The sequence below is a fragment of the Mugil cephalus genome, chromosome 19 (assembly GCF_022458985.1).
Source record: "Mugil cephalus isolate CIBA_MC_2020 chromosome 19, CIBA_Mcephalus_1.1, whole genome shotgun sequence".
NCBI lineage: Eukaryota > Metazoa > Chordata > Actinopteri > Mugiliformes > Mugilidae > Mugil > Mugil cephalus.
Window position 1 is genome coordinate 3,154,860 of NC_061788.1, and position 144,179 is coordinate 3,299,038.

General features: G+C 42.2%; 5 protein-coding genes across 13 annotated transcripts; 3 read left to right on the forward strand and 2 right to left on the reverse strand.

Moving 5' to 3' along the window:
* Positions 1 to 271: 271 nt before the first annotated feature.
* On the forward strand, positions 272 to 13,192 carry lhx5 (LIM homeobox 5). The gene is made up of 5 exons (XM_047569086.1): positions 272 to 1,467; positions 3,436 to 3,659; positions 4,541 to 4,818; positions 7,120 to 7,285; positions 12,354 to 13,192. The coding sequence occupies exons 1-5, from the start codon at positions 1,295 to 1,297 to the stop codon at positions 12,701 to 12,703; spliced, it is 1,191 nt and encodes a 396-aa protein (XP_047425042.1). The 5' UTR covers positions 272 to 1,294; the 3' UTR covers positions 12,704 to 13,192.
* Positions 13,193 to 33,345: 20,153 nt separating this feature from the next.
* On the reverse strand, positions 33,346 to 36,605 carry LOC124997024 (beta-1,3-galactosyl-O-glycosyl-glycoprotein beta-1,6-N-acetylglucosaminyltransferase 4-like). Its single transcript, XM_047570514.1, has 3 exons — positions 35,433 to 36,605; positions 35,245 to 35,293; positions 33,346 to 35,065 (listed from the first exon to the last, which is right to left on the reverse strand). The coding sequence occupies exon 3, from the start codon at positions 35,062 to 35,064 to the stop codon at positions 33,763 to 33,765; it is 1,302 nt and encodes a 433-aa protein (XP_047426470.1). The 5' UTR covers position 35,065; positions 35,245 to 35,293; positions 35,433 to 36,605; the 3' UTR covers positions 33,346 to 33,762.
* A 2,302-nt stretch (positions 36,606 to 38,907) lies between these two features.
* Positions 38,908 to 50,389, forward strand: LOC124997022 (3-hydroxy-3-methylglutaryl-coenzyme A reductase-like). 2 transcript variants are annotated; one of them, XM_047570503.1, is made up of 20 exons: positions 38,908 to 39,052; positions 39,409 to 39,613; positions 39,756 to 39,867; positions 39,979 to 40,066; positions 40,903 to 40,987; positions 41,084 to 41,189; positions 41,305 to 41,411; positions 41,515 to 41,634; positions 41,742 to 41,875; positions 43,488 to 43,774; positions 43,866 to 44,011; positions 44,095 to 44,289; positions 44,377 to 44,535; positions 44,657 to 44,814; positions 44,923 to 45,028; positions 47,079 to 47,249; positions 47,357 to 47,497; positions 48,393 to 48,551; positions 48,647 to 48,795; positions 49,713 to 50,389. In XM_047570503.1, the coding sequence occupies exons 2-20, from the start codon at positions 39,452 to 39,454 to the stop codon at positions 49,744 to 49,746; spliced, it is 2,619 nt and encodes an 872-aa protein (XP_047426459.1). In that variant the 5' UTR covers positions 38,908 to 39,052; positions 39,409 to 39,451; the 3' UTR covers positions 49,747 to 50,389. The 2 variants fall into 2 exon arrangements, with proteins under 2 accessions (XP_047426459.1, XP_047426460.1); XM_047570504.1 differs by having other exon boundaries at positions 38,989 to 39,177.
* An 89-nt stretch (positions 50,390 to 50,478) lies between these two features.
* LOC124997023 (ceramide transfer protein-like) lies at positions 50,479 to 70,148 on the reverse strand. Of its 7 annotated transcripts, none has more exons than XM_047570506.1 (19): positions 69,396 to 70,148; positions 67,574 to 67,708; positions 61,939 to 62,055; positions 61,737 to 61,802; positions 59,208 to 59,315; positions 58,908 to 59,043; positions 57,408 to 57,497; positions 57,105 to 57,262; positions 56,933 to 57,025; positions 56,752 to 56,838; positions 56,093 to 56,185; positions 55,873 to 55,944; positions 53,851 to 53,946; positions 53,537 to 53,669; positions 53,370 to 53,440; positions 52,581 to 52,709; positions 52,341 to 52,470; positions 51,965 to 52,103; positions 50,479 to 51,852 (listed from the first exon to the last, which is right to left on the reverse strand). In XM_047570506.1, exons 1-18 carry the CDS (start codon positions 69,504 to 69,506, stop codon positions 51,976 to 51,978), a joined length of 1,953 nt encoding a protein of 650 aa, XP_047426462.1. In that variant the 5' UTR covers positions 69,507 to 70,148; the 3' UTR covers positions 50,479 to 51,852; positions 51,965 to 51,975. The 7 variants fall into 7 exon arrangements, with proteins under 7 accessions (XP_047426462.1, XP_047426461.1, XP_047426465.1 ...); XM_047570505.1 differs by having other exon boundaries at positions 58,908 to 59,046; positions 69,396 to 70,147; XM_047570509.1 differs by lacking the exon at positions 61,737 to 61,802 and having other exon boundaries at positions 69,396 to 70,147.
* Positions 70,149 to 98,080: 27,932 nt separating this feature from the next.
* Positions 98,081 to 143,642, forward strand: LOC124997125 (synaptic vesicle glycoprotein 2C-like). Of its 2 annotated transcripts, none has more exons than XM_047570718.1 (13): positions 98,081 to 98,235; positions 108,271 to 109,178; positions 120,500 to 120,680; positions 124,038 to 124,189; positions 130,951 to 131,084; positions 132,450 to 132,539; positions 132,625 to 132,735; positions 132,845 to 132,933; positions 133,599 to 133,763; positions 136,552 to 136,685; positions 138,054 to 138,257; positions 138,341 to 138,500; positions 139,652 to 143,642. In XM_047570718.1, the coding sequence occupies exons 2-13, from the start codon at positions 108,557 to 108,559 to the stop codon at positions 139,833 to 139,835; spliced, it is 2,226 nt and encodes a 741-aa protein (XP_047426674.1). In that variant the 5' UTR covers positions 98,081 to 98,235; positions 108,271 to 108,556; the 3' UTR covers positions 139,836 to 143,642. The 2 variants fall into 2 exon arrangements, with proteins under 2 accessions (XP_047426674.1, XP_047426675.1); XM_047570719.1 differs by having other exon boundaries at positions 98,091 to 98,190.
* Positions 143,643 to 144,179: the final 537 nt, after the last annotated feature.

Genomic DNA, 144,179 nt, shown 5'->3' on the forward strand with positions numbered 1-144,179 from the left:
AGATGTATTTATATTAGATACATAGATAGATAGATAGATAGATAGATAGATGTGTAGAACTAACAGTCCTTGTGTTGTGGCCTTTAAACGCCTGTAATCGCGTAAAATGAGTCAAATTTCACACCTGACGTCCTTCTCATGCGGCCACATTAACTCCCGCGGAGGAGCCTCGTCCACTGACACGGTGCGTGTTTGCTTATCTGCAACTAACAAAACGAGGCTGTTGGTAAATATTGAAATTCCCTTCGATTGGCGGCCCCTCTCTTAAGGCACCGGGCGCCCGGGCCCTCCCCATTGACGAGCTGCAGCTAATCCATCGCATTTCCCTGTAAATAGCTTTGTGCATGAGAAAAGGCCCGCGGCCCCTCCTCTGCGCCCTGCGCCCTGCGCGGACACGCCGGGACGCAGGAGCGGTTTTGTCACAAGGCCATTATAAGGTTGTGTAGCATTAGCCCTTGTTCGGCTACTCCCACTCCCAATACACCCATTCATATTCATGCCCGTCCTGCGAGCAGAGGATTTATTTATTTTAAGGTTCGATACAAGGAAAAAATGGATGTGAGCTGCACCGTCTAACCTGTTTCCCGTATAATAGTCGGAGATGTCTCCGTGACCCGCCGTGGAACCTTCCACTGGCCCCTGGCAGCGCCACTACAAACACCCCGCATCCACGGCCCAGGTATCTCCGCGCGGCGTGTGCTTCAGGTCCGCTCGGAGGCTACAGCTACGAGCGCGTAACCATAACAACTGCGCTGTGATTGGCTCCGCTGGCACGGGAATTAACAAGGGCGTCATCCAATCTGAGCGCAGGATGCGCGTGGAGCTGGCAAAACCTCGTGATAACCCAGGCACTGTGATGCGAAAGTGGCGACGTGAGGTGAGCCCGAAGGAAATTACTGGACCCAAAACAAAGCATGAGCAAGAGGGGGTGAATGATTAGAAATAAAGCCGCTAGAATAATGATCTTTTAACTGCGCGGCCGTGAGAGAAGATGCCCGGTTTGTCCATTACGCAGAACATCAGCTGGCGCAGCTGAAATTTTCTCCTCCTCTCCTCTGGATTTGTGGATTGTGACAAGTAGCAGGAGCGCAGCCCGACCGGGACCAGGACTATAGCGATCCCCCCGCGGACTGTCACTCCGCCGCCTTTCAGCGAGAGGGGACCTCCAGTTTCCGTCTGACAGCTCACCCTCCCCGGAGCCAAGACGTTGTTCCGCGTAGACCCGGGTTGCCCAGGTCCGAGCAGCGCAGTCCGTGCGGGAAGGTCGGCACTCGGCGTCCTGCAGGCCGGCGACATGATGGTCCACTGTGCCGGGTGCGAACGGCCCATCCTGGACCGGTTCCTCCTCAACGTGCTGGACCGAGCCTGGCACGCCAAGTGCGTCCAGTGCTGCGAATGCAACTGCAACCTGACCGAGAAGTGTTTCTCCAGGGACGGGAAGCTCTATTGCAAAATGGACTTTTTCAGGTAACAGACAGACAGAATCCTGGAGCCGGAATCCTCCCAAACTCTGCTCTGATTCCACGGGGGGAAAGGCTCCTTAACGGCACAGCTAAGACGAAGAATAATCTCTGGATTAAATATTCATTTATATATATATATATAAAAAAACAACAGCTGTAAATAAAGGCGGATATTTAGAAAAATATAGCCACTAATATTTTTACCTTATAAACTCCCAAACTTCGTCACAGGTTAAAACAGATCAGGCCACTTGTAAGAGTTGAAATAATAATAATAATAAAAAATAATAATCTTTTAACTCGGAATAAATATAAAATACACCCGACACACGGTCCAGCTCAAACCCTGAGAGTTTAATTGTCTCCGTGGAGGATTAATGTGAAATAAGACGAACCTTTATGAACCGTGTGGCCTTTCGACAAACAGAGCAGGGCCTCCACGATAAAAGAAAGGACAGCTTAAATTTCATTTTTGTCCCACGTCCACGTGAATCCTGCGTTTAGCATTTCAAAAAAAAAAAAAAAAAATCTATTTCCAGCTCCAGACAACACTTTCCCAAACAGCCATTAGGCTATTAACCGGTTCACAATTCCCCCAAAAGTGTTCCAGGTAATTGAGTGATAAGTGAAGCCCCTTGTTTGTCCTGTCTCACTCTCTTAGCATCATTTTCATTTGTGTGTGCGTCAGTTATTTTCCCCCAAATTGTCTAATGACATGTAAGACACATCAGCCTTTGTCGGGACGGGCTGTTATTGGCCTCGCGCGGCCTTGACCATCATATTACCGCAGGTCCCATCATCAAGCGCTGGATTTAAATGGGCAGCCATTAGCCAGGCGAAACAGTAATCACCCTAATGTGTCCATTTGTTGTGTAAGTAGAGTTGTGCCCTTTCACTGGGGGGGTAGAGGGGGGGGGGGAGTATGGAGGGGAGGGGGGGCTTGGCCATGCATGAGAAAGGGGGACAGTGGAGCGATACCATTGCAAATGGGGAGACAAGCCTACATTAGTGTTAAAACAATGCTCCACAAAAAAGGAGTGCTTGCTCTCAGCCAAAGGCTTAAACACCCCCCCCTCCCTCCCTCCCTCCCCCCTGTCTCCCTCCCTCCCCAGCACTATATATGCTCCAGGTACATGAGGCCCAGTGTGAGCCTCGAACATCTGCTCAGACCTGAATGGGAGCGCAGGTGAGAAACAAAACCAAAAACCAAAGAAAAGAGAAAAAAAAAAAAGAATCATCTCCACCTCTCCCTCCGCGTCCTCGCTGATCCAGCGCCGTCACACCAGGAGGAGAAAAAAAAAAAAAAAAAAGAGGGGGGGAGAGAATTCTCCTGCTGAATTTATTTGGGCTGCTATTTGTGTATCAAATTGATGAGTCTTCCCACCCAGTATTTAAGCGGGTGAATATGGATTAAGAGAAGATTTTCACGCTAAGATGCTCCCACTCTGCTTAATCCCGTAATATATCCGTGGCTACAATGTGTTGATTGTCACTAATACGGTTTTTGCGTGGGGTTATTGTCAGAGCACCTCCATCAAAAAAGAAAAAAAATAATAATAATTCTATCTCCACCTATAGAAATGTTCTTTAATGACTCCAGCGCCTTTAGTGGTTTATGGAGAAATATCTGGACACGTTTAGTTCGTTCTTTAGTTTATTTGTGGCTGTTTGTTTACTAGATATTTAATACTATAATATTTCTACGCGTTCAAAAGGACCACATTTAATCTAAATTATTATTATTATTATTTGGTATTTTCAACCCACGCGTAATTGCGCAAAATTGAACCGAACAGAACTGATATTTATTAAAAACAATATTTATTATTATTGTCAGTGATGTGCGCATTTAAAATAAGGCTCGATTTAAAACTGTGTGGATAATAATCAAAGCAGAATATAATATTTATTTATTTATTTATTCCTTTTTTAAAAATGCTAAATCTATTTATCCATTTTGTTTTCCATCCAGGCGCTTTGGCACAAAATGCGCAGGCTGCTTGCAGGGAATCTCACCGAACGACCTGGTCCGCAAAGCCCGCAGCAAGGTCTTTCACCTGAACTGCTTCACCTGCATGGTGTGTAACAAGCAGCTGTCCACGGGAGAGGAACTGTACGTGATAGACGAAAACAAGTTTGTGTGCAAAGAAGATTATTTGAGCTCCGGGGCCATTAAGGAGGTCAACCTGAACTCAGGTAAGAGACGCGACCACAGGCATCGTTTCAAAAAGGAAAGAATGTGTATAAATATGTGTATATACGTCCTTGTGGCCACGTTGTTTAATGTTAGTTATTATAAGAAAAAGCCCCATCGCATAAATAAACCGGCCTTTCAGGGGACAAAAGGAAAAAGACACGCGTGGTTCTCCTGGAAGATCTTTTTTTTTGTTTTGTTTTGTTTTGTTTTTTTTTGTTTAGCGCTTTTCATCGGTCCGTGGAGAGCATTTCACAACAACCATGTGAGATGAATAGTTTCAATATTTACCTCCACAGAACAATAGCTTCCTGCTATTGTAGGCCAGGGTCCGCTGGGGATGAGTCTGACCGTGCGCGCTGCTCCTCTTTCTGTCTATTCATCCTTAGCGGACCCTCTCCACAGCCCGTGGACCGTGGATGTCACGCTCCATGCTTTTCTATTTTTATTTTATTTTTTTATTATTATCTCCTACATTGATATTTTTTTATTTACATCGTTATATGGAATTATATATATATATACATATATATATATATATATATATTTTTTTTTTGAAACCAGGTGGTGATTTTTCCACTTTTTCTGCGAAATATCGTTTCTATTCATGTTTTCCTCCTTTATTTTTGTGGATTATTTCTGTTAATATTTCTATAAAAATTAAAACTTACATATTTATTTTTTAAAAATTATATATTTTAAAAGGAAAAAGATAAATATTGCGTATTGGGATTTTATTTTACGCACAATAACGCGTCGCCGCTGCGCATCTCCAGGCCCAATTAAAGCAGGACCCCCCCCCACCTCCTCCCCCCCTCGCCCCCCCATCCCTCCTTGACATTTCGGATCGTGACCTTCCTCTTGTTTGTTTTCCCTCCTTCAGTGTCGTCGTGTACAGATAGGAGTTTATCGCCGGATCTGCAGGACCCAATGCAGGACGACATAAAGGAGACGGACAATTCAACGTCCTCAGATAAGGAAACGAACAATATTGAGAATGAGGAGCAGAACTCCGGGACCAAGCGGCGGGGGCCCCGCACCACCATCAAGGCCAAGCAGCTGGAAACGTTAAAGGCGGCGTTTGTCGCCACGCCGAAGCCGACCCGGCACATCCGGGAACAGCTGGCGCAGGAGACGGGACTAAACATGCGCGTCATCCAGGTGAGATCAGCTGCTGCTGTTATTATTTAAAAAAAAAAAAAAAAAAAAAAAAAAAGTCTTTACGCGGCGCTGGGGGAGGATCTGAGACAGACAAAGACGAATTAGAGATAAATGACGGCTTATAAATCAGCGAAATTACCTTTTAATTTTACCGAAATGCGCAGACGTTTAATTGAAGGCCTCATTATCTATTAGAGGAATGTCACAACGCTGCGCGGACTATTAGCAGGATATAGATCCACATTTAAATGGTCCGGCTCACAGGCTGTGAGTCAACTGTTTTTTTAAGTAATAACGACAAAATGATGATAAGTGTCTGTAACAAAGGAAGCACCAAAAAAAAAAAAAGAAAGAAATAGTGGCGTTAAAGTTACACATATTAAAATGAATTTAAGCTTTAATTTGACCAAATTTTGTGTTAAATATAAACATTTAAAAATGTGCACAACTTCTATTAAATGCAAGTCTTTCATTTCATTTATTTATTTATTTTAAAAAATAAAATAAAATTACAAATTCAAACTCTAGTAGCAGATTTTCTACTGATGCATAAACATTGTGCTTTTTTTAAAAAAAAATTTTTGATTTATTTAGTGCAGACACTGGTTTTATTTCACCAGTAACAGCCGTGAAATTAGTGATAGGTCACCCCCACCCACCCACCCACCTCACCCCATCACCCCATCACCCCCACCCACCCTCCCACCCTCACACGTCCACACAAACATGTTGTGGACTATAACGTGCTCTGTTTTGGACGTCCTCTCACCCGTCCCCCTGTCTGCCTTTTTCCATCCTTTCGACACACACACACACACACACACACACACACACACACACACACACACACACACACACACACACACACACACAGACAGACACACACACAGACTCGGTGTCTGGGTGCAGACTGTGTCAGGATGATTAGCACCGTCTCTGCCAACTGTGATGTGGCTTTTTGTGCGCTCGCTGTAATTATCGCTGATTTCACAGATTTACATACCACCCTCCCCTTTTCCCACCTCTCTGCTCTTACTCACTTGCAGCCTGTTTTCCGCCGCCTTCTCCTCCGTGGAACAAGCTGCAGGGGGAAAAAAAGGGTGTTTTATTATATGTGTGGATCAATCAATCAATCAATCAATCAGTCAGTCAGGCTGCCAATCAATAAGTCAGTCCATTACTCCGTCTGTGCACTCCATCCTCCTCCTCCTCCTCCCGTCGCCTGTGTTGCTCCGAGCCAAAATGGAGGCTCCGTTTCGTCATCTTCCTCCTCGTTCAGTGTGTGTTAAATACCACTGCTCTCAACGCGGGGAGCCCTGTGAGCCACGCTGCTTCTCCAGCATGTGTATGTAATCCCTAAGCAACGCTCTCTCAAGGGAAACGAGAGCATTTCCATAAAAATGTACCCTACAGTTAGACAATTGTTCTCAATAAGCAGGTGTTGCCTTTGCCGCTGGAGCACAGAGAGCACAGCCTAAGTGGTTTTAGGTGTTTTTTTTTTCCTCTTCTTTAAGTGTGTGTGTGTGTGTGTGTGTTTTTGTTAATCTGCGGCGCAGTGGGATCCTGCCTCTGGTGCAGCCGAGCCGGTGTGAACATACATCATTATGCAGCAGCGATGCAAAGGGCGAAACAAGACGTGTTATGTGCTTATGATGCACGAGACATTCTTCCATATGGCGTGCGCCGTTTTGGCAATTTTCAAATCCTCCTTTGTTCCCTCTTCAAAGAAAGTTTAGTTAAGCGTAGCGATGCTCTGATTCCGCGGCTTCGCGGGGTTTAGTTTAGCCTCCGCTGCGGGGCTGCGCCCGCGTTTACATTACTTCTCATTTTAATTGTTTCCCTTCTTAGACCCAACGCTTCTATTTTTGTTTTTTATCTCTCGTCCGGTTTCCGGTTTCATTACGTGCAGATTTTCGGTCGTTCCGTTCAGGCTCCAAGAATTTACACCTCGGTTAAGTTAATGAACGGGGGCCAGAGCTGATTGTGACGCCCTGGAACGCGGTTCAGAAAGGGGGACGGGATCACGAGGAGCCGGGAGCCGGCGGCGAGGGACCGGTTTTCAAAAGGGAACTTAATGACGGGGGTTCAGATCCGAAAAGGAAAAGGAATTCTGAGCTCCGTTCATTTTTTTTGTGCGTGTGTGTGCAAGGTGCAGCCAAGTGGATCTTATAGTGGCTGTGATTAGAAGCTGTGAGGGGGGAGGAGACGGGGGAGGAGGGGGGGGATGGTGTAAAGACAAAATGATGAAATCTGCTGGTAACCTTAAAAAAAAACAACCACGTTTTCACTTTTTGGTTCCAGGTTTGGTTCCAGAACAGAAGATCCAAAGAGCGGCGAATGAAGCAGCTGAGCGCTCTGGGGGCCCGGAGACACGCCTTCTTCAGGGGCCCGAGGAGGATGAGGCCTTTAGGGGGCCGGCTGGAGGACCCCGACATCCTGGGACCCGGGGCCTACGGCTACTACGGAGGTAAGAAGCCGCCCGGTGTCGCCCTCCGTCCTCCACCCACTGTTTGTCTGTGCAGAGACGAAGCGATCGGCTCCACAGAGGAACGTCAATAACGTGTAAAAAAAAAACAAAAAAAAACTAATCACACGCGCCGTCATTTGTTAAACAGCTCGCGGGATGAACGTTGGGTGGGAACTAACGTGTCCCGGCGAGCGTCTGCAAACAAACCAAAAGACGCGGCTATTTAAACGAATCGCGTGACCTTTTTTTGTTTTTTTACACATGTCGCTGAAAGTCGCAAAGAAACGCTGCAAAACAAATTTAATTAGTGTTTTTTTTTTAAAAGAGGTAACAATGAATAGCAGGTGTGTGAAGTTTGAAAAGATGAGAGGATGTTGGCAAAAGGCCGAGACGCGGGATCCACCTGAAACACAAACCGAACTTTGTGGAGGGCTGTGAATAGATTCCTGCGCCGCTCGTCGACTGGTGGAGACGAAGGTCAAAATGCAGTTTTTCTTGTGGAGTGTTTGTTGCGAAAAAGGTTCCACGTCGGAGACGGAGCCGTGAGAAACTGTGAGAAAATGAATTATTCTAAATGCGACAGGAAAGTGTGTCAGTAAAAGCTACTTTCTAAGCGAAAAACGGTAGATTTTAATTTTTTTTTTAAGACAATAGCAGGTGGGCAGGAGATAACAACAGGCCCCCCCACCCCACCTTACACCACCACCACCTCCACCCGACGCTGAACCGGAGGAATAAACCAGATGCACCTGTCATGCACATCAGCAGTTTGTTTTTGATGGACAGCCCGGGAGCCGCGGTTTCTATGCAGCTCGTTGCGCATCCACCTGAAGGGCCTTGGCATTGAGGACACAATAAAAAAAGCCGGAGCCGTCAAGGCTGCGACGCAGGGAGTGGGAGGAGAAAGCGGCGGAGGACAAAAACCTCCATCCTCCTCTCCTCTCCGGCTTTCTTCACACGTTGCCTTTCACACCCTTTTGTGCCGCGGCGGCGACGGCGGCAGCAGCAGCAGCAGCAGCAGCTCCGGACGGCGTCGCCTTTATCCGAGCCTTATGTTCCTCACGCCGCTGTTTATAGGCAGGGATGCCCGTGTGTGTGTGTGTGTGTGTGTGTGTGTGTGTGTGTGTGTGTGTGTGTGGTACGATGATGATGCGCCTGCATGTGCGATGCGTGATTATAGTCTCGACACTCCCCGCCCTCCCCGACGCATTCACGAGACGAGCTTGTTTTCAAGGTCGGCCGAGCTGGCGGGGGCCCCCGTTTGTGAGATCAAAATAATTAGCTTGTTTGTGAAAGTCATGTCACCTCTTATTGTTTCTCTGGATAATTTTAAGAAAAAAAAGAAAAAAAAAACCTACGTGGTGCAATCGCAAATACACGTAGATGTTATAATTAGGCGTCACGTTTCTCGATGTCTAACCCGTTAGGCCCCGGTTCCTCCTGTTTACTCTGGAGCAGGAGGGAGGAGAACATATGGCGGCAGTGGAGAAATGCCAGCGTAACATCTGGGCCGGCGGGATAAAGCCTGCCATCGATCTCAGTTCGAGGTGGAGCTGAAGCAGAATGGATTTAACGTTAACTGGGGGGAGTTTGGAGCGGAGGATGTGAGAGTGGTGAGGAGCACGGAGGCAGGTGGAGGTTTGTTTGGTGCGGGAGGTGATTCCAGGCGGCTCCTTTAACTATAAAACCACCTGCATTCGTATTTTTGATGATCGTTTCCCAGACTTTACCAGCGATGACACCAGGTCTGTGGAACGTTGTGGTTTGAGATGATTTTTGGGAGGAAAATGTAGAAGAAGACGTTTGTTTTATCGATGAGTAGCACTGAACTCAGAGCTCAACAAGAAAGATGGAAACTGCACCATAGAAACTGGTCCTAACATTAAATAAATCTCATTGAATCTGTTTTTTTTTTATTTATTTGAATAGGACAATGGACATTAATCAACATATCAGCAAAAAGCATCAATATAAATACATAAATTTCATCCTCTGTCCTAAGGCAGACATCTTAAAAAACATGTAAGAATTTACACATAAAAATACGCCCTGATTCACATAAAGGTTTAAAATCCACACACAAGACAGAAAAGATGAAGAAGTTACTCATAAAAGCAGGTTTGGTTTGTTTTCTTTTTAAAACGTGATGTAGTCGTCACAGTTTCCAACACTTTTTGAATTTGGAAACAATTTCGCTGGATGATTTTTTTGGGACTAACCAGCCTCGAATCCAAACTAAGTTCCTTATAAACATGTTTTTCTGGAGTCTGTCTATTTAGTATCTGTTATCTTTAGTTTTTCCTTTGCATTTTGTGCATTTAGATATTTAATCCATATATTCTTTTGTGTGAGATAAATTATTATCGTCGAAATCGACAGTAAAGGAGTTGGACATAGACTCCGTAACTTACGTACGTAGCCTTGGTCGGCCTGGTTCACTCTGTAATAACACCTCCCAAACACTAGTTGGCGCTGTATCTTTTTGTTTTGTTTTGTTTTTTGCTCGTCTGGTTAATTTTTGTTTCCACTTCCTGCCTCAACTGAAATGTTCAAGTCATACAAACATCCTTCAAACCTCCTCAGTTAACGTTTCCTCTGCGTTTTCCATCTTTACTGATCCACAACAATCAATTCTAAAACTGTGGTCACGGAGAAGCAGCTGGAAACACTAAAGCAGAAACAAGCCGCTAACAAGCAAACTTGTCGTCTGCGTCGCTCGCAGACACGTAGTTAGATTTCTGGGCGTCATATTGATGCAGAATCATAAAGTGAGCGTAACAGAAGTCACGCACGTCGCCTGACTGCGGCGGAGGTGAGTTAGTTTACGACAAAGTGTCTCTGATGGTTGGATGAAATAAGAGTTGAGTCGTTCCATGACAGGCCTGTGATTTAGTTCCCTCTGGACAAAGCTGCTTTAACACGGAATATTAACACGGAACATACGGAGCTGCTCCAAGAACCTGCAGGAGAAGTTCATTAGCCCGGTGCTAAGGAACGATCTGGACACGGAGCAGCACAGAAACGACACTTTTTTAGTTCTGGTTCGTCCGTTCGCTGATACCACAGATTAAATTCAGGTGCATGCACCTCTGCAAGTTTTACACAGGGAGCATCTTAAGGGCCGGTTTTCAGAGACAGTAGGAGCGTTGTTTGTGGAGATGCATGGTACGTTTTCATTTTGCTAATTTCTCTGACATACGGAGGAATAAATGAGATGTAGACGTGAAACGCGAGGCTAAAAGAGGTCTGATCCTGCATGTTGGGAAGGGTCAGAGCTGGTTTTACATGAAAACTAGGGGAATTCTTCAAGGAAGCTAAAAAAAAATGAGGAATATCAGTCATGAATCTGCCTCAAATATTGCTGAGGGAGGGAGTTTTAAATGTGGATATACGTTAAATATATATATATTTAGATGTAATAGATATTCAGCTGCTGTAGCTGCTACATGACTCAGGTAACAGAGAAGATGTGGAGCGTTTCTGAATGAGACTTTTTTGGTTTCTGAGTTCAGGTTTACGTCTTAAAGGCTGCAGAAGTCATTTTTTTTTTGCCTCCATGGTGCATGTGTGTGTCCTCTTGTTTTGGGCGACTCTGCACGACCGATGAAAATAACTTTCACCGCTCGCACATCAAGTTCAGAGACTTTACAGTCGGTTCCTGTGATAAAAGTTTCTGAAAACACGGCAGCACGACGGTGTCAAGGTGAAAGCACGAACTAAAGAGTTGGAGCCGGTGCAGCGGTGAGTGAAGGAGGAGGACAAAAGGGAACCGTGGAAACAAGAGCGTCTTTCTCCAGCTTCTGTTGTTGCGTTTGTTGCTGTAATTTAAATATCTTAAACGATGCCAAACTGTGTCAGACATGTTGCTGGATTTTAGAGACAAATTCACCTCGATCCAGGGTGGGGAGGTCCCAGAAATGCAGCTTCGCTTCACGATGATCCGTCCGTTTGTTTCCTCTTTAGTGTTTCCACCTGCTTCTTCTTCTCTGCCATTTTCAAATGAATTGTTTTGGTTAAATAAAGGTGTAACAGGAATAATAAGGCGGAGGAAAGGTTAACTGAGGAGGTTCGAAGCTACAAACATTCGTACGACTCGTCTTTGGCGAAAAGTTTCAGTTAATTAATTAATTGTCGAGAGTGAAACAGGAAGTAGAAATGAAAATTAACCCGACTGGTAAAAAAGTTGTATTAAAGTCAAAACAGCGTCAGACTTTATGTACGTAGGTTACGTATCCTGTGTCCTGTGGTGCTTTAAATCAATGGGTTCTGCAGACCCCTAGTGGTCAGTGGTGTCATTGCAAGGAGTCAATGAAAATAAAACTTTAAATAAATATCATATGACCTGTATAGAAATTCTTATTATTATTATGTGACTGAGACCTTTAAACTGCACTGGAGAACAGGGCTTTTATTCTCTAATTACAAGTTAATGTTAATAACCTGATCTGCATGTGTTAGTGTTTCAGTGGACGCACACCGTTCATTTCTTAGTGACGCTCTTATTGTGAAACATCTGCAGGAAGGTGCATCTTGCACGTTCAGGTTAGCACCTGAAATGAAGCTAATGCTACAAACAAACAGAAGAAGAAGATGATCAGAAATGTGCACGAGGTCCGAATGAAGTGAAGACGCTGAGATGTAGCTCGAGGTAAAGAACCAGAGCCCGGAGAGGTGGAGGCGAGGGAGGGAGGGAGGGAGGGAGGGAGCTGACACCGGGGGGGGGGGGGGAGGAAGGGAGGGAGGCTGGAAAATCTCATTTTGGATTTCCTCATCCAGATCCAGAAGTTTGAGCGGGGGAATCCATCGAGGCTCACGCTTGGCTGCGAGCTGAATGGAAGAGCGAGATGAATGCAGTGTGTAAGAGGCGAGAGAACTGAGCTGGAGAGGTGTGGAGTTGTTTATACACTCAAATGAGGCTGTTGGAGAAGCGGCTGGTTGGAAATTGGACATGATCAATTCCCCCACTTAGGTGCTGGTGGAGGTGTGTGTGTCTGCTCTCTGCTCTGGGGAGGTTTTTCTTGTGTTTGATCGAAGGTCTAACCCCGAGTCTTCTCCTGTGCCTCCGCAGAATACCAAGGAGACTATTACGGACCGGGGAGCAACTACGACTTCTTCCCCCACGGCCCCCCGTCCTCGCAGGCCCAGTCCCCGGCCGAGTCCCCCTACATCCTGGGCTCGGGCCCCGGAGCCATGGAGGGCTCGGGCCACCACCCGTCAGACGACCAAAGGTTCACGGACATGATCTCCCACGCGGAAACCCCGAGTCCGGAGCCGGGCTTGCCCAGCTCCCTGCAGCCCGTCCCGGGGGAGGCGTACGGGGGCGGACCCAGTCCCCCGTTCTCTCTGGCCAGTAACTCCAGCTACAGCGCGCCCATGTCCCACCAAGGCCAGGAGATGGGGGAGGCCACGGCCTGGTAGAGGACAACAACAACAACAAAAAAAAAAAAAACGCAGGGACCATATATCTGGGGCTGAGCTGCAGCCCGGCTCAATTCAGGAGACGATTCAACCACAAAAACAAAAGAATTTCTACACGGGACTTTTTCAAAACCTCGCTCCGATTTTGACGAGAAGCAAGAACGGGGACGGGAAAAAGTCAGAGACACACTCCAAAGCAGATCCCGGATTTAAAAAAACGACAACAAAAATAATAATAAGAACAAGCGATTCCACTTCTCCTCCTTCGCCCCCTCCCTCCCTCTCGTTGTTAACGAAGGTATCGTCTCATTCTCGTTAGAGACACGTTAGAGAGAAACGCCAAAGGGGACATGTTTGTTCATTTCTCACCACCTTCTTCTTTTTTTTTTTATTTTATTTTTTATTTTTTTAATTGTGTTGCTCCGTTCACAGCTAAGTCGACTCCTCTGGGTAAAACAGAGACAAGGGTTTTTTTTGTTTTTTGTTTTTTCATACACACTTTAATGTCAATTCAATCAAGATTTGTTTAGTCCAAAAAAACAACAAAAAAAACGATGCTCATTTAAAAAAAAAAAAAAAAAAAATCAAAGGCTGCAAATCACTGACTTCCTCCAGCGCACACACTCTGACTACAAGTCCCTTAATGCACAAACATGAAAAAAAAGAAAGTGCTCTTGATCACAGCTTAAAATAAGGATGTCTATACCATTATTCAAAACACGGACACAATTATACAGACACTTGCACCCACACACACACACACACACACACACACACCTCACACACCTCACACCCACGGAGGCGGCCCTGATAGTTCTGCTCCGCACACGGCTTCACCTGACCTTCCCTTTGTTACCGTCCCTTTTAAAAAAACATGTTTTAATGGAAATGATTTTCAAAAGAACATTGAACCCATAATGGAGAATGTCCTTCAACAGCTGAGGTCTCCTTCCTCTAAAGAGACAAAACAAAAGAGGGGGCAGACAACATCTGTGACATTACCGCTGTCTGCTCCGAGGCGCGCGTCGCCATCTAGTGGCCGCGGAGGGAGGGGGGTTCATTTCATATCAGAGCAAACATGGGGGGGGACGAGTTCCTCTAAATTCTTTCAGCCTCTTTAGAAGCAGATCAGGAGCCGAGTGTCGTCCCTATTTTAAAAAAAAATAAAAATAATTTGAACTCTTTCAGCACTGTCTCACCGCACATCCTGACGCCGGCTCCGGTGTCTGTCCACGGCGACTTAGCCCCAACCTCAAAGTATTGTTTTCACCAGGTTTCCTTTTTGGACGTCGGGACGAGACGGAGGACGGAGATATTCTTTGGATGTGAAAAGTGTGTGTTCCTGAGTGACTGGATTGAATGCGTGCATGTGTGTGTGTCTGTGTGTGTGCAATTAAGAGGGGGAGGGAGGGAGGGAGGGAGGGGATGGGGGGGGAGGCACAGAAGGGGTAAGGCTGTATTATTTCTATGTAAATAGCACTGGTAATAAAAACCTTCTCTTACCACTTGAAACTCTGTCCTTCTTGCCCCCGCGTCGCCGCACACGTCGCCCTCCACCAGCCGAAGGGAGTTACTGCGTTTAGGACGGAAAAAACACGTCGCTCCCACACGTGTGTTTTAATATTAAACAAAAAAAAATAAATAAAAAGGAAAACATAACACGCTTGTAAAATACGATGCATCCACAATAAAACTAACTGTCCGTTCCAGCCTCCTGTGACGCTCTGAGCGTTCGCTTCCTCTTTACACTGGGTCGTATTTTAGAAAAGGTTAATGAGTTTTAACAACAGCTCCGGCCTTATTAATACCCATGTACTCACTTTATATTACAAGATGTTTTATAGATTATACGTGCAGTTAAATCAGTTAAATCATATTGTCTTTGGAAGCAAATATGTTTAAGTTAAACCTAAATAATCACTCCTGAGGGACATGACTGTCTCTCGTTAGCTGCTAGCTCGTTGCTAACTGTTTGGTGCACGGTGCGCTGCAAATATTTGCACAAATGCTTCCAGAGAAGAGATGAACGATGAGCTTCTTGGTCAGAGTTTTACGATTCCTGGAGATGTTGGGTGTTTGTGACTCGTTAATATTAAAACTGTGTTCTGACCCCTTTTTAATCACATTTCTGGAAACTTCTCTCTAGTCGTTTGTCCTGTGGACTTTCTTCAATTGCGCAGGTTTTTATTATTATTATTTATTATTTGCATGTGTTTTTTTTTGTTTGTTTTGTTTTTTTAACCCTGACGTTATGCAGTTATGCAGAGCAGTAAAGTAAAGTGGACCTGAAAGGATCCGCAGGACGGTAAATACCAAACACATTAAATAAAACCATTTGATCCAGTGTTAGAATTAAAAGAAAAAAAAAATAGACTCCTGAGACCCGGCGTCCTCATATGGGGACACTTTTGTACTGATAGTGAAGGGTCAATACACTTGTTTGTTTATGCTTATTAATAACATTTCTTGTTTGATGTGACATGTTTGAGGATGTTGGAATTTCACAATTTCCAGTTCTGCTTTTTGCGTTGAAATAAACAGTTTTATGTTTTGGTGCATTTAACCTCCTGAGACCTGAGCTGTAGTTTGGCATTTTTAATTACTCCGAGGTGTTTGGGATCAGTAGCACCCAAGAACTATAAAAACTAAGCATCATCGTTGAACAGGAAGTAGTAGTTTTTGGGGAAAAATATGTGTCCTTATATGTGGACAGGGGGATTATTTCACTGTATATTATAATAAAGAAATCCCAATATCCTCAAGCGAGTATTTGCTAATTAGTGAAGTTATAGCTCGTTACTAATTTGTCACGTTCACGTGTCAAATTAAACTAGAAAAGTTAATAAACATAAATAAACAAGTTTCAGCTGTAAAATATGATGAGTTTTGTGCATCTTTGCTCTTTTGTTACGTAATCAGCTGCAGAACGAATCCACTGAAATGTCTGCTATCGTGTTTTTGCACCAACTAGAGGATAAAAGTTTAAATGAAGCAGAATAATCTGCTACAAACCTAAAAATGTAATGTCCCCATATGAGGACGCAGGGTCTCTGGTGGTTAAAATGACTTAAATTGTAATATTCACTGAAATAATCAACATAATTTTTTGTCAAAAGCTACTTTCTGTATTTTTTTAACACCTAAAGATCTTAATCTCATCTTAAAGAAATTAAGATGCATTTCAAACAAATCCTTTGGTCTCAGGAAGTTAAGTTTTGACTTTATATATAAAATAAAGTTCTTTCCCTTTAAACCTGGTGGCGTTAGACGAGGCCTTCGGGCTCCAGCGCCACAAATCCTCTACTCGCATGAAACTGACTCCAGACCAGAGCCTTTGGGCAGCCCCCCCGTGCCTCCCCGGGTCCCTTGACCACCCGCCCCCTCCCCTCACTCCCACCTCCTCATCCCCTTATCCTCCTCTTTATCCCCTCCTCTGGCTCCACGTCCCCTCCTCTCTCCGTGGGGCCAGGTGGGCAGACGGTGGCCCAGGTCTGCAGTAATTTTCCCCCTGACTGGTTTTAATGTAAAGGGTAATGTGAGAGGAGACAGGCCGCCTGTGTGTGTGTGTGTGTGTGTGTGTGTGTGTGTGTGTGTGGACCTCGGCGTCCACCAGTCCATTACCAGGAAGCTCTACATCCTCTTTATTTATTTCTTCTTTGCTCCCTCTGTTTACTCTCTAGAGTATTTTCCTCAATTCCGTTTTTTATCACTCCATCTCCTCGGCTGCGTTTCTCCACCAGCAGAGCAAGACACACATACACACATACACACAGACACACAGACACACAAACACGAACACAGGAGGGGGGTGGAGGGGTGGGGTGGGGGGGAGAGGGGGGCTGGCAATGTTCTGGAATTAGCCCACTCTGTAAAAGTCCAAAACAAATCGGCCGTGTGCCTGTATACACATGCACCTACATTTACGCACAAACATGCACACACACACACGCACGTTTAAACACACACAAGCGTGCACTGTAAGACTTGTGCATCAGTGACATATGAACACACGCACATGTACACATAAACACACGTGCACAAAAGTGTGCACAATAAGACTCATGCACTAGTAACATATAAATATATAAACACACGCTCAAAAACGTGCACTGTAAGACTTGTGCACCAGTGACATATAAACACATACACATGCACAAAAGCAATGTGTGCACCAGTAACACATAAACACACACACATGCACAAAAACGTGCACTTTAAGACTCGTGCACCAGTGAACCTCCAGTGAAACAGCCTTGGTAACCTTCACCTTCCTTTCACCTGGTAGCACCCGGTTATCTCTCTCTCTCTCTCTCTCTCTCTCACACACACACACATATAAACGTGCACACTCACAGTTGTGCATTGTGGGTAGCACGCACACACACACACACACACACACCAAGCCCATTAACATCAGTACTTTTGTAATGGATGTGTTTGTGGCGCTGCTGTGGGAGAGAGAGGAGAGACCTGAAGTAGCTGTTATAAATCACTCGCTTGTTCCCCCCCCACCTCACCCCACCTCACCCCCACCCCCACCCCCATCACGCACACACACACACACACACACATGCACACACGCACACACACACAGCCCCTCTATTGGCATCACTACATGGGGCTCCCATTCACTAACTCTGCAGTAAACCCACACTCTCCCTCCCGTCTCACATGTGCAAGGCTGCCCCCCCCCCTACCGCCTGGGGTGGGGAAATCCTATTACCCTATGAAGAGGAGGAACACATCATTAATTACACTCACATACCCCCTCTTACAACACACACACACAAACATGCCAGCCTCGGTGGTTGCATCACTGCAGCAGCTTCTCCGGACTCACACAAACAAAGTGGAATAAGCTGCATCACGCTGCACCGCTTCCTCCTGACGGGCGACATTAGAGCCGGTTTATCTGATGGCAAGCATGTACACGCAAACACACACACGGACACACACGCACGCACACGCGCGCCTCCGCTCCGGCGAGGAATGTGTCAGAATGTGCTGCCGAGTTACGATCGTCGAGAGAGATTTCAGGCGACGCGGACAGGCGAGATCAGGCGCTGTCAGAGTGTCACCCTCAGATTTATTCAGCGTCTCCGCGGCCTTTTCAAGGTTTACCAGATAGATGGGTGCCACCGAGTGATACATGCGCGCCGTAAAAAAAGAAAAAAAAAAAACAGCAAACGCTGGGGCAGGAGAGAAGCCACGCGTGGCCGCGAGGCGCAGTGTTTACGCGCCCAGGTGGGAACCTCGCAGGACACATTAAGTCACGGCTGTCGGGGCCGGAGCAGAACTGGTGTCTGTTTTAAGAGGAGGGGGGAGGGGAGGGGGTGCACGGTGTTTTAGCAGGTTCTGATAGGTTCGCATCTGAAATTTGAATATTCTTCCCACTGCAATAAACAGCCACAACATTATGACCGCTGACAGGAGACGTAAATGACATTTGAACCACCTTGTGATTATTCAGTGTTCTGCTGGGAAACTTTTGAAACATGGTGTGGATGTTACTTAGACGTGTGGCCCACAGCAAGACCAGACCAGACCAGACCAGACACCCCCACGCCAACCATCCATCCATCCATCCATCCATCCATCCAAAAAAAAAAAAAAAAAGAAAACGCTTTAAGAACAACTAAAAAACAAACAAACAACATGTTGCCCTGGCCTCCAAATTCACTAGATCCCAAACTGATCAAGTATCTGTGGGATGATCCACAGAGCCCCCCAACCTATAGGACCCCACCCACCAGACACTACAGGACCCCCTCAGAAGGCCCATGTCCATCCTCTACTGAGCTGCAGCTGTTTTGGAGGCACAGGGGAGACCTGCACAATATTAGGAAGGTGGTCATAATGTTATGGCTCGTCGTTGTGCATATTCAGAACAGATTTGCATGCATACGTACACACTGACTGGGAAATCGTCCACAAAGTAAACAGGGAGTCATGTGACCAGGTTAGATTCTTTTTAGTTCATCCTATTTATCACACGTGTGTTTAGTGGGAATGAAAAACATGAAAACATGCGGTAAATGACAACATACAGTATATGCACAAAGTCACGTTTAAGTTCAAAAGAAGTGTCAGCACAAGATGCACAAATGGAATTTGAGTCATTTTTAGAATCTTTATTTAACACGAAACTCTTCTTTCTCTTCACCTTTCTTCACTTTCATTGTGTTTCGCAGTGAAACTTGCATAAAAAAAGCCCAGAAATGTGTCAGTTTGAATCTGAAGTGAGACAAAAGCCGAGTGTCTCCGCACAACCACAGCACCACCAAGTGGATCCGGGCGGCCGCTGCGCGCTGGCCGGAGGAGGAGGAGGAGGAGGCGAGGGTTTGAACAGAGGAAGGACTCCAGGAGAGAAACACAATCTGCGTTTTAGCCTCAAAGAATCGAGAATGTGTGTGAGTGTCCTTTTGTTCCAGCTGTTCCTGCAGAGACAATAATATTAAGAATGTCTTCGCTTTGGCATCAAGGTCAGAGAAGGAAATTAATAAATAAATGAAATAAGAAAAATAAAGAGCACATAATATGATTAGCACAACCACAGAGGCAGTCGAATAAAAGGATTTGACATAAAACTAAATGAATACGTAAAAAAGCTTTTATTTCTGTCGCCAAATTGGACTTTAAACATGAATCTCAATGTGTTGATGTCTGATCTTTAACCTAAAAAACATCACAGACGGTTGTTTTTTTCTGATTCTGTTAAAAAAAAAAAAAACTTCCCGCCTCACTGCGCCGTCCTTTAAACGCATGTAGGTAAACAAGTAAAGGATGTGGGTGCGAATGGGATTTTCCAGCATCAGCTCTATTAGGTTCAGTAATATTCACCGAGAGAAAAGAGGCGTCTGTGGGCGACATGCCGCCGCATAATCACTGAGAATTAGGAGTCAGCATAAATTAAAATACTGTGTGCAAGTAAAGGCACAACGAGGCCTTTAAGCGAGAGGAACGACACTGTTTGCTTGTCGGATGAATTAGACGAGTCTCGTGTCTGCAGGTTTAATACGAAGCAGGTTAGCTTAGCATAGCATGGCATGTGGAACCCACAGACAGTGCAGAGCTCCTCAGAAGTGAAGCTAAAGCTAGTGCAGCTCCCCCTGGTGTCTGGCTGCGGTATAGGTCATAAGCTCTAAAATGCACGTCAAATATTTATTTTTTCTGACATTTTACGTGGCTAATATAATATTTATGCATGTTCAAGTAATTTTTAGTCATTCGATGCTACAGGATGTGACATATTGACGATTATGTGTTGCCAAAGTGGGCCGTCGGGCCGTGAGAGTTGTAAGAAAATAAAATTTAAAAAGTTCAGTGTGCTGGTGGATGTAGAGCAGAGTGTGGTTTTAATTAAAATAAAGTGTGAATGAGTCTGAAAGGAAGTGTGGTCAGGATCATCGATGCCGTGGCTCATCGCAAAAGTTTGGCAAATGACAGGAAGTGATGACAAGTCCATATTTATTTACAGTCTGCGGTGGAATCAAAAGAAAACAGCTCATAAACCCACTACTGACGGCTTCCAGTATTCATGCCAAGCTAAGCTACGCTAACTGAAGCTAAACCTTTAACCTAAAAGTTGAACTATTTCTTCAGCAGCGCATCAGTGAACATCAGTGCAAACTCACGTCCACTTGCTTTGTGACCCGGCACTAAAAAGAGGATGTGACAGTGTTGTGCTATGTTTTTTTAAAAATATATTTACTGTGAATAAGGAACAGGTGCAGTTCACACAACATTTAAGTAAGCACTAAGAAAGTGCACACTGCTCATTTTCATAAAGTGCAAAAAGCAACAGTGGAAGTGATGCCTGTGTGAACTAAGCACAGTTAAAGAAGAAGAGCTGAAACATTCACAAAGTGGAACTCGTTTTTAACAAATGTGGGTTGTGAACACAGCAAAAATCCAATGATATCTATAGAACACATCTTTACCGCAGACATAAACACGTCTACAGCAGCCGCACACACTTTCATGACTTTAGACAGATTTTATTCCAGACTCAGGGTCCACACAACAAATACACACGATACAACAGATTAAAAACACATAAAAGTACAGAAGGGAATTAGATTAGGTAAGAAATTAGAGGATGGGAGCTCGGTGCCAGAGAGAATACAGTGTGTGACGTTTTAGCTGCCTGTAATAAATCTCTTTTACGGTTATATACTTTAATTATTGCACCAGTTAACATGCTTTACAGTAGTAGATCACAATTGCATGAGTAGTAATCGAGAAGAATTAGAGGATAGGAGCTCTGAAAGAGAGAGAAGAGAACTCAGTGAAAATCATGTAGTATTTCTCTCTTTAAATTAAGTTTGCGGCTGTAAATTAGCAGTAAATAAATAAAATGTGGCCTGTAAATAGTCTCTTAGAGAAAGACTGAGAAAAGGAAGTGGGAAGTTTCTTAAATCCACTTCTCCTTCTTCCTTCCTTATAGACAAGTAGCCTTTCACCTGCAGTCCAGAGTCCTGTGATATCGTCGCTGCGCTTTTTAAAGGTTCATGATGTAGCGTCTACGTCCTCCCGTACGCCAGCGTTTATAACGTGTGGAAATCCACTCGGCTGCACCTTGAGACGGAGGTGAGACGGCCTTAAATGATACGACAAAAACACACGAGAAACTTTAAAAAGTATTAAACTCTGGTGGAAATATTTTTGCATTTTGTGTTGCAACATCCGAAGCCCAAACTCAGCCACTCAGCGACCTTTTATTGAGCTTTTTGGGGGGATTTTAAAAGAATTTTGAGAAAGTCCAAACACTGCTGATTAGTTTAATACCACGGATGCCAAAATATATTGCGCAGATTTTTTCTTTTCTCTCCAGAGAGGTCAAAGCTGGAATGCTTTTTAAGTGCAACGTGTTTGACCCTGGTTAGGATACAAGTATTGCCCTGGTTCGCTCGTCTTTATCTTCTCGTCTCAGGGTGGAATTCACTGTTGGACATGTTTGGCCCCCCCTCCTATAATGAACCAAATAATAAAGAACTCGCTTATTCCCATTAGTGTCACTATCAACTAGACTATCTTTCTTTTTATTTCTTTTCTTTTTTTTTTTTTAAATCAGAGTTATCGCACGCAGCGTGGTATTATCTGTGAGCAGCTTTCATTTCACAACAAATGTGAAAACTTTGACAACAAATAAAGAAACCTCCTCGGGTGCGACGGCGTTTTAACATCACTTCTTACTCTTTAACGTGTCAGTCAGTTTGCAAAGCACCGCAAAGCCTTTTTCACCCCCTGGAAATAAAACAAACAACAAAAAAAGAAACGCTGGCATGGAGACAGAAACAAACTGGTTAGATAAATGCCTGTGCACCCCGCCGAGCCGTTAATCTGTTAAGTACGTTACACTCTGATGAAATTTTGCATTTTGTCTCGAGGGTGTTTGTTCTGTTGTGTAATCGTGTGCTGCAAACTGTAGTTCCATTTGTTCATATCAAATCTTTTTATTAATGGCTGGTTTGATCCAACCAGAAAAACAGGTTGTTCTGTTCAGGCCTGTCTCCCCTCCTGTGTGGTATGGAGGACCAACTCTGCCATAATTAAAAATAAATTAAATTAATAAATGAATCACTTATTAACTAAGTATGTATGTCATAAACAAATAAAAAAACATGAAGTCATTTAATACCTAAATATATGCCAAAAATGTCATTAATTGATTGATTGGTTGCATATATCTGTAAGTACTAATTTATTAATTTTTTCTGTTCACCCCATCTCCTCCTGTGTATATAGAGGACCAACTCTGCCATAATTAAAAATAAATAAATTAATTAATCACTTACTAACTAAGTGTATATGTCATAAATAAATAAAAAACAGAGTAATTATGTATGTATATGTATTTATTTGTAGATATTAATTATTATTATTTTCCTGTTCAGACCTATCTCCTCCATGCTGTTATATGGAGGACCAACTCTGCCATAATTAAAAATATATAAAATGATTAATGTATAAAAAATAAATTCTTACAAATATATGCCATATATAAATAAATAAATAACATATTACCTAAGTATATATGCCATAAATAAATAATTTAGTCACATAATACCTAAATGTATATGCCATAAATAATAAATTAGATAAATACCTAAATATATTTGAAAATGACATCTATTTATGTATTGTATATATCCGTAGGTATTTATTTATTTTTTCTTCATGCCTATCACCCCCTATGTAATATGAAGGACCAACTCTGCCATAATTAAAAATAAATAGCTAATAAATTAAGTAATGAAAAATACCTATGGATGTATGTAATAAATAAATAAATGGCTAAAATATCATTTATTTATTTATTCATGGCATATATTTGTAGGTATTTATTTAATTTTAATTATGGCAGAGTTGGTCCTCCATAGTTCTACACCCTGTTAGAAACGTTTGATCTAGACTTTTAACTAAACTGTTTAACTGTTGCCTGTCACTGTTCATCCATGTGGAGGGAAGCGTGACAAAGCAGAGGTGACGCTTCACCTTCAGCCAATTTATGTGTTTGCACTCTGAGGTGAAGATGTTTCAGGCACAGACAAGATAAGAGACAAGGGAGGTTTTGTTTGTCACGTGCACGGTTACACACCGGAGAAGTCAACAAGCACCTCCAACGCTAATTCCTCCATTCATGCCAACCACACTGGGAGAGAAATTATATGATTCACCTGTTTAAAGTACACAAAAGGCTAAAGGTATGCATAATTAAACGGCATGTCTGCTTTGAGTGACAGGTGGATCTCACATCCACTCCAGTGCGACTCTTTGGCCGTTCTGTCCTTCTGAAGAAGTTTTTATCTCAATAAAGATTTGATCACAGAAAAAGGGAACGAGTTAAATAAAAGAGAGTTGAAGAAAATGGCAAGGGTTTAGTTGAAGCATTGACAAAAAAAATAATGAATTAATCTCAATCCATCCATCGTCTGTTTACTTGTGCAATTCAACAGCTGCACTTTGAACTCTGCAGATTAAAAAGTTCAGGTTGAAAGATGATTGCAGACTCTGTAAACAACAGAAGAGAAACCTTGTAAGCACTCAGGAGGTGCGATGGTGAAAGGTATTATTCGCTGATAAAGGAGAAATTAATCAAAGGTCAGCAGTTCAACAAGGACACAAAAAAGGAAGTTAAAACTGTACCACATGTTATTCTAGGGCATAACCGACCCAATATCTAATGTTTACCATCAACGATGCAAATGTCTGTAAACCAGACTGACAACCCTGAATGCTTTTATTTCAGCTTTTTTATTATCACTTACTCTTTTTTTTCTCCTCTTCCTCTTTCTTCTTTCACTTCCTTTTCATGTTGAAGTATGAAGAGTTGTGTCCCCTGCAGTCATTGAACCAGTTTAATGTTCGTGAAACCGCCCCCCTCCTGACCTGGGGGCAGTTAATTACTAACTTAGCTTTAATTAAGTAAAAAAAACAAAAAAAAAAAAACAAGACATGTTAAACCACTAGAAGGAAATACTTGATTGGACAAAATGAGGGGGAAAAAATAAATGGATTTAAAAGTATGACAAGTTTGCAGATGACACCACAATCTCTAGAAGAATGGAAACATTATGCAGCGTGTCTCTGATAAACAATCTCTCCTTAGATACAGAAAGGAGGAAGAGGAAGAAGGAGCAACACATTCCATTGTAAATTATCTAGACAGAAGTAGGGAGGGGTTTAAAAAAAAAAAGACTGTGTATGAATATGATCAACACGTCTCCACTAAATGTTGGCACTGTTTTGGTTTTACCAGGCTGTTGTTTTTAGCCGATGTTTGCGCAACATGGGCTTGTAGTTCCCATATAACGCTTGAAAAACTTAAATTAACAGCATTTCAACATATGTATGTAGACAAATCCTGTCTGTACGACCAATTTAATGCAGCAAAAACTAATCAGAAGTGCTAATACACTATTATAGGAGCTATTATTACAGGAGCTTCTAAGTACTGTTTACGCACGAGGCGGCCATCTTGGAAACTCAAGAGTAGAAAATGGGACTTTGGAGATGTCGTGAAATCCACTCGAACTGACTTCTGATACAAGGAATGCGCCCCTTTAAATTTGAACCACATTTCGTGAGGCTGAGACATACCCAGCTAGAGTGCGCTGTTTCTGCTGCAGAACTCTGTAGTTCCAAAAATCCCGTAATGTACGATAAGTTGACCCCTTATATGGCTACTAGCAAACACAAACAGTTCTGTTAGTTTATTTAAGTAAAATCATCATAACGTATAATATATCGGTAATGTTTTACTTAGCAGATGGTCCTGAGCAACGTCAGATCGGGTATGTACAATCATTTTCCTAAAAATACGACAATTTTTAGCTTCTGGTACGATAATTATCCTTCGTAGTGGTGAAGTGACAGTGTATATATGTTACTATAGCCACCCAACAAGATTCAATATCTTAATGCAGCAATGTCTCAAACCTGTAGTGCATCAGGCGCCAGAGAGGCTGGAGGGGTGGCGCTATGACATCATCGGGCGTCCACTCGAGTGGAAAAATAGAAACCGAACAGGCTCCGTATTTGTCTTTTTCGCCCTAGGACCTGGATTCAAAAATGTGAATAAACATGCAAAACTGCAAAACTTATGCATTATTACTACCTAAATTGACAGAAACCAAGTCCCGCCCACTAACATGGAGGGGGGTGGAGCTTATGACTTATACTACAGCCTACAGGCAGCCACCAGGGGGAGCTCTACTTGTTTTGGCTTCACTTTCTATCTTTATACAGGGGGTCCGTGGAGGTACTGCAAATCTTTGGTTGATTAGACATTTTTTATACATATATATTAATTTTTAAATAGACATTAACATGAATCCAGCATATTTTAATAAAGGGATAAATTATCTTTCAGTAAGCACATAGCGCCACACTAGACCTGTCAATCAAAGCCTCCTGTACACAGTAGCCCCTGCCCCTATCGCTGCTCAGCCAATCACAAGGCTGCATATTCCCAGACGCATGCTGGAATAGTAGCAGAAGAGAAGCCGACAGTGCGGCTCACTCCTATTCACTCCTATTCACTCCTATTCACTCCTCACTCCCATGAGGCCACTTTGGCCTCATGGGAGTGAGGAGTGTTTTATTTGCTTTGTCAATCATATACACAGCAGTCTCCCTCAATGACTGTACTTCCTGATAAGGCTGAGGAAGCCAAAACTTTTGTTATTCTACAGAAGTACAGCTGACTCATTGTTTTTTGGTCACTGCCCTTTTCAGGACAGGAAGGTTCCTCCAACTTGTGTGTGATACTGCACAAATCATGTGTGTCGGAACCATCATTTCGAACATTTAGCAGGAGCAGGGTTATCAGGAGAGCAACACTCATCCACAACACAACCTCCTCACACGAATGTTGTCGTGGGGCTTCGCTGCAGGAGCCACAAACAGATTCAACCCTCAACAGGTCGCACACGGCCTCACGTCTCTCCCACTGTCTTTATTTCCAGCCTTTTAACACGTTCGAATGGTCTGAACCGCTGTTTATTTTGAAATCTTTAACCAGGAAACCGTCCTGCTTTACCATTATTCACACGAGAAGTGTTGGTGTTATCGTTCGTGTTTGCATGTTTCCCCCCACAGAGACAACAAACCAACAGTTAAACCACAAAATGAGGCGCAGCTTTTCCTTCTGCGGTGAAGAATTAAACAGCAAAACAACATCCTGAGAGGAGGCAGAAGAAACGCAGTTCCCGCTGGAGCCACCGTGGGGCAGCGTGTCTTGGACGAGGGATGATGTGAAATGAGGTAAGTTTATTTCTGGGTACAATGGTCCCTTTAAACAACTGGAAAAACATTTCCTCATAAGGAAATCTGGTCTTCATGAAGATGCCTCTCTGCAGGAGACGGAAACGCTCTATTTTCTTGTTTCATGACCACAGGGAGAGAGGCATGTCATTGTGTGCAGATGGGAGTAAACTTGTTAACTAAAAAGCTGGACGTATTATTATATATTTATTAACTTACTAAGCTGCAGAGCGGTTCAGCCGCGCCGCTCCCCCTTTAGAGAAGTTGATTTCTACACTTTTGATGCCATCTCTGTTTGCAGCGGAGCAGGATGTCACTTGGAAGTTGTGCAAAATCAGCAGCTAGACTGCTCAGATGGCACATTATGGAAGGACATGATGCAACTGAAACTTTTCAAATAGGAACCTTCTTCGACTTCCACCGCAGTTTCTGTAAACCTTGTTGCTGTTTGTAAAGCGGAGGCCTGTAAGGAAACTGTGTCATCCAGGTCAGAGAGTTACTTCTCAGGTTGAGTCGCAGCCAAAGGGTCTGAGTGGAGGGAGAATTAAAGCACCAGTGTGTCGTCTGGAAGGATCCCAAACTCCTAACTCAGCGGCCTGTGCGTGTGCACAATGAGCATTAGCATCGCTCTTGTTCTCTCCGAAGCCGGCATCGTCGCCCGGGTGGAAACTTGACACCTCTGAGACACGTTGTTAGCGAGGGGCCACAAGCGCTATTTAAGGACGCTGGCGTGGGCCGCTCCTCTATTCTCCTCTCGCCTTGTGGTGAAAAAACCACAGCGCAATTCATTCTGCTCCTTCTCCTTCTCCGCTCTTCACCCTCCGTATCCGCGGCGGCAGACACGGGGCCTCACCTCTCACCGTCGGCCGAGAGGAGCGACGGAGAAACACGACCCCCCGGGAAGGAAACAAACGGCTGCTTTGTGGGAATCGGTGATGTTGAAATAGAGCTCAATTAAGAAGAGCGAGAAGAGGAAGCACATGCTGCAAACCGCCACTGTGCATATTAAACCACGATGGTGACAAATGCAAATGATTTTGCGGACATGTGGGGTTAGAGGCTGAAGAAAAGCACAGGAGGGAGAGTTGAACTGAGCGGTTTGTTGGTCGCATGACGTGACATGAGGACGGGAAGTTTCAGGACTTTGACTCCGCGGCCCAGCGCGACCGGGCTTCGAGAGGTTAAGGGCAACAACAAAGTAGTCACTTGAGATATGCCGCGCTAAATATAGACCTCAAGGGCTGTCTTTACAGCAGCGGCATGAGAAAGTCCATTACCCTTACGACCCTTACACTGAACCTACAGTATCTACAATATAGATACTGATCAGCCTCAACATTACGACCAGGTTAGGCCAGGTCAACTCTCTGCCATGAAGGAGGGACGTCGCTATGGAGCCAAAGGTTTTCCCAGCAGCCACACTGAACTTCTCCTGTCCGTGGTCATAATGCTGTGGCTGATCGGTGTGTAGCATCCGATGTCTGTGCAGCATGTTATTTTAAAGTCTTAAATGTCCACCTGCTCATAAAGAAACAGACAAACAAACTAAATGCGCGCAGTATTTAAATTACTGTAACTCACCGATGCACAAAATTCAAAGTCTGTGGGGGGGTTCCCAAGAATTTATTGGTATAAAAACAAAGTTAGTTAAACCCTTGAGATGTCACAAAGGTCTTCGAGACAAAAGCACAACTTCCCAGTGTTCTGTCGCACTTTCAATATTGTCAGTAGCGCAATGTACTGTGAGTTACGGTAATTCCCGAACCGCGAGGGACACGCCACCTCTATGTGGAATTTAGCCACTCACAGTATTACCCAGAGTTGGATAAGTGATTATTAGTTCATTATTAGAAATTAGAAGCAAAATATTCTTATACTGAATCAATTCATCTTGTATTAAGAAAAAAAAATGCTATTAGGTTGAGCTTTTCTTGTCTCTGAACAAAATATAAGGTGTATGTCTTTGCTACAAGGACTTTTTGCTTTCTTGGAAATTCCAATTAGTTTGCAGTGCATGAAGGGATCACTGTCAGGCGAGAAGGCACCACGCAGCACCTGAAAACTCCCAGCGTCCGTCAACACACCGGCGTGACTGGTTTGCAGGTGCTATTACAACACCTATGCTAAGCTAGTTTGCCAGGAACGTTGCTCCAAACTGCGTCTGGAAGCGGATCTCGTCTTACATCAAATTCTAAATACAGTACAAAGCAGGCTGAACACGCTGCGTGACTTTTGTGACTTGATACCAGGTTGTGTCACTTTAGGATCAACCAGGGTCACGTGATTTTTCACGATAAACTCTCCAAAGTGTCACCAGTGTGTCGGAGGCCTGTTTATTGATGGTCACTTCAGTCTTGGTTGTTATTGTTAAGTTTTTCGTTGCCTTTCATCTGCAGTGAACACAGACTATTCTTGCCTCTCTGTTTTCTTTCTCACTCTTCCAAACACAAAAATAAAAATCCCCTCGATCCTCTCACATCTCACCTACATCACGACTCTTGTCCGTGATTTATTTGTTTGCGTTCTGTCAGCAAATCAATGTCCAGCTGCTCTGCTTTAAATCCATTACAAACACGTCAGGGTTTCATTTACAGCAGCCTCCGCCCATTCTTCCCATCCCTTCCCACCCATTCCTCCCATCCCTTCCCATCCCTTCCCACCCATTCCACCCATTCCACCCATCCCTTCCTCCCACCCATTCCTGAGTCTTCCTCTGACTCCCATTTTCTCCACCAGCTAAAACCACAAGACTATTGGATCAAATCCAGTAAAGATTTGTTATTTTCCGCGTCGACAGAGGTGGAAGGAAACTTAACCCGAGTGACAGGTCCCTGATTTGTCCAGGTCAGAGGTCAGACTCGTCTCATTTCGACTGCAACACATGAATAAATACGACAAAAACTGTCCGACTGGTGTCGTTCCCACGCCTGCATTGTTGATTCGGTTCACGCGCTAATTAATAATCGATATCCTTGGTTGGGTTCGCGTTTGCTGGGGGATCGTGGGAAGTTCTGTGAGAAGTTTTGTGGTTAGTCATGACTGGATTTCAGGAAACTGAAAATGAGTCATCATCAGTGAGTGAAGCTGCTGGTCTTTTATTGCAGACCTGTGGTTCATGCACCAGTACTGTACGTTTCCTGTGTACGAGCGTCGTGTGCAGGTCGATCGACTATCTAGGCCACGTTTGGAAATGAACTCGTGCTGCTGAGGCCAGAAGATTTCCAGTAGACGACTCGCTTTTATATTTGTGTTGAATATGAGTAACTAATGCATGCGCAGAAGCTTAAATATACACAGATCAGCCACAACATTATCACGGAGGACCAACTCTGCCATAATTAAAAATACATAAATAGATACCTACAGATATCTGCCATTAATAAATAAATAAATACATAAATAACTGGCTTTTTTTGGCATATATTTAGGTATTTATTTAATTATTTATAGCTTATATATTTAGTTTTTTAAATGTATTATTTATAATTTATTATTATTTATTAATTAATTTTTAATTTAGTGCAATAAATAAATAAATAGCATTTTTTGCCATATATTTATTTAATTATTTATTGAATATATATTTAGACATTGAGTGATTTATTTATGGCATATATCTGTAGTCTATGCATTAATTAATTAATCTATTTTTAATTATGGCAGAGTTGGTCCTCCATAACATTATGACCACTGATGGGAAAAGTAAATAACATTTAAACCCTCTTGTGACAGTTCAGTGTTCTGCTGGGAAACTTTTGGACCTGGCATGTAGCCTCCACCTAGACCAGAGCAGACACCACCACCCCAGAGCAATGACACTCCTTGGTCATAATGTTACGCCTGATAAAAATGGAGCAATCACGTTTGCAGAAACTGCAACTCCAACTGTTTGACTTAATCTTTACTGCTCACATTTTAGGTCAGGCACATGTTTCCCACCCGACCCAGTAACAGTAACTTTCCACCTGCTCTGCCACATCAATGATTGACAGCGTTTAAGTACATATGCATATGATCAGCTTTTCAGCAAACGTACACCCCACCCTGCTCACCTGGGTGTAGCGTTCTGCTGCCAGGTCCTTTTACCCGCCCACATGTGTGCACCGAACACATCCAATAAAAATTAATAATTTACTGGAACCCAATAAGCCCCCGTCGCCTCCATCTGCTCCGCGTTGTGTAACTTTACCGCCTATAGCAACGAGGATGAAGCGGCTAATGTGACACAGAGCTACTACTACACGAGCTGGATGGAGTTTCTCCTCATTTTTTGCTAATTAGCGTTCAGTTGCATCCCGGGGACGACCGTCAGCCCGTCAGCTCGTCAGCAGAAATCAGTCACCTGCTCCTCTTCCTTCGTGGCTTTTTATTGTCGCCACTCAGCCTCAACCATCACTCACTCACAGGTGTAATCTCACTCCCCACAGTGTTATGACTGTTGGAGAATTCGGCCTCCGTTTGCTTCTTCTTATCTTTCGCAGCCTGCTTGTTCACCTGGTCCAGCTATTATTTTGTCCTTGAGGACAAGTGCTTCACATTATCTGCAACTTAATACTTTTCTCCGTTCGTCAACACTAACAATAAATAATGAAAAAAAAACGACACGTTTTGCTGTTAGATTTTCGCTTCCTGTTTTACTCGCACGCATACATTCTGCCTGTCAGCGCCGCAGACGAAGAGATAGAAGATCTGCAAGCGGTGATTAAATGTGTACAGTGTATCTGTCATCCGTCATGCGTCACCAGTTATAATATAATCTTGTTTGCGTCTTGCACGGTGAACCATGCTGCACCCGGTTAAACGAGTAAACGATTCAGCCTCTTTCTCCTTCCTTCTCTTCTGTCCTTCTTCCTGGAAAAGCCTCAAGCAGATAGTTCCCCTCATTTAATCAGGCTTCTGCTTAAGGTTTCTCCGTCTTAAAACGGGTTTGATTTCATTTCTCTCTCGCTTGCACGGCCTCGTCAACGAGGCTCCGCAAACAACTTCTATTTATATTTCTACAGGAAATTCGCTCATGGTTTTTTTCCCATGTTCCCTCGAACACGTCTCAGGTACGGAGATGACAAAGACAGGAAGCAAAGGGTTATCCAGAGGCTGCTTGGAAAATAAACTTGGTACTTCTGCACCAGTGAAGTGCAAAGACGCTGCTATGTGCACCGGATAGTCGAGTTAGCATTGTTCTCGACACATTCAATGAAGTGCACAAACATAACGCACAAAAGAAAAAAAAAAGGAGGGGGATGAAGAGGAAGAGGAGTCATCTTTTCATTCCTAACCCACAACAGGTAATTCACTGGAATGTCTGAGTTTCATTGCTGTGAGCTGGAGGTTCTGCTTTAACGAGGAGGGATTTCTTTTTTCTTTTTTTCTACGACGTGCGTGACTGAAATCTGAGTTTAATTGAACACACATGAGAGTGATTTTCAATAAAAAAAAACAAAAAAAAAACAACAACCAGCTTTATTGTCCAGTTTGTTACAGGAAGTAAAAGTAGAAGCAATGCATGTGTGGAGGCCGGGTTTAGTGGAGAGTCCAGGTGAATATGTTTCATCCAGACAGACTCGCTGCAGGATGGCATGGCTGGCACACAGCGGTCACACTTTAAGACATGTTTGCTTGTGTGCGTTTGTGTGTGTGGTGACGCAACTCCCTTCATCTTTCAACACCTCCACACGCAAACAAGACGCTTCCCCAGACGGTTTTTAAAAACTCTTCCTCCTTCCGCCTGGCGTGTGTGTGACTCATTTGAATTCTGAACAATGTACTTTACATGACACTGAACACTTTTCCAGGACGTTGAGTCCTTGACGGACGACATTCTTGACATGCGCCGGGGGCAGAACGTATGTCACTGTGCGTCCTGCACGCATCATTCATACACAGCGTTTTCTCACGTGTCTGCGTGTCATAAAAAAACGCAGCCTACGGACACAATCTACTGCTCAGATGACTCAGCGTTCTCAGGTCAAACGTGGGACAGGCCGCGGCGTGTTAATGTAAGCGCTCGTTAAAGGATGATTGCACGTAATCAGGGAGCCCTCGAATCCAGCGATGGGTGATGACTTGTGTTGTCTTCGCAGTGTCTGGACGGTTTTCTTTGGTAAGAGAACGAGAGGATGCAACAAGGTCACAGTGAGGCGTCGAAAACTGCCAGAGGCAGCGGCTGAGTTTGCGTGGAAGACGGAGCCACTTCTTAAGTATAGATCTCGATCAGTTTGAGGACGAACTGACACTGACGTGCGCCGACATGTCAGGTTGTGTAATTAACATGGGTTTGTAGTGTAAAGATTAAAAAAAAAAAAAATGTGAACAAGAGATTAGTTTGATTCTACTGAATTCCTCAGCTGAGCGGAAACTAAAAGTCTTCGTATAAACTATATAGAGGGTATGTACGTGACATCACAGCTAGCGACGTCTCCATGGTTACGGCAAAAAGGTGACAGTTGAACATGGAGATTAACAGCATTAGTTTGAATCATAGGCTTTGATAGTGATTAAATTGTAAAATTAATTAAAAAAAAACAAGGTGACGAGCTGTTGTGTGATTGATTGAACCAACACATTTAAAAATCAGTCTGTAAAAAATATATCTCCGACTAAGAAAAGAGAAGTAAATGTTTCGCTGCATTAGAAGAAACAACTTGAATCCAGGTTCACGTTTAGTGTCAGCTAATATTAATTTATGCTGTATTTCTTGATGGAGTCGAACCTTAAGTTACTTCTTAAGTAAATAACAATAAACTGAATATTTGTGATCACTCCTCATCATCCTTTTAACGCTACAGTATTGTATGGCTAACGTTACTTCTCAGTAAAGCTCTTAGCGTTAGCATCTTTTATTTAGCTACATTTATCAGAACTGAAACTGAGGCTAATCCACTTTTTCGACATCCACACTAGTTCATATGGATCATTGTTGAGTTCAACTGTCCTTAATTTGATCTGATAATCCACATTTTTCCTGGTTTGACTGTATTTGTTGCTACATTTCACTGTGTTTTTGACACGAGGGACCGTGTCTCCAACCAGTGACGTCAGTGCATACCCTCTATTCTCATTTAACTGTTTAAATGTTAACTGTTTAAATGTCGTCTCACCGTTGCACAAAACACATCAAATGTCTTAGCTCCTCCAACCAACAGTGCATAGTTGAAAAGACAACCAAGGAGCTATGTGGTAAAAAGTGAAACAAAGGCAAAGTGTCAAAAATTAGTCACACCATTCATCAGCTGTGGTGTTAGCGGCAGATTAGTTTCCTGTCAAACGTCTCCAGCTCTGCTCTTTTTTCACCCTTAACCCTTTCGACAGTCTGAGGAGGCCCGCGGCTGGAATGACTTTTGCTTCTCCTGCAGCTTCTCCTCCAGGCACTGGATGAGGACGGGGTCCACTTTGGGGTCGAACTTGTTGGCGAACCAGTGGCCGTAGTTGAGCAGCCAGCGCATTTCCGCCGCGCCGAAAATGCAGACGCTTCGAACGTGGGCCCCGGTGCACGACGGGTACAGGTGCTGCTCCAGGTACTCCCACTTCACCAGCCTGGTCTTGCTCATCAGGTCGGTGATGTCCGCCTGGGACCGGGGCACCTCCCCGGGGAAGCCCGGCATTCGCGCCAGCGTGGCCCAGAAGTGCTCGTCCGGGGAGTAGGTGTCCTCCGACCACTCCAGAAAATCTTTCACCACGGCCGACGAGTCCATGTGTGCGACGAACTCCCGCGACAGCACGAAGTAGGCGTTCCCGGAGAACATCTCGATCCCGTGCGGCGGCGGCGTCTTGGCCTTCTCCGTCTTCACGGGCAGCTTCTGATACTCGAAGCTCACGTCCCTGAGCTCGTGGTGGAACGCGTACCTCTGCTTCTTGAACTCGGTGGGTCGGCTCGTCTCCAGCATGTTGGCTCCTTTTAATTTCTTCAGCTCTGAAACCAGCTCGATATTGGACTTGAGGGGGAAGTCTTGGCCGCAGAGGTTGATGACGTATCGCCACTTGACTTCTGATGCCAAGAGATCCGACAGGCAGTTGAGGTCAGCTTTTAGCCGGCTGATGCTGGCATAAAACACAGACTCCTGCTTGCTGACTATGAAGACGTTGGGCAAACAGCGTGCCAGGCCCTCCATAGCCGAGATGAACTGGGGCGAGGACTTTTTGTCATAGTGGATGCAGTAGATGTTACTGGGGGAGTACAGAACTCGGATGAGTCTCTCTACCATCCAGGCAGATTTGTGCACAACTAAAGAATAGGCGATGGGGAAGTCCATCTCCTCATCCGAAACGCACACATCCTCGTAACCTCGGAGCTGCACGAACGATGAGCAGTTGGAGGTGAGATTAACCAGACTTTCATCTGTATCGTCAGTGATTTGTTTCTTTCTGATGATCAGGGACTTCCCCACCTCCACCGGGTCCATGTCATAGATATTCGAGCAGTCGATGCTGTACTTGTGAAAAGTCTGCATGTCCAAAACCGACGGGATTATTACAGTCTCTGTGATGAAGTTGTACTTGGCACAGACCAGGAGCAGGACGCATATAGTCAGCAGTGAGAGGATGGAAGGAATGAGCCGCTTTCTTCTCAGCTTCACCGGTACACATCTTGCATTCATTCTGCAAGGAAACCGAGAGAGAGAGAGGGCGAGAGGGGGGGACGTCACACGAAACCAAACGTTCTTATAAACAGATTACACAGAAAGTGGGAGGCTGACGTGAGAGCCGGGAAGAAAAAGGAAAAAAGAAAAACGGAATATGTGGCAAATACTGAGCGTTTCTATTAAACAAACACTCACCTGGCTCCATACGCAGGTGCAGGTTTGCCAACCGCCTCATCAAACCAGCCTAAAAGTTGTTAAAAAAGAAAAAGGAAAAAGAAAAAAAAGGTAGGATTAGATTAAAAAAAAACTTCTCCCAGCCTCAGCCGACTGGACCGCCCAGCTATTTAATAAGTGTCGTTTCTGGGGAACTGGGGGCAACTTACCGATGCCAAAAGAAGTAAGGAGCGATCTTCTCCGGCGTTCCGCTTTTTACGCACCGCTGGCGCGACATCTGTCGACGGCACAAACTCGAGCCACAACAGGCGCCACGAGCTGATTTGTCCACATTGTAATCTAACTGCTAAATATTGCCAGGGAGCTCGGCATGCGCAGAGTTTCGGTGTGTGGTTGGACCAAGGTTCTCAGCAAAGCAAAGCGGACTCGGGAAGTGGGAGGGGTCCGGAGAAACTAAATACTGATAAGTCCTGCAACAGTAAAAAAAAAGGAGAGAGAGAGAGAGAGAAAAAAAAGCTCCGTGCGTGATCCCCGCTCCGTCTACTTCATCTATTCAACGCGTGGAATATGTCGCGAGCGAATAAAAGGATGAACACCGCGGGTTGGGCGGAGAGAGAGCGCACAGGTAAAGTTGGAGCGGAGCCGAGCGAAGCGCGATGAATGAAAACCCTGTCATCCGAGCCCAACTGACGGCGCACAAGTTCAAGGAAACCGTGGCCCTCTGACGTACCATAACGCGCGACAGTGAGTGGGGTTGAATCTGAATTTTTGACAAGAGGGATGAGAGAAGTGAGCAAACCTGTTTGCGAACCAGATCCTGCTGAATGTGGTCCAGGTGGGGAGGGGGTGGAAAGGGCCGCGGCCTTTGAATGCCTTCATTGTCTGCGCTCAAAATAACCCAGAGATGTTGGAGAGGGACAGAAAGTTGACAGAAAAGAGGCCTCCGTTAAAACACTGGATATTTTTTAGTCAATATTGAGCAGAACGTGCGTGGGGGGAGGGAGCTTCCCCTCCGTTTCCCATCAATACAAGCTCCACTGGTTCCAGACACGTATCAAATGTAGGAGGATGACAGAGCTCACTCTTCAGCTTCATGACGATAACACGACGAAAGTAGTAGATTGTTTTTACTCGAGCTGGTTGGCACAAACTGTGAGGGGGTGGAGATCTGTTCCTCAGTTTACTTTGGGGAGTTTATTGGCACACAAAGTAAATTCAGGCTTCAAAGTTTAGATTTTGCCAAACAGTTAACATTTTATGTAACGTGTCGTCGATAAAGACAAAAATAAACTCATTTGTGTGTATTTTGCATGTATTAAAATAAAATCTACTAAACCAAAATTAAAACCAAAAACGAGCCAATGACGCATGAAGTTCTTTGGAAGTTGCCTCTGAAAACGTGTCATTATTATTATTATTATTATTAATATTATTATTATTATTGTTTAACTCTGTGAAACTGGAATCCAGCAGATCAAACAAGCAGAGGTCACGGTTTGAACTGCAAACTCACGTCAGACCACAGACCTGCAGCACGAAGCCAAACCGCTGCTCATCTGTGCAACATGTAACATATTTACACCAACAAGCAAACAGGAACATTGGTATTTGTGTTAGAAATTATATATATTTAGAAGTTGGACACAAAAGTGAATCCAACCCCACACACACACATGCACGCGCACAGGAAAAAAACTAAAGTTGTTTTACTTGATCAGTTGATACTGTGGAAACAGGATGTGACGCAATAACCCGTTTCCATGAAAACTGCACCATAAAACTTCCTGTGTAAGTTGTAAAATGAAATAAATAAAATAACTACAGTGCATGATAGAACATTGCTCCACAGACTCTAAATAAATCTGCATGTATATTTCTTTACCTGCAGACTCACAGGGGACCTGTGCCGGAGTCAGAGCCTCATCAGACAAATTTAATCTGGTACTGAGCAGTTTGTGTGCAGAGTATTTCTTGTGGAAACGTTCATTCATGCTGCTCTGATGTGGATAATTAAGCAGTTTCACAAAGGTGGTAATTGAAGCCGAGTGTTATTCTTTGTGAGGATGTGGTTGGTGGTGGCCCCGAGGCCGCACAGCGCGGGGCTGTTCAACAGTACCAAACGCTGAATCTGACCCAGTTATTAGACTCTACATTTAGCTCAGTACTGTTATGCTACAGTGTATTTGTCGTCATGAATGTACCTAATGAACTGGCATGCGAGTGTAAATTTCCTGGAAGTGCAAATATTTATTTTGCAGCAAATAGCAACAACAACAGGGGCGGACTGGGTGAGCCGCGGCTTCTTATCCGTGTTATCTTTTTTTTTTTAATACAGTCACTGTTTAATGTCATTACACTGAACTGATAATGATTCAAATGGGAGCAGGTGACGCAGAGCAATATTTGAATAAAGCCCCGAGAAACGAACAGGTGTTTGCAAACTAGATCAATAGCTTAACCACATGAATATGAAGATAGGTCTGAAACACTCTTTTTATGGCCTCTTTTATGGCGTCAGCGAAGTCAAATTCTTTGTGTTCACACGCACTTTGCCAGTAAAAGTGACTCTGATTCTATTTATAAGCTATAAAACTCGGTATTAACTGATGATAAAATCTCAGGGTGACTTATATACACATGGATATTACCAGGAAGGCAAACCCTAACCTTAACCCAGGGTGAGGCCACAAAATGAAAAATAAAATGAGTAATTTGGAGCCGTCTTAATCAACCACCCACCCACAATCCGTCCTCTGTGCACCCTGAATACTCGGCCTCTGCCAGGTTCCCACCGGGTCCAGTCTGGCTCCAGGTTTTCCTACGTAAACACGGCTCCATGGAGGAATAAGGACCTAGCTACAGATGTATCATATAACTTAGATTTGACAGGAAACTTAAATCACCTTGTTTTTAATTTATTTCATTTTTATTTTAATGTATGAAAAAATACACAAACACCATGTGTATCAGCAAATATATAAATATATGATGTACTTTACTATGGCTCTGACATGTTTTGCAACTACACATAGGAAACAATGAGACACTTGTTCTTCTGTGTAAACAAAAGTATCACAACATAGAAAAATAACAAAAAACACTGTACAAAAAACACCAGGGGGACGACAACAACAGAAAGTGCAATAGAGAAAATTAATGACATGAAAATGTTGTAAAGCTTGTTTTAATTGCTAGTTGGTTATTGTTGCCAGATGTTGAAGAGAGTCTGATATATTGCTCGCTGTTGGTTCTTTCTTTTTCTTCTTCTTTTATTTATTTATTTATTTTTTTAAATTGGATCAATGAATATAAAATTTGGTTAAAATATCAAGAAAATAACTTTTGCAACTGCAGCCCCTCCCACTTATTTATTTATTTATTTACTCTTATCTTGTTTATTTTCATTGTTTGAGTGTATATGTGTGTTTTGTTGGGACAAGGGGATAATTAATGTGTGGCTGTACATTTGTAAGAATGTAGATTTATTTATTTGATAACTGTTTGGGAAAACAAAGAAAATCCTCTTCAGATAAAATAAAATAAAATAAAATTAAAAGATCACACAGAACTGTGAGGAGAGAGTTTGTGTGAGTTTCCCTCAGATCTCCACGACATAAATGCACAGGGAAGTTCCTCTTCACTGTGCGTCACTCGTGGCCACGCCCCTTGACGCACCTTCCACACGTAAGACGTTATGACGCTGCGACTTCCGCATTCGCCATATTGGCTGCGTTACATCAGTGTCGCTGGAAGCTAAACGATTAGCAGAAGGAGGATAATTGACATGATGGGAAGGACTCTCTGACCACTGTGAAACTTACACTTAGACGTACGTGGGTTTTAATAGTGGTAAACTTTAACTGTGACGAGGCTGAGGGATGTGTTGACCTTGGTGACAGACTGTGTGGAGGTAGTCCGGGTGTGACAGCTAACGTAGCTAATGCTAACTAACGGGTAACCTTACTGTTTTACTCCTAACATGTAACTAATAGATTAGTTGTAGGTGTATATACTAACTGACTATATGTTTTTGATACATTCTACGGTGTGTTTGTTGATTTAGAGCTAAAAATCTGTTGTTATTGATGAAGAAAAAGCTACGTGTTGAGGGGGCTACGACTATCCTCTAAACATGCGGTTTGTTCCATCACTGACAAATGATGAATTCATTATTTCGTCACGCAGGTGAGGGTGTGACCTTATGTAGCTGGAAGCTCGTCCCGAGACCATGTTGGCACGTCTGTTCAGGCTCCACGGCCTGCTGGTGGCCTCCCACCCGTGGGAGGTCATCGTGGGGACCCTGGCCCTCACCGTCTGCCTGGTGTCCATGAACAGCCTCGCAAGCAGCGGCCAGATGTGCAGGTGGAACGAGTGTCCCAAAGCCGAGGAGGTGAGGCTATCCCGGGCCGGGCCAGACCAGACCAGGCCAGGCCAGACCAGACCGGAGTGGGTGTGGGTGTGGCGCTCCATGTGAGCACACTTGTTTTTAAGGATGCTGACCTGAACACATGTCTGTCTGTGCTTCCTCACAGAAAATCCACAGCAGCGACATCATCATCCTGACGATCACCCGCTGCATGGCCATCGTTTATATCTATTTCCAGTTCAAGAATCTCCGACAACTGGGATCCAAATATATACTGGGTCAGTATGAGGTGTTGTTGAGTGAAGTTGCGCCGTGTGCAGCGCTGCACTGTAAAGTCACTGCTTCATAAATCACCTGGTAACAAACGCCCTCTCTCTTCTCGTTTTCAGGTATCGCAGGGTTATTTACAGTGTTTTCCAGCTTCGTTTTCAGCACAGTCGTTATACACTTCTTTGGGAAGGAGCTGACGGGCCTGAAGTAAGTTTTTATAACACGCTCACATGTGCACTCAGGTCTGGAGTTTGGTGTATTTAATTATTTTTATTATTATTAAGAACATCTGTAACTTTGAAACTCTTACAATAACACGCTCGTAATTTTAGGAATTTCTTTGCCAACAATCAAATAACGTCCAGAAACTCTAGAATCAACACGGGAACGGTTCTGGTTACAGATTTTATGATGAGAACAGTTCTCCAATTTAACAAAGACGGCTTATTCCAGTTCTTTGTGAAACCGTCTGTCACAAAACAGAAAAGAGAACAATACCAAGTGTATACAAATAAAACTGTGCCATAAATGTTTTAACAAACCGACCACAGGGATGTAAACATGAGTAAAGTTTGTGAAGTGTAAAAGTAAAGAGGAACATCAGGGATTATATATTTACGTGTTATTGTGGAGGAGTGGAAGTCGTTAATGTTTGGCTCAGAACATTATTTTAAAATCGATATTAAGACATTCATAATCGATTAAGAATATCGTGATGTTTTTTTGCCAAATCGATATTTTCTCCCACCTCCACTGAAGAAGTTTGGATGAGCTGTGAAACATCTTCAAGAAAGACAATTTTCTTTTGTCTTAGCTTATTTTTTTTGTTATTTTTTTGTGTTTACTGTTACCTGTGTGACTGAGAAACAGTTTTTTAGAGTTTCAGATCATGATTCACTTTACAAGCCTGACTCTCTGAGATGTAGATGTAGATTTCGAGGCTCTTTAAAAGGAAAACCCCGTCTGCGTTTGGCTTCAGATTGTCGTCATATTGTCTGAGCTTTTAACACAAACCCCCCGTCCTCTGCCTCCTTCCCCTTCAGTGAAGCGCTGCCGTTCTTCCTGCTGCTCATCGACCTGTCCAAAGCTTGTGCGTTGGCTAAATTCGCCCTGAGCTCAAACTCTCAGGTAACGTGTTGTCTCACCATATGTGTGAACGTTTAGATGAGGTGTCGCACACTAATGATACGACCCCGTCCCTTGTGTTTGTGTTTGTGTTTACAGGAGGAGGTGAGGGAGAACATCTCTCAAGGCATGGCCATCCTAGGACCCACGTTCACCCTCGACGCCCTCGTCGAGTGTCTGGTTATAGGAATCGGCACCATGTCAGGTAAGAAAACACTCGTAATTCTCCACACGTGAAGCATCGGTCATGAAGGAATTGTGTCTTGAAGATGTGAAGCGAGCGGAAAATGAGATCAGCCTTGTTGTGTTGTGTTTTCCAGGTGTGCCCCAGTTAGAGATCATGTGTTGTTTTGGCTGCATGTCTGTTCTGGCCAATTACTTTGTCTTCATGACGTTCTTCCCCGCGTGTGTGTCCCTGGTCCTGGAGGTAAGGATGACGTTAGGATTCAACAAGTCTTCGCAGGATATTGACGATACGAGCTACTTGAATCTTATTGTGGTGTTTTTTCCTGTTTTGTTCGTCTGGACAGTTGTCGAGGGAAAGTCGAGAAGGTCGTCCAATTTGGCAGCTGAGCCACTTTGCTCGCGTCCTGGCTGAGGAGGAGGACAACAAACCCAACCCCGTGACCCAAAGGGTCAAAATCATCATGGTGAGCAACTGGTTTTTAATCCCGTCAGTTACAGATGCCAACGTTTGTTTTTTTTTTTTTTTTTTTTACTTCATCACATAATAACGAAAGTGAACTTATCTTTTTAGTCTCTGGGCCTGGCCTTAGTTCACGCTCACACTCGACTAACGGCCGAGGACTCGGGTCAGAACCGCACCGTGGAGGGACCGGTAGAAAAGAGACTGGACCCTGTCAGCACCATGTGGCCTCTGAAACTCAACAGGTAAAAAAAACAAAAAAAAACTTGTCTACAAAGCATAGACTGTAAAATGAAGTGGACGCCATGTGATATAGGTCATAAGCTCCGCATCATCCATGTTAGTGGGCGGGACTTGGGTCTAAAACTGAAACACTAAAATACACAAATAAATTTATTTAAAGGATGTTTTCTGTCATTTTAGGTCGTTAATATTAGAGATTGAACGATATAGATTTCTTAGAGCCGATACCACTTTTTTTTTTTACATCAGCCTCCTTCCATTTGGACGGATGGTTTAGTTAGTTTTCTGCTAAATCTGGTGCACACATGTATTCATGTCTTTGACACTGATTAATGTATGTGCACATTGTCCATAAACCTAATAAAAGAAAAAAAACAATTTTCAATTTAACCAAAAACATAAACATTTATTGAACTCGAGGAATATTTAATGCTCTTATGCATATAAAATAAACCGGTAAAAAGAGGTAGAGCTCATGTATTTTCCAGCTGCACGTACTCTGTCTGTAAATATTGGTGGGGAAAAATATAAATATACTGTATATGTATCAATGTAATCAATGAACAAAAATGAAAATAAAATGTAAAAAAGGAAAGAATATACAAAGATCAGTTTGAAAAGGAGCAGGAAGAATTATGAACTTATTAAATCCTATGATTCATTATAATATTACTTGTCCCTGTTTATAATGAATGGATTTAATACATAAAGTGTGTTAATCAGTCAACTGCACCAATATACAACATATAATTACACCATAAACATGATCAGTCGGCTTCATTAGAATAAATATAATACCAATTACTAATAAATAATAATTTATATTACTACTATAAATACATTACAACAGTTCATTACATACACACACATAAACATCTATTAATAATCAATGGATTTATTATACAATATTATATTTTTTTAGGTATTTGATGCTATAAAAACTTAATGTGACAATATGGTGATTGACAGTTGCCGTTGGCGACCTCCCTGTGCAGCGTGAGAGTAGGAAAGAGGATAAAAATAATAAAAATCAGTGCATAATAGTGTATAATCCAACGTTTATTTGTGTCTGTGACGTAATCCTTAAAATAAACGATGTACAAACAGGAAGTTTGACACAGAACCAATAAATTATGAGGAAAGGAAAAAAAGTAATCATTGAAACGCGTTTTGTTTTTACAGGAGCAGCGTTAATGTGTGTGTGTCTTAGTAATATAATAACAATAATAAATGAGTTTAACCATTATTTAGTGGATGTGCAGCAGCTAAACCCAGTGATGATATATTTGACTTCTACATCCTCAAGTTCATTGTGCTCATTATTTTTTATCAAAAAACATTTGAGCTGTAATTTCCTTCTACATTATGAGCACACTTCAACAACATCTTGATAATGTTTGGTCACAATAATCATGATATGAAATTTTCCCTGTGTTTTCCTTTTCCTGTACATCTGTAGTCATAGATAACGTGGCTCCGCCCTCAGACTCAAACTCTTGAGACGATGGCGTCTCAGTGTGATGGAGGGGAGACACGTCGTCCATTTTATTACAACCTGTGCTTCAAACGTATCGGTGTATAACCGTCTAACGTTTGTCTCTTCTCTGCGCCCAGCATGGACCTGGAGCAGGTGATAACCCTGGGCCTCGCTCTGCTCCTGGCCGTGAAGTACGTCTTCTTCGAGCAGGCCGAGGCCGAGTCCTCCCTGTCCCTGAAGAGCCCCATTATCAGCTCCTCCCCGACCCAGAAGCCCCCGGCGGCGGGGGACTGCTGCAGGAGAGACCTCCCGGCCCCCAAACCCCAGAGGGCCGCCAACGGCGTCATGGCAACCGGCCCTACCCCCTCAGCCATGTCAGACGCGAAGCCTCCCCCCGAGGCCGCCCCGGAGTCCAAAGAGCAGGGTGAGACTCGCGATTGTTCTTCGTGGCTGTAATAACGTTTGTAGCTCTAAAACTTATGTAACATCTTTGCGGCGTCTGTCTGATTCCTTAGCAACGGGAGTGGATAACAGCCCCTTCGGTCCGTGCTCCGAGGAGACCCCCGCTCAGACCCCCGCTCAGACCCCCGGGCCCCCTCCGAGCTCCGCCCCAGAGCTCCGACCGCTGGAGGAATGTTTGACCGTCCTCTCAGACCCTCAGGTAGTCCATCACCTCTGACGGGAAGCTCTAGTGTTGACGCTGCGTTCAGGTCCGACGCTGATTTGTGCTTCGATGCTCTGCAGCGCGGACCCCGTTTCCTTAGCGACGCCGAGGTCATCAGCCTGGTGAGCTCGCGCCACATCCCCAGCTACAAACTGGAGGCGGTCCTCGACACTCCGGAGAGGGGCGTGGCCATCAGGAGGGAGACCCTATCGCCCAAGCTCCCCGAGGCCGCCGCCTTGTCCCGCCTGCCTTATAAGGACTACGACTACTCAAAGGTACCAATGTCCGCGTCCAGTTTTTTAAAAAAATGTATACTTTATTAACAAATTAAACGTCGTGTCTGGTGTTTATTTGTCCTGTAGGTGATGGGCGCCTGCTGCGAGAACGTCATCGGGTACATGCCGGTGCCGGTGGGCGTGGCCGGCCCCCTCCCGTTGGACGGGAGGCAGTTCTACGTTCCCATGGCGACCACAGAGGGCTGCCTGGTGGCCAGCACCAACAGAGGATGCAGGGCGCTGTCTGTGAGTGACGGAGGTTTCTTTTTTTCTCTCCGAGGTTCTTTGTTGTTTTTTTTTTTTTTTTTTTTTTTTTGTCGCGTTGCCGCGAGGCGCTGACAGAGTTGTCCTTCCTGTTCCTGTCCAGCTGAGCGGCGGCTGCAGCAGCAGGGTTTTAGCTGACGGCATGACCAGGGGCCCCGTGGTGAGGATGCCCTCGGCGTGCCAGGCGGCGGAGGTCAAAGTCTGGCTGGAGACCCCGGACGGATTCAGCTGGATAAAAGACGCCTTCGACCAGACCAGCAGGTCAGTGCGTGACGGCCTCATCGTAGATCATGTGTGATATGTTGTTTTTTTTTTTTTTTTTTAAAAGGAAGCTGGGATCGTGAACTTGTATCCGCACTTTTTTTTTAGGTTTGCCCGTCTGGAGAAGCTGCTGGTGCGCGTCGCTGGGAGAAACCTGTACATCCGCTTCCAGTCTCAGACCGGAGACGCCATGGGCATGAACATGCTGTCCAAGGTACGAGAAGGACGAACACAGTAAAAACACTAGAGCCGGATATAGAGGGTGTGAACGTGACGTCACAGGAAGCTGAAGTCTCCATGGTTACGGCCACTGAGTGGCATAAAAGTGACAGATGAACATGGAGATTAGCAGCATTAGCTTGAATCCTGGGGATTTAATAGCATCTAAAGTAAAGCTCTTAGCGTTAGCGACTTTTATTTAGCTACATTTATCAGAACTGAAATGAGCTAAAACTAACTGAAACTGAGGCTAATCCACTTTTTCAAATCCATACTAGTTCATATGGATCATTGTCAAGTTCATTTATCCTTAATTTGATCTGTATTTACTGATACATTTCACTGTGTTTTTGCCCCTTTTGCCCCTTGATTTCTGACGACGTGATTGGGTCAAAGGGGATATTCTTCAGGTCTGTGTTTATCTGCGAAGGATGTTTAAAAATGCTTCTTCTCTAAGAAGGAAATTACAGCTCAAATTATCAACATGAAGGAGATGAGAGGAGAATGGATCGTCATTCACACTTGAATGAACTTGTTTTTAGATTAAATATGTTGATTTTATGACGTGTTTTGAAGGATTTGAGTAGATCTGGTTTTGGTTCATAGTGGTTCCCAATTAAAATACACATTATTTTACAATTTAAAGCTTTAAAATGAGTTTTTCTGCTGCTCTGAGCCAGAAATCTCCACTTCAGCATCACTTACACAAAGCAAACTTTACACATTTTATTCCTAACTACATCCTGCAGGTATTTACAGAGGAGATTATTCACACATCATTCAGAGCCTGATTTATACAACGTTTTACTGCAAAAACATGGGAAAAAACGATTATTCTGGACAGTATTTTGTGGTAGAGAGAGTAAATACCTGTAAATCTAATACGTTAACAAAATGAAACAAGAATTTCTATCCTCACTTTTTCTGTTCTGGAAATATATGCAAATGAGTGCATATTTAAGTAGATAACGCCTCATTTGCATATTTAAATATAAATTCACAGCAAACTTGTGATATAAAAACATATTCTATGTCTGTAAGTGATGAACTGGAGAAGTTTCATGTTGTTTCCATGTTCAGACTGAATGATGATGATGATGATGTTGTGGTTGTTGTTGTGTAGGATCCTGCTCAGACTGTATCACTCAGATGGAGGCTGCTGCCCCTCAGGGGGCGTGGCCTCAGGCGGCAGTGATGTCACTGATGCCCTCTATAGCCACTGACCTTTTTGATTCTATTCACTGTCACATTGTTTAGAGATATTTAAATTACTATTGTTCGCATTTGTTCCAGAGAAGTGTTTTATTTCCACAATCTTCTTCCTCTTAAAGCTCATTTAGGTAAAAAATATGTAGTTAACATTGAGGATTTTTAAAGCAGTGACAATATTTTATGTGTTTTGTTGTTCTCTTACACTAAAATATGTTGTGACATTATAGTCAGGGTTCCCTTTAAGCTAACTTTACGTCGACTATAAGCTACATATCCTGACATTTATATAGTATTTACATTTATTATGATTATTATTGTGCGCTCACCAGTCTGGCTCTGGCTGCAATAACTCCACCCAAACACTAGTCGGCGCTGTGTCTTTTTTTTCTTTTTTTGGCCGATCAGGTTTTCACCAAAGACGAGTCACATAAACGTTTGTATCTCTGAACCTTCCACCACGAGTTCCATCTTTTATTTACTGAACCAAAACTAAATCACAGAGATGGAGAAGCAGCTGGAAATAAAGTGAGCGAAACCAATCACAGCTGTTTCTCTGTGTTGCTGTGATGCGTAGTCAGATTTCTGGGGCCTGTGTTATTTACTGTACGTCTTTCCTCTTCTCCATAACATTTTAAATCCTGACTCTCAGAGCTGGAGCTAATGAAGCTAATGGAGCTAATGAAGCTAATGGAGCTAATGGAGCTAACGTGGACTAATCTCGTTGCTCCGTCTTGTGAGTTTTTGTCATGTGAGACCGAAAAACGAAAGGATGGAGGGAAATGACGGACGTCGCTCTGAGGATTAAACGTTTCGTCCACGTTTTCCTCCTGCAGGGCACCGAACAGGCTCTGCACAGGCTCCAGCAGCAGTATCCGGACATGGAGGTGCTGTCGGTCAGCGGCAACTACTGCACCGACAAGAAGTCCGCCGCCATCAACTGGATCCTGGGCCGGGGCAAGTCTGTCGTGGCCGAGGCCACCATTCCCGCCCGGGTCGTCCGGGAGGTAAGAGACAAAGAAACCACACCACTCTAGACCAGACACTCACGCTTTGGTTTTCACACCTTTCACCACAGCTGAGCTTCTCTCCTCGTCTTCATGTGTGTGTGAAGGTGCTGAAGACGAGTGCGGCCGCTCTGGTGGAGCTGAACATCAGTAAGAACCTGGTGGGCTCGGCCATGGCCGGCAGCATAGGAGGCTTCAACGCTCACGCCGCCAACATCGTGGCAGCCATCTACATCGCCTGTGGACAGGTAGCGCACGGCTAAACCGGGGAAAAGACGTGTTTTCTACCATTTACTCCTAAACGTCTTTCTACTCTGAGCCTCGTCTCCATCTGGCATAAAATACGGTCACATCCTTTGTGTCGGCCGATCTGAAGCTAAACTCACGCTCGCGTTTTTGATTTTCTGACGACGTGATTGGTTCAAAAGGGTCACATGACCAGATATTCTTCCGCTCTGTGTTTATCTGCGAAGGATGTTTAAAAAATGCTTCTTCTCTAAGAACGAAATTACAGCTCAAATTATCAAGATGAAGGAGATGTCACTTGAATGAACTTGTTCTTAGATTAAATATGTTGATTATATGACGTGTTTTGAAGGATTTGAGTAGATCTGGTTTTGGTTCATAGTGGTTTCCAATTAAAATACACATTATTTTACAATTTAAAGCTTTAAAATGAGTTTTTCTGCTGCTCTGAGCCAGAAATCTCCACTTCAGCATCACTTACACAAACAGAACTTTACACATTTTATTCCTAACTACATCCTGCAGGTATTTACAGAGAAGATTATTCACACATCATTCAGAGCTGGCTTTATAGAACGTTTTACTGCAAAAACATGGGGAAAAACGATTATTTTGGACAGTATTTTGTGGTAGAGAGAGTAAATACCTGTAAATCTAATACGTTAACAAAATGAAACAAGAATTTCTATCCTCACTTTTTCTGTTCTGGAAATATATGCAAATTAGTGCATATTTAAGTAGATAACACCTCATTTGCATATTTAAATATAAATTCACAGCAAACTTGTGATATAAAAACATATTCTAATGTCTGCAAGTGATGAACTGGAGAAGTTTCATGTTGTTTCCATGTTCAGACTGAATAATGATGATGATGTTGTGGTTGTTGTTGTGTAGGATCCTGCTCAGACCGTGGGGAGTTCAAACTGTATCACTCAGATGGAGGCTGCTGGTCCCCAGGGGGAGGACCTGTACATCAGCTGCACCATGCCGTCTATAGAGCTGGGCACGGTGGGAGGGGGCACCAACCTGCCCCCACAGCAGGCCTGTCTGCAGGTACCTGGATCAGCCAGAACATTATGACCGGTATACGTCCTAATATTGTGTATGTGCCTCTAATGTTGACGTTAAACGTGTGGTGTCGTGTCCAGATGCTCGGCGTGCTGAGTCCTCAGCAGCCCGGAGAGAACGCCCGTCAGCTCGCCCGCATCGTCTGCGCCACCGTCCTGGCCGGGGAGATGTCCCTCATGGCCGCTTTGGCCGCGGGACACCTGGTCAAGAGCCACCTGACGCACAACAGGTTAAGACGCTTCACACGTTCACACACTTCACTCGTCTGGGGACGTCTGGGCCGAGTATCGACCTAAATGCTGATGGTATCGATACCACGGCTAGTATCGGTATCAGGCTGATACTGACACAAATGTATATCACAGTATTTTATATTTTTTTTCATGCATAATCACGTGTGCACAACATTTTCCACTGGTTTATAGAGGAATTAATGCAGTAGACTGATTAAGGATGGAATATTTTACTGTGATGATGAGTAAATATTGTAGAATAATCCCACACTAGTAGAAAAACAGGTTATAATAAATTATAATAATAATAAATAAATTAAATGGTATCAGGATGAAATCAAGAATAAAGAAACAGGGACAATTATGGTTACATTTATTCATATTTATTCATATTTAAACTGTTATGTCTGTGATGTCAATAGCAGCGTGATCAGCTACCGTAATAACTGTAGTTTGTGCGCAGCCTGATTTTTCTTATTCATAAAAAGCTAAAATTGGGGACATTTTTTGGGGACATCTTTAGCCGGGGGACAGGTCATCCAAAGTGTGGACTGTCCCCAGATCTGTTCACCTTAAAAAAAAAGAAAAACAACAACCGGTAAACCACCCAACCCTGAGCCAACAGCTCCTTCTATGAGCATCTTTTATATTTATTATTACATCGTTGCTTTTGTTTACATTGTTACTTTTTCTTATTTTGCACTAATGACTTTTTTTTCTAAAACAGTTGTTTGCAGTAAAATGAGAATTGTTACATTTTTATACTCTTAAATTATTTTAAATTGTAATTAATTAGTAGAAACAAGTTTGTTTGCCTAAAATATTTGTCCTGTGCAAAATTAATGCACAATTTCCAAAATTCCCAGCACCTTGTGGTGATGTCTGACTTCCTTGTGCGTTTCTTTTCTTTTAGATCTAAATCCAACCTGTCGGAGCCGACTCCCTGACTCGAGTCTCAGCGTGTTACTAACTGATCTGGACGTAGCGCTCCGAGCTAACAGGAGGAGGAGGACGTCCCCTGAAGGGGGCGCTGTGGACGATCATGGCCGACGTGGCTCCGCCCACCGACCCGTGAGACGTTTCGGGGTTGTCGTTAACACTGCGTCTAATTTGAATTTGTGCCATTTGTGACTGCATCTAAACTCATCGTCGTCGTCGTCATCGACATCTCTGCTGATCTTTAAACGAACTGACTCTGTGTTTGGATCATGAAAGGACCTAAAAAAAAACCACACGACACATTCACACATTTTTACTTCAAAAGCTTCTGTTCGGCTTTAAAAACGTTCTTCCCGTCGGTACAAATGAATGAAGGAGCTGCTGTGTAACCGTGTATACCGTGTATACTGGACACTTTCTCATGACGCTACTTGTTACAGGCGGCTTCCTGTGTTTTTTTTTTTTGTTTTTTTGAGTTAAGGAAAACTCTAAAGCCATATTCACTAATTTATTAAACTGTTCTGTGTCGAACTGTCGGGAGGATTTCGTGGGTTCATCCTGCAGGTTCCTCAGCCGAGGCCTTAAACCTACAGTATGTGTTAGAGGAGCTGAGCACGGCTTCAGATAGAATAATCAATTCATATATATATATAAAAAAAAGAGTGTCTTATTTAAAATAAATGAATAACATAAATAACCGTCTTGTCTTTGTGTCACAGGAACAAACAGAGAAAAGAGACTTGGAGGATAAACTTATTTATTTCACCTTTAAACAGGGCACATCTGGTGCCACGTCGTCACAGTACATGTATAAGTTGATCCCACAGCGTTAGTATGAACAAATTTACAAAAAGAAACTTTAATTACATTCAGCTTTAACGTCATGCTGAGAACTAGAAACGTCTCTTTTTTATTTATTTATTTTTTAGCTTTTCAGGTGAAAGATGTTCAGCCGGCGTGGCTCCACTCATCGGGCTTCACTTCGTCTCTCACACACAAACACAGCGGCTACAGATAAATCTATTTAAAGTATAAGAAAAACGTGTTTGTGCTGCTGAAATACGAACGGACGTGAACTCTGGTCTCGTGGAGCGAATGAGAACGGATTCAGTGTGCTTGGAAAGACTCGTCCTAGAAAAAGTTGGGTGATGAGTTTTTGTGCTGGAACCTGATCAGGTTGTTTAAGGTTCTTTTGTTCCTATAAAAACTCTTTTTTTTGAAATGAGATGGGAGGAGGTGAACGTCCCAGGAAACACTGACACATGAAACATGATTTAAATTAGACTGAAATGACATCTTCATAATACTAGAAAACATCCCGTCGGGGGGAGAACTCAAGTAACTCAAGAGCCGCCTGCTTCATTCATTCATTCATTCAGTACATGAGACAAAACTGAGCTGGTAAAGCAGGACATGAGTTTGGGGGGAGGTGAAGCCATGAGGCACTTCTCTAGCGATCTTTAAAGGTGCAGCCTTTATCTGGTCTGGATCCTTCTGCAGTCTCCTGTAACACTAAGGCATCTGGGCTCCACTCAGGCCTATTTACAGTCCATCACACATTCAAGCAGAAGCCGAGAGAAACGATGAGAGCGTCCCCGTCCCCGTCCCTCCTTCAGCACCGGGGGGGGGGACAACAGGTGTCTTCATGAGAGGGACAAGGAGACGGGGTCGAGTCTCACATCATAGGGCAGCGTGACGGCCCTCGGGACTCGTCCACCAAATAATAAAGCTTCTGCTTTTCTATCAGCTTTACAAAAAAAAAAATTCCTTACGCGTGAGCGTGGAAGCTAAAAAAAAATACTCTCCACTTTTAAATATCTAGTATTTTTATAAATTAAACCGAGCAGTGATCTCTGTGGATGGGAGGAAGCGGAGCCACGGGAGAATATTCTCTGAGTGTTTCTCAGTGGTCCGGGTCTAGTCTCACAGATGTTTGAAAGAAGCAGCAGCAGCAGCAGCTAGGTGGCGCTATCAGGACCCTAACCCGTGGCTAAGGAATAAGAGGGGGAGCGTAATAACTTTGAGGACTTTTTCTCTTCGTGGCAGCAGAACCTTTGTGGTGCAGACGGTCGGTCCTCAAAGCTTAAGGTGCAGTTCTGTCCTCGTGGAAAACACTGGAATAAAGAAATAAAAATAAATAAACACAGTTTACTAACCATGTTTTGTGTTAACTCTGGTGATCTTTGCGTAAACGTTAAATGAGACGTCTGCATCGAGTGTTTTTACCTGCGTCAGTGTCAGAATAAGATGGGTTTTCCGGCCGTTTTGTCCTGGACGTAGGAGGTGAAGCGCTTGAGGAACTTGGGGTACTCCCTCTTAGCCACGGCCCTGAGCACGGAGGCGGGAGCCCAGCCTCCAGGATTCACTGCACCACACGATAACAAACATAAATCAACATACATGTACAGGTAGCTTAGTTTAAGACACTTTAGAATATTTAAGTTGCAGGTTTGATACTCATCCTCACTGTTTCCAGCATAAAACTGGGACGAATGTTTAAATATAAATCTACTAGAACAGCTCAGAGTGAGCGTCTGATTTAGGAAACACACAAATGAATCAATCAGACGTGGAGCAGGCTGAAAACAGGCTGGACACCCACCATTGGCGACGTAGGTGATTTTACACAGGATGTTGTCTCTGCTGATCTCTTTGTCTCCCTCTGGTGGGCTGACCAGGGTCTGGCAGATCATGGCGATGTTGATTTTGGCTCGGACGCACCTGCTGCTGGGCTGTGGACAGAGGGGACGCGCCGTCATAAATAAGCCTCCGGGGTCTTTCCACATTTCTGTTGAAGCCTGATAAATAAAGCGCTCGCCCCCGGGGGGGGGGGGGGACTCACCTGGGCGTCTTCGTGATCCACGGAGAAGTTGCAGACCAGCCAGGTGTCCGGGTCGTTCTCATTGTTTGCCAGGACCTTCCTCATGGCGGAGAGGTACAGGACGTCCCTCTGGGACGCCGGCCACACCCGCTGCAACACACATTCAACCCGGTTCACATTCAAGTGACGCAAAAGCCGTCGGGAAACTTTAGACGATGAAATGTGGTTCAGCTTCAACTTATTAAATTAAAATCCTCTAATGGATGGATGGAGCAGCTTAGCTTGTACATTAGCATGTTAGCTGCTGGTCTAATGAATGGATAGACAGCTGCTAGGAATCAGCAGCTTAGCTTGTACATTAGCATGTTAGCTGCTGGTCTAATGAATGGATAGACAGCTGCTAGGAACCAGTAGGTTAGCTTGTACATTAGCATGTTAGCTGCTGGTCTAATGAATGGATAGACAGCTGCTAGGAATCAGTAGGTTAGTTGGTACATTAGCATGTTAGCTGCTGGTCTAATGAATGGTTGGACAGCTGCTAGGAACCAGCAGCTTAGCTGGTACATTAGCATGTTAGCTGCTGGTCTAATGAATGGTTGGACAGCTGCTAGGAACCAGCAGCTTAGCTGGTACATTAGCATGTTAGCTGCTGGTTTAATGAATGAATGGACATCTGCTAGGAACCAGCAGGTTAGCTTGTACATTAGCTGTTAGCAGTTGGCTTAATGAATGGTTGGACAGCTGCAAGGAACCAGCAGGTTAGCTTGTACATTAGCATGTTAGCTGCTGGTCTAATCTGTTAGCTCTTACCTTGTGCAGCTGATAGACAATCGCTGCGTTGTCAGACAGCGTCTCCACGACGTTGAAGTTTTCAATAGTGGCTAAAAAGAAGAAGAAGTAAAAACAGGTCACTTTTATAACAATAGATTATTATGTATATCGGTCTTGTTTATTTTATTTTTTACAGCCAGACGTACTCTCCCAGTCGTTGCGGTAGGCCGTGTCCCAGAAGTAGTGGCAGACCTCGTGGCCGGTCACCCCCTTCACTGAATGCGTGGCCTTCAGAGGGTCCAACACGATCCCGTTCTCCTCCACCTCTCTCCTGTAAACCTGGACACACGCATAAAGACGATTCCTCAAATAATCGGATTAAAATCCGTAGACACAGACGGATCAGACGTAGTTTTGAATCAATTACAACTTTAATTAAGCTGGAACTGAGTCGAGGCTCAATCTTCGTCCTGGACAGGAAGTAAACCTGCTCTATGTTATTTCATAAAGCTCCTCCTACCTTCATCTCTCCCTCTTCTACGACCAGCTGCCAGTTGGCATCTCCACCGACGTCCTGCAGGGAGTAGGTCATGTGACTCTGCACCATCTCCTCCACCTACAGCACAAAGCCGGGGGAATACAAAGAGGATATCGATCACGGAAACGACAACACAATAAGATGCTCGTACATCAGCGTTTGAGAACAGTCGATGTGCGCAGGGAACTAAAAGCTGCAGCCTCCTCTAGATTCTACACTTTTAAAGAATTCACACGGGGCTACGATAAAACTACGATCACGTGCGCTACTGAGCGGTTAGCATCTCCTCCTCACAAGCACATTAGCTGCTCGGCCTGTTCCTCTAATGAGCAGCATCTTGTGCCCATAATGCTGTGATGTTATGTTGCTAGGTAACGGGGCAGCCTGCATCCACAAATTACACACAACTGTCAACAGAAGAGATGAGACGAAGCAGAAAACCGTGCAGGCCTGGTCTCTGACATTTAGAAAAGGAGGAGAAGAACTGTGACTTTAACTTCAGCGAAGGCGTAGGAGAAGGAGATGATGTGAAAGATGATTTAAAAAGAAATATGTTGGGAGGAAATGGAGGGAATTATACTTAAATGTTAAAAAAAAAATGGCGACCGTGACGAGGTAAAGACAGATGGACAAAAAGCTTTGATGTATGTGGCAGAGAGAGCTCCACATTAGGGATGAATAGCTGATCCAGGCATTTTTAAAATGATTGGATCTTATAGGTATCAGGCTTTAGTCGAGAGTGAAGAAGAAAAAAGTAGAAGAAGAAGTAAAATCACTGCTGTGTGGAAGAACTTTACTCTGGAAAATGAAATCAGACAGAAAGAACTCTGTAAGTTATGTTAGTGTGGATGTCTGCTGAGGTGGCAGCAGGAGATCATCATTCAATAAACCCCTTCATGGTTTGTAAACAATGTGATGTTTTTTTGAGGGGCGGGGCTTAACTGGAGGCAGAACATCTCAAACACTACAGCCTGTAAACACTGGTTAGCATAATTCAGTTTTGGCAAGAATGGACAAGGAAGACGCATATTTTAGAGAATATATTTATACACTAACTCCCCAGGACTGTGTTATTTTAAATGATGAAGTCTGGTCTGTCTTTATCAAGTGAAGCGTCTCCAAGAAAGATATTACAAGAAGTAAGTGGAACCACTGTGGAGGGGAACGTAGTAAATGCAACTTCACCCCTGAAACATGCAACTAATGTTGCGTTGGCTCCAAAAATACAGCAAGGCGACATTTTCCCGGTTGATAGCGACAGTGTTCGCCTCTGTTTTGCCTCCAGCTAATGTTGTGACATCACAGTGACATAGGCCATGAAGGGCTTTATAGCACCAAAATAAATAAATAAATGGATTATGATGAGTCAACTCAAAGGCTGCACAACAAACACTGAACATTTAAAAGGAGAGAAATACTGCAGAGAGGGTTCAGGAGTTAGTCCAGCACATTCCTGGAGTAGAGTTCACAGATTCTTCTGGAACTATGCTACAAGCCTCCATCTCCGTGCTACATCAACTCTGACAGGAATATTTATTGGACTTAATATAGTGGCACGGTGCAGGTGTGACGTAGCAGAATAAGCAAGATAAGAAAAGCCTTTATGAAGCTTCGAGGGGGGAGGAGGTTTCTTTCTATAAAATCAGATCGGCCGATACTGAATATTAAAAGATCGGTATCTGATCGGGATGTAGCGACTCAATGCAACTACAGAAAACACAAAGCAAATAGACAAACACAAGTGAAATATTTCCAAACGTTGAAGAAAAGGCTCTGAATAAATGTATAATTTCTATAATAATGTCTTTGATTTAGAAACTAGTGTTTTAAACAGATGTTAGACGTGTTAGCATTGTCTCGGTGCATTATTAACAGCGGGGAGTTTAAGCTTGAAGCTGCTGCAGCGCGTTAACAGGATCCTGCAGAATATTCCTGAATAAGCGGATGCTGTTACTGTAGCTCCGTGCAACCATGGTGACGGTGTGAGCCTCGGCAGGGAGTTACCTCTGTGCTGAATCTGTGGACATCGTGAGGAGGGGCCATGACTATGAGAGCAGGGGAGGGCTGACTATGAGGCTACGGGGGAAGACGGAAAGGAAAGAAAAAGGAAGGAAAAGAAAAAAGTTACAAAAGCATGAGATGTGCAGAAACGGGGGAGAAGTGGAGGGGGAACGATTAGAGGAGCTCGTGGCGTTTGGACGAGCGGAGGAAGCTTTTAAACAACCTTGTCGGAGAATCTGTGTGTGCCGGTGCTGGAGTAGACGTCTCCAGGGGGGACGGGGCTGGATCTCTGCAACCTCGTCTTCTCGGTTTGACACTAGACACAAACAAACAGAGGCGGCTTCATCATAAGCTCCGGTTCTGTTCACATGGCAATTTAAATTCAGAGCACGGCCTCGCTTTCAGCTGCACGTTTAACATAACCAAAGCATTTAGCGCTATATACACTAATGTATGGAATGAATGCAGTCTGATTTTACTTTAATGGAATCAATATATAACCATAAATATACTCTAAACTCTGGACTCATCACAGTAACTATCTCTGATTTAACATGTGAACGCACCTGTGACATTCTGTCTTTCTAAAATAGTTTTCAAATATTTTTCTTTCTAATTTTGGTGCAGAAGTTCCCAGAAACGTGGGTCTCTTGTTTGTAAGAAGCTTTGCTTTCACTTTTCTGTCCAGTTCATCACTAACCAGCTCAGTTTTTATCCTGAGGTAGTTCTGGTGCAGCTTGGACTAAAGTTTTGGGTCATTATCTTGCTGTAGGATGAAGCTCTGACCAACTATACCAGAGGAAACTATGTCCTGTACTAAAACTTTTTTGCAGTGTATATAAATACTATAATAAATACTAGTATTTTATCTTTTTTTTTTACCTGTTCTTCTATTTTGTCCTGTCGGTCAAGAGCAGCTTCAACCGCGTCAAAGAATTCATCCTCGTTGATGAGGCTGTTGGGACCTTCCTGCCAGTAGAGTAAAAAAAAAAAAAAAAGAACATTATTTCAACATTTCCTACAGAATTTCAAATTTGCATTTGTGAATTTCACATAACGTCACCTCATAATCAGGACCTCCGAAGTGAGACTTCTTCTTCAGCTCGTTGAGTGCTGATTTATAGCTCTCCTCTATCCTCCGCCTCTTCTCCATCTCCTGCGCAAACACAAAGAGCTCAGTATTAAACAGTAGAAATCCCACTATTTTAATGGAAATAGAAGAAACATTTACAAACCTTATCCACTCTCTTCTGCCAGCTGTCCTCTCTCTTCACCATGAGGTCGATGCAGTGGGACAGGGTGGCCAGGATCCCGGCGGTGGTGGCCTTGAACGTGATGGCCTCACCCTTAAAGTCTATGCCATTGATTCCCTTGGGGCTCAGGGACTGAAACACTGCACACAAGAGAAGCAGAGGAGGGATACGGTGAAGTCACACATGGCTGACGTTCAAGAGCACGAGTCTGGAAGCGTAACGAGAAACCGCAGAGGTTTTACGAGCGACTTTTTATCTGTATCCGTAAAGAAATAGTTTACGCACGTTTCTCTTTGCTGCCGTTGTTGTTGTTGTTGTGCAGGAACTCTCCATCGGTTCGAGTGTTGGGGAAATCGTCTTCATCGTCCTCCACGACTGAGAAAAAAAAAAAAAGTAAAGACTCAGAGGGAATATAAAAACACTAAAAGGTGGCTCTGACACACATTTCTTTCCCTGTAAGTGTCAGGGGTTCAGGGCAGTGGCCCATAAAGGCCCATTCACACTCAGCTACAGCGCAGGACACCATCAGACTGACAGGCCTCCGCTGTGCTGGACAACATGACAATGGTCTGGGTTCATCTTCAGAATGGAGAGAGAAGGGGGGAGGAGAGGAGAGGAGGGGAGAGGGAGGTGAGGAGAACAAAAGCAAGGCTTCATTCACTGCTGCCATGAACAAATGTTCATCCAGCCGACACAGGGTGAGGGCGAAGGGGTTCGGGAATATCTGCCCTCTGAGTCACGACACTCAGACTCAGACTCAGACTCATTCCTTAAGAGGCAGATCATATTTCTCCTCAACTCCAAACATTTTCATACTTGATATATAGAATATGAACAATAAAGTTAGACATGTGGAGAAGATTTCTGCTCATTTGTGCTTCACAGAATAGAGGGTTTGTATTGACGTCACTGTCGCCCAGGGCCACGCCCCCTGAGTGGCAAAAACACAGTGAAACGTATCAGTAAATACAGAGAAACCAGGAAAAATGTGGATTATCAGATCAAATTAAGGACAAATGGACTCAACAAGGATCCATATGAACTAGAACGGATGTAGAAAAGTGGATTAGCCTCAGTTTCAGTTAGTTTTAGGTCATTTCAGTTCTGATACATGTAGCTAAATAAAAGATGCTAACGCTAAGAGCTTTACTGAGAAGTAACATTAGCCATAAAATACTGTAGCGTTAAAAGGACGACGAGGAGTGATCACAAATATTCAGTTTATTGGTATTTACTTAAGAAGTAACTTCAGGTCTGACTTCATCTAAAAATACAGCATAAATTAATATTAGCTGACACTAAATGAACCACAACACCAGGTTTCTGTGTCTAGATTCCAGTTGTTTCTTCTAATGCAGTGATTCATTTACTTCTCTGTTCTTTGGTAGATATCAGTAAAAATATAAAATATATGTGACTGCTTTTCTAATCTGTTGGTTCAGTCGATCACACAACTGCTCTTCACCTTTTTTAAATTAATTTTACAATGTAGACGCTATTAAAGCCTATGATTCAAACTAATGCTGCTAATCACACATTCAGTGGCTGTAACCACGGACACTTTGGTTGCAATTATATGTCATATATATGACCCTCTATTCACTGAATGCTCTTTATTCTTTTTGTTGAGAATCAGCACTTATTTTATTTATAAAATGCCTGAAACATTTAGTTTTGATCTGGAATTAGTCAACGTTTGAGGTTAAAAAAAATGCTCTAGTTCTAAATTAGCACTAGAAACATTCAGACCTGTGAAGTGTTCAGCGTGGGTGCATGTGTTCTTACTCTTGTCTCTCTGCAGCTCATCCTTGGACACGGCGTCTGCACAGCTGTCAAAGTACTTCTGCAGAGTGTCCACCTGCCTGCACAGGATGTCTCTGAACGTCTCCATCTCCGCCAGCTTCTCTCTCAGGCTGTGGCCCTTCTGACGAGACAACGAAGACACAAATGTGGATTTGGTTTATATTTCCACAGATTTCCGCATGCACGTGCGGACGTCTCTTATCCGTTCCTAATGTGTGTGCCCGACCCAAAGCGGAGGCCGGCGAGTCCTCGGCTAGAGTCAACACGAGCCAGAAAGCTCACCTTGAAGGAGGAGGTGGAGGTGGCCGAGTAGCCGCTGGTGGCCGACGTGAGAGACAACATGGAGCCGTGTCTCCTCAGACTGGACTCTGAGCCGTAACCAGAATCAGCCTGCGGGAAAAAAACACACGCAAAACAAATCAGTCATGTTGTCAAAAAGCGGTTTAATGGAATACTTTATAATTAAATCTCAGTGATTAAGACAACGTGCAATTTGGCGTTGATTCATTAAGCAAAAGAAAAGCTGAACCGCGTGATGTCCTCAGCCTTGTGACACATACACAGCTTGTGTTTTCATGCACCTGTGAGTTTGTTTTAAATGTCAAAGATTCATTGATATTTACTGATTTTAGGACGGCTTTTATATTAGAGCACGGTGACAGGAACAGATTCACCGACCAACCGAGCACAGCTGAAACATCAACTGACTTCCTGTAATCCTAACTGGTTCCCCTTTCCTCTTGCATAACCCGGCCTGTCCCTCAAAATAGATGCTGCTGCTGCTGCTGGTGGTGACAACAGCGGAACAGAGGAAACAAAGACGTGTCCCTTTAAGAGACGCTTGCAGTTTTAATCCACCAGGGGGCAGGAAAGGTTGAGCGCACGTGACTGGCGTTAAGAAGAGCCAGGGGTAACTGTCGGTCAGTGACCAGAAGTGGCTCTCGTCTGCGCTCACATGGATTTCAGTCACTGCTGTTCGCCCTTTAGTCAACATACTGCTGCCCCACTGACTTCATCAGCCCAGATAGCGCAATCTGACTGTGTGCATGAGTGACACTAAATCTGTTTGATGACAAAAAGAAAATCCAAACAAGCAGAGGCTTCTTTTTTTGCAGCTACAGTGCAAAACACAAAAAAAGGAACATTTATCAGATGCCGTTCCAGTGGTATGAGGTTTATAGTAATACCCACACACATGCACATGTTCTTAAGCTGCATGCAGGAGATTAAAGCACACAGAACCCCGGTGCATCCTCGACTTGTTGACGTTTTCCTTTTTTTTTTTTTTCCACACTGTAAGAGCAGCGGTGATGTGTTCGCCGTAGTGTGTTGTGTCTCCCTGGAGACGACGTTCGCTGAGCGCTGTGAGTAATACGGGTTGAAAAGGGAAGCGGGGGCCTTCTAGGAAGAAGAGTTCCGAGCGGTGACTCATAGTGGGTGGGATGGTCGGTATGTGCACAAGACCCACTCCCCCTCCTGCTTTTCTGTGAGTCACTGGATGGGTGAGAGGGGGATTTCCCAAATCAAGCACCATGAGGGAGCAGCACCAGTTAATGCAGAACGACTCAAAAGTGTGAGCTGCTTTTCCCCTCAGCTGTGTCTCGCAGGCTCTTTCTCCTCTGGATGTTATCTGGAAATTACTTTTCTCTTCCATCTCTGGTGAGAATAAAGCCACAAAGGCTGAATTACTCAAGTCCCGTGGGATTCTTTACATCAATAATGCAAAACACCATTAAGATCCGTGAAGATTGTGTGTGTCTTGTGTCTTTTACTCAGCTACAACCTGCTACCTCTGCCCACTGTTTCCTCTCCTGCCAGGTGAACAATGAACCCTCACTCCTGAAGTGTGTAGTCTCACACTGCACTGATCTTTTTAAGCAAACACTAAAGCGTTTACACGTTGGCTGTAGCAGGCAGACTCTAGATTCAGGGCAGGCCAACCTCGATTTCTCTGGCACCGTCTCAGACACGGTTATCTTTTGGCCTTTACTCATGCATGAGTTAAATGTTTCTGGGTGAAAAGGGGTCAGACTGACCCCAAGCAAACTCCAAGGTTGAGATAACTGTGACCCAAGAGAGTCCCTGTGCTAACAGCCCCAACACGAGTTACTAGAGGTTTAGCAAAGGTATATGTCAGTGTTAATGCATCCTCTGTATGTATCTTTTTGGTGCTAGGAATAAAATTCACTGAGAAGACTGAGGAGGACGTTGAAACAAAGGTTTGGCCTTATTTTGAATGTGATAACAAGGAAAACGATGAAGGAAGTGGACGGGGCGAATTTGCAAGCAACATGGTATGAAAATAATATTCTGGGAGCACAACTAGAGGTGGCGTTAAGTTTACGGTGGCGGAGCTGATGGTGGAACAGCAGCACACGCTTCGTTTGAGAACCTGTAAATTCAGAGAGTTTAGAAAAGGACAAAAACCTGCAGGTCGTCAACACAATGGAAAACAAGGGCTGTGTTCACATGCTCAAAACATGTTGCAATGTTTTTACAGACACAGACGTACAATACTATTTAGCAAGAAAACAACTGATTGACATGAGAACTTGATCTTATTGGATTAATCACAGGTTTTCTCTTCATTTAAATGAAAGATGTGTTATCGCTGTTTTCAGCAGGTCACAAAACATTTGTGATCACGGTGTTTCGTGATGATATCATACACCTATGTGCAATGCAGAATACGTGCTTCAGCAAAACAATTCACGCGTGAGTGCGAGTCAGATGATCACAGACACAGAGTACTGAGCTAAACACAAGTGCACCAGAACTGTTACAGTCCTGTAGAGTTGCCAAATAACGCACCAGTGGTGGAGGGATGATTACTGTTCCCTGGACTCCTCCCTTCTCTCTCCTCCCTTCTCTGATACTCTAATAGAAACACACACACACACACATACAGTAAACACACATTCCCAAGGAACAACCTTCTATGAGACGATGCTAATTTGGTGCCATCTGGTTTGTTTCGATAGCAGCGGGTTTATTATCGGTGTCAGTGTCTCACCCTGTGAAGCTCGATGGAGTCGATCCACTGGTGTCTGTGCTCGGGGTCCTGAGCTCTCAGGTACCACACGCTGTCGTTCACGCTGATGTCCAGCCGGCACTCGTCGAACTCATGAGGCTAGAGGGAGAAACACAAAGAAGAAGGACACAAAAGGAATTAGGTTAATCAGTGTGTGTGTGTGTGTGTAAAATGAGGCCAGTTACGGGAACACAGCTGTGATGATACTGACACACATATCTCAATTTTTTTCTTCTTATAGGCGTGTGTGCGAACCACCAGCCATTAAAATGACACTCCCTTGCATGTGACATGGGGTGCGACAATCTGTTTCACCAACTGGAAACATGGCAACGCACCACGCAGTCAGAAATGTCGCCTATTTGGGCCGATCCACGGGTCTCGAAGGCACCGGAGACAAAGAGGAATGCACCAGACAGCGTCCTGGAGGAGGAGCGGGGGCAGATAACTGGCCTTTTAAAGCATTTTGCAGAATGGAGCATATTCCTAATAGCCCTCCAGTGAGCCGTCAGCATCGTAAAACTGCTGCGCTGGCGTAGCGAGCAGTCAGCATCTGTTAGCGTGTGTGCTCGGAGAGGGCGGAGGCGGTGATAGCAGCGGTATTTACCTGTGTGGTGTTTACCAAAATGCATCAGGCCTCCTGAAAGGACGACTCCAGAGCGAGTCAAGGCTCAGACCGCTCTCGAGGTCTAATTGCACCCAAAGAGCAGGCTGATATACGAGTCTGGCTCGCTGAAGCGGAGTCAAGGACGGAGAACGGAGAGCGGCTGCGAGACGGAAACATACTAAATGAGCAGAGGCTGCAGTTTAAAAGTGTGAGCAAGAGAAAAATCATTCCCCTGCATTAACTGCATTAGCCACAAAACAATATCTTACACTGCGGAGGGCAGACGGCCGAACGGCTGCAACGTCTGCAAGAACCTCTACAGGCCACTCGTTTCACACTTTAAGTGAGAGATGAAGGAGGAAGTACAGAAAGGAAATAACAACTGTAGTGTTTAGTTAAAGCAATTATTGATTTTTTTTTGCCTTTGCAAATCAATCGTGGTATTGTGAGGGAAAACACTGTAATTATAACGTATTGATTATTCCTTTCTACCGACTCTATTTAATCCACACAGGATTAACACTACTTACAGCGTGATATTCTCTGGGAGAAGCTAACGATTGCACGCTGGCAATACGATACCAAACCATCACTGCAGTGAGCTGGCAGAGAAATAAATGAGCTGCTATAGTGCGTTTAAGAACGTTTCACTGCTAGACTGTGACTTGGCTTCGCTGCCCGACATCTGGGCGACATCGAGGCCGAGACCAGATGCTCCGTGTCAATGCGAAGAATGAACACAGAGACCTCTCCCAATCAGACGCTCATTTAGGAGTTTCCAGCAGCGCTTGGGCAAGATCGAGAGCGGCGCCGGAGACCGAGAAGAGGAAGGACGAGCAGGGGAACGAAACAAGCGCGATGCAATTTTAACCCTGTATCCGTCATAAGTCATTTCCACCCACTGACCGGTCGAAAACGAAACACATGATTTTTTTACCCTCCCGGATTACGCAAACTGAAAGTAAAAGAGTTCACGACAACAGAGAAAACTAAACCCCCAGATTACGTGTTTTTTAAAGTGTCACTTGCTACGATTTGGCTCGTGTTTATTACTGACTACTCGTAAGCAGGGCACAGGAATGGAGGCCAGTACTGAGACGGTTGGAGGGATCCAGGGCAACAGTGAAGGATAAATCCGTCACTGGAGGGCTGCGTTGTAAGTCAACATGAAATCAGTCTGGGCTCTGTGTGAAAAACAAGCAGAACAAGAAAAGAAAAAGAATATATGGAGTGTTTACATTGTGAGTCTGTCTGCTGGTGCTGTGCTGCTGGAATAACTTATAGCTTTATGCATCTGTGCACAGGGGAGAAATGGATGGAGGGATATTTTAGATGGGAATGCGGTTACTTGGTACTTATCTATGTCTTTGTCTCCAGTGGTTGTCTCCAATTATAAGGAAGGACAGGACCGAAAGGGAGGGGACAATATGTTAAAAGTTTTATTTTATGTAGCGATCTGATGAGACAAAACAGCTCCACAGTGTTTTCTTCAAACGTAAACATCCTACAAAGCTTCAAAAAGACTCTTGTTCTGTCGTCTCCCTTCCAACCTTTTCAGAGCTGGTGTACGTGTCTGCAGTCACAGAACCAGGGACCTGAATGGACGCGAGCACACACGCAACGACAACAAAAAACTTCACCTAAAAAACCAGCGCAAACACTGAGAAACCCCCCGAAACACTGCACTGCATTTATTTCCCCGCTAATTTCTACAAGTGCAAACTGTATAATTAGGATATATGCAGAGGAGATTCAGGCAAATATAGTGTCTTGTTCCTTCGCTTTGCTGCCAGGAAAACATCTTTGTGGAGATTCTCTGAACACTAAATCGGGATCTCTGTGGAGGAAACACTGACTCACCAAGTGGTAAGAACGAAACATAAGGAAAGGGAAGGCTAAGTCAGCGAGGGCGAAGAGCCACGTTCAGTCTGTCAAACTCACACACAACAAAGAGAAGACGACGGCGTTTGACCCTCTAAATATCCCCCACTACAGAGGAAGTCGCATGCTACGAGGAAGAGTCACATTTCTACCGTGCTCGACGTCACTTTAACCCGCATGTGACCTTGTTTCTATGATTTAACCATGTTAGTTGGTTAGACACGGTGAGGTTACGCTGAGAAGGTCACATCCAGCGGCTTCGCTTTTGCAGAACTTTAAAAATAATTCAATCAAAACCTGCTGTGAATCGCATCTGAACTACTCGGTGATTCCAGTGAGAGAGGGAATCACAACTAGGCCAGTGTGCCCTTATTAACGGACCATGGATCTAAAAATGGCTTCGGTGCCTGTCAGCCTTTTGTGGGTACAACTGAAAACCCACATTTACACCAACAATGGTGAACGAGACAGGGTAAATATCCGAGGCAACCATCACTGTTTTTCCTTGTTTATAAACCACCGTCAGTCTACCACTGATCAGCCATAACATTAAAACAGCTTGTGACAGCTCAGTGTTCTGCAGGGAGACGTGACTTCCACTTGTGTGGCTGCTACTTAGCACCCACTCAGAACAGACGAAGCACCCCCACCCCACTGCAATGACACCACAACCACAGCAGGATGCAGCCCGACACAGACAAACACACAAAAACACACTTTAAGAACAATTCACCAGATCCCAAAATGATCAAGTATCTGTGGGATGATCCACAGATACTTGATCACCTCAGAAGACCCATGTCCACTGTTTAATGAGTCACAGCTGTTTTGGAGGGAGACCTACACAATGTTAGGAAGGCAGACATAATGTTCTGCCTGATCGTGTGCATCTTCTAAATGTTAATGACATTTAACTCAGTGTTCCCTTAATGCAAAACAAACAGGGCATCGATGAAAAGCCTCGAGAGTGGACTCTAATGCATGCAGGGAGGCAATAAAATTATCCTAAAAGCCTCTGACAACTTCTACGAGTTTATATTTAGTCAACCGAGCGATTAAGGAGAAAACTGAGTGAGTTAATGAGTCACTATCTGTGAGCCACTGAAGGTACGGCACATAGGAAAATGAATTATTAACATTAGCCCAATGCTACAGTTTCAGATTCCAGCTAAATCTCCCGATTAATCCACTCAAAGATGATGCGGCTTTACTCAATAAACTGGCTTTAATTAAGTGGTAAACACCGGGGCATCCGGTTCAGTTTAAGTTCCCCAGTAACATCCAGTATCCAGGGTACGACACCAGACGTGGAACTAACAGACACAGGAACCACTGCAAACGTAACAGGGGAAGAATTCAACTGAAACAAGCTTCATCTCTATCGCGGATTGTTACACTATGATCATTTACTATTTTTTGCAGAAAATGCCCCCGAGCACCGTCTCCCGTTGTTCTTTTCACACGTTCTCTAACAGGTTACTACAAGTTTCTCAACTGCAATAGGTGACAGCCGAATGACTCACGTTGCAACTCAGATCAGCGAGTTCCCACTGAACAAAACACATAACACACACGTGTTCGCATCAACTGTCTCGCAATGAGACTCTCTGACCGGCCTCAGAATTGTATTTTTTTTAACTATTGCCATGACATGACAACATGACAAGACTCAACCGAACGGGAAAGTGAGTTTCAAAATTGTGAACATTTTATTTCTGAGCGTGACGTAAATGCAAATCGGCTTTCATAATAGAAGAGGACATGGCTTGTGTCAGCAAACTGTTGTTAGTGGTTTGGAGGTTCAGGTACCACAGATAGAAAAAAATGAAGAATGTCTGCATTGAAAGAGGCAGGAACGCACTCACTGGACGACCATCTCCAGCTATAACGGTCTATTATTTACGCCCTGGACTATTCCTGCATATTCCTGCTAGAGTGACAGGTGACTACAGCCGAGCGCCGGCACACAAGTTAATATTTACATACGCTGGGAATGGATGAAGCTGAACAAATACAGCTAATAGAAAAGCCTGCTTTACGCGGCCTGGGAACAGTCACTTATTCATTTCCCTTTGCTACTGTTTGGATAGAGAGACGCAGCTCGAGCTTTTGTCAGGGACTGACCGGGCTTTCCTCTGAAACATAATGAAAGGTGAACCGCTGCACATCCAAAGCTGAACACCGTTGACACGTTTTGGATTTTCATTTTTCTGCGCCTAACGCAGACTGACGGCTCAGTCGAGTCTTTGGATGAGTGCGCTCCTCACAATCTGGAGCTGCCTCTGTCGGACCGTCCTATACAGGCGCTCGTGTCTCATGACGGCCTTTCCAGTAAAGCGTTACCACACGGCACGCTGTGTTTTTAAACTAGAAAAGTCACCTGACAAGTCATTTATCCTCCAGCAAAACTTGGGACATAATCAGGAGTTGTTTGTTTGGAGAAAAAAAAAAAAAAGAAAACTCCAGAACTCCAGGGCTCAGCTTCCCTTCTGAACTCCTTCGTGAATTTAAGAGAAACATATGGTGGATGCCTGACGTCTGATTCACATCACATATATATATCAGATGCCAAACTTCTCGAAACCATGTGAGGGGCTGAGGGAGAAAGAGAGAGGGGTGGGGGAGGATGCCTGTGGTTGCACAAACGTCTTAAGATTTTTCATATGTGCCATCAACTTGTTTCATTGCGACTAAAAAACTACAATTTGTGTTGGTAAAATGAAGATTTCTTTTAATACAGATAAAAAAGTTTTATGTGGGATTATTGAGTTTAGTGAAATGTCACTCCCATAAGACAACTAAATACATTCAGTGCATTTTAAAGAATGTGCAGTCGGCGTAACATTTCCCAAGTCATTCTAGAGATTGTCAAGAGTCACTCAGGCTTAAACAACGAGTGCGATGACTCCTCGCTCTTCGCTAAAAAGCAGCCGTCTTTCACAAACAACAGCGGTTTTTCTCGCAAGACGTTTCTGCCAGCATTACACAAGTGTAACAGAAGAAGAACTTTATTGTCGTTGCACACGAGTTACGACAAAATTTTTGGTTTGGCAGTAATCTCTACCGGCAGCTCGAGGTCAGGGGTTCAGAAAGGACGACTTCGAGGCAAAGAATGTCAACAGTACTCACAGTAATAACAGCTTTGGTGAGGCAGAGGGAACCCCGACAGCCGTACTCAGTTTCATCCTGGGACTTGTAGTAGCTCAGTGTGTTGTTCTTCAGCACAACCCAACGGTCCTGCCAGCCGTGGATGTAGTTTGTCCACTGAAAAATAAAAATCGCTAACATCAGTTTCTCCGTATGTTGAGGAATACTATATGTTTGCATTAGTCAATGAAGATGCTAGGTGTTAGCGAGGCTACCACTTCAGCGCACTTGTATATTTGCAGGTTTGTGGTATATTTACAGACAGGAATGCTGTCTGATCTAATAGGGCTTGGTTTTCAAAAAAAAAAAAAAATTGATTTCTTTCACTTGAAAGACACAATATCGATTCCTCCGTCCACAGGGGAGAGGGAGATCCAAAACTAGATGGAAGCCACCACTCGAGAGAGCAGCAACGTCAGGCCTGAAAGCTGAGACGTGGCAGCGTTTCGGATTTAAAAAAAGAAGCATGACAACAGAGATGAGCTGGACAAACGCAAAGTCATACGCGAGATGTGCCAAGTAAAGGTAAATACTGTGGAACTACCGATCAGTTCCTGAAATCGCTTGTTATGAAACTGAAATACGTTAAGTCATAAGTCAATTGACTAGTTTCGGGAAAATCAGCTGTGACGTCTATGATCACTGGATGCAGGATAGTTATCTCAGTTTTTATTTAACATCTAATACAGCATCATCTGTCAATGTTGCAAAAACTTCAGTAAACATAAAAACTAAATGCTTAACCTGAGTTGTCTGCACTTGTTGGGGAAAACCTGAGTTGGAACAAGTGGGATTTTCATGTGTGGACTCAATAATCCCAGCGAGACCTATGACGTGTGCGGGGCTCAGTATGATCGAACAGGTGAGCCTTTCTCGTCTGTGGACCTGCCTAATCTCACAATGTGCTTGGTTAGCGGGTCAGCGTGCAATCTGTTTACCGACACCCAGCGTGCGGCCAGATTAATGCCACATTAGCTTGGCAGCAGATTACCGAATTAAAACCGTGGTCGCTTCGGCCCAAAAAAAACAGTCCGACGCGAGTGGGCGCAAGCATATGGCAAAGTAGGCTGCCGAGAGTTTGTCCAGCGGCGGATTTAAACGGCCTGTTTACCAGACTGCAAACCAATATTTACAGTATGACTGGACATCTGACCGTGACACCGTTCTGTTCTGTTGAATGTGGATGTTCAGCTTTAACCTTTGAAATTGTCTCTTTCATTGTCAGTAAACCATAAGTCTGCACAGAGGACAGCAGACAACAATGACAGCTTCCCCAATTGTTATGAAATACGCGTCCTGCTTCAATTGCCATAGTTTCCATTAACAAAAATACTGTAAATATCTTGCTGCAATATGTGTAAACACCTTCCTCTTTATAGTTATTTACGTACACTGGTACAGAGTGTGTTTTAATTCAGATTATCCATTTATCTGTATCCTGCCTTGTATGTGTAATGACAATAAATGATTTAAAAAGGTTATTACAACATCATGAAATGAATGGACAAAAGAGCAGGTTAGAGGGGGATATTAAGAGTTTATTTTAGCTAGCTGTGCTCATTTATTTAAATAAAGGGAGGGGGGGCTTTTCCTTTTGCTCCAGTGGAGATTAGTTTCTGCTGCAACCCTGGAAATGTTGCAACACTCTGGATGTCTCTTTCCTGAAGCAGCAGACATGCCATGATTTGTCATAACATTACGGGCACTGCCTACCTTTGTCCGTGGCGTGTAGACAGACGCCTCCCTGGATGTTTTTTTTTTTTTAGAGGAGATATTATTGTGTTATTGTGGGTGCAGCTCTTACCTTGCTGAGGACTCCGCTGAACTCCCCAATTCCAACGGGATGCCCGGGCTCCTCTCTCGGCTCCAGATCCTCCTCAGACCCGGAGGAGTTCCAACTCTGGTTGTCTGACATGTTTCTCAAAAACGACGAATTACTTAATTAAACAAAAAGAAAAAAGAAAAAGAAAAACAATACCAACGTGGCATATGACGGAACTTATGACAAATATTAGTCGAGCTGCGTGGACATGAGTGACGAGCAAAAAAAAAAAACAACAAAAGCAACAGTTCACAGAATTATGCTGTGTTATCACCAACTAATATGGCTAAATAGCTCCGAGTGTGGGAGGAATTAACCGTAAATAGCCGAAGCTCTCGACGGGATCGATAACTATCTCCCACCGGGTGAATTAAAGTGCGTTAGCGAAAGAGGCGGCGGCGCATTTTTAAATAGTCCAGGTTGTCCGAGTCTCCGTAACGGTAGCTGTCAATTCGGCTACACCGCCCCTTTTTTTTTTTCCTCGGCGTACACGGAGTCCCAGAGGTAGCAGGTAGAGGTAGAGGATGAAATTTAGATTAAAAAAAAAAACGCGCTCGGGGGAAAAAAGCTTCGGCGCGGTGTGTGACTCAAATCCGCGGCTGGACCCCTTTTTTTCCTTCAGAAAAACGCCGAAGCCGTGTTGTCCGTGCGCGTTTCGCTCCGTGAACTTGTGACAGCTCTCCAGCTCAACGCCATGTTCAACTGACGTACCTCGAGCTTCTTCTCCTCCTCGGAGGGTGTTGCGGCGCGTGTTCAAACTTGCGTAGTGCGCATGGGCGCTGCCTCCGGTGACGTCACCAAATCCAGGCTTTATTTGGTAACAACGCCCCGCCCCCCCTTCCCTCCCAGTTTGTAGTACTGAAAATAGAGCGAGGAGCATCCTGCTAGAAAATACACGTAGGAGTACTAGGAAATACACCGAGGAGGGTACTAGGAAATACACCGAGGAGGGTATCATGGAGCAGAGTGAGGCGAGCTAGAAAATCTCCATTTTGTTTCTTAATTTTGTGACTAAATTAATTAGTGTGAAGGTCTGGATAGCGTCATACACATGCACCTTATCTCACACTGACATACACATATACCTTTTGTATTTCTATATTTTAATATAATAATAAATATCAAAGTGTTAATATGATAATATATTAAAACTCTGCTACTGTAACACTCTAATAATAATAATCTAATAATCTACCTGCTGCTGACTTACTTATATGTACATATGTGCAGCTCTATTTTTGTTTTATTTCATTTTTATTTTTTAATAGTGTGCATTCTCTTGTTTTTTTTTTTTATTGCACTACTTAAGCCAGGAGCTACCACTCAAAAATTCATTATGTTCTCATTTAATGACAATAAAGGATTCTTGATGAGTCTAATTTAATTAGTCACAAAATTAAAAAACAAATGGTGAATGAGCCTGTAGGTTCAAAGATCCAAGATTCAAAGAGTTTATTGTCACATGCACATTATAGAAACATGTTTCCTTATACTATGTAATTGTTCTTTTTCTTCTCCATCTAAATGCCCACTAAAAAAAAATCAAAAAATCTTATAAATAGAATATAAAAATGTACGTATAATATGGGGGGACATTTTTTCTCAGTTATTTTTTTTATTTTTTCAATTTGTTTTACCTTTTTTGCTGTGTGGATTTATACTGTTTCTACTGTAGTACTTTTTTTGTTTACTACTGACTGCAGGCACAACAATACATTTCACTGTGCACTGTATAATATTCCTAACTTATCTTATCTTATCTTATCTTAGAAACTAAATGGTGATTGAGTCTATAGATACAAAGATTCAAGAACAGTTTATTGTCACATGCACAGTATAGAAAAAAATCAAAAATAAGTGCGGGTGTAACTAGCTGTCTTAATTTAGCTTAAAACGCTGTGAAACTAAAATTTCTTAACCAAAACCCAGTCGTTTTTCTCCACACTTTCACTCCAAAACAAATAGGGATTTATGCTCTTGGCTCAGTCAGGATTAATGTTACATGGTCATTTAGCTCAGAGGCAGACGCCACCAATAACCTCTTTGTGATCTATAAAGCGTCAGTATAAAAGCATATATTTAAATAATTGTTAAGTTACTGTGTCGTGAAATGAGCTCACACTGTTACTGTGGCAACAAGGTTATTTAATTTGTGTCTGAGGCGAGGGACAGTTTCCCCCAGTTCCTGTTTTATGAGTTTTTGTAAATGAGATGACACACTTTCGTAACTGGGTGACCCTTGAGCTACAAAGCCTCTGAAACACTGTCAGGAGTGAGTTTAGTGCGATTAGGTAATTTTCACTGACATTTCTGGCAACATGAGCCGAAACCGCAACCGTGATGACTTTTGAAATCAAATATTGCAAAACCCGTGAGAACACATGACTTCATCCAGCTGAGTCCGACTTTCAGCAAACACCAGTGCCTCCAGCGCCTTATCCACACACACCACCTTTCACACCGTTTAATGTAAATTACATTTTCTCAATAGGAATAAAAAAAGGTTATTTACGGCAGAGAGTAGTGAATCAGGCGACTCTCACTTATAGGGCTGGTTGGTTCACCGGTTCATACCGAATACCGGTATTTTTTTCGTTTTTTTGTTATGATATGAATGTTTAATATGACGTCATGCCTGTGTATTTAATTACACAGCATTTGGAACATTGTGACATGAGAAAAAAATGTTGCGCGCAGACTACAATCATTACGGTAGCCAGTCACCCTGCTACTGACATCACAGACATAGCAGTTTAAATATGAATAAATGTAACCATAATTGTCCCTGTTTCTTTATTCTTCATTTCATCTTGATACCATTTAATTAATTAGTTTATTTTTATCAGGAGCGGTCCCCGGAAACCTGTTTTACTACTAGTGTGGGATTATTCTACAATATTTACTCATCATCACAGTAAAATAGTCCATCCTTAGTCCATCTACTGCATTAATTCCTCTCTCAACCAATAGAAAATGGTGTGAAAACGCGATTATGCATGAAAAAAAATACCGTAATATACTGTGATACCGTCAGAATTTTGCAAAAATACTGTTTCACAGGAACGTTACCATACACACATATACTGTATATGTGTGTGAGGTATGTGTATTATGCGGTGGAAGGCTGATTTAAATATGCAATACATGATGTTGTCACGACGCCGAGGAAAACGCAGAGTATAAGTGGTGAAAAGTGATTTATGTATTTTAATCTTGGCAGGTGGAGACAAGGCTGAGCAGGTAGAGAAGGTAGAGAAAGTAGAGAGCGAAGGGAAGTGTCTGGTCATGAGAAGGTGGAGAAGGTAGAGAGAGAAGGGAAGTGTCTGGTCATGAGAAGGTGGACTGATGCTGAGCCACAGTGAAGGTCTAGTCAGAGGTGAGTTTGAAGGGAAGAGCTGCAGGTTACACAAAGTGCAGCACGACTACAAGGACAAAAACCATCCAGGAGTCAGAGAGTTACTTCAGTGGAGGCTTTAGTTCATATATATTATATATAATTATATTAATTATTATTATATAAGCTTCAGATGTGCTGCTGATTGAAAAGAAAAGTCTAAGTGATAAATATTAAGAATTATACTTTAATACTAAAGCTTCTACTTGTTCAGTACTTGTTTCTTCAACAAAGTACTAATATTTAGTCTAGATTCAAGTACAGAATAAAGTCAAGTCACTTTAATTACATTTAATTTAGCAGTAGAAGTAGTAGTGAGTAGTAAAGCACATCTTTAATGGTTTAAGTTAATACACTGTATGATACGTTTTAAAAAACTGGTTCCAAACATTCTGTCTGGTGATTTTGTAAATACTTTGCAGGCTAGTGTACATACAGTATGAGTTAAGAATACGCTAAGAAGTATATTTCAAGTATATAAACAGTTGGACCGTTAAATTAGAACTTGCTTCAAACTCATTCTTGTGCCTGAATCTGGATTTTTTACGCATTTCTCTGCACGATTTTTCCATTTTCCTTCATATAAATACTACGCTACAAGTACTATACCATGCAAACGTTTACATATATGTAAAGTAGAACAACAAGTAAACTAGTAAAATAGAAAAAAAAGCATGGTTTAGTTTTAGTAATTCTTTAAGATCTTAAAAGTACATTTACATTATACTTCAATAAACGAAAACGTGGACTACAAGTATATAACTAGTACAATGCTAGTAAAGAAAGTACTTAAACTCAAACCGTATACTTAAAGTATATTTTATGAACTTAAAAATGTTACAATTTAGTCTGAAAGAAATATTAAATTAGTATAGTTTGTAGTACACTACAAGTATGAATGAATGAATGAATGAATGAATGAATGTTTATGTGAACACAGAATAAAAGACAAAAAACAAACACACGACAATAATCACGAAACAACAACGCAAAGTAAAAAACAACAAAACTTGACACATTTTTATGTTGAAAAGGAATATTAGCCTCAATACATGCTACGATGAGATTTATAATGGTAATATTTATATATGACTTATAATAATGTATAGAACATATATGTATACACACACATACGCACACATACATACATGCAGCAAGTTGTGAATCAGATCAGATACATTAGACGTAGATGAAAGTAGAGACCAAAGGTGGTGTTGATGTTCTGCAACGAGATGAAGAAAGAACAGGGAGGGGCCGGGGGGGGGCGGGTGAGGAGGGGTGAGCCAGGGAGTGGGTGAGGAGGGGTGAGACGATGGTGCCTGTAGGAGCAGGTAAGTGGATGTTTGAGGCGTGGACTAGTTCCTGAGCCTGAGTTATGTAACTTCACATAAATACATCCCACAGTTTTATCAATGTGCTCAAATTCCCACAAACCACTTAGTCTGTGGTTCATTATTAGATAATAATCATAATAACGTTTCCTGATTTGTTGAAATAAGGTACCAAACAACAAGACACATAATGAACAAACAGTTACAGTAGCTGGAAGCCTGGAGGGGGAGTGAACACGAGGCGTTACACTCTAATTCCTCTAATTCCACTTATTTTGCTCAAAGCAACATAAGACGTTCATTCATGAAAACCTCCCCCCTCCTCCCTCCTCCCCCTCCCTCCCCCTTTGACATAAGCCTGTAGCCTCCTCTGCTCATTCTGCCCACGAGTCATGTGATAATCTTCAGGTGATTTAGCTCACGTACACACCCACACACACACACACACACACACACACACACACACACACACACACACACACACACACTCAGCTGTTCGCCCTGTCATGGGTTGAGACCATGAGACCTGGAAACGGAGGAAGCACAAGACTTTTATTAGCGGCACAATCCGACTCTTCTCCTCCATCAGAGGCATCGCTCACGATCACAGACGTGTTCGTTTAAAACTGCAGCCGTGGACGTTACACGCACCGATCAGCCACAACATTATGACCACCGGAGACAGGAGAAGTAAACAACTTAATTTAACAACAATTTAATGTTCTGCTGGGAAACTTTAGGACCTGGTGTTCATTCATGTGGATGTTACTGAGACATGTAGCACAAACCTAGATATTGATATCAATATTACTGCTATTATGTTAAACTCGGTTTAGGCTGTTCAAGTTCCACACATTGTAAATGGAACAGATAACTTGAGTTTTTTACTAGAATTATTTACAGTGATGAAATCTACAAGATCACACCAGTCAGAAATAAATAAATTCAAAAGTTTTAATTGTTTAATTTAAATGTAGAATAAAAAATGCACTATTAAATCACAGTTTGATACAATGGTGTTTGTCTCTGTTCTGGTTTTTATTTAAAATACTTAACTTAAATTACACTCTAACGAAAAATCCTGTCTGTACCAGTGATTTCATGCAACAAAAACGAATCAACGTGCTAATAAACAGAATATTCCAGCAGTTTCTAATCACTGTTTACACGCGGGGCGGCCATCTTGGAAACTGAACTCAGGGGCAGTGAAGATTCTGTGACTTTCTGAGGAGAAAATCCAACTTTTGGGGGACGTTCCAGTTGGAAACTCCAATTTGAAACTTGCAAGGGGAAGGTCGAGGTTCAAAATGACAGACACATTAATGAAAAACAGTCAAACAGTTACACTTTACAAGTTTTTCAATCAACAGTAAAGAATTAAATGCTCCTGAAAATCTGCTGTTTGGCTTCACTAAATATTAATACCTCCCAATATTAGGTCATAATGTTTTGCTGGATCGGCGTATGTTCAGAATCCAGACATTAAATGTGAGACAGAGGGAGGAGGCTTGTTCTGAAACCAGATTACATGTGTCAGACGTTCTGAGTGAAACCAGTTCCAGGTCTGCCCCCTCGGTTTAACATCCAGACGTTGGCTCGGCTTCGCGCCGTCTGGGGGAGGACGCGCAGATTAACCTGTTGTTTGACTTGGGAGGATTCAAGCAGCTGATTTAATCTCAGCGACACACAATCGGTCCCTGACTCAGTGGATCTGTGATTCATCTGCAGGAGTCGAGGAGTCAAGGAGTCAAAGAGCGTGACTCACTCCGGGCTGATCGAGCGGTAATGTGATTAAGTCACATCCTGGTTCCGAGCTGCGTTTTTCCTCATGGGTCAGCAGCTCCAAGTGGGCGAAAGGGGAGGAAGCAGCTTGGTCGTCAGGAAGGAGCCACACACTCTCGCTTCCTCTCTGGGGCTTCTGCTCCGTGGGGCTCGGCCAGGAAAAAAAGATTTTAAACATTAGACCTTCTCTGGTAAATAAATAAAAAACAAAAAGGGTTTGTTTGGTTTAGAGCGAACAGTTACAGATGGTTATTTAAAGCTGGACCATGTATCCAGGCTACGATGAGGTGGCGCCCTCTACTGGTGGCTCCTGCTGCTACAAACACTGCAGACAACAATAACAACAATAAGGAAAAAAGTGTGTGTGTGTGTGTGTGTGTGTGTGTGTGTGTGTGTGTGTGTGTGTGTGTGTGCGTGTGTGTGGTGGTTTTATCTCATCAAGGTCCAACAGCTGCTGCACTATTTCCGATTCCATGACATCAACAACGTGACGACTAGGAAACTAGGAAGGAGTCTCCAGGAAGCAGGAGGACGTATTACAGTGTTTACAGGCCGGAGGGGGGAGGAGGGGGGAGGCAGGGGGGAGGTTAGATGTGTCAGACGTGTCTCGGGTTTAACTGGAGCATGTGACACTTACTTAACTTTTAAACTCAGGCTAAAATAGTTTTATTATTTGTAAAAGCTTAAATTTAATTATGTTTGTGACGGGGCCACATGTGTTTGAGAGTTGGCCTCCAAATAAATAAATAAATAAATAAATAAATAAGTTTTGGGTTAAATTATAGTAAATATGCAAAGATAAATAAGTGACATTACATTAGCATTACTTATAGACACTTTGCCAGTTCATTAGGGACACTAGTCACTGTATTTAATAGCAGTTACAGTTACATATCTTTTATATGTCACTATATAATGTACAGTATCTATACATTTATATTAGTTAATATCTTCATATAAACTAAACAAATAAGTTTATATATATATATATATTATATACCGTATATATAACTGTTTGTTTGTATACACATTTTTTAAGCAATATTTAAATAATTTGTGCATTTTTATATATACTTGTATGTTTTATATATTCTTTATATGCACTATATACATTCTATATACATTCTAACTCACCATACTTTTAAATATTCTATATACTTTGTATTTTGGCTATATAGTTTGTATATTACTTGTAAACACTTTTTCTATATTTTATATAAACTTGCATGTTTTATGTTTTATACACACTTTTATACTCTCTGACTCACCATACTGTTATTTTTTTAGGGTAAGAGGTTGAATCTATTTTTTTTTATTGTTAAATGGACAATACAGATATAAAAAGTGTGTGTGTGTGTGTGTGTGTGTGTGTGTGTGCACATACATTATTGACAATTACATTATTACAAAGCAAATGATGAATATAGTGATTACAATAATAATAATATAAAGCTTCAGTTAAGAAACAAAAATCAACAAAACAACATGTAACACAATTATATTATTATTAATTATGATAATGAGGGATGATGGAGGAGGAGGGGTTTGAATCTATAACTGAATCATCTGTACAGTTTAACACTATGTTGTCAAAACGTCCCTCTCTCTGTTTCTATAGCGATGTCCCACCGTGGTCAGATCTGCTGTGATGATAATCTGTGTTATTAAAGTGCGTTTTATCGGACTGATCCGTGTCCCTGTTATCGGCCTCCGGTTCTTTTCCACCAGACGTTTTTCTGTGATTACGACACCGTGCAGGTTCATCCTGTGGTCCGTGAAACAGACAGGATGTGTATTATCTGTTTCAGACACTCCCTCATATAATCCCAGTGTTACTGTTCAGGCAGCTTCTCAAAGGAGGAGGAAGGTGAAGCACCAGCGTCTGATTATGGATCAAGAAGATGAGATTTACCAAACGTCTTCAGACAGACGACCATTAATCTGTGAGATTTGCTTCAGTCTACGGGGAAGAGATCAAACGGCAGCGTGTTCAATCATCCCTGGACGGGACAGCTTTCACTGCCAGTTCTCTTTAGGTATTTCCCTCTCACAAACAGGCCTTAGGTGTTTTGACTTCTGCAGCAAGTTGGAAAAAACATGAAGGAATGAAATGTATTTGAGTTTGGGCTGTACTTCAGGTCAAAGTCTGGTATGATCCGTCAATGGAAAAGCAAACGAAGCAGAGTGGTGTTAATATTATTATAATTAATTTTATTTTGTTGTTGTTAAGGCCAGGATAGTATATTTATATATGACTGCAGGGAATCTATGTCTCTGTATCTATTATAAACACTAGGAGGCAGTGTGGTGTTTTTGATAAAAGGCCACTGATCTTTTAAGAGCATCAGGAAGTGATAGAGAAGGAAATGCACTTTAAAACATACATATACATATATTAATAAAAGCTTTGTGGCCATATTTACAAGTGTAAATAATGACTTAAATAAAGTAAATAAAGTGTAGTAGAACCAGTTCTGCAGGAAAGAGTGAACATTTATATGAGATTTATATTAAATTTATATATGTTCAGTATGATATTTTATTTTATTGTAATATTTATATTTTCTTGCTGTCACTCTGCTATAGGTTATGCCAAATACAAAGGCCCCAGTATCATACTTTTATTTTATTTTATTTTATTTTTTTATTTATATTTTTCAGCTGAAATACGCAGACACAAGGATCTAAAAATGCGATTAAATGCAAGCAACTGAACCTGCTGATCATGGGATTTCTAAACTAATTATACACTGTGAAAGAAAATCTGCAGAAAAATGTATTTGTTGATTTCAGTACAATAATAATTCATTAAAATGAGTCATGTAGTAATGAACAAATTTAGTTTTACTTGATATTAAAGATGCTAAAATGTGTTTTCTTTCTCTGTAATGATAATGACGATTAAAGAAGCAACAGTCACATTAATTAATTAATATCTGGGGCAAATATTGGCGCTATTATTGTGTTTAACGCTAAAAAAAAAAAAAAGACAAGAAGTGTGTCTGTACTACTGCAGGAAAAGAAGCGTACATGGATATAATACATGGAATCTGTGTAGGAGGTCAAGAGTTTATAGGGATCCTGGTTTTATCCTACAAAATAAACCAGAGAAAGAGACACAAAACAACCACAAAGGTTTGCTAACTGGACACAGGCTGAACCCAAAGCTCCCCCACTAAAAACATAACACAACATAACACAACACAACACAGCACGTTACACCCTCAGAAGGTCCATGTCTGTTCTCTGACAACTATTTAGGAGGCACAAGGTGGATAAACACAATATTAGGAAGGTGGTCGTAATGTTATGGCTGACCAATAGCAGGGCCTGTTATTTTATTATCCATCCATGGCTACAGAGCATGAAACACTCACACTCTCAGTCATTCACACCTGCAGCCCCCCGTTAGAGTACTTGGTCATGCTACACTTGCTGAGCTATTTCCATAATTGATTTACAGAATCAGACGTGTCTCCTGGAAGAGGACACATCGAGCCGCTGAGCCGAACCGTTCAGCGCTTCATAATGGAGACACCGTCTCTGAAAACTGCTACGACTCAATGTGAGATTAAGACTCTTATTTCCCCTCCCGTCATTTACCGCGCTCAGCTCAGTCAAACATTAAAAGATTTACACACAAATGAACACACTGAACCTGTGCACTACACCGGACCACAGCCCTGAATGAAGACAAGCCTTAAGTAGGTTCACTGCTCCAGCTTCCAGGTCTCTGCCAGCCACAGACCTGGCATCGCTTCCTCCAGAGTCAGACACACAATGGAGGAACGTAGAGTCCTCCAGCTCCACCTCCAGCTCCAGAGACTGGGCCAGTTTGGCCTCTGATTGGACTCTTCCTGGATGCATTCCTCTACAATGATTATGAAATTACAAACCGTTCTAGTATCACAACTCATTATGTCTGGAAACCTTTAGTACGAGTAAGTACGGTTTCAGACTGTCAAGCAGCTGAGTGATGAATCCCATACAACATATAAAGCCGTAAAACCTGTTTTTAGGGGTAAAACGTGCAACCGAGGACTTGCAACATGCAGCTGGAATGTGTCACATCTCTGCGTCTAGAGCAGAACTGACGTCTTCAAACATTTTCTCAAACATACGACATTTTCTTAATATCAGAATTATGATTTTAAAAAAGTCAGAATTCTGACTTTTGTTCTCAGAATTCTGACTTTAATCTCAGAATTTTGACTTTAATTTCAGAATTCTGCCTTTTTCTCAGAATTCTAAGATTGATCTCAGAATTCTGACTTTTTTTTCTCAGAATTCTAAGATTAATCTCCAAATTCTGACTTTTTTTCTCAGAATTTTGACTTTAATTTCAGAATTCTGACTTTAATTTCAGAATTCTAAGATTAATCTCTGAATTCTGACTTTTTTTTCTCAGAATTCTGACTTTAATTTCAGAATTCCGACTTTTTTTCTCAGAATTCTGGTTTTAATCTCAGAATTTTGACTTTAATTTCAGAATTCTGACTTTAATCTCCGAATTCTGACTTTTTTTCTCAGAATTCTGACTTTAATCTCAGAATTTTGACTTTAATTTCAGAGTTCTGACTTTTATCCTCAGAATTCTAAAATTAATCTCAGAATTCTGACTTTTTCACAGAATTAATCTGAGAATTCCGACCTTTTTTCTCTGACTTCAATCTCAGAAGTTAGACTTTTCTTCCTCATAATTCTGACTTTTTTCTCAGAACTCAAAATAATAATAATAATAATAATAATAATAATAATATATTATTTTTCAGTGGCCCTAACCCACGTCTGTGCCAGTGACACCTATAGAAAGTGTAATTCTTCCCAGACCTCCCGCTGGCTGTGTGCGGTGCTTGTCGGCCTCGCATGAGCGGAACCATCCCCATTCATGCGGACGACGATTGTAATTCTGCTGGAAACTGCTGAGTTGGCAAAGCCCGGCTGTCGTGGGAAGGTCAAAGCACTCCTGTGTCACTGACAAATGAGCTGTATTTCAGGCCACCGCTCGCCACCGTTCTGCTCTGGTGTCTTTAAAACAGCAGGGACGGAGGGAGGAGGAGGAGGACGACGAGGAGGAGGACGAGAAGGAGAAGGAGAGGACCAAGCCACATGAGGAGACACACTGGGAAAATGTATGTTTATGCTCCACCATCGCAGTGTTTCTTCTGAAAGTACAGGACACATGTTCAGTCCTAAAGCGCAGAGTCTGTTGGAATATTAAGAGCAACAAGTGGACTAACCTGATGGGGACTGATCGTCTGTAGCATCTCTTGCATCAGAGGGTTTCTTCAGTCAGAACCTCTAGCCTGAGCCAAAACATTACGACCACTGACTGACAGGAGAAGTGAATAATAGTTAAACCATCTTGTGACAATTCAGAGTTCTGCTGTGGATGTTACTTATACGTTACTAAGCTCAGACTCAGAGGGGACCGTGCTTTCGCTGTGGCAGCCCCTAAAATGTGGAATAACTTACATTAGACAGGCTTCTTCCTCGTCTGTCTTTAAATCTCCTCTTAAAACTGATCAGTGCATGAGCAGAAACACATTAAACTAGTTTATACATTGCGTAGATTCTCCACAGATTTAACAGAATCAGTTGCTGGAGCTAAATATAAAAGGAATTCTCTGACACCTGCTGGACAAACCTCATCTCTACAGCTTATTAAAGTGATGAATAAAGGAACTGTTCCTCATCAGATGCATGGATCTGTGCAGGAATGGAGAGATGAAAGGGGACTGTTCATGCTAGATAACACAATGATTTATAAATATTATGTAAAATTGAAGTTCTTGGTTTAACACTCGAGGGTTTTCCCACATTTACAGGACTTTATGTGGACGAGAACAGTTTTCACAATCAAAAAGCCTGAAACAAACGGTGGTTAAAAATCCAGCTATAGCCTCTTACATCTTCCTCATCATCCACGGTCTTTTACTTTGCTAGAAACTAATTTAACATTTACATAATATTATTCATTGATATTCTACATTAATATTGTAATTCTGCACCACCACTGCTCATCTTCATGCTGGGACCAAACCTACTGCACATATCTCCATCCTGGAAGAGGGGTACTATCACTTTTGTTTATATATATGTATATATATACAGAGAGAGATATTTTATTTGCTGTGTCTTCATTTTCTTTTTTCCTGTCGTGCATAGTTGGCCTGCAGCAGTTTTATGCAAAACTGCAAAGCGTAGCCAGAGTCAGAGAGAGCGGAGTCGTATAAATAACGTGTACTGTGATCTATGAATAAAGATCCGGCGGGCTACAGCACTGAGCCGTTCTCAAATATTAAGTTCCTTCTGTTCATGTCGGAGCTTTATACATTATTTGGGGGCGGACGCGTCACCTGACGACTCCGTCTCTGTGAGCACTGCTGCTTTTCTGATTCATTCACAGCACGAAACAGGTTTTTTTTTTCAGTGAACTCGAGCTAAAAAGTGCAGGGACATTTTTTAAGATCCTTTTATTGGTTTACAAAGCTCTTAATGCTATTTATCAGTTTTGCGTTCATCATATGAAGCTGGTAGAGCCCTCAGGTCTCCTGGTCGTGGCCTTTTAATAATAATACCCAGAGTTAGAAGAAAAACCCTACGATGAGACAGCCTTTTACTTTTACGGTCCAGGTCTGTGGAAGAGCCTGAAAACCTGAGGGCTGCAGAGAGTGTTGATATTTTTAAAGGCAAGACTTTTTTTTTTGTTTGTCTTTTAATTGAATCTTAACGATCTATTTATTTATTCATTTACTATCTAGCATTTTACCGTCTCAGTAGTTTTTTTTATGACCTTAAATTAGATTTTTATTTATTTTTCTCATTTCATCGCTTTATGGCGTCGTTTCCCTCCAGCCTCTGGTGTTTCCTTCCCTATGATAACACGTCCACAGCTCCTGCTCCTGATCTAATAAATGTTGTTTATATTTATTCTACATAATACATTTTTACGTCGTGTGTCTGTCTGTACAGGGGGCTGCAACATTTTTGGTTGATTAGACATTTTTTGTAGATTTTTTAAAATTTCCCCCACAAATTTAAAGCTCTAAATCCAACATATTTCAGTAAAGGGGCTAGGAATAGTTTAATATTAAATGCAAAATGATATTAATAATGTATCTTTATAAATAATACTAGTTTTAATAGATGAAAAACTCCTGGTATACAGCACTTTGTGCTACGTTTTGTATGAAAATAGAGTCTGATTGATTGATTGATTGACCAGGGTGGTCATAATGTTATGCCTGATCGGTGCATCATACATGTTGTTGAACCTGTGGCATTGACAATGTTCAACAAATGAGTTCAGAGCATTTTCCGAATGTTCCAAAACAAAAGCTCTAATGAAACCCTCTCCTGATCACGTCACCAGGAACCAGTAACTAATTCGTTTATCGACTTAAGCGTTTTCAGTTTAAAAACACAGAGCAGCTTTAAATAATTCAAAAGGGTAAAGCAGTGAGCGAGCCTGGAATTATTTATGAGTCTGGTGTAATGTACCACGGCAGATGGAGCTCTGCTGTAAAACACAAGCTAGGTGTTCTCAGCGGAACAGAAGCTGAAGATCTCCTGAGCTGGGTGGGATTATTTAGTCACGACCGAGGAATTCCTGTATGACTGCATCAGATTAATGGAAAAAAAAAATGTTGTTCTAGTTTTTAGATCATGTGCAAATGCGTCTTCATGCGTGTTCATTCACAGAATAATTCGTAATGTCAGAAGACACTTAGAGAGACGTCTGAGATGGAACATCTGCACATAAATAAAGATGTTTTACAGAGGAATTTAAAAACACTGCACCAAAATATGACGAACAGGGGTTTGTTCAGTCTGCAGATGGATCTTTTCAGCTTCTTATCTTAATTAAATAATCATTATAAAGATAATGGGTAATGCAGTTTCTCTGTAATTACTGTATTTTAGAGATGGTTTAAATGTTATTTACTGCAGCCTGTCCTCATTGAGGAGCTTAAATATCTTTTTTTTTTATTATTGGGCTGTTATTGAAGTTATTGTTGAGATGTAATTAACTCAGTTATTTGTACTTGTTCTCACTCTCTGGTTATTTTACAGCCGCCCACACACACGACTGAACCGTCCTCACCCATCTGCTCACCTGCTTCCTCTCTCTCCTCATTAGCTCGTTAGCCGCTCTCAGTTTTTCTCCATGGCACGTTTTCCTCATGTGCCCACACACACACAGTGACTTTCACTCGATCGACATTGCAGTCTGCAGCAAGTAGCTCGCTGCTTACAGGACTTACAGGGCTGCGTCTCTCCGCAAGTTAAATCTGGACAGGAATCCAGCTAATTTAGCATCATTTCAGGAAACAGTTGGTGGAGTTGTGGATGAAGCTTCACGGGGCTGATGGGAACTGGCATTTTATGTTGAGATTTGACTTCTAAAGTACATCACCTGCAAACCTGACCCCTAACCTGACCATAACCCTAGGCTAACCCTAGGCTAACCCTAGCCTAACGGTAACCCTAGCACATGCTGATTTCAAACAATATTCATTATTAAATGTGCTTTAAAGCAAATTAGTTTTACTCTCCATAATTAATAAATTTTTATAATACAATTAAAGCCCTTGAAGGTAGCAGTTAGCGTAGCAGATGCTAATTTTTTATTTTTTTTTTATTAAACGCATCTTTGATCAGCTAATATTACTTTAATTCAACAACTATTTACAAATAAACACACCTTTAGCAATGCATTAGCAATGCATAGCCATCTTGGCTACAATCACTGTTAGTTTTAGCCCTTGAATCTCGTCCAATTGTCTTTGGAGCAACAACGCTGGGACCTGAAGTTCACTATTAATGATGTGTTCCGTATTAGGCATTAGTTTAGATCTCAATAAAATACCAAACTAGTACAATAATATAGACATATATAGAGAGTAAAACATGCCTCTCCAGTATTTACCTCAAATTAACTTTTACTACGTAGAACTTCCACCAGTTGGTAAACTTAGACCTTCTACCCTTTTCACCTTTCTTCTCTGGACCGAAGCATATAGCACATACAGTGCATTACCTTCCCAAACCCCAAGTGTCAAAGGCAACACAGGGGGAGTAGCATCAAGATAAACCCAATAACCCAACCCTAACCCTCCTCAATGCTTCCCTGGAATGTCCCTAAGGTATATTCCTGAATGATCCCCAACACGGCGTCAAAATTTGTTAATTATAGGTCCCCCAAAAATGCTACCTATTAACTACAAATGTGCTCCTAACAACATTCTGGGGGGACAATTTTGGCCTCGACACTTAAGGAAATTTTAGAAATTCGTCGCTCTATTCATTTTGAACAAAGCTCGTAGAGACATGTAAACTTGGACACATATTTTCAACCACGATGAACACGCTGGACTTGTCCCCGAGTCTCTACAACCTTTCGGTTCAGAGATACACAAACTTTGGACATAAAAATATCTCGGGACCAGTCAGTGCTAGAGACACGGGGGTTGGACAGACACATTTGGTTTTAAGGCTCCCCAATTTTCCGTTCATCAGCTGTTTGCTTTTGTCCAATGCCTCATTTACTCCTTACTCTAACTCTAACCCCTAACAACAGCAAAATGAGCTCTAATGAATGTCCAGTGTGTAACTAAGACGTCCTCCTGCCTCCCACAAACCAGAGGAAGTGATTACAGGAGGGAAACCACGTACGGCTTAATCCCGTCAGCTCCAGCCTGATGAAAGTGCTGAGTCGAGGATACACCGCCGAGGGCAGACTCACCTCCCGAGGACTCCCCCGGCGGTGACTCATGCGCCGGTTCATTCATGTGTGAGACGGCGCAGGAGTGGGAGGGAAAGCCGTCTTGCAGCAATCTTTGATTCCCTTCGCCGCTCATCTGCCTCATTTATTTTTGAAAGAGAAATCCTCAGTGTGATGCAAATCGGCTCCGATCAATGCCGGCGGAGGGATGATGACACGAACCCAAACCGGCTGCGCTTTCATCTTTTCTCCTCCTCGTGTCCGGGTGCAGCATTCTGGTTCGGTCTCCCTTTAACTGTAGCTGCTCCCATTTACTTTCCTTTTTCATTCCTGCCTGTAAGTGAAGCAAGTGAAGACAAACCTCCGGTTGCAGCATCTTGACAGCACAGGAATCTCTGAAAGGTTCACGCTGACATCGGTCATAAATAAGTGAACAGCTGACATTTGCAAGTGCATCATTACTTTATTAGATATTAGTGCAATATAATTTTGGTTTTCAACCATCCTTTTCATCTGGGTCCCATGTGCCCTTTAACCATGTGATTTTAACTCATCTAGATGTAGAAAAGAATCTTTATGTTTCTCTAAAATACTGTCGTTAAAGAGAAACGGCATCACTCCTTCATAATAAGAGACTAGTTTCATAAAAAGATGAATTGATAATGAAATATTTTAAATTCAGAGACAACTTTCCTGCTGTTGAAATGGTCTGAATCTCCTACTTGTGCACACAGATCACACACTGATCAGCCACAACATTATGACCACTGACAGGAGAAGTAAATAACGTTTAAACCATCTTGAGACAATTCAGTTTCCTGCTGGGAAACTTTTGGACCTCGTATTCATTCATTCGTGTGGATGTTACTTAGTCATGTAGCCCCCACCTAGACCAGACCAGGCACCTCCACCCCATAGCAATGACACTCCTTGATACCAGCAGCCATCAAAGCAGGATGCACATGAAAACACTGTAGGAACAACTAAAAAAAACGCGGAGAACATCACAAGGTGTTGACCTGGTCTCCAGATTCACTCGACTGATCAAGTATCTGCAGGATGATCCACCATAGAGGCCCCTCCCCTCAGAAGCCCTTGTCCATATAATATTGTGACTGATCTGGATCGGTTAACATGCAAGAAAGAGAACAAGGCATACACGTTTAAGGAGAATGTGTCAGCAAATATTCTCTGAGATCCTTCGCTGCCAAGGCCGCCATATGGTCCGCAATAACTGAACGCAGCGTTAAATCTCTGAAGCGCTGCAGAGTATAAGATGCTTTTCCTCCAGACTGACGCATTCAGTCCTCAGGTGAGCCATGAAGTGTCACACTTCCGCTGATAACTTAGGATGGAAGGCGAAATGCATCAGTTCTGCTGTTTAATTTAATGTATATAAGACTCTGTTGTCTGGTCTCCACGTTATGTTGCATCCTATACGAGCCTGGTCTAGTTATAACGTAGATTATGAGCCGTGTGAGAGCTCCTCAAACGACCTCTTTCATTCTTCCTGTACGGTAACGACTCTCGCACCGACCGTGCGCCTCCTTCAAAGATGACAGCGCTGGTTTAAATCTCCCTCTCGCCGAGTCGACGGCAGATGAAGCCAAATTGCTCAGAGATCACCCGTTTAAAAAACAAAAACTGCCTCTGGAGTCTGGCTCCTCCACTCTGAGCCGCTGCCTCGTGACATCTGCAGACTGTGAGGTTGTTAGAGGAGGACTGTGAATGGCAGCGTAATAGGATTACCCTTGTCACATAGAGTTATTTCTGGAAGGGCCCTGTACTGTAACACTGGTCTCTGTGCACTGATTCAATTAAGCGCATGTATAAAAAAACACACTCCTGCTTGTACGCAAGTGTGTGTCCAATAACCCCCCAGTGATCACTTTTAAAAGGCTGACGGGGAGACGTAAATGAACGAACGCCTGATGGTAAATATCACCGGTGCCTGTCTCTTCTTTAACCCTCACCCGAGGTCCTCGTGAGTCAGACGATAAATCAAACGTGAGGAGTGGTCAATACTTCACGGAGCTGCAGTCACCCTGAGCCCGAGGTGTGCAGCCATAGACAGAATCAAGATGGACCAGGGACAGTGCTTCAAAAGTGAAGCCAAACAGAACCGTACATATTAGAGAGAGTCTGGTCAACTCAAATCATGTTTGCTACATCAGAGGTTAGATTCTACAGTGTAACTCTATGGGGGGATTTGCTGTGTTTAAATAAATGTGTTATTTCCACCATTAACGGGCCAATAAATGTTATTAATATGTAAAAGGTCCTCACTTAAATATTCCAGCATCTACTTCCTTTAAATATCTTAAATGAGTCTGTAAAAAGCTTTGTAGCCCAATCACCTCATCAGTCATGGAGCTGTGTTTACCTTCTCCTCAGTCTCCGTGTTCATCCATCACTGTTAAAAGGTTCAAATTACTCAGAAATAGTGAAAATTAAGCTAGTGTTATCATTATAGCATTAGCACACTAGCGATAATAACTTAGTAGTAACTGAGGTAAAGTTACGTGTCAGTTAAATGTGTCCATCTACATGGACATAAATTACATGAACACATGGGTTTCACAGTATATATGACGCTAGCTGCTATTTTTCTAAGCCTTTAGTCTAGATAACTAGCTAGCATAAGGCTAGCATAAGGCTAGGCTAACTTCATTTGTTTGTAAAGTGGTGTTTTTGAGATCAAGGTTCACATTAATGATGGTATGACTTTATTTTTCTATATAAAATCTTAACAAATGTTAAAGAGACATTGACATTTACCTCATCACATAATAGAGAGAAATCAGCTGACATCCAGTTCTTCCTTTTAATCCTCTGCTCCCATAACTTTGGAAAATGGTGGAGTTTCCTCTGTGTTTTCTGTGGCATATTTTAACTTTCAATCCTACTTTATTCTCTGTTATTTCCACTTATCTATGGGTGAATATTGGTTAGATGTATCCAACATGGCGCCCATGAAACACGTGACCAGCTCACAGCCAATCAGCATAGAGCACCTAGAGTGTGTTCACCTTAATCCTTTACCATTTCGTCCAGTTTTATGTCAGTCTCAGCCTTGTTCTGACCAGGTCATAGTTTCCCAATGAGCTCTGGTTATTTTCCTTGGTTATGTAACATTTTATGTAGTATTTTACCTTGAAGTACATTTTTCTTTTAGAAACAGGACGTAACATAATATCGATAAACACCCAACGAATATGTCCAACAAAATCATTTAAACATGAAGTGAAGCAAAAAGAAAGAAAAGAAGAACAAAGGTGTTACATAGTGGTGTAAAATGTACTGTATTCCTCTCCTGCCGTCTTCTCCCCCAACCTCTAGCTGACAAGGAGGGGAAAACCAATTAACACCACCGTCACTATCCATCTATTATCCTCCATCCTAATGGAAGATGACAAATTACAGTGTGCGATACGGGATGCCTCGCTTCACCTCCTCTCCATGTGTGAGAGAGAAAGAACAGACCGAAGTAGCCTCCATTCACCCTGAAAGTGGACTTTACTCAGAAACTAAGTCAAGAAACTAGGCCTTTATTTTCTGTGTGGCTGCATTTAAGGCATCAAAGGGAGTTTACAAGGGACAGAGAATGACCTCATCTAACATACAATGTCATCAGCACCATTCACAGTAGCTTACAGTTACCTTGACATGAGCTTGATGGGAAATAAATGTCAGACGTGACAGCTGGGGTGATGGTAGAGTTAGGTCTTAAGGGTACAGTACATCGCGTTATGTTGCACTAAACAGGAGCTTCTGACCTGATAATTGTATTAGCAGGTTCCCACAGGGACATCGTGGCATTTTAAACAAGTCTGTTATTCATAATATATGTTAATTTTCTTTGTAACGATTCACAAGTTAGTCCTCGTAACTCTAACAAAGTGAGATGCGTAAATTGTGCAGAAACCGATCGTGTCAAAGTCACTTTTATTTCCTTTCTGGCCACAAACTCAACAAAAAATAATCCTTATAATCCAATTTGGATGCAATATCATTTCAATTAGTAGCAGGCCAAGCCCACACAGTCTGCCCTCTGACACACATGTGTGCAAAAAGTTTATAATTACTTTCAACTTTTAGTGTTTTTCTGTTCAATCACAATTACAGAAAGTTCCGACAGTGTATTTGACTTGCAAAACTCTTCCTACTTCTTTTTTCCCACCCTTTTTTCAGAACCAGATTTGTCCTCGTGAAATCGGGTGTGTTCTTACGGAAAAGGAATAGTGCCACTGGAAAAAAAAGAAAGTTAAGGCAATGATTTATTTTTTTTATTTATTTATTTTTACTTTTCTTGACATTAATCTTAGAATTCTGAGTCAATGTTAATGTCAAAAATTTGAGATTAAAGTCAGAATTCTAAGAAAAAAAAGTCACAATTCTAAGATTAAAGCAAGAATTCTGAGAAAAAGTCAAAATTCTTAGAAAAAAGTTGGAATTCTAAGATTAATGTCAAAAATTTGAGATTAAAGTCAGAATTCAGAGAAAAAAAAAGTCAGAATTCTAAGATTAATGTCAAAAAATTGAGATTAAAGCCAGAATTCTGAGAAAAAAGTCGGAATTTTAAGATTAATGTGAAAATTCTGAGATTAATGTCAGAGTCCTAAAATTAATGAAAAAAGTCAGAATTCTAAGATTAAAGTCAGAACTAAAAAATAAATAAAATCATTCGCTCTAACTACAATTATTTTTATTTTTTTTTCTGTGGCCCTAATCCTCTTCCGTACGTTCTCTTGCAGTCGACATGTTTGCTTTTCCCCTCTTTCTTCTTCAGTGAGGACGCAACGACATTTAATTTGTTTTATTTATCCATTTATTTGCTTTTCTGTGACGTTGACAGAGACATGTCATCGATACAAAATCAAACATAACTAATGTATTCATAAAAAACACACACACACACAGCAGGATTGCATGCGCGTGAGGCCCCCTAGTGGCCGCGAGGCCCCGTGCGGTTGCACAGTTCACACAGTCCAGACCACAGCTTTATGTAAAACACCAAAAACCCAAAGATTCATCCGTTAAAAAAAATTCTAGATAATCCAACTAGCAGCTCTTGAGACATTTCAGACCCGATCATCATGGAGGAAGTTGACTGACTGAGCGACCGCTCCACGCCGACCTGTCAGCTTTCATTTTACCTTCATCTCTCTGAACCTAACAGAAGTGGTAATGTCCAGTCCTCCAGAGACCGTCCATCCAAACACCAGCTACACACTTCTAAGAAGTGTGAGCAGCCACGTCTGGTTCCCTCCATACAGCAAGAAAAGCTGTCTCGTTTTGCCCTTTTAACATTCGTATTCATAATTATATTTCAATTTAGATTTTCCGCTTTAACCCTCAAGTGTCAGCTAAAAAATAGTTGGTGCACACACACAGACACACTCACACACACCCCTTAAAATAGCCTGCTAAGCTCAATAACACAAGCTCACTCAGTTTAATGTTATAAAAAACATTACACCTAATATTGCAGATTTTATTGTCTCATGGCTGTGAGATTTGAAATGTGGTATTAATGGGAGTCAATGGGACATTTTTGTGTGTTAATGACTGAAGAGGGTAATACAATTTAAATCTGATCCCATACAAAAACTAATAAGGCATCCACATGAATACTTTAGATAATCTTGGTCATACCCAAGACGAATTTATTTATTTATTTGACTTTTTTCTGGGCTTGGATTAATTATCATGATTAATAATTATCGTGATTATCATTTTGGCCATAAGTAAAAACCTGTAAATTATTACAATTATTTAACTTATATACTTTATTTTTTTAGGGCTTCCAGATGCACCCCCTCTGGCGGGTTGCGTCCTAGGTGACCACCTAGATATCCGACGCCCAGAGCCGCCTCTGACTCCTGGTCACCTCCGTGAGCTCTTTATTTTCCGCACACTGACATCTCAGGAGTGGATGGTCCAGCACCGAGGGACAAACTGAGTCAGTGTTCATTTCTCTACCTCTTTGTTGGGAACACAGTGTTCGTCTTGGATGCTGTGAACCTTGAGGCCTCCACCCACTCGTCCCTCCCTCCACTTCTTTGGCCTTGTTCGGCGTCTCCAGAAGATGCTGCACAAGCTGCCGTTCTCTTCACCTTTTTTAGTTCTCGCGTCTTCTAGTCCCTGGGTCAGATCAAATGACCCAATTACAGGCTGCTCTGACTGATGCCCCCCCCCCCTCCTCGTACCGCCGCCCACGCTTGCCTCCTTGCATTAAGATTCACACGACACTTACTCACGCATGCACTCGACAGCATCTGTACACCTACACACCAACAGATGTCAAACGGCGTGCACGTAATTAGCATAATGCAACGAGAAAACGGCTACAAAGATGGTCTCATGTGTCTTGAAGAAATGAAAGAGGCGATAAAGGTGTAACCTTGGTGACGCTGTTATTTGTGCATAAACATAAAGGACTTTTAGATTAAATGCAATGAAGACACAACGTAGTACAAATACACAAGGGCCTTTAAATGTTTTTACTGCAAAATAAAATCTACACACACATTTCCACAAGGAACCTTTGGTGTTTTTCAACCTTGGGGTCGCGACTCCACGTGGGGTCGCCTGGAATTCAAATGGAGTCGTCTGAAATGTGCAGTAATATAAAAGCACACCACACACAATCTTAACCTCCTGAGACTCGAGCTTTAGTTTGCTATGCTTTTTTAATTTCTCCAAGGTATTTGGGATCAGTAGGACCTAAAACCTAAGCATCATCTTTCAACGGGAAGTAGTAGTTTTTGAAAAAAAACAATGTCTCCAATGTGAACACTGGGATCATTTCATTATTTGTCTTATAATAAAGTCACCAATGTGTGACAAAATATAAAACATGGCTGAGCAAAACCAGAATTGAAGTCTCAACATCCTCAAACAAGTACTTGCTAAGAAGATAGAATTTGTTAAATTTGCGTCATATCAAACTGGAAACGTTAATAAGCATAAATAAATAAGTTTTAACCGTGTCGACAAAAATGTGTGACATCAACGTAGGTTTATGATCAAATAAAGGTTGGGAACAACTGAACAAATTTTACCACCCAAAAAGTCGCTATTATTTTCGTATAGGTTTCTGTCATACCGCCATCTACTGCACGGGAGGGGAGATGGTTGTTGTGCATTGTGCGTCTTCAACAGAGGATACTGCAGGGGGTGTGGCAAAATCTTTGGTTGACTAGACGTTTTTTTATATATTTTTTTAAATTTTCCCCCATAAATTTATTTATTTTTTTTAAATACACATTAACATGAATCTGACATATTTTAGTTCAGCCATTCACTCACTCACACAGATCCACCTGTCAATCTAAACCTCCTTTATGTATATATATATATATATATATATATATATATATATATAGATAGATAGATAGATAGATAGATAGATCCTTAGATCAAGTTTTAAGTCTTGTCTTGCAGGATTTGTGTTCAAAGAGTCGTCTGATGATGCTGATATTGTCCAGTGTTCGTTCTTAGTCTCCAGAGAGCTCCTCCAGATCCAAAGATGACATTAGCGATCTGTCCTCAGAGAGTGACTAATTTAGTTTTCTTTTACAAAATTGTTGGACTTCCCCTTTAACAGCTCCAATAAACCATGGAGGCAGGTGTTTATTTGAACTTTCTGTCTGGTATTTGTTCCTGTGATGGAGAAACGAACGAAACATGAGGTGAAAGAAGAAGAAATCACTGGTTTCACTTTAAAAAAAAGTCCCTTTAATGCTGTTAAAATGCGTGTTTTTGTGACGTCTGACTGGTGATGAGTCACTAAAATAACTGAGCGTCACGTAACACACACACAGTGTGTGTGTGGGGACGTTTGCTCTGCACAGAATTATGCAAATCTAAGAATATATAAAACGATACACTGAGGGAAAAGGACGCCGCCTCAAAACCAAAACGAGCGCTTGCGTCATTTGTGTGTGTCTGAAAGTGACTTGACACTTTGGCATTTCCTGAGACAAAAGTACCTGGTGTCCTTGGGGGGGATGAGGGGGGTGGGGGGGTGGGGGGGGGGAGGCGACACAGTAAAGATCACACAGGGCGAAGGCGAATCGGGCCGTTGTCATGGAACTTTCCAGGTTGGAGAAAATAGCATCTGCAGCTCCATCTATATTCTCCATTATGCTGATCAAAAGCGTTCGTTACACGGAGTCTGGATTTAGCTCTCAGACAAAGAACCAAACAAAGCCTCGGATCACCTCCAACAAACGTATCTGCAAACATCGTTCTCAGCTTCTCCTTTTCATCTCTGATTGTTGCATCTCCTCCTCCTCTGCAACCTTTCACCCCCGTGTGTTAGGAAATGTAATTAACCTCGCTTTAACCCGCGAGGCTATTCCCTTTCCCTCGTTACTTAACCACCACTCAATCGTATCTCGACCCTCGCGAGCATTTTATTATTTTCTTTAATTTTGCTAACGAGAGGGTGGAAACAGAAGCTGCTTCCTTTTCTATGTGGATTAAAATATACTGATATATTCAAATTATATTGCATTATCTCCCAGCTGGGCCATGATTTGTCTCTTAATTTCTATGAGGCTTTTTTTCCAAAGTACTTACTCAGTGGTTTGGAAGTTTTATCAAAAAAACATGTAATTACCTGCCTCTCAAAATACATTTTTCAAAGGTGTGTGTGTGTGTGTGTGTGTGTGTGTGTGTGAGAGGTATGAGTGTAATTACAGGGAAAACAAAGCAGTGCATCCTGATGCATTCTAAAGCAGACCTCGCTAACAACCCCCTTTGTTTTTTTTTTATGCATGAAATTATGCGCCCACCAGGCCGTATAATTAGAAATCAATTAGAATCCGTATCACACGTCCAGCTAAACTGCTAAAATTTTTTTTTTTTCGAGGGATCTCTGGGCTGTAATACTGAGAGGTTCTGGAGAAGATTTTCTTCGTGATGATGAGGATGTGAAGGCAGTTTCACCCTCATAAGCCCCGTGTCCATTCTCTGATGACTCTGCGTTGGAGACCTATTAGGTGGTCATAATGTTATGCCTGATCAGTGTATATGGATTGTCCATTGTGCATTTCAGGTAGTTTCCTCCACAACTGAAGATTCTGCATGTTCTAAAATAGGTTCTGGGGAGATTATTTTATCATGAAAAAGGCCTCTGCTCAGGGGTAGAATAAAATAGAACAGAATAGAATAGAATAGATGTTATGCAGTGAAGTCACTGAGGCCACGCCCCCTGAGTGTCAAAAACATGGTGAAATGCATCAGTAAAAACAGAGAGACCAGGAAAAATGTAGATTTTCAGATCAAATTAAGGACAATTGGACTCAACAATGATCCATATGAACTAGTGTGGATTTGGAAAAGTGGATTAGCCTCAGTTTCAGTTAGTTTAGGTAAGTTTTAGATAAATAAAAGATGCTAACGCTAAGAGCTTTACTAAGAAGTAACTGTCACTTTTTGCCGCTTAGTGGCTGTAACCATGGAGACGTTGCTGGCTGTGATGTCACGTACATACTCTCTATAGAACAGAACAGAATAGAAAAATACTTTATTCATTCCCTGTGGGAAAACTGGAGTGTCCACAGACAAACATACAACATACCAGCAAAATCAACAAGTAATAGCAGCAGTAGCACACTTCTGTCTACTGTTTCCATTTGAGCTGCATGTATCTGTGTCTGACCCCATTTGCAGAATAAATAAATAAATAAATAAATAAACTTGGTTGCAGACAGAAGTAGAGCAGGTTGTTGCAGTTACATGCATGCAAAAAATATATATATATAAACTGTTGCTTTTTCACATTGTCTGCAGACATTTAACAGTGTGTACGCAGATTAATTTGGAACGTATCACGACTTTCAGAGTTCAGCCACCAGCTGTGGACTTGAAACCAAAGAGTCACTGATTCAGATCTATTCTGGAGCCACGGCTGTGATGCACTTGAGCAAGGCACAAAATCTCTAAACTGCTCCCTTTGAGCCTTGGGTGGCTTCCAACTGCAGCAAGCGAACTCACTATGTTCAGTTTGGATGTTAAATGAATAGAACTCAACTCTTGCAAACCAATAAAGCTCATTTTCAGTTATATTTTACATTTTTTTAGTGGCCTGATTCTAACAATATACAGCACTTGTGCTTTTCAGACTTTAACTGCACCTTATTATACTATATTTTAAGCTCCCTTACAGTAGAAAGTGACATTATTTTACAAGACACTTTGTTTTCTAGGTTTTCCCTGCAGCCTGTGTCGTGACCCACGATGGTGTAACTGATACAGACTTGTGAAACTATTTGCAATGCATTGTGATAATTAAGCTGAAGCAGACAGACGAGAGCCGGGGAGGAGTGATCATTCTGATTACAGTCATTTTGTGTCGCATGCACCACCTTAACAACACAGAACAAAGAGATCTCTTCATCTTTTCCTCCAGTCTAGTGCTTCTCTGAGCGTCCACCCACTCACCTACTCGCATCTTTCACACACACACACACACACACAAATATATATATATAGGTTTTGATCCATCAATGTCTGTTAGCACATGAGCCAAGTGGTGGAGTATTTCTGTGCTGAGTCCTGATTTTAATCATCTGTGTGTGTGTGTGTGTGTGTGTGTGTGTGTGTGTGTGTGTGTGTGTGTGTGTTTGGTTTAATTCATTTCCATCCTGACATTAAACAACAGCTGCTGGATAGAAATGCAAATGGATCTTATTCGACGGAGTAAGAGGGACATCCTTCCAGGCTTCCTTCCTCGCTCATTGAGACTTGTCCTGTAATGGTTTCTGAGAGGATTGCTCATTCACTGGAGTCCATAATGGCTCCTCCAGCCATGCAGATCAAGATGGTATTTTTTTGGGGGGTGTTGCTTATTCTCTCTGTGCAGAAGCAACGAGTCCTGAGTTACTGACACCTTTCAGAGGCAAATCTGTTTTATTATTAGCTCATAAATAGCTGCTAATGAGTAAAAATAATGAGGAACCACTATCATATCAACTGACCTACAAACTTATACATTTAACTTTACTCAACTTTTACCCACATTACCCAAAATACATCTTAACTTATGAAGATGTGTGTTACACTTCAAGCTGGAGTTGGAGCCTCAAGCCGCTAGCTTCAAGCCACAAGCATCAAGCCGCTAGCATCAACATAACCAATATTCACCTATAGAGAATTGGCAATAACAGAAAATAAAATTGGATTAAAGGTCTAAATTTGCCACAGTGCTCAGTCTACGGGTCTCTCTACGGAAAAAGATATGGGAGCAGAAGATTAAAAGGAAGAACTTGATGTCAACAGATTTCTCCCTATTATGTGATGAGGTAAATGTCAATGCCTCTGTTTGACATTTGTTAATATTTTATATAGAAAAATAAAGTCATTCCATCATTAACGTGAACCTTGATCTCAAAAACGTCCAACGGTGCTTTACAAATGAAGTTTGAAGTTAGTCTAGCCTTATGCTAGCCTTATGCTAGCCTTATGCTAGCTAGTTATCTAGACTAAATACTTAAAAATAGCAGCTAGTGTCATATATACTGTGAAACCCATGTATTCAGGTAATTTATGTCGATGTAGACGGACACATTGAACTGACACGTAACTTTGCCTCAAGTACTACTAAGTTATTATGGCTAGCGTGCTAATGCTATAATGATATGATTTAAGATATAAAAAGTAAGTAGATATTTGCTGGGATATTTAAGTGAGTGCCTTTCACATATTGACAGACTTTGGTAATAACATTAATAGGCCCGTTAATGGTGAAAATAAGACATTAATTTCAACATAGCTCATCTATCCTATAGAGTTACACTGTAGAATCTAACCTCTGATGTAGCAAACATGGCGCCATGATTTGAGTCGACCAGACTGTCTCTAATATATGAATCTGACTCTTACTAAAACAACGTGACCCCTAGTGGATACGTGAAGAATAACAATTATTTTTTATTTAAAAAATTGCAGTTAATGTCTTCAGTGCGAATTTCGCACTATGCAAATTCATCCCGTTGGCAAGATTTGGGTGTTTGACGTCCCTTTGCTAAACTAAATGGCAGCCATCTAGTGGCTGCCGGTGGTATTGCTGCTTGTGTTGAGCAACAAAAAGCAATTGTACCATGCAATGTGCACTGAATGGACCATCAACATCTGTAAATAAAAAAAATAAAAAATCTTCCCTGAGTGTTTTTTTTTTTTTTTTTTTTTTACTCTTCGTTGCAATCATCAAAACACAGGTGCCCCCCTCCACCAACAAACCTCTTATTCTGTAGCCTTATTACATAGAATCGCTCGTACGCGGGATGCAGACCCACTATTGATCTCAGTCTGCCTGTTACTCCTGCTCCCTCCCCCCCTCCCTCCCTCCCTCCCCCATCGCACTCCTCACGCTTCCCACCTCCCCTCAGCCTCCTCTCGGCTCTCTCGGACTGCAGCAGAGAAACCGCTGCATCGCAGAAGGCAGGAAAGAAGAAGAAGAAGAAGAAGAAGAAGAAGAAGAATCTCGGCGCGATGTCTTCTGCCTCTGCAGCCGTGTAGAGAGAAAAGGGGGAGGTTAGTCATCGAGCTCGGTGCCATGCCTCTGATCCTCTGAAAACTGTAAGGATTTATTCATTTCTCCTTTTTCTCACCAATTGTTCCCAACTTCATCTTCCGCCACAGTAAGCCGTATCACTCCATCTTTAGGAGTCACTTAATATGCAAAATTGAAAAGGAACATTTCGGATTCGTCCGCTGAGCCAAACGCTGCATTTTGTATTATTATTCTTTTTTATTATTACTGTTATTATTTGCAGGAATCATTTTATGACTGAGTGTCCTGCGCGCATCGCATGATTGACAGGAAAGTTGGGGAACTTTGCGAGTTGCAGCATCAGCATCATTGTGTTTGGAATCATAAATGCACACACAAAAGCGATCAGAAAATACATTAATGGGTGGATAATCTGAGCCATGTACACGAGGAGGTGTCTGCATGTTTTTTTTTTATTATTAATAATATTATTTATGTTTTGGTGAAGTTTTAATTAAATGCAGCACAATTTGGAAATGCGATGAGGATCATATTGTAAGTTGGATGGGAGGGTGTTGGGGTAGGGGGTGAGGAAGAGGGGGAGGGGGAAGGGGAGGGGGAGGAAGGGCGGGGGGGTTTCTTCCTCACGCGATCAATGGTCGTGGAAAGATGAGTTGCACGGAGAGGCAACCCCGAGCTTCCCCCTGCTCCTCGGCGCGCACATGCAGCCGGAGTGAATCTGCAGTACGCTGCGCAGAGACGGGAGGGAGGGGGGAGGAGGGGAGGAGGAGGGAGGGAGGGGGGATCCATCTATTACTCAGGAGTCACTGCTCGATGCGGTGCGAGGACAGTCATCTAACTGTACAGCGTACTGTGACGCCGCCTCGCAGGGAGGATTGATTCAGGCAGCAGGACAGCCCGAAATCTAATTACGGGACGCGGCTTGCGTCAAACGACTCCGCGCGGTGATTGATGTCGCTTTTCCTCTTTCTTTCCCCTTTTCCTGAGCGCGGCTCTGCGCTCGCGAGGCTGCGGTACGTACCGCAAACGATGCCAAGAGTGGAACAAAGAGGAGGGAAAAGTGAGGATGAGTTCCGCGTAAAGCTTTCCCCCAAACTTCCCGTACTGGAAATTCTGTCCAGGTGTTCCCTCCGAGGCCGTTCTCACACTGGGTAGATGTTGCGTGATGTTTGTCAAACATGAATGAATGTTTGCCCAGGGCCTCTGTGTACCTCAGTGTTTGGTTTAGCCCGGTGGATGACAAGCCTGCTCGTCTGTTCGGTTTTCTTTTTTTATCCCATTGTGTGATATCTCGGTTTCATCTACAGCCTATTTTAAAATGCAGCTGAGGCTTTGCAGTGAATGCGTCACATGTCACGATCTGCCCTGAGAGAGCAGAGAGCAGCATCACACATGTCAACGTGAAGGCAACACTGTGGAGAGTTTCCTCACAAGTCAACTTAGAGATCATAAGATGAAAAAAAGATGCAGCAAAGGTCAAGGTGTCCAAGACAACAACTGGACTTGTTGCTCTGTAAACCTAAACCTAAACCAGTCATATAGAAGCGGAAATTATTAGAATAGTGGTTGGATAAGTGAAGTTCTAGGGCTTGAATCGTCTCTTTGTCAAAGGCATTGCACCCCTCAAAACTGCTCACTATGCAAACAATTGGTTAAAATGCAGAAACAGGTCAAATAGCCCTTTTTTTTCTTAGAGCTTTGTGGTGTTTCTTTGTCTGATGAGAGGGTTGCAGCAGTGCTCCAGGAAGTCATACAATACTTACTTTTTACCACGTGTTCACAAAAACTAGCACCAAAAGGAAAAAAAAAAAGTTTCAACTCAAGCAAAAATGTTCACCTGTCCTTGATTTAATTAAACTGTTTCATAAAGATTAGATCAGATTGTCCTCCGGCTTTATGAATAGTTTTGACAGGAGTTGTTGTGGGGTTGTGGTTGATGGGAAGACAATAGACACATTCATGGCCTACGTCACTGTGACGTCACAACGTTAGCTGGAGGCAGAACATTATCACTGTCAACCGGGAAAATATTGTTTTGCTGTATTTTTTGGAGCCAAAACTGAAAAAAAGAACAAACACTAACTTGAAAGTTAACAGCACACCAGCCACCGTCAGTCGTAGACAACTTTGGTTGAACACGATTAAAAGAAAGAACTGGAGTGAGACAATCAAACTCTCTGTTTACAGCGCACATTTGATATCAGATAAGATAAATATCTAGTACATAATCAGTTTCAGCCTGGATAACATTACGGGTTAGAATAAATTGTGACTAAATGAAGTTAAGTTAATCATTATTTGGAGGTTTCTTGACACATGCTAATGCTAATGTGACGTTAGGGGTGTCCAAGCAGAAGTTGCATTTCCTGCACAGTGAGAGTGTGAGTGTAGGGGTTAGTTGAATATAGTCCCATCAGTCAGAGTCAACTTTTCAGAATAACTTTCACGGTCTTGGGAAGTTAGTGTATTTAACATATTCTCTAAAATATGCGTCTTCCTCGTCCATTCCTGCCAGAACAGTCCGTTGAAATATGCTAACCGCCGTGTACAAGCTAACGTGTTTGAGATTTTTTGCCTCCAGCTAAGCCCCGCCCCTCAAAAAACATCACACTGTTTACGAAATGTGAAGGGGTCTATAGGAGGGTTTAGAAAGCAATATGGAGTCACCAGGGAGTTCAGACTTTATACAAAAGTGATATTATTTTCAAAAAAAGCCGTCTTGAGAGGTGTTGGTAGGCAAGTTTTGTATTATCTTAGAGAGACACACAAGTTCATCTCCTGTCTCCCACATCTTCATGCTAAGCTAAGCTAAGCTAAGCTGCCAATGTTGAGTTTCTTGTAGAATTGAACCACTGGTTCTGATTTGACACCATGAACATGTGAATCCAAGTGACTTCCGGAGATAAAAATAAAGACAAGCAAACCAACCTGAACCTCAAATCAACAAATATTAAAACGCAGAAAAACTCCACTCATTTGTCGTTTCACTGATCACGCAGAAAGACACGCACAGTGTTTATTTCAAATCATGATGTGAGAATCCACGCGGGGGCCCCCACAGCAGCTGGCCAAGCTCCAGCGGTCGCACACAGCCGTCATTATATAGAAGCAATCAGGCAGCTGTGAGGGAGTGTGTGCGAGGAGGTCCCACGTTAGGCGCTGCTGGTAGTTCCCTCTGCATGAGTGCATTGGTGAAAATATGAATTTATGTGTTTGTGCTCTTCATTAGAGCTCAGTGGAGGCGCTGGTGCTGATGTGTAACGTGGAGTGTGTTCATCTCTTTTAATCTGAACCACTTTACTCCACAGCCTCTAGAGGCAGCGCGTTCAAAGAGGCCGTTCATCTGGAGCTGCTTTTTCCCGTCGGAAAACAACGGCACGTGTTTGCAGTGCGTGAAACACTTTTAGATGTTTCAAAGTAAGCAACTTTTCTGAATGGATTGATGATTTATGTGTTCTGCCGCACAAATCCCCCATCTGGGAGCTCTGGACTTTACTGATTTGGTCACGTTTCTCCTGAGGCAGAACTTAGGAACATTTTTTTTTTCCACCTGTTTTGCAGCAGTGCATCTTCAAAGCTCCTGATTTTAAAAGCTGTCAACTTGGGATGACGAAAGAGTTTTCCAAAAAGGCTGAACCTTGCTTTCGCTGCAGCTGTAGCACCAGCAGCGGAGGTAACATATGGCCTATTTGGAGATTATTCTTGGTTGATAAAACCTGCAGAATGGAGCGCTTAGCTGACAGATGAAAGGCAATATTCATGTGACACATCAGTTGTGGGTAACAGATTTGCAGATGCTGTCTTTAAGAGAACAACCCGGCTGTGGCTCAGTGCATAGAGCAGGTTGTCCACAAACCAGAGGGTTAGCAGTTCTTCACAAAAAAAACATAAAAGCAAGGAGCTGCATGGTTGGAGGGGGAGTTTCTTCAGGTAACGGATAAAAAAGATTTAGATGATCCAGGAAGACTAATTTGAATAAGAATGTAGGTACATGTTTTATGCAGGTTTGCACAGAAACACTGCACAATGGGTTATAATTCTCTGAGTTTTACTGTGATCGAACATACACATCTAACTCTTAATGAGTGAACCACGACAAAGACGTAAAACTACACAAAGGAAAGGGAGAAGACATCTCTCACCAGCTTGATTCTTGCTGCAGCATCTTGTTGTTTTTGAGCACATTTGCGAAAAAAACACCAGCTCTGCTCAACGTTTAAAAAATTCACAACCGCAATTCTTGTGAAGTTGAATTGACGACTGGCTTTGATCAACTTTCAGACAAAACTGGTACATGTCTGCCTGTGTTCCTAAACTTCACAGGCATCTGCAGAGCTTTTCCCGTGTAGTTTTATTCATATGATGTGCATGAGCAAACGCTCGCTGCAGCCATCTGTAGGCACAGCAGAAAGCCTGAAGGGCTCTGCACACCATTTACACGCTGTCGACCAGTATGTCGCATGCAGGATCTTTTACGTTTGCATGTTTTGTTTTTGATCTGAAGAAGAAGCTTTTTGGAACATTGTCCCGCAGAAACATGATTTCTTCAGTTCACCTTACGCAGTGTGAGCGTGCCTCCTAGTTTCACCTGCACCTGCAGAGTATACCGCATGCGTGTGTGTGTGTGTGTGCGCGCCTTTCGTCTACTGTATGCGCGTTTTTTTCGCGTGTGCGAGTGATTAATGAACGTAGCTGGATGGCGTCAGCGGGCCATGACAGCACGGCTGCAATGGAAATCATTTCTCCGCTCTCCGTGGACTGCTGATTCAGAGCTCGCAGGAGTTTTGCTGATTGCTAAAATCACATCACAAGGGCGCTGTCATAATAACCCCAATCACAGCATCACAGCAGAAGGCGCCGGGAGAGGGGTGGGGGTCACCATCGAAAGAAAATAAAAGTGGCCATAAGCGTTATTAGCTTGCCTGTTTATGGCGGGAAAAGGCCAAGTTGAAGTGCGGTGGCTTCTTGTATATTGCGTATACGATTCCTAACATCAGCAAAAAAAAAAAAAAGAAAGAAAAAGCCGGGGCTTGGGCTTTTATGAATTATCTCTGCATCTCAAACTGCACTGAAAGACTTCTAAATGTCAGCATTAATGGCCATTTGCATAAGGAGGAGAGCAGTTAGCCTGTTACGAATAATGAAATGTCAACAGACGTGGCGTATCTTTCGCACTCCGACATCAAAAAGACGACGTCACGAATTCTTTTGACAAACCTGGATGAGAGAGGCGAGAGTGGTCACAAAAAAAAGAAGAAAAGAAAGAAAGAAAGGAGGAGGAACGCAGGCTCGGCTGCCTGTTATCCACCATTATTCATTTTTGCTCTCGGCGTGGCGACGCGGCGAGTTGATTGGCTATTTACTTCTTGACCACTGGGCACGGAAACTCTCAGAGCATATCGTGAGGTTTATCACAGGCTTCGACCTTTAGTCTCGAGTACTTCAGCTCAAGGAGCGGCATCGCTGGAAATGAGTTAAAGGGAAGTTTGCTAAGAGAGGTGTGCTTATACACTCAGGAAACACGTCGATGCAGTAATCTGGTTCTTGGAGACTCTTTTCGGCTGCATAAAAGTACATAATCTAATGCTTTATACTGAACCAGCACAACTTTTTAAAACTCATACTGTGTATTTCACCAACAGAGACCAGGGGAGGGATGAAAAGGGTCGAATGGATGGGATAAGCACACTTGGAAGGGATGGGATGAAAAGGTTTCGAAGGGTCCGCAATAAGCTCAGTTTGAGGGGATGGGAGGAAAAGGGTCGAATGAGATGGGATAAGCAGAGTTGGAAGGGATGAAAAAGTTCAAAGGGGATGGGTTAAGCAGAGTTGGAAGGGATGGGATGAAAAGCTTTGAAAGGGATGGGAAAAGCAGTGTTGGATGGGATGGGATGAAAAGCATCGGAGGGGATGGGATGAAAAGGTTCGAAGGGAATGGGAGGAAAAGGGTTGAGGAGATGGGATGAATACAGCCAAGTGTCATGGGAAGAAAAAGGATGAGATAAGCAGAGTTTGAGGGGATGGGATGAAAAGGTTGGAAGGTGATGGGAGGAAAAGGGTTGGAGGGGATGGGATGAAAATGGTCAAGGGGATGTAATCCAAAGTGTCAAGGGGATTGAATGAAAACAGTCGAATGAGATGGCAGAAGCAGAGTTGGGAGGGGTGGGATGAAAAGGTTCGAATGAGATAGAATAAGCAGAGTTGGAAGGGATGGGATGAAACTTTCAAAGGGAACTGGATTACAAGAGTTGAAAGTGATGGGATAAGCAGAGTTGGAGGGGATGGCATGAAAAGTATTGGAGAGGATGGGATGAAAAGGTTCGAAGGGGATGGGAGGGAAAGGGCTGGAGGGGAATAGGATGACTAGTGCCAAGTGTCATGGGAAGAAAAGGATCAAGTGAGATTTTATGAGAATGGTCGAGGAGGATGGAATTTAAGGGTTGAGGAAACATCCTTGTCCCCTGGTTCCTGTAATGAAAGGTGGAAGAGTAAGAAAAGAAAAAAGAGGGAGGATGGGGAGGGGTTATAATTAATAACTTAATTTTTTATTAGCGCTACAAGATGACGTATATGATCTGACTACCTTGTGTTGGCGTTTTACTGTGTCTAGAACCAGAGCCAGGAAGCAAATAGCTTAGCCTAGCATAGCAGGAGTGTGGTGTCACTTCTTCACTTTTAACGTTGTAACTCAGCTGGCTAGTTTTACTGTAGGACACGAGGATGCAGACTCCCGAGTCCACGTTCTGTCTTCAGCCTGGCGCACAGATGCTTTCCTGGCCAGGGGCAGTTATTGTCTCCTCATCTGGCTGCGCACAAAGTTAGTTAGGACACCTTTCCTACTTCATTTCAATGCTGCATTGCACCAAAATCTCTTGGGCTGCTTTACGCCACCGAGCCCCCGGCGCTTACGTTCAAATGACAGATCCCAGCTGATCTTTTATCTAATCCCGCGGACCAAAGGTGAGCAGGAACGCCATACATCAACCTGCCAAGGTCTATTTGCGCACTTCACCCAGACTCGACGCCGCAGTGTGTGCTTTCTGCCCCAGGGACGGAAGATACAAATAGAAAAAGCATGTAATGGCTAATGTAGAAAAGATGGATTTTCAGTTTTATTTCCTTTTATTTGCTGATAGAAATGCTGATAGTCGTGTTGCCTGACTGGCAGCAGGTTATCTTCTCCCTTTGCTTTATTCAGCTTTGCTGCAATTCACTCATTAAGTGTTAGACAGGTACTTTCGATCACTGTAAAACTCAGAGAATTATAATACGGTGCTTTTGTGCAAGTCTGCATGAAGCATGTATCTACTGTATAATTCAAACTAATAATGATGATGCATTGGTTTTACATAGTGCTTTTCCATTATTACTCTATTTAGAACTAATCTGAACATTTTTCGAAATGCAGACGATATTATATTATTCCTTAATGTCGTCTGTTTTTTTAAAATTATAATTTATTTAAAGGCCGGAGCGCAATATACACACGGTCAATGCCAAAGATATTAATAAAAAATAAATAAAATAAAATAAATAAAACTGAAAATAAATAAATACAATTAAATGAATTAAGTAAATAAAATAAAATTAAATAAATTAATTTTATAAAAGAAACAACACGCGCCACAAACAGACAGAAAAAATAGGTAGAAAACAAAGGACAGGACAACAATAGACAACATACATCTCCCCCAACCATACACTGACCCCCCATCCCATAAAAAAAAAGAAAAACTCCATTGCCTAATTACACCCATATTGCCTTCCACTCTTCCATGCATGTTATTTATTTATAGAAATATCATTTTACCAACAGACTAAACCATTTTTTTCTCTCATGTCCTCTAACAAATTTATTCTGTTTGGCACCATGTATCTTAGCTATAGAGTTCTCCAAATACAAGATGTCCATTAATGATAAATACCATTGTGCCATGTTGAGTAACTGTGGTTGCTTCCATCAAGTTACCACGAATTTCCTTTTTTTAATGTTGTTGCCTCCATTTCTTGTGTTCTACGCTGAAGTTACACAGTACTAGTAAAAAAAACTGACATTAAACTGATTCCTTTCCCGCTACGAGAAAATGCTGCTTCGGTGTACGATACATTTGTTCAGTGTGAACTTTGTAATTGTCCTGCCAATATTATAGTGTTGCTGCAGGGCTTTAGAGGAGAATGTGAAAGGCCCAGAGCTCGGCCGGCGTTTCTCCTGCAGCCGAGTTTGGACGCGAATGTCGGCCGGCGGCTCAGACGGCTCAGTCTGTGCGCGTTGACAGGTCTTCCGAGAGGCCATGCCACTGTCATAGCAGAGAGAAAGAGAGAGAGCCCCTAAAGGGAGTCCGTCATGCAGACTGACATGTACTCCCAGACTGGAAACATGACGCTAAAACCCACTCAACCCTAACATTAGACATACCACACACGCTAGGTTTCCAAGATAGCAATGTTTTCTAAATGCATAACATCAACAAATCAAATCACAGCATCATGCATAAAGAAATGTCCAATGATTATGTAAAGTGCCTAAAATGATCAGCCACAACATTATGACCATTGACAGAAGAAGTAAATACCATTTAAACCATCTTGTGATAAATCAGTGTTCTGCTGGGAAACTTTTGGACCTGGCATTCATTCATGTGGATGTTACTTAAACATGTAGTACCCACCTAGACCAGACCAGACACCCCCCACCCCATAGCAATGACACTCCTTGATGGCAGCAGCCTGACACAGGCACACAAAAACAGTTTAGGAACAATAAAAAAATGAGAAGAACACCACAAGGTGTTGACCTGGTCTACAAATTCACCTGTTGATCCACCACAGAGGCCCCTCCCCTCAACCTATAGGATGCAAAGGCCCCCTCCTAACAACATCCAGTGACCAGACACCACCAGACACCATCATCTTGCTCCCATGTCCATTCTCTTATGAGTCACAACTGACTTGGAGAGCTACACAACATTAGGATGGTGGTCATAATGTTATGGCTCATTCGTGTATGATCACACACCATTGTTTTGGTGATGGTGATGAGAGCAAGAGTTGCTGCACGAGGCTGAGACTGATCCTCAACGTCTTCGTGTTGAGTTGGAAAAACGTCAGCGCTCAGAATAAAGTCACGGTGACCTCCTTAAATTTTTTGGACCTCGCTGCCTCTAACTGCAGTGGCTTGGAAAAAGTGCTGCATCACTAGCTCCTCTTCGCTCTCACCCATAAGGAACGTCTAACAAATTACCGAAGCAGGAATCTGGTGTCATCATCAGGAACAGCTTTGGGCCAAGACCACAAAACAGCCTCATCTTATTAACAGTCGCCTGCAATTTATTACCTTTTGTCGGCTTTTAATGGCTCGGTCTCACACATCCACCACCTGTTCGGAAAAATGTGTTTTTTTCTGACAAGAACCAAACTGCTGGCAGGTATGTGCGCGTCTCTAAATTAGCACATTTTTGTTTTAAATTTGTGGGTGGTAGATATGCCCGGTTATGTAGCCTGACTTGTGTAGAACCACGCTATATTTTAACTTTAGACAAGAGCTTCCAGTACTTATGCTAAGCTAACCAGATGCTCAATAAGAACACAAATGAGCATATTCCACCATATGTCAAGATTTTCCAAACGTTTCCCAGCAGAACATTAAATCATCACGGGATGGTTAGGGTTAGGGTTAGGGTTAGGCTCCTGTCAGTGGTTTTAATGTTGTGGCTGTATACAGTAAGACTCCTGCAGTCACCTCTTTTTGTAGTGTCAAAAATGTGCAGACTCACACTGAATTGTATCTCATTTGCACGTACTACCTTTCCGAGATGGGCAACTTCGTCAGCTATAAAAAAACAAGGTGTATTTTCCGTCAGGCACGATGGGTCCGTGCTTCTTTAGAGTATTCGTCGCGTTAAAAAAAATAAAAAATAAATAAAAATGCCTGAAACCACCCGAAACACACATCCAGACTTCTTTTGCAGACTGCAGGTTCAGTTTGGCTGTCGCAGCATTAAAATGTCCTTTTCTTTTCAGTGGAGCGAGAAACACTGCAGGCTTGTATTTGTGGCAGACAACTTTTAATCAAACTTGCTTTTCTCTTCTTGTCCCCGCAGTCTGATGGTTTCCTCGGCTGAGCTCTGACAGGACCGAGGATCTTTACAATTTGAAATCAGCCGTCTCCTTTTTGGATTGAATTAGACATTATTACTTAATCATTAGTTTCCTGGCAGCTCTGCTAGTTTCCTCTTTTTCTCCAGTGCTGTTAAACTTCCTTAAATCTCGCTCCGCCGGGAAATAGACAAAATATTAATAAACAGGTACTTTGCTGCACTAGGTGGGATAAAAACGCACTAGAAGGTGAACTAAAAGACATTTAGTGCCAGTTGTTCCTGTGCCAAGATGGATGAAACGCACAACAACAGGACTTCCTTGGTCAAAGGAGCCAAGGACATCGCCAAAGAAGCCAAGAGGCACGCTGCCAAAAACTTAAGCAAAGCTGTCGATCGCGCCTCGGATGAATACTCGACCCATCGCAGCTACAACCGCTTCCAGAACGAGGATGAAGACGAGAACAACTACAACAGTTACACCCGGGAGGACGGCCACTACGGCGACAACGCGGCCAACGGCGGCGGCGGCGGCGACGACGACGGGGCCTCCAGCGACGCCACCGAGGGCCACGACGACGAGGACGAGATCTACGAGGGGGAGTACCAGGGCGTGCCCGCCTGCAACGACGGGAAGTCGCGGGACGGTCAGGTGGCCCTGGGCCAGCCGGTGTCCGACAGCCTGAAGAGCCACAAGGAGCTGGAGAATGAGCGGCAGGCCGACGAGGAGGAGCTGGCGCAGCAGTACGAGCTGATCATGCAGGAGTGCGGCCACGGGAGATTCCAGTGGCAGCTGTTCTTCGTGCTCGGGCTGGCGCTGATGTCGGACGGCGTGGAGGTGTTCGTGGTGGGCTTCGTCCTGCCCAGCGCCGAGACGGACATGTGCGTCCCCAACTCTGGCGCCGGATGGCTCGGTAAGAAAACGACCTCTTCCTAAATGACATCTCATCTTCTATGCCGCCTATCCTAACTAGGGTCGAGCCTATCCAGTCCATCGCAGGGCTAACACAGAGACAAGCAACCACTGGTACTCAAACTCACACCTAGGGTCAATTTAGAAGCACCAATTAACCTAACGAGCATGCGAGCACAGCAAAAACATGCAAACTCCTCCCAGAAAGGCCCCAGCTGGACTAAATGAGATCATGTTGCAAGAATTAAAACTTTTCATTTGTTTTGTCAAGGGCAAAAAGGTTCTGGTGCAAATCTGTCCGTCCATTTTCTTTGCATGTTCTCCCTGTGTCTGCACGGGTTCTCTCCAGCTTCTTCCCACTGCCCTAAAGACGACACAAACATGTCTTCTTGTGTCTCTTCTGTGTGTTGCATCTTGCACAGTTACACCCATGAGTCACCAGAAATGGAATCACATCAGGTGAAGTTCGTACACCTCAACGTCAGCTTGTCATTAAATTTCTCTCCCCGGCTGCGGTGAAGATGAAGTGTAGTATTACGCTGCTCATTAAATTTGAAATCTTATTAGGTGAAACAGCATTTTGATTTAATTATGTTTCAATCAATGCAAAGAAAAGAATCCCCCCTGCACGAAACAAAGGAAATCAATGAGCTAACGGGGAAGTTCATCCGGCTTCAAGGGTCGTACTCATGTTGACGGCTGCTGAGCAACTAGTTTCACAATCATCCGTCCACTGGACATAAATATGCTATTGGCAGCATCCTTACTCCATAACAATCTCCCACTACCACCTCCACAAACATCCACGTTGCATAATTTACACATTTCTGTCTGACTGACTTTATTTTTCCAAGGTTCTTCCACTCAACAGACATGTTTAGTAAAGTTATTTTCAGGTCATTTTCTTCTTCTTCTTCGATGTTTAGCAGCTTTGAAGTCGAAGAAGTTTTGATGCTACAAGGATGTGGTTCTGGTTTATGGCAGATAACTACATAAGATCGGACTTGGCTGAAGCATGATATCGATCCAGTATTTTTTTTTTTGCTGCTACACTGCCCCTAATGTTCATGCTCACGTTATAACAGAAACTGCTGAAATTTACGCTACATTAATTTCCGATGATTTGCACAGATGACACAACAGATACCGGATACAGTACGTGAGGCAAATACAAAAAATGTATTTAAAGTATATTTTTTATCTGAGTAACTGTTAGATTTTTTGAGTGTGGAGTGAAATTAAACTACAAATTCTTGATATCATTGCTACAAGGTTAAACTACATTTAGGCTATTAAAGCTACACAAATTGTAAATGAACAGATAACATACAACAAGTTTTTTACTAGAATTATTTAAAATCTACAAGACCACACGAGGCAGAAATTTATGAAAAGTTTTCAAAATTGTTTGATTTAAATGTAGAAAAAAATACAGTATTAATCCCAGTTTGCTACAATGGTGTTTGGCTCTGTTTTGATTATACCAGGCTAATGTTTTTAGCCGATGTTAGCACGACATGGACTTGTAGTTCACATATAACACATGAAAAACCCTAAATGATACTAAATGATAAAATAAATACTGTCTGTACGACCGATTTAAATCAACAACAACTAATCAGAAGAGCTAATAAATGGAATATTGCGGGAGCTTCTAATTACGGTTTGCACACGGGGCAGCCATCTTGGATTTTACAACTTTCTGAGTAGAAAATCCAACTTCAGGGGACGTTCCAGTTGAAAACTCCAACTCAGAAGTTCCGACTTCTGAGTACAAATGGAAGACGCCATTAATATGACAGTGCAAGTATAAAGTTCTCTACTTTCAGGGACTTTAACAATCATGTCTGTTCTGAAAGCCCCAGATTTGCAGAGAAATGAGGACGACAAACCAAGCACAGCATCGTGTGGTTTTGTGTTTCTATATTGAAGCTTAAAGCGCTTCAGCTCGTCTGAGTCTGACATTTGGACTCACTGACTGTTCACGAGAATAGTTTGACTGCCACGCACTCAAAGGCCCTGAATATCTAATGGGGAACTGACAGAGTCTGGAGAGTAGGAAAGTACAGCGAGACGTCTAAAATTCATCTTCCACTCCATTTGAAAGTCGTCTTTTCCAGCCGCAGAGATGAACTGATGCAGATGGATAGAAGTAAAATAATGACGCATGCGGGCTGGTAGAAATAGATCTGTTGATGGAGTTAGTTCACTGCCAGGAGCCTGCTGGTGATTTGTGTTTGTCGGTGACAGTGCAGCGTTGTGCATGGAGAGTAGTGGTGGGTGAGCATAATCAGCCGTAATCTCATCTCTTCAAGAGCTGCCAGCGGGTTGTCATGGCACCAGGTATTTGGATACACGAGTAGGAGGCGTGTTAAGCTGGATGGGTTTCTGCCCACATGTTTAAATATGTAAATAAATATATATATACCTTTATTTCTTCTCCAATAATATCAAAAAAATAGTGTCAAATGATGATTTTGAGCACAAACACTCAGATACAGGACTTACTGAAGTTCTAATTTTTTTTATTTTAGAACCAAAAATAAAACCCTAAACTCATTTGTCTGGGCGAACAGGTTCGGTTTATTATTCACCCAGTTTCTCCCGTATTCTGACTCATCTCTCTGTGGGAGACGGCAGGGAAAGAATAGAAAGAATGAGTCATTTTACCAACGCGCTCACACACCGTGTAAAAGGAGGGCGCTCTCACTTCTGGATGCACTTAAAAAGACCAAATGTTACACAACAGAGCTGAGTGGTGGTTTTAACACAGATTGTCTGCGAAGGTCCGTGACCCAGAAGGGGTCGGTGAATGTGTCTTCTGTGGACGTTTTCCTGAAAGGAATCAACAGTGGAGAGAATATTATGAAGATTATTATACAGAGTTATGTCTGGTTGCTTTTGTTGAGCATTTAGGGGTTTATTAAGATAATTGCGATGGGCATGCATACGGGTGCAAAGGAGGGATCTGATTTAATCCAATCCCTGACCTCTTTTCTATTTTGTTGCTAGAAAATAACCCTTAAACAAAAGATGAAAGATGAGTCAACATTCGACATGCTATATGCTATATTTACAACAATCTCTGGGGTGTCTTATCTGTGTACATTTGTGAGTCAACCTCCTTCCATTTCTTTTTTGTTTTTTTTTTTATTTATCTGAATATTTTGAAGGGGTTTTCAGAAAGACTGCAAGTAGATGGGGTACACATAATTAGCTAACAGGCTAATTAGCCATTTAGTTGCTTGTTAGTGTGATTTAATTGTACAAATGTGTTGTCAAAGAACAGCAGGTTTGTCCACTTTTATAATCAAACTGTACCAACATTCAAAACAGCTGCAGTTCTTCTAATGGCCACTAGGAGCTGACTCCAAACTTGAGTCAATCACATAGACTGTATGTAAATATGGACGACGCGTCCCCTCTTCCTTGCATTGGACAAACGGACAGTGTTTTCCTGGGGATATGGGCGGAGCCATCTTGAGAGCTTGGGGCCTGATCAGTATGGTCTGAGGGCGGAGCCACGAAATTGATGCACCGCCCCTCCAGACTCATTCGCATATTTGTTAAATCAACACTACGCTCTGCTCTACTATAGCTTGTACACAGCGGTTAGCATATTTCAACGGACTTTTCTGGCAAGAATGGACGAGGAAAATGTATATTTTTTAGAGAATATACTAACACACTCACTCTCCGAGACCTTGAGTGTTATTTTAAAAAGTTGACTTTGACTAATGGGAGTATATTCACCAACTCCTACACTCTCACTACCCGGATGGACGATTTGTCCAAAGGAGGACACAGAATCGGCAAACAAAAATATTACAAGATGTTACAAGAAGTAAGAAGTAATATAGTAAATTACCATTAAGGGTTAGCATTAGCATTAACATGTGATTAACTTAACGTAATTTCAGTTATTCAGGCTGAAACGGATGATGCATTACACATTAATCTTATCTGATATAAAATGTGCACGTTGTTGATTGTCTCCAATCCTTTCTTTTTATCACGCTCAACCATAGTCGTCTATGACTGGGGAATAACTAATTCAATTTACCAACCAGAAAAAAAAAAGCTCTGCAAGAGACTTTCTAACTCGGGTAAATTGAATGTAAATGAAGGATGAATAATGGGTTATTATTCAAATCCAATTCATTTGTTTCCATGCCATCACTACTCTACTCCAGTCACTCTCTTTTCCCGAAAATGTCTCTTCTCTTCACTGTGGTATAAAAGGTGAAATGCTATCCAGATACGGGATGCTCCAGGTTTTTTTTTCTTCTTCTTCTTCTCCTCCCTGCTCTCGTCTGTCCTCTCTGTTACCCTCCTGCTGTAATCCCTCTCTTACACTCCCTCTCAGCCTCCCTGCGTCTCATAACGGCGGCGGCGGCGGCGGCGGCGGCGGCGATCTGGAGATATGGGCCGGAGTTAATCTCTGCAGCATTGTGCTTCACTGCAGTTTAGCCACGGTAGACTGGCTCACGTACCTCCCCAGAGGAAGGGAGGGAGATGGAGAGGGCTGCTTTTATATACTTCCTAGAAATGCCCCACCCCCACCGTATGACTTTAATTTGTCTGTGTGGTGTTTTCCCTGCACCGCATTTCAAAGCAAGCTCGCTCAGAGGAAGCCATGCTGCAGGTGTTGCATCTGAATCAGTCTGGAGGAGCTATGTTGAATAAGTTCATACGGTGTTACTTCACACACACACGATCGCAAACACAGCCGACAGCTGAAGTTAATCAAAGCAGAGGCTCTGCTGCAGCTAATTAAAAATGTATGGACTTCAACATTTCGACATCTCACAACAATCTCTTAACATAAAATAAGTTGTCGAAGCATCTACAGCATAGACTGTATATAAATATGGACAACACGCCCCAGCTTCCCTGCATTGGCCAAAATGATGCTAGTTTCTTTGGGATACGGACCCGACCACACTTCATCCAGACTCACTTGTTTTTCATTCATTTTTATTTATTTAATACTATGCTCCGCTCCACCTGCACCAGTTTTAAGGAAATGTTTTAGTTTAAACTCTCACAAAAAATCACAGGACCGCTTTACTGAGCGGTTGGCATGGCAACCGGTAGTTGACCTTGTGTCACTTGCTGTTTCTATGAGTAAAATGACTAAATAGAACAAAACTTATCCAGACAACACTTGCAACATGCATCAACATCATATTAACTACATAAAATGGGAGAAACAGTCTTGAAAAATTATTTGTTGTGTATTTTAGTGTTTTAGTTCGGTCCAAGTCCCGCCCAATAACATGGAGGGGGTGGAGCTTATGACCAATACTGCAGTCAGGCACCAGGGGGAGCTCTACTTGCTTTGCCTTCACTTCACTTCTTCACTTGTAAGATCTTGCAAACTGTTTACACTAATAGCAATGTATTTTATTTTGACCTCAGCCTAAAATACAAAAAATACAAAAATATTAGTGGATTCAATATCAGTGAGAGACATCTTTTTTTTTTTCCCTTGGGGGGTCTCTGTAAAAAACAGCTTTGAAACCACCTTTTTCTTTATGTTCAACTGCAACAGTCTTTTGACAAGCTTTAAATCAGTCCAGCTGTAATCGTTCGATTTCCAGTTTGGAAAGGTTAATGTTTGTTAAAAATTTAGTGCCAATCTTTATTTTGAAACTAACAAATGCACATTTTCTTAATTCTCTAAGATTTGACTTAGTAACAGTACCGACTTGATTTGCCCACACGGTTACGAGCTTTCGAGTCACAGTCTCATACATTTCAACCATCCTAGGGGCGGGGAAAAACGTTGATATGGTAACATATCGCAATATTTTTTCTTCTGATACGATATCGATTTTGAATTTCTTAATATCAGTTTTAAAAGAAAAAGAAAAAGTCATGTTTTGGGCCGATCGTGAATGATTTCCGTGCAATAAATTGAAAATGGATAATTTGAATTAATATTGTTTTTTGACTCAGTGTGTCCTTTGAATTGTCACAGATATCACCTGATGTACATATATATAATGTGTGTTTTAAGCTGCATTTAAAATTTCTTAGGGTAGAATGTTGCAATACACATCGCAATATCATAGTATCGCAGTAATGTATCGTATCGTGACTAAAGTATCGTGATACATATCATATCGTTGGCGTTATTGCCAATACCCACCCCTATACAATCCTATTATCCATGGTTTCCTGGTTCTCATCAGCTCACACTGCAAAAAAAATAAATAAATAAAAAGTAAATAAAACTTTGTTCTACGTGAGAAGTAAATAACATTGACCTGACTCGAAGAACAACACAAGGAGACCTGATCCACAGAAGCTCTTTACTCTTAGCCTTTACTCTGCAGTAGAACACAAAATTCCTGACTGACCCTGAACACCACTTGAAAACCGAACATATTGATACTGTCATGGCCAAATGTCCGTGTCTTTTTGCATCAGTTTATTTGAGGTAATCAGTATTTCTAATGAATGCGGAGGATATGTAAAGCAGATGAGGTGAGACTCACGGAGCAGTTTGAGCAAACTCCACCTTTGCAAAGTGAATCAGCAGGTGTTGATGTAATTAATACAAGAGGAATGTGCTTCTCTCTCGGGGGGCCCTCTCCTCCAACCATTCCCTGCCTCAGCCCACCTGTCAATCACGCTCGGTCCTCCGGGGAACCCCCCCACCCCCTCTTCATCTGCTGAAACCCTGAAGCTCTTACTTAACGTCCTGAACGTTCCCGCTGAGGAAATTAACGCTGGATTCTGCTGCTGTCCGCCTGGCTGCCTGTCTGCGCTCTCCTCTCATCCACGCCGCTGCTCGGAGGCGAGGATGAGAAAACGGAGCAGAAGGTGTCGAGAGAGAATTACACTTACACATAAGAGCTAATTACTACAGAGGATGAGCGGCGGCGGCGCGCGCATAGAAGCCTGAAGACGACTTAAGAGTCGGCTGAAACGATCCCTGTGGGTCCACGGAAGAGCTGCACTGTGTGCGCCTTTAATAAAAGAAGCATACACACCGTCCTCCGCTTAAGGAACAGATTCACACACCTCTGTTTAGTTGGACTTCAGTGGAGTTTGGTCAAGGTTTACTCAAGCTCACAGACTGTCTGGGCCTCTTTCTGTTCTTCCGTGAACTTCATGGAAGTTTTGGACTTTTATTCAGTTCAGTTTGTGTCGCCTCGTGTTAGTCTTTCTGTTTTACTTCCAAGATCCTTGTCCCTGTGTTTCCCTCTACCATAGCCACCTCCCCAGAAATGTAGCTTCACATTGAGGCTGTGTTTTGGTCCAAAATGCACGTCTCCATCCTCCTCCGTCTTCTTCTAATCACCATCTGCTCAAGACGTCTTCTCTATCTTCTCTGTTGCACTGATTTCAGTGTTAGCTCCCAATCACAAGCATGCAGTCGAGTCGCCGCATTTCTCTTAATAGCTGACGACCTCCGACCTTTTAGTCACACGTCTTCAGAGCTTATCTTATCAGAGCTTCTCGTGATGGAGCTCCTTTCTTCTGGAGTTGCCGCAGGCCTTTCACCAATCCTCTCTGCTTCTGTGCAGATGTCTCGTTCCTCAGACGATCCTCAAGATATTTCTTTTATTCTCGTTTCGGAGCTTTCAGTCAGTCACTCTGGAGTCGACGGACGCTCCGGTGCGTCCAAATCACGCGACCAATTTAAGACGACGCAGCAGCAAGACGTAGGGTCACTGAATCTGTTTCAACTTGTGTAGAAAGTACTCCAATCTATAAACCAGTTTTTAAATTGTGTTGAACTAGAGTAAAACTAGACTTACTATAAATAATTTACGCCACGCTTTTTCCTGAACATTGTCGTCATGTTGGTGAACGTCTTTTGCACAAAAGAAACGGTGAAAAGCAAAACGCTAGCAAGCGGAGATCACTAGCCAGCTTCACACGCTTGAAAGAGAAAAAATAAATGCATCCGATCAACCAATCAGGAGATGATGTGTCAACGGTTGCTAAGGACGACGGTAACGTTGTGACTGCAGCTAAAGATAGTTTTGTAAATGGTTGTAAATAGTTGTACAAAAAGGTGCATTTCCTGCGTTTTAATGGAAATAGTTATAAATAGCTAAAATTTGCTAAATTTGTTCATAAGGTTTTGAAATGAACACTTTAAATTTACATTCTGAGTTATAAAAATGGTTCGTTAAACATGTTTGTGGTTTCCACAGTGAAAAATCAAACACTTTCCTACTTGGATTTTGTAAATAATTGTGAAATGACACAGCTGAGGTTGAGCTGAAATTAACTAGTCAACGAGGTGAAGAGTTTTTTAAGATGGAAATACAAAACCAAAAGTAGCCAAAAAACAATTATAGCCAATCACAGCCAGACAATTATACTCTGGACTCCAGAGGGTTAATGTTGCATTTTTCAATTTTGCTTTTCGTGCACAACTGAGACAAGAAATGTTTTCATGCTTCGTGAGCGATGCTGAGGCAGCAGTCTGGATGTCGGCCACGTCGACGCTGACGGAGGGTCGAAGCTGCTGCTGTGCAGCAAAGCCTGCGTAGATATTGTTTTTAGGGATTCCTTCTAGTCTGAGGGTTTAAGATGCAGATGTTGACGCTGTTTGATGCAACCGTGCACATGAACCGCATCATTTTTAGATTCTTTGGTTGGACATTTCATCGTTTGTCCGGTTTCCTGCATGAGGGACACACCGCTCTCAGCTGACCCCCTTCCTAATTTACATAAAAGCCCTTAAGGTCTGACCCGAGTTTGAACCCAGCAGGAAATCACAAATCCAATCTTGGGAAATTTTCATTCTGCGTCTCAGCTGCCCCATCAGCCCCACCGACACCCTCCCCCTTTATTACAGATACAAGCCCAGTGTGAGGGGAGCCATAAAATAAATGAGCTGCTGTTTCTAGATAGCATCTCCTCGGGTACACGCGTTGAGATGTAGCTACACAAATCAGGAGGTGTCACCAGTTTGTGCAGAATGCAGCAGTTTTGATATACGGTCCGATACGTGCTGTAGCTCGGCTTCATATCCTGACGCCTGCAGGAGAGTTCTCTCTCTGCAGCAGCAGCGGCGGCGGCGGCAGCAGCCGTGCATGGATCCTGTGGCTGTCACCTGTAATGAATCACCAGCTCTCAGCATCATGTCTGCGCAGCTCGATAAGACCCTTCTACTCTCAGCGTATCTGTCCCATCGCCACAAACAAGGCTTCCTCCTCCTCCTCCTCCGCCGCCGCCGCCGCCGTCCTTTTCTCTGCTGCTCAAACGGACGCGTCTCCCCCCTTTCCACGTGCATTAGCATTTTTATTAGCACATAGAAAGTGAAGTGGATTATTTACTGGCCTGACACCCTCCCCCCTTCTCCTCCTCCCCCACACACTCTCTTTTTATGCAGCACGTTCCTTGAAATAGGAAGAGAAATGAGCCAGACTTTCTGCGGATAAGCAGCAGTAAAAGACGAATGGCTGGATTTAAAAGCGGGGCCGCGAGGTCAACTACTGTTCCCTTTTCCCCAATGTCACTTTAAGAAACATCCCTCACCAGATTCTCTCAGTCTCTGCTCAGAAAGTTGGAAGCTCGTGCTTCAGAGCAGGAGCGACAATAGATGAATTAAATGCAAACTGAAGCCTCGTTGTTTACGTGTGCGCAGCTGCTGCAGCTTAATCCGCTTTATCATGTAATGTGGTAACACGGTGTTTGTTATCCGATGCTGGTCGTGCCTGCCCACCGTGGGCCGTGGAGTTTATCAAAGCCCAGACATATTGATTCTCATTAGAGGGAACTGAATGCTAAAGCTCCGTCGCAGCCAAAACCTAGCGTTGATGCAGAGTGAAGAGGACCGGAAGTGGTCCACGCCAAGTTCAGCCCATCGATCCCCGTCCTTCTATTTATATAGATGTAGATTTTATGGGGCCTCTGAGTCGCCGACAGGAGCCTGGAAATAACAACCAGCTAATTCACCAAATGCACCGCTTACTGCTTCAGCTGGATGTTAGTTGTAGTAGTAGTTTTTCAGGCCACGTTTGTAGCTCTCAAAAATAGCTTCACAAACCAATTCTTTTATAAACAAAAAATGAGTTGCACATTTTTAAATTTATACTTCCATCATTCCAAAATTTAACTCCAGTTACAGACATGCATCTCCTTTTAATACCTTTATTTTTTGCAGTGACCTCTCAGTTCATAGTTTTTTCTCTATTAAATTATTAAACTGGGAGTGATTTTCGATTTTTCTGTAAACATTATTTACATTAACACAACTTAAATGCATGCGTTGTGTGAAGATTATCCTCCTGTACAGTTGGAGAAATTACTTTTGGAGCCAGCCTCAAGTTTCCATTTGAGTCACACAACTTTTTAAACACATTGAGCCACCGTGAGCACGTATAACCATGCATTTGTATAATCAGGAGCACAAAAATCAACTTGCGGTTGTGTTATTTCAAAGAGCCACCAATGCAAAATGAATCATTTGTTCATGTCTGTGGGTTGTAAGCAGGGGCATCACCAGAAAACTTTGGGCCCCATGAAAGAAACTCCTACCTCAACCTACAGTTGCAAACATTGCAGTAAATGATCTTTACATGATTTTGTTGCTTGATTTTTGACTAAAAGCAAAGAAATTCCCAGAACCTCCCTCACCCACTGGTACAGGGAGGTGGGGGGAGGTTTTTTGGGTGACGTTACTGCTGGATCAAATGTTTTCACATGTTAAAAAACGGGCAGGGACAAAGACAACTACAAAATTCCCATGGAAATTTTGAGGGTGGCAATAATGCAGTGTGTAGATATTGTAATGCTGTTTTGGTCTGAGGGGGTCATAATGTTTTGGCGGTCTGTGTGAGGCTCAGCAGGACCAAACCTTTTATTATTTACCTTTTGATTAGCTTATATTCAACTTTTACTACCAAAACAAAAACAAAGAAATCACTTATTTTGCTTCTATATTTTATTATTAGATATATAAAATATATTTTTTTAAGATAATGCTTTAATAATTTTATTTATTTATTTATTTTTTACCTATCTTTTGGGACCACCTTGTGCAGCAATAGCGCCAACTAATTATTTCCGGTAACTGCTGAACAGTCATCTACGGTGGCCCGGAGGAATTTTAGTCTCAGTTCAGAACTGTTTAACATCAAGTTTGATTCAAATCGTGTATTTGAGTTGCTTCTTTCAAACTGAAAGTGCACATAGGGTGAGACACGTCAGGATTTGTGCAGAGAGTTGTGTGAAGTTGGATTTAAATTACGCTTTGTGACAAACTGATTTCCTCCCGTTCCAAAGTGTGAAAAGTGTTTTAACGCTCGGCTCCAGACGACCGTGATCATTTCCATCTCTGTGTGTCTCCAGGCAGCATCGTGTACCTGGGGATGATGTTCGGAGCCTTCTTTTGGGGCGGCCTGTCGGATAAGTTGGGCCGTAAGCAGTGCCTCCTGATATCCATGTCTGTCAACGGCTTCTTCGCCTTCCTCTCCTCCTTCGTCCAAGGCTACAGTATGTTCCTCTTCTGCCGCATGCTGTCTGGCTTCGGGTGAGTCCTCGTAACTTTCTCTTCTCTTGCACATGATGAGAGGTGATCGGTGCTGCCTGGAATCAGCTCATACTCGTCCCCTGAGTAACGGCTGCACACATCTTAGATAAATTACCGGTCCAGCCAGAACTAGTCCTCCTCCTGTCTGTACTGTAAACTACAAACAGATACTTGCATACTTGGTACTTCAGACTTGATTCTAACAGATAAAAGGTCATTATGGAATAGGAACAGCAGCGAACTCAGTGATGTACGGAAGACTATTCGGGCCACCCATGAGGAAAAAAAAAATTAGAGGAGATAGATTTTATTTCATGGACTTTCAGAAACAATTTTGAGAAAAAAAGCTGAAATTTTGAAAGAAAAGTTAAGGAATACAGTTTTGAGAATATTGTGGCTTAATTAATAATTAATATTAAGAATTTATAATTGTATTGTGATTATTTTTTTCACTTATATTGCTGATATATTATTTCATATTGTTGCATGTCAACAGTGGCGTGGATATTGTCGCACACTGTCCTGAAGCTGGGCACAAACGCACTGTGATACATTCCACTTTCAACTTTTTTGTCAAAACTTTTTTCTTGAAGTTGTGACTTTTTTACCGAATTTGTATTTGGACTTTTTTCTCAAAATTTAAACTTTTTTCTTGAAGTTATGACTTTTTTACCAAATTTGTATTTCGACTTTTTTCTTGAAATTTCAACTTTATTCTTGAAGTTGTGACTTTTTTCTTGAAGTTGTGACTTTTTTTTTTTACCAAATTTGTATTTCGACTTTTTTCTCAAAATTTCAACTTTTTTCTTGAAGTTGTGACTTTTTCTTACCAAATTTGTATTTCGACTTTTTTCTTGAAATTTCAACTTTTTTCTTGAAGTTGTGACTTTTTGACCAAATTTGTATTGCGACTTTTTTCTCAAAATTTCAACTTTTTTCTTGAAGTTGTGACTTTTTTTTTTACCGAATTTGTATTTCGACTTTTTTCTCAAAATGTCAACTTTTTTCTTGAAGTTGTGACTTTTTTACCAAATTTGTATTTCGACTTTTTTCTCAAAATTTCGACTTTTTCTTGAAGTTCATGATGGAAATTAAAAATACCTTCTCTATTTTTTTCCTCATTGCTCATACTTTTCTGTGATTTCTGTGATGCCAAAATTCCTCCCAGTTGAGGGCCAAAATTGAATCCTGGGTGAGGATCGGGGACCAAAATGTTAATTTTAATGTACTTTAAGTTAAATACAACAGAGTTTCTGCCTGTCTTTAATCATCCATAAAGCTATATGAAGCACCATTATATAAGTGTGTACCCTATGTGGTGATGAAATCAATGTAGGTGAGACCAAAATGTGAACTCAAACAGGTTTTAAAGCGGAGAAACCAAGAAAAGTTTTGCTAATTCTAAATTACAAACCAGAAGTTCAGCTCGTTGCCACTATTACCTGATTTGCACCCAGCTCATTTAACATTTAATAAAAGTCGAGTAAGTAACCAGAAAGCCTGTGATTGTACCTCAGTTTAAAAAATAGCTTAACGCTTTAAATTTCTAATTGGTCTCTTGAGATTTTTCATCGTTCAGCCGTCAGCCTGCATGCACTACTATTGTGTGCAGCTGGGAATAAGTAATAATTCTGTGGTAATGTGGCCTGAAGCAGCAGATCTGTGCAGCTTGGAACAGATTTTCCTTTTTTTTTTTTTTTCTCCACTCTGAGTAGAGAAATACGTTCAGACGTTGGTTGTGGTGTTCTCGCCGGTTTCTCTAGATGCTGCTTGTGTCATTAAGCTTTTTCTTACCTCATTAACTTTGCTACCATAAGCTGCCTCAACAAACAGGAGCAGGAGAAGAAGGGAAATTTGCTTTTTTTTTATTCAATCACACAGACTGCACTTCAGTGAATTTCTTCACAACTTAAGAGAGAGTAAGAGAAGAAATCTAAGAGATTTTACCATATAAAGTCATAAAAAAGTCAAACATATCAGATTTTATATCCAAGTTTATCGATGATTTTTTCAGGTTTCCTGCATTGAAGTGAGCTGAGGTTTAACAGCTTGTTATAGACGCCTTCACAGTTTGGGAACAGTGGGATGTTTTTTGGGGGGCGGGGCTTAACTGGAGGCAAAACACCTAAAACACTATAGCCTGTAAACGGCAGCTAGCATATTTCAACATCCTGGCAGCACAGGCAGAATCAAACAGCCAAGTAGGTGGAAGCCAAAATTTGCAGTTTCTCAAACGACCACTGGAGTCTGACTCCAACTGTGATTTAATTTAATGTTAAAATGTCCACGTTTACAGCAGAAATAATCATTTATACAGACAAACACTCCACTCACTTTCCACCTCTTTGGCTATTTTTAACTTGAGGATTAATTAAGAAATGAATTAATTAAGGAGTCAGGCACTGCCAAGATGGGGATACCTGGTGCCACTCAGGTTGAGCTTCAAAACTATTCTTCAGATGGATCTATGTGCCGTCATGGATCGTGTGTCCGTATTTACAATATATAGTCAATTGAAAGAACGTGTTTGGCACCTTTTGTTCCAATGTATTCCCTTCTGGTCTCACCCCTGTAAGGCCAATAACAATGGTGACAATAGTGATGAGTGATTTTTACGTACAGGATATATCGTGGTGTTTGCTGCTCTGACTGGTTGCACATGTCCAGTTGAGTCCGAAGCCGTTTTGGAGAACGACTCTTAGTAAATGCGGAGATTCCACCCTGTCTGCTACCAAGCTTTCTGCAGAGCTGAGATAACCAGGTGCTGGCTGACATTTGTCAGAGAGGAGTCTAAAACTTCTGGGATGCAAGTGAATGTATTTTCCAAATGTCAAATGTTTTCTTAAAAAAAAAAAAACTTTGTGTTTCTTAGTTCTTGCAAAGACACCGTGTTTAACTCTAAAGCCACAGAAAACGTACAAATGCTGCCTTTTGTTTTGTCTTATAATATATCTTGGAAAGCAAAGCGACACAGATGGGCTCCTGCTGACTCTGCTGACACCTCACTGATGATCCAGTTCAGAGCAGCAACTAAACGTCACATAAACACAATGTGAGACATTCACACTGTAATGAAACCGCTCATTTAAATCAGCCTCTGATTCTGTGTAAGAACGTTTGAGGGAAAAGACAAAATCTCTCTTCAACGTGGCGCCATTTCATTTTCTGTGGCCAGAGGACAGTGGGATGGTTTCTTTAAATAAATGCATCGTTGCCTCCTGCCAATATAACTTGCAGAACTTCTTCCCTTCATCACAAATGATCTCCTGTGACCCTCATATCTGCTCCTGCACGTTCATAAACGCCAAACAAACAGCGAGGTGCACGCGACTAATTACGGGAAAACTGTATTTGCAGGATCGGCGGAGCGGTGCCGATCGTGTTCTCGTACTTTGCGGAGGTGTTGGCTCGTGAGAAGAGAGGAGAGCATCTGAGCTGGCTGTGCATGTTCTGGATGATCGGAGGAATTTACGCCTCGGCCATGGCCTGGGCCATCATCCCACACTATGGTGAGTGAGAACTCAGAACAACACTTTCAGTGCAGGAGCCAAACAGGGAGTTGTTTATAGGATGGCAGTGATCTGGACTTAAATTCTCTGAATTTAGGTTGTTTAAACTTATGTAGAGCAAAGTTAGAAAGAGCATTTTCATATGAAATGAATGAAATAGTTTAGATTTAGTTTAAAGACAATCATCTTTACACCTGGTGACATTAGAAATAAGATCCAGTGCATAGAAGCCGAGGTTGGAGCATCTTAAAGTGGATCACAGTATTTGGCCTCTCACAGCAAACACAAAGCAGCATCAAATCAGAGTCTAATGCCATCTGCAGGTCTGGTGGAGTCATATCAAGTATGAGAAAACAACTTCAGCAATGTTATACGGACCAGATCCGACACATGAAGGGAAAAAAGTGTCCAGCGTTGATAAAAAGAAGAATCCATCTCTGTTCCATGCATTATATAATCCAGAATCACTGGAGTGCCTCTGTAAAAAGCTCCCGCTCCCGTCTCTGCATGTTTTGCCCTAAACTGCTGAGTCCAGAATAAAGTGCATAATCATTCGCGGAGGAGATAAAAGCATGGATGACCTCGGGATCAGCGAACGAGAGGAGCGGCCCGGTTACAAGCCTCGGTTGAATGAAGCAGCGCTGCACCATTAGCTGTAGCTAATAATCAGAATAAAAACGACTCATGTAAAACGTCAGGTGGCAGAAACAAGAAACAGCTGATGAAGTAAGTGTACTACCGAGTGAAGTCAGATTTCTTCTGTTACTTTTCCTGCAGATTTGACGCTCTGCTTTGTCAGAAACTCTTTTTTTCGGATCAGTTTTTGAGACACGTAAACACATATACAATCACTTTTTTTGGCATCCTTGAGCCCAATTTGGGATGAATTTCCAAAGTGAATTTCAGTATAAATAACTGCTATTCCTAATTTGTCCACTAGAGGTCGTCTTATTCTATTAAGAGTTGTGGAAATAACATAACACTAAACTGTAGATGGCAGCATTGCGTCAAAATTGCACTTGTTTTTTTCAGGGTTGTTTTGTAAAATGACTAAATGTAAACTTTTTTAAATGTTCTTGTTTGCGTTAAAACAAAGGGAAAAGGTGTCGTTATTATGTTACTGGTCCGGCCCTCGTGAGGCCCCCTGTGTCCCCTGAAATCCTCTGATATAAAGAGCCCCCGAGACCCGGCGTCCTCACATGGGGACATAAAGTTTTAGGTTTTATTGCAGCTTATTCTGCTTCATTAGTGGACGCTGTAGTCTGCCATCTAGTGTTAGTGAAGGGTCAATACACTAGTCGGTGTAAAAACATGATATATGAGTGACGTATATGAGTTTCATCAATTCAATTCAAAAACCTCATTAAATTTTACAGTTGAAATTTATTTATTTATGCTTCTTAACGTTTCTAGTTTGATATGACACCAATTTAGCAAATTTTATCAGTAGCAACGAGCTACAACGTCGCTATTTAGCAAGTGCACGTTTGAGGACGGTGGGATTTCATTGTTCTGTCTTTGCTCAGCCATGTTCAGGTATTAAACATAAACAATTTTATATTTTGTCACACATTGATGACTTTATTATAATATAAATAATGAAATAATCCCAGTGTCCACGTATGAGGACATATATATTTTTTCATTTTTCAAATCCTTCCTGTTGAAAGATGATGTGAAGTCTTTATACGTCTTAGGTCCTAATGATCCTAAATAACTTGGAGAAATTAAAAATGCATATAAAATAAAATCAGGAGGATAATTGTTTGAGACGTGGGACCTGGTCTAGATGGAAGATAAAAGAGCTTAAGTTTTGATTTTGTGCAGGAAGTTTTGGAAATTAGACGGAATGTCTTTATTGTCCTTGTAGAGGAGAGTTTAAGTCATCTCCTATGTGGTTTTGTGTAAGAACAAACGAAGACAGTATAAAAAACACAGTATAAAATAAAAACAGTAAAAAACACTAAGGTGAACACAGTATATATTAAAAAAACAACACATAACTATTTCATTTTATGGACATACACTACAGACCAAAAGATTGGATTGAATATCATAGTTTCACTGTTTTACTTTGCATCAAAATAAACATGATTATTATATAAAGAACAACTATAATAATCAGGTATTTGAGTTTCTCTTTCTTAGACTTTGCTTTAACAGCAGCATGACACATACGAGGCATTCGTTCCACAAGGAATATTTATCTGCAGACTCTCAAAAGCCAAAGAGTTAAAGTGAATAATGCAAACTGTGATTTATTTATTAATTTATTTTTTACTTTTGCACTGAAGTTGTGATTCTTGCAAATCTTGTCAACCCTAAAACTAAATAACTTCTTCTTTTCTTTTGCTGACATTTATTCAGCAACGGTCTGGGAAATGGTACATATCAATAAAAGCAAAGTCTGATCATGCACTTAATACATCCCAGAATACATAGAAAGTTATTGTGAACAGAAACTTGAAGTTGCTTCTAAACCTTTGACCTGTAGTGTCAAAGTGCAGCTCTGCAGATGATCCAAATGCAAAGAAATGACAGGTGCTTTTTCTTTAACGCTCGTACAAATACTGACAGTCGGTGAAATTGCATTGTGTAAAGTTCAAGAGCCGCATCTGCTGCTGCAAAGTGGAGGAAGTTTCCAGCCGTCACTCTAATGTTTGAAGATTACCACAAATAGGAAACGGCGCTAAAGTTAGACTCGGCCGCAGTGTTTCCCCTCTTAGCTGCGCTCCCACCCGGCGCTGTCAAGAAAGCATCACAACATGATGCATAACACGCTGGGAGCGTTGCAAGTAATTCCCCAGTCGTTGGGCTTAATTTGGAGATGAAGTCCCTGCAGGGCTGCACACAAACACACAAACACATGGCAGGTGGCGGCGTAGGTGGAGGCACCGACAGCAGCAGCAGACAAAGCGTATGTCAGCCTACACCATGGATACACACAGCATTTTAAACCCGCCGCACAATCAGAACACAGACACAAAGACTTTTATCATTTTAGTCGGTATTTTTGTTGACCGTGTTTAAAAGGTCGGCTCATATGTGACACATCTAAGGATAACGGAGGAGGAGGAGGAGGAGGAGGTCGAAACGAGCGAAATGAAATCAATCTGGTGCGGACGGGTCTGGGGACAAGAAAAGAGGAGCAGAGACGGAGATTAGGAGGACGAGGGGGGAGGAGGCGGAGGGTGCACTTGATTTATGTGGCCTGAGTCGGGGGAGAGGGAAAGGTGAAGGGACGCGGGGAGGAAAGAGCTTTAAAAGGGGGGAGATTCAGGAAGATTTTTATTTTTTCTCACCACCAGCTGATGAAGTTCCCTCTCTCACAGCGTGGGTAGAGTGTGACTCTATAATGTGTCAATTACAATCACGAGGAGTCCATTCATAGAAGAAAGTCACGACAATTACCTGTCTAAATTAAATTTAAATTTACAGGACCCAAAGCCCCCACAAGGGAGACCGACACAGTATTTGTTAAGGTGCTGATACCAGCGATTTTCCTTCCAATCGGATATCGATACTTTGTGTAAATACACCTGAATGTGTCTGGTACATCTAAAACATAGTGTATTAGCATAGCTAATAGCATAGTTAATTTAAACAAATTAAAATTTTGGAGGCAAAATAAAATATATATATATGAAAAATGTCTAATCAACCACCAAGTATGAAAAGTATCGATATTTTGATTTGAGAATTGACTTTAGAGCATAAAGACCTGGTATCGGAAGTATCGACGTATCAGTGGTGGTCATAATGTTATGGCTGATCAGTGACGCTCTCAGGCAGACTAGTGTTCGTTCCTCATAACTCGAAGCTCTGCAGCCTTCGTCACAAACTTTATTTGCGTGAGCGGACGCCGGAGTCCCGGCCGAGGCTCATAATCGAGGTCAATTGATTAGATGCCAACGTTTTAACACGTTTTTTTTTTTTTTTTTTTTTCTCTGAGAAGAAGCAGTGGACTGTGGGTAATTGGTTCCGCCGCAGTGCTCTTTGCATCGACTGGTGGACAAAGGCCAGAAAGCCTGGTTTGTGTGTGTGTGTGTGTGTGTGTATCTTTTTTTTTGGGTGTGTGTGTCTTTTTTAAGTGTGTGATACAGTGAATTAATAAAATAAAATAACTGAATCCTGCAGTTTGCTACGACCACATTTACACGTGCGACGCAGCGTAGGATCGTTTCAGTATGTGTGTACATGCACGTAGCTCTGCTTTGAAATATGTGTCACAGCAGCGAACAATGGCCAAGGACAGTGTGTGTGTGTGTGTGTGTGTGTGTGTGTGTGTTAGCGGTGCTCACTTACTGTAGAGTAGGGACATAAATCTTGCTGAGTATCTGAATCAGTCAGCCATTCCCTCCAGTCCATTATAGCCATAATCCCCCCTAATGAGGTTTGTAGTGGTGCAGGCTAGAGGAGACACACACACACACACACACACACACACACACACACACACACACATCAACACTAACACATCAACACTAACACACGTACCTAAAACTGATTCTCTGATACAGGCTTGGCAACATGGACTCATCACCTACACCGATATACACCGATCAAGCATAACATTATGACCACCTGCCTAATATTGTGCAGGTTTCCCTTGTGTGTGTTGTTAGTGGTGGTGGTGGGGGGGTCATGGTGTGTCATTGCTATGGGCTGGTGGCGTCTATGTTTTTCATACATACAAGGATATTAAAACACAAAAAGTGAGCGGTTATATGATTTTCATTTTAAAATTCAAAAGTTAAAATTGAAATTCAAAGGATTTTTCTTTAGAAAAATAAGTAAACAAACCTTTCACAAGTTTTCAAAGTAAGAGCGCGTATGAGGAAGGCGCTGTGTCACAGAAGTCGATGGACATGGATCAGTTTGTTGTTTTTCGAAACAGTACAAGAGTTTGTCTAACTCAGGGGTCAGAAACCTTCAACACTCAAAGAGCCACTTGGACCCGTTTCCCACAGAAAAGGAAACACTGGGAGCCACAAAACCCCTTTGACATCTAAAATGAAGGTAACACTACATATATCGTGTTTACCTCTATGTTAGGCCTAAAGTGTGTTGCATTTATGAAATGAAATAACTGCTACAGAGAAAACGAAACTGCATTTATGTAACATAACAGGGATTTATCCGTGGTTTTCTTACCTGGGGTCGAAAAGTTCAATAAATAGCGGCCTGGACCTGCCGGCGGGTGTCGCACATCGGAAGTTGTGACGTATATTTTGAGCGACAAACAATTAAACACATTTTATTTTAGTGTTAAAACATCAACATCAATTCAAATTTAGAATTATATTTCAAAAACTAACGCACTAAAATAAAAATACATTTGAATTAATTATATTCTGAGTTAGTTAGCGTAAAAAAGTGAACGGCATTGATCAGCGTCCTTGCTCCGCACCGCTCACCGCAGAGAACCGCAACTGAGGAACGAAAGAGCCGCATGCGGCTCCGGAGCCGCGGGTCCAAGGGAAGACGACGTGACTGCAGAGACGCATATAACTATAACTAAAACTAAGAATAACTTTTCACCCTGACTCCTGAGCGTCACTCAGTCTGGGCAGCTTCTTAACAGGATGTTTGTCTTCTTCTCATTTTAAAACTATTTGTTCGAGTTGAGTATTTGTAAAAACACGTTATTTGTGCCTTTCTGAATACCACACCTATTCACTGAAAACATAGTGTTTCCTTTTGAACACGTTTCTAGAGGACTAATCTGTTGAACTTCTATTCTACTATTCTTCATGTGCTTTTTGGTGCAAAATGAAAAATAAAAAATGTGGGTCGTGTCCTCCAGCAGACCTGGAGGCTGGAGACTCCACCTCCTCCCTAAATATAAAAACACCTGACTCACAGGAAAAAGATACTACCACCACCAACCTTGTAAAGCAAAGAACTCAGTTTCCTACCAAAGACGTCTCCTTCCTTAAGTTTCCTTTAAAGCTTAAATCTGAGGGATAAATTGGTGTAAACAACTTGTGTGAAAGATACTGGAAAACCTTTCTGCATCTGTACAACTAATCTGTAATGATCCCTGGGAAAATGGTTTGGTGAAAAGTAAGAAAGTGGAGACGCTTCCTCAATATTTATATGAAGTCTCTGGTTCATCAGGAGGAGAAGGTTTAACAAAGATCCAAGGACCAGATCAAAGTGGTCAACATTCATTCTCAGGCTGGAAAAGGATACATTTGAGTTTATGGAATATGTGGATAGACTACATAACAACTTATTAACAACATACTTTATCTAAAATGATAAAAAACCTCCTTGCCGTTTACATTTAATGTATTTTAATTTGTTGAAATGGTGTAAATTTATGTTGTTATCTTTGTTATTTCGGGGCGCTGGCGTGTGCATGAGTGGGCAACATGTATTTTCTGTTTTTCTAAATGAAAAATACTTTAATAATAATAATAAAAGAGTTTCTTTGACATTTAAATTTAGATTTACGGTTCTGTAATAATCTGTGAAACTATGCGTGAAGCAGGAGTCGCCTGCAGCAACACAGTAACGTAAAAAGCTCAGGTTTTACTCAAAAATTGTTTTCATTCTGACTGTACTTCATAAAAGGTGAGAAATATACGGATGAAACCAAGATGCTTTTACTGTGTTCATCGTACTTAAGTGTAAGAGACTGAAGGATAAAACCTACAGGCTGCTCAACCTTGAGTGGGAGAAAAGTAAATGCAAACAGATGGAAATGACTTTTTTTTTTTATATTGTTTGTGACGGTTCTGTGCTTCTCTGTGCAGGCTGGAGTTTCAGCATGGGATCGGCCTACCAGTTCCACAGCTGGCGGGTGTTCGTGGTGGTGTGTGCGCTGCCGTGCGTCTCCGCGGTGGTGGCTCTCACTTTTATGCCCGAGAGCCCCCGATTCTTCCTGGAGGTAAAAAACAGAGGCCGAGTGAGCTGTGATACCCGGCGGAGCTGTCGCGTCCCTCAGAGGACGGAGACAGTCGGATGTTTCTAATTCTGAACCAACCTCGCGAAAAAAGAGGAAAACAGTGATTCACGCTAATGAACAGTCTGAGCCATAAATCTGCTGTTCACAAACTATTAAAAACACATCAGAGAGACGCAGCATTGATGTGGATGATATGTTTCTTCATTAAGAAGAAGGAAGCCTCTTATAGATAATCACAAATCTTTCAAGAACATGCTATTTACACTTTCTGACAATACTATTATCTCTTATATATAATAAATGTCTACAAATCAAACTATACAAACTATTAAAAAACACACAAACAGATGTGTTTCTTCATTCAGAAGAAGAAACCTCTTATATATAATCATCAACCTTGTCCTTTTAATTTGTGAAATACATTTTCTGATGCCAGTGTATTTGTTGTATAAAAACAATAGATGCATCACCAAACATTTATTTTCTTGTTTAAAGTAAGAAAATTACTCTACTTATCTTATTTGCACTTTCTGACAATACAATCATCTCATATATACAACGGTAATAGAAGTCAAACAATAAAATAAACTATTAAAACTGGACTCTGGGGTCAAATAAAATAACTTAAATTTAAATTATCAACAAGAAACAAAAAGTAAATTTAAAAAAAAAGAAAAACAAATGAACCCAAAAATAGTTTACATTGTTCTATTTATATTTTAGTTACATTGTTCCTTTTTCTTATTTTTATGGTGGCCCTGAAGATTAAAATATAACAACGATATTTCAGAAAACATGAGAACAACATGACAGAAAACACAACATTTCAGAAAACACAACATTTCAGAAAATGTAACGTTTCAGAAAACACAACAATATTTCAGAAAACACAACGACGTTACAGCAAACATGACATTTCAGAAAACACAATACTTCAGAAAACACAACAACATTACAGAAAACACAACGATGTTTCAGAAAACACAATTACATTTCAGAAAACACGACATTTCAGAAAACACAACAACATTACAGAAAACATAACATTTCAGGAAACACAGTTAAATTGTTTTATATTGTAGTTAAGAAAAATATACGTATTTGCGTATTTGTCCTGTGTTCTTTATCATAATCATCTAACTAAAAGGAAAAATACAAAGTTATTCAATGATGATTCGAGTATCAGTGATACTAGCCAAGTATTTAGTTGGTATCGGACTGATACCAAAACTCCCAGTATCGCCCACCACTAGTTGCTGCAGATTTAGATCAAAGAGTTGAAACGGGAGCAAAAGGACGTGAAGTAGGATCAGGATGATGACGTGTTGAAACCGAACTCTCTCGTAGATGGGGAAACATGACGAGGCCTGGATGGTGCTCAAACACATCCACGACACCAACATGCGCGCCCGCGGGGAACCAGAGAGGGTCTTCACGGTGAGTACACCTCCGCTCTTCATCCTTTCACCCTTTCACCCTTTTAGCTCTGCTGCAGGTAACAAACCAGTGTCTCCCCCTGCAGGTGAACCGCATCAAAATCCCCAAACAGCTGGACGAGCTGGTGGAGATGCAGAATGAGTCAACCAACCCGGTGCTCAAGGTCCTCTTCAAGATCAAGAATGAGCTCAGAGGAGTACGTTTTTTAAAAAAAAATCTCACCCCAGTTTGTTTCACACTCAGTTTTACACTTTCTATGATCTAAATTCGTCTTTTCTTTTCTTTTTTTAAATCTTTTATAATAGATCTGGTTGACGTTTATGAGATGCTTCAACCACCCAGTGAGAGACAACACCGTGAAACTGGCTGTGGTCTGGTTCACTCTGTCCTTTGGGTGAGACAGCTCTGCTTCTACTCTCTCCTCTCTGTGTTATTCTTGCACCGTTCAGTCACGTTAAATGATGCTGCGTATCTTCCCCGGTGATATCAGGCCTGAGTCATCACCTTTCTGTGAAGTACTTAGAGTTGAGGTGGATGCTCTCTGTCACTACCATCCTGATGACGTTAGATTAGATCGAAATTCACGCCAAGTCGTGTTTTAATGTTTATCTTGTATCACTGTATCTTAATTGTTAGGATCCATTTCATTATCTGATCTCTTATTATTTGTGTCTTCATTGTCCAATTATTGCTCTCACACCTCATCCAGGACTCTTCTTTTCTTTTCTGTTCTTTTTAACATGATTCCCCCCAAGATCAAAAGCTGGAGCCTCTCACGCCGTCTCGCTCTGTTCAAAGCCAACATTTGCACATTTGAGAGGTTGCAGATCTTTTAAATTTGGAGAAATGCATCGTGAAAACGTTCTGTTCCCGGCCTTTGAAGAAATCTGCAGCTGCAAATATGATTCCTGTCAGATTCGTGAACTGGTGTAAAAAACTTAGTTCGCACATTTCTTTAGACTTATTTGCAAAATCAGCAACTGTTTTGCATGAACACCATTAAAAGTCTTCATGCAGGGCTATGTCAGATTTACCACTGTAGCTGCTGTTGCATTGCAGGTACTACGGTCTCTCCGTGTGGTTCCCGGACGTCATCAAACACCTCCAGGCCGACGAATACGCCTCCAGAGTGAAGATCCACAACAACGAGCGCATCGAAGACTTCACGTTCAACTTCACCCTGGAGAACCAGATCCACAGGAACGGGGTGTTTCTCAACGACAGGTACGTTACGTAGCGCAATTTAATGACAACTTATATTAAAAAAACTTAAATTAAAAAAAAATAAAACAGGAACAAAAGGTGCTGCAGGGACGGTGGGGTAATCAACTGGAAATCTCCAGGTCTGAGCAATGAAACCCATGTCAAAGTGCAAAAAAGCTGCAGTTCATCAAGTGGCCACTAGAGGCTCCAACAGGGAGCAAATCCCCATAGACCCCCATGTTAAAAAGCCCAACTTTACAGCATTATTAAACATGTTTACAGCCTGGTACAAAAAAAACGTTTATGTCTCAATAGTTTATTTAATTATTCCTGACAACAGTACAGGTGGTAGCTTGAGCTAACAGGTAGCGGAGAGTTGGGTGGGCGGGTCTCAAAGTTCGACCCTTACTTCCATATTTGGAGTATCCACTTGTGGGCGGAGTAAAGCTCATCCAACATGGCGACCACAGGCTCCGCCCACTTTGGGCTTCATTTTTGAGGCTCAGAATCCAGTGGGTGACGTCATGATGGGTTTGTCCATAGTTTATACAGTCAATGGAGAAAAATAAAACATGGAAACCAAAAAAACTTCTGAAGAGAGAAAACTAAAACAATAGAGAACAGGTGTAGCAGGAGTATACACCGATCAGGCATAACATTATGACCACCTTCCTAATACTGTGTAGGTTGTTCTTGTGCCTCCAAAACAGTTATGACTCATTAGAAAATGGACATGGGTCTTCTGACGGTGTCCTGTGGTGTCTGGTAAAACAATATTGTTAGTGGGGGAGTGAATACCAGGTCCAAAAGTTTCCAAGCAGAACACTGAATTGTCATAAGATGGTTTAAATATTATTTACTTCATATTATGTCCAGCAGCTTCCAGCAGACATTAACCTCCTGAGGAGACGACCTTTTTTCTACACTGAGTCTATGTTAGTCAACCAGTCCAGTTTGAGATCCAGATGTAGACCCAGGTACTTTTTCCTCTACACTGTTGATGGTTCCAAGCTGCAGTAACTCACTGTGATCTGGTTAAAGCTCTTTGTCCCGTCGTGGGATAACGCTACTATCCGTCATCCCCGTAAACAACACACCACCGCAGGTCATATTAATCCCGCTTCCTTTATCTCCAACCACCACCAGGAAATTAAAACACTTATCTATGGCTCTCTTTCACCCACACCCTCATCTGGTGTTCTCTCACTTTCACAAAGGACACACTGATTCACTGTTCTTCTACTTCTTCTTTTTTTTTTTTTTTCTATTCTCGCCAAAGACCAGGCAGCATTTATTAATAGATGAAATCAAGACCTTCTGCATCAGCACTGCACGACGTGCAACAGATCACCCAGACGGTTGGAAATAACCAAGTGACGAGCCCCGTCCTGTTAGACGTGCTGGAGAGAAAGCTTGAAGCTTATTAGTTATTCCTCTGGGGGAGTAAGATGGATCATTGCCATCCTTCCTTAAATCTAAGATGTACATTTATTTTAAGCTGCAAGGTTTCACACAGTTTTCTTTCCTTTGCTGTGCGTGCATTCACATAGAATGGTGATGTGACGCTAACAATCCAGACCCTACATAGACCCTAACGCTGCAGAAATGTAACTACACATCACTGAAGCTGTGATTGGTTTGCTTGGTAGTAGCATGTTTCTCCATCTCTGCAACTTTCGAATCGATTGTTTGGGATCAATAAAGATGGAACATGTGGAGGAAATGTTAACTGAAGAGGTTTGAAGCTACAAACATTTGTCAACTCGACTTCGGCGAAGGATATTTCCAACTGCGCTTTGTACGTGATTCCATTGAAAGGCGTTTTTTGCGAATCAGCTGTTACTCTCGTAAAGTCCATTTACTGTATAAACTATGGACAAACCCATCGTGACGTCATCCACTGGATTCTGAACCTTGAAAATGAAGCCTGAAGTGGGCGGAGCCTGCAGACGCCATGTTGGATGACACTTGGATACTCCACATATGAACATGGAGGTCATGTTGGGGCGGAGCTAACGCAGCCTGCCGTTTGAGACCCGCCCACCTGTCACTCAAAGCGGGAACACCATTAATTACGCAGAATTTTAAACCATAATAAAAAATAAACAAATGAGTTAGAAATAAATTCATACAGTCGTCATGAATAGTGAAATAAGTGAAACCAAACCAAAACTGTTTTTTGTACCAGGCTGTAAACATGTTTAATAACGCTGTTTCATAACATGGGGGTCTATGGGGATTTGCTCCCTGTTGGAGCCTCAAGTGGCCACTAGATGAACTGCAGTTTTTTACACTTCGTATGGCTTCATCTCTCAGACTTCACATAATTCACATAATTCTCCTACATTTTCATCACTTCGAGGAAGATGAACTTCAAATGAACTGATCACATGACCCCCTGAGTCAAACTTTTATATCGATACGTCTGAAAAACCACCTCATGAGAACGTAAAAGTGCTTTAAGTTTAGATATTTTAATTTTTTTTCGAAATGCATGTTCCCATTACCAGTTTTTAATTGCGATATTTAGGGTTTGCGCATGTCTAGAGGTAAAGGAAATGCAGCAATTGTTGAAATCGAAGCAGGAAGTAGAAACTAAAACTGGCAAAAATGACACAGCGCCAACCAGTGTTTGGGTGGTGTTATTACAGAGTCTGACTGATGAGGCTCAAGTATAAATGACTCACAACGGCGTCGTCTACATGCGTAGGTTATGGCATCCATGTCCCCCTAGTACTTTAAAAGAGCCTTTAGAGACAGTTAAACCTTCTTCCCTTCCCGTCCTATATCTGCCTTCATCTGTCCTCAGGTTTATCAGCATGAAGATCAAGTCCGTCACATTCATCGACTCATCCTTCCTCAACTGCTACTTCGAGGACGTCTCCTCGGTGGGATCCTCCTTCAAAAACTGCACCTTTGTGGACTCCTTCTTCTACAACACGGGTGAGTCTGGCTCTGATCTGAGGGGGGTTTCCTTCCTTTATCTACATCCTATGTAGGTGCCGCACACATTCGTCTCGCTTTTTGTCTCTTTGTCTGACACTTTCATTTTGGTCCAGGCCTCCGGCTCCGAGGAGGAAGAACGACTTTGAGCATTTATGGCTTTGCTTTATGTCTCTAAAATTACTGCTTAAGCCCCTCCGCACCAGCACAGGATGCGTTTGTCAACTATCAGTCACTGAATCTAACAAAAAAAAAAGAAAAAAGGTCATGCATGAGCAGCTTCTAACAAATTCTCCCGAAGTGATGCATGACGATTCAGATCATATAAACATGATTATCTGAGCATCTGAGCACAAATACTTTGTTGTAACAAAGAAACTGAAACCTGCATTCATATCATATCGTATCATTTCCTGCCTTTCTTGTAAAAGTGCAGTCCAGACGATTTGCGTCTGACAAAGACGTGAGCAGGAGGAAAAAGGGAAAAAAGCAGCAGAGGCGTTTCCATCTAAGAGAACAGGAGCTGAATCAGACCAGGGGGGAGATTGGAAAGAACGAATCCCTCCAGCACACAAAGGAAAATCGCTGAACACAGAAGCTGTAAGGGCTCGTTGGGTTTGCTGGTGGTGCCCCATGGGAAATGAAGTCTCTTTGCCCCCAGCAATGTGTTTGTAGAGAGCGGTTGTACATGTAGTGTGACAATATCCTATAGTTGAGTAGGGTTAATTCATAAATTAAAAAAAAATATAAGAAAATGTCACTGAAATCAATCAATTGAGGAAATGCACTTGTTTTCTTGTAGTTAGATGCAGAGGTGGATCAGAGCTCGGAGCTAGTTAGCTTAGCATAAAGATGGGAGGCAATAATTTATTGATTGTTCAGTTTACGCAAAGACAAAAGTGTTAAAATTACACGTGGACCTGGCATTCATACATGTGGATGTTACACCTAGACTAGACTAGACCAGACCAGACCAACCCCACCCTCACCCCCGCACAATCTTACTCAACTTAGCTGGAAAAGTGAAGAATTTCAATGGGTGTGGGGTTATTACTGGAAGAGACTGAATCACTGCTCGAAAAATGGAGCACGACGACAATGTAAAGCAAAGCTTTAAGGCATCGAGTAGAGCTTTTCTCTTTCTTTCCACTACTGATTTCATAATTCAACTCATGGAAAAACAATGTCTGTTTAGGAGGGAACATTAACATGTTTTGGGCCAAAAAAAAAGTTTAAGATGTCTTTTCATTGGGTTTGAATTGGCTCAAAATGTCCCATACTATAGTGTAAAGTGTATAAATATGATCAAATCTTAGATCTTAATTGTAATCTTAACTGAAACCTGCGCTCTTGTCTCTTTGTCTCCAGATATTGACGACGCCAAGCTAACGAATTCGAGAGTGATCAACAGCTCCTTCCACCACAACAAGACGGGCTGTCAGATGACGTTCGACGACGACTACAGCGCCTACTGGGTCTACTTCGTCAACTTCCTGGGAACGCTGGCCGTGCTGCCTGGCAACATCGTCTCTGCCCTCCTCATGGACAAAATAGGGCGCCTCAGCATGCTAGGTCTGACTTTGTCTTTGTTTGGGGACCTCTGCTGACGTACATGAGCTTCTCTTGTGTCTAAGACCTGATGCCTTGTCCTGCAGGAGGCTCCATGGTGCTGTCGGGCATCAGTTGCTTCTTCCTTTGGTTCGGCACCAGCGAGTCGATGATGATCTTCATGCTATGTCTCTACAACGGCCTCAGCATCTCTGCCTGGAACTCGCTGGACGTGGTCACCGCCGAGTTGTACCCGACAGACAGGAGGTGAGGGCTGAACTCATCTGGACAAAGGACGCATCGAATAGGGGTGCAACTAGTCTCGCAATTTTCTGAGGAATAAAATTTCAAATATATTCGGATATTTGTAGGAAAATGGAAAAGTCATGCAAACACCTACACGTTTCGACTCAGTGTGAACAAGAAATGTAGTTTCATGTTTACCTTCTAAAGTAGATTTTATTTCTTTCTGTCAGGATGACTTTTGTGTGACGTCAATAAAGGTCAGAGAGAGTAGTACTGCACACCTGACTTAAATATCCTAGCGTCTTCTGAATTTTAAATATTTTATATTTAGTATTATCATTATAGCATTAGCACGCTAGCCATAAAAACTTAGTAGTAACTGAGGTAAAGTTACATGTCAGTTAAATGTGTCTGTCTACATGGACATAAATTACATGAACACATGGGTTTCACAGTATATATGACGCTAGCTGCTATTTTTCTAATCCTTTAGTCTAGATAACTAGTTAGCATAAGGCTAGCATAAGGCTAGGCTAAGGCTAACTTCAAACTTCATTCATTTGTAAAGTGGTGTTTTTGAGATCAAGGTTCACATTAATGATGGTGCGACTTTATTTTTCTATATAAAATCTTAACAAACGACAAAGAGACATTGACATTTACCTCATCACATAACAGGGAAAAACCAGTTGACATCCAGTTCTTCCTTTTAATCTTCTGCTCCATAACTTTCTCTGTTTTTGTTCACTACGGAAACAGTGGAGTTTCCCCCATATTTTAGCTTTTAATCCAACTTTATTCTCTGTTATTGCCGCTTCTCTATGGGTGAATATTGGTTAGATGTATCTAACATGGCGCCCGTGAAACACATGACCAGCTCAGAACCAATCAGCATAGAGGGATAGATCAGACGCTCCATTTCCTGGTTGGACAGACTCTCTCTAATTATACTGCACACTCACTTATGCCCCTAGAGACTGAAAAGAAAACAGTGCATGTTCTAATACACCTGGATATTTTGTGCCTTTAATTTGCATGAGTTTTCCATTCTCCTTCAGCCAGTAGTTCCCTTTTCCAGTGCACCATTAGTTTGAGGGACACCAGTAGCGCTCCAGCCATTTTTCCTATATCCAGATATTTGTTTATCCACCTACTATCTTCTCTTTCCTCAGGGGCACAGGGTTTGGCTTCTGTAATGCCATGTGTAAGCTGGCGGCCGTGCTGGGCAACCTGATCTTTGGCTCGCTGGTTGGCATCACCAAGGCCATTCCCATCCTGCTGGCGTCGGCCGTGTTGGTTGGCGGTGGGCTGGTGGGGCTCCGACTGCCAGACACGCGAGCCAATGTCCTCATGTAAACCTCAGTTTGTGGTTTACGAGGTATTTACTCAGCGCACTGACAAACGACTCGTTTATGGAGTAGGATTAGGCAATCTAATGTTTATTATTTGATAAATTATTGACCGCGAGCAAACAAATACGCGTCAGATAAAGGGTTTTCCTGTTACTTCTTAGTCAAATACCTTGTAAATTACAGTGAAATGCAGTTTTTACGGAGCTGTAGATGTACAGAGGAGGCTAATGTGGAATATCAAACATCACAAACGTCCCAGGGGATTATGAGCGGTGACAGAACTCCCTGTAAATCGACAGCTCGTTTAATACCATGGGCTGTTTCACACATGCAACTCACTAATGCACGAGCAAAGCTGCAAAAGGCTTGGACTTCCAACAACCTTTTCTTTTACCAAATCCCACAGTCTGTCTAAATTCAGATTAATAGGAAAAAATAGTTTGACGTTTTAGGTGCTACGTGTATTTGAAGCTACCACCAGTTAGCTTAGCATAAATGCAAATATAGCCAGCTTTGCTAGCTCCTAAAAGGACCGGTTGCAAAAAATTAAATACTGTCTTTAAAACTACATCATGTTGTTTTTATACTTAAATTTGTGGAAAAATTTGACCAACAATGAAATTGATTTCGACATTTTCCAGGCTACGCTAAGCTGAGCTAAGCTAACCAGCTAGCTTTCCCGCTGCTTCGTATTTAGGCTACATTTTTTTTTTATTTAGATCAGGAATTGAAGCTACATTTGTTCCTAAACTCTTCCGCCTGTATTCCACTAAAGGTTGACGATATTTAAGCCTTTTGCTGCAATTTGCAAAAATGCAGAGGCCATAGAAAATAAATAAATGAATAAATAAATAAATAAAAATAAAGAATCGATAACGGTACAGTAGTTTAGTCAAAACTGGCGACTTCAGCAGCTACATTTCTAACGTGAAAAAGAAGTTTACATTTTCTGCTTTTTACAGTAAGAGACTTTTGGGATTGGAATCCTGTTTCTTTTATTTTTTTCTTTATTTGTCTGAATGCTTCCTCTCTCGTGTCTGTATTCGTCTCGTGAAGGGCTTTGCTGCTCTCCGTTGCAACTACTCTAAGAAGAATTTATACTGCAGGAAACTTCTGATGGTATCCGAATATGCTTTTTCCCCCCTTTTTGTTTTTTCTCCTCTCTTATCCGTCTCATTGTCCTGCTTGTCTTGTCCTGTTTATCTCCTCCTGCCTTGTTGCTGCTGCTGCTGCTGCACCCTCCAAAAAAACTCAAAGGCCTTTCTGAAATGTCGTGCCTCTCTCTGTCTCCATGTCCTCTTCCAAACCTCGCTGGAAGCTTTGCTGTGTATTGCTATTTATTTATTTATTTATTTGGTTCCTTATCTCTTGATACTGCACTGTATGTATGAGTGTGTGTGTGTGTCATACCCTTTTATTTTCATGGTTTACTGAAAACAGAGTTTGGATTCATGTAAGAAATTGAAATTAAAAGCCATGTGTGAAGGGTCTGTTCACCCAGATCCCAGGAAACGTTTCTCCTGAAAAGATTTCAGGTCTCAGTGCAAATGGAGGCAAATCAGGCGGCTAATAACGTTAGCCTAGTGCTATTTTAGTTTAGCATGAAAACATGTGCTCATTTTACACAAAAGTACAGTACAAGCTCATGCACATATTGCAGGTATTTTAAGTCGCCTGGGGTCCAATATTTAAGGGCTTGTGGTGAAGTTAGCAAGTTTACTGTATATAAGGAAAACTACAACAAATATCCGAGGATATCTTTGCTTTGAATCCAGCTGGTAACTTTACATCCTTGAAGGTGGAAGGAGTTGAAGCTGAGAGACAACATCTACGACCGGACAGTTCAAACCTTTACATTAGCTTATTAAATACAACGCGTTAGCTTATTTGATAGCCAGGTGTTCGGCCTTTTCAGCTCTCCACACCTGGTTTGGCTTGACTGGTTCATCGTAGCTGGAAGTTTTCAGTGAGGTCCGAGGCACGATAGAGGCAGTAAATGAATCTATGCGAACTTTACTTTTTGTAAAATCTTTTTGTAAAAATCCAAGAACGTTAAATAAATTCTACTGGAGTGGAATTGACTTTACTGACACAAGATTTACACATGTACAGAAATAAATAAACACTATAGGAAGGGTAAATAGGGTGCAATAATGTGCCATTGTTACCTAAACCTAATTAGCTCTGAGCCATAGTTGGTAGCGTGCAGCTCGTAGGTTAGCTGGTTATACGCTAATGTCTGGATACGTCTTTATTAACAGTCTTTTCAGAGAACAGGAACCGTGGCCGTAACAATAGCTGGTGCAGTAGCCCTGAACTTATCTACACACTATTTAGCTGGTTAGCACGTCTGACACTTGCACACACACTTTTTTCTTCATTGCTACCTCGTCCCCACACTTCACACTACACCTTAAACATTACACATAAATATGGATCTGTTTCTTGAAGATCTTCAAAGTGTCTGTTCTAAAGGACCGATGGAAACATCTGCGGGTGTTACCCGCCAGAAACTCCCTTAGCTAGTGTCCGCTAGACATCAGAGAAACACTTCTGCATTTCTGAAGGTGTTAGCCTTTAATGTGACACCCTCCTACGTTAATCGTCAGCTCACTGATCTGTTGGAGCAGTGCTCTTCTCACGACTTCTGCAGATTTAACCTCACATTCATCCTGAGCAGAACGGGGCTGTTTGCACAAGTTTTTATACAAATCTGAGCAAACTAAACCAGAAAAAACAAGCTGTGTTTAAGGATGGATCTCTGCATTAAACAGGGAATGTGGCAGCGCATACGTCAGTCTGACAGTTTCACAAATTACCCCTTTCAGCTCCGAATGCCTCAAACTGAAAGTACATCTGCCTCCACTGTACTGAGGACATCCAGCCAAATAGAACTGTCTACGTTATAAGATAAGCCAAAAAATAAAAAAGAAAGAAAGAAAGGAATCAGTTTTTGTGTGACTTGGGTAAACAGACTCCTCTAAAAAACCTTAATGAATTGTATTCCTGCTGCTGCGACATCAGTGCTAAAATGCGTCAAGTAGTTAATAAACTGGTCCGATGTGCGTTTGATGATAGCAAATAATCATCCTTCCAGTCCGCTTTGACGACACCATGACGTTTCTGTTTCTTATTTGGTGTGAAATGACCTCCCGCGTGCAGCGTTTTCCTTTTAAAGACGATATTTTGTTTTGTTTTTTGTTTTTCACGACTGATCTGCTTCCCTGTGTTTGGTGCTCTATCTCCTCCTCTTCCTCCTCCTCCGCAAACATCACTGTTTCCAAAATGAAATCCTGCATGTTTGTTACTGAAGTCCTTCTCTCTGTCGTGTGTGCGCTTCTTCCCACGTCTGTGTCTTCACTGTTGACTCGCGGGCTGGCGGTGGTGGTGGTGGGTGGGGCTAACCTAAACAGGTGTGATTCCCGGGGTCTAAAGGTGAATGTGTCATTCTCATGTGTTGTCAGATTTTGTCGTGGACAGGTTTTTCGTTATACTGCGTTGACTCCCGGGTCATTGTGAAAGGGCATGCTAGTGGTGAGATGACTGTATGTTATATAGGATGTTGTCCAGCAGAGGTGGTCGACTCTGCCCCCTGGTGGGAGGGATTCCGGTTCGAACTAATCATCGCAGATTTGAAAACCTCTGCTGTGAAACTATACGTGGAGATGTGTGTTTAAAAAAACAAAAAATAACAAAAAAACTAAACAAAACAAAACAGTTACCTGTCCTTGATATGATTTATTTTGATAAGAAAAGGCTCAAGTGAATGCTGGTGTCTACATCCTGAATAAAGAGTTTCATTTGAACAGCTGTGGGGTTTTGCTTCAACTGTGTCTGTTTCCACTCCTGCCAGCAGAGGGCGCCATTTATACAAAACGAACCAAAACCACCTTCACATCCTTTCACCCTCAGGTAAAAGTACAACAATGCAAAAAATACACCCATCAAGTAAAAGTATTGGAAGCAAAATTTAGTTAAAGTATTGAAGTAAAAGTCTCTAATCCTTTATTTTTTGTTAAGATACATTGAATAATATAAGAAATCATGTTTAATAAAGATTGTTGCTTTGAATTAAAACTTTTCGAAAGGTAGATGTGGAAAAACTTCTTTTTACAATTAAGTGTGACAAACCTTTGCAGGTTGGATAATTTAGATGGGAAACTTCTAAAGCTTGCAGCAGACTATGACTATGTCATATTTTCTATTTATGTTAATAAAGAATCTATTTATCAAACTCTATGGAAGATTGCAAAAGTTACTCCTCTGCCAAAAAACTGCAGAGAGCCACTTACAGGGCATAACAGGAGGCCAATAAGTGTGTTACCTGCACAAAGCAAACTGAATTTAG

What these genes read in the sequence shown, in the direction of transcription:
- lhx5 (XM_047569086.1), top strand. Translation starts at nt 1,295, where the DNA reads ATGATGGTCCACTGTGCCGGGTGCGAACGGCCCATCCTGGACCGGTTC. An exon ending in TAAACATGCGCGTCATCCAG is followed by an intron (nt 4,819 to 7,119) that starts GTGAGATCAGCT and finishes TTTTGGTTCCAG; the next exon opens with GTTTGGTTCCAGAACAGAAG. An exon ending in GGCCTACGGCTACTACGGAG is followed by an intron (nt 7,286 to 12,353) that starts GTAAGAAGCCGC and finishes GTGCCTCCGCAG; the next exon opens with AATACCAAGGAGACTATTAC.
- LOC124997024 (XM_047570514.1), bottom strand. Translation starts at nt 35,064, where the DNA reads ATGAATGCAAGATGTGTACCGGTGAAGCTGAGAAGAAAGCGGCTCATT.
- LOC124997022 (XM_047570503.1), top strand. Translation starts at nt 39,452, where the DNA reads ATGTTGGCACGTCTGTTCAGGCTCCACGGCCTGCTGGTGGCCTCCCAC. An exon ending in GGGATCCAAATATATACTGG is followed by an intron (nt 39,868 to 39,978) that starts GTCAGTATGAGG and finishes TCTCGTTTTCAG; the next exon opens with GTATCGCAGGGTTATTTACA. An exon ending in AGGACTACGACTACTCAAAG is followed by an intron (nt 44,290 to 44,376) that starts GTACCAATGTCC and finishes TTTGTCCTGTAG; the next exon opens with GTGATGGGCGCCTGCTGCGA.
- LOC124997023 (XM_047570505.1), bottom strand. Translation starts at nt 69,506, where the DNA reads ATGTCAGACAACCAGAGTTGGAACTCCTCCGGGTCTGAGGAGGATCTG. An exon ending in TAATCATCCCTCCACCACTG is followed by an intron (nt 59,316 to 61,736) that starts GTGCGTTATTTG and finishes TTTTTCCCGCAG; the next exon opens with GCTGATTCTGGTTACGGCTC. An exon ending in CTACCGCAACGACTGGGAGA is followed by an intron (nt 53,441 to 53,536) that starts GTACGTCTGGCT and finishes TCTTCTTTTTAG; the next exon opens with CCACTATTGAAAACTTCAAC.
- LOC124997125 (XM_047570718.1), top strand. Translation starts at nt 108,557, where the DNA reads ATGGATGAAACGCACAACAACAGGACTTCCTTGGTCAAAGGAGCCAAG. An exon ending in CTCTGGCGCCGGATGGCTCG is followed by an intron (nt 109,179 to 120,499) that starts GTAAGAAAACGA and finishes GTGTGTCTCCAG; the next exon opens with GCAGCATCGTGTACCTGGGG. An exon ending in AACCAGAGAGGGTCTTCACG is followed by an intron (nt 132,540 to 132,624) that starts GTGAGTACACCT and finishes CTCCCCCTGCAG; the next exon opens with GTGAACCGCATCAAAATCCC.